Below are 144,179 nucleotides of genomic sequence, written 5' to 3' on the forward strand. Positions count from 1 at the left end.
AAAACATACCCAGACCTGGGACATACCCGATAAAAATAATACTTGTTATCATTTTTACATTAAACATTTGCGCATCTTAATCGGAACTCGGGTCGGTCCCGTGTCTGGTATAAAATTTCACAAACTATACCCGGCTGCATGTATTAATTGGATCTTCGGGTCCAAACCCGGGTCTTCTTATTTATCATGATACCTGGACCCTATTGGGCTCAGTACGGGTCGGATCCGAGTAAACCCCGACCCGTTGGCACCCATTATAGCACTGTGTTGTACGGACACGGAAACCTATCCGGAACTCTAAAAAGAGAGAGGCAATAAAAAAAAGTTTATGAGGGTAGAAAGTCAACCCACGTGTCCGAAACTCGAGGGCACTAAACCGCCCTCCAACAAGTTGCCAGACCATCACTAAATAATTCGAAAGCGTCAGAAAAGTTAGGCTCCCCCGAAACGGATAAGCACAAGCAAAACCGAACCCACCGATCCATACCCAAACTCGGACCAATAAATTTTAATGGGTACACACTCGCATCGCGACACGTGTGAACCATCTGCCTTCCACCACCGGCCCATACCTAACGTAAAAGCTGCGCCTCCTGTGCTAGACAGGAGTCGGTACCACGTGATGAGCTTCACTAACGTGGCGGCAGCCCATATGAAGCCCCATGACTGAGCGAGTGCCAGGTTGGAGTTAGCTGGCGTGTCAAGCCTGGGTCCGTGCCCTGTTTCAGGTCGTGGGCTCGAAACAAAGGCTCTATGCAGTTCGGCTAGGTTAGTTTTTTGGTCCCGCAGTGGGCTCGAAACAAAGGCTCAGCAAGGTTGATCGCTGGGTTGGATTTGATTGATCCGTCTAAGGGCGACGCCAGAATTGAAACTGAACGGCTGATTGGTCAACGACTCAAGAACGAGTGGCAAATCATGTGAGGAACGGAGGAACCAGGCCCGGTTTCTTTGGTTTTGACTGTAGGTTTTCAACGCGCTAAGACCGAGCGTGGAACGCGGAAGAACTACGCGATCAGATTAAATTGAAGACTGCGGTCGTAGTTTTGAGCTTATTTTCCTCCTCGTTTAATTATTTAATCCATACTAACAAAGAGAGAACAAAAGAAAGATAAAAAAAAAAAAGAGGGTTGTGATAAGAGAGTTTGGTGCCCGCGGTAGTACGACTTTCTCTCGCATGGACTTTGAATCGTTCCAGATAAAAAACAAAAAAAACAAAAACCGGTAGCAAATTACCGGAAGCTACCCTAGTTCGGAGGAGTAAGGCAGTCTCTCCATCCTTCGCTTTCAATTGACTCAAATTGAAATGGCCAACAAGAAACAGACCATCTCGTTATCCAAAAAAAAGCCTTGGACGTAACACCTACAAAAAACAAATCCATCGGCATCGGGTCAGCACAAAACTCTCTTTAGTTCTTTCTTCATAAAACTCAAGACTACCAAACGATAAAAGCAAGGTATCCGGCCCATTAAGTGATCCGTTTTTTCGGTATGATCTAGTTTTTTTTCAACATCACAATAAAAAAAAAAATTGAGGTGTTTTGGTCCAGTCTTAAAAGGAGATAATGGCTCGTCAAATCTCAATCCTAGCACAAATGCCATTATGTTCCGTTGCGTTCACTACAAAAAAAAAAAAAAGGAAACAAAATGTGTTCAAGCTGTTTAATCAAAGGCACTAAACAAAGCAACTTAGAAAAGAAAAGGCCATGCTTTCCAGCTTGTCAAAGTGTTGGAAACCACACTGCAAATTAAATGATACTGTACAAACGACTGCACAGTAACATATTGGTAATACATAAATTTCATAGAATACCACCACGGTGGTTATCCATGTGATTGGTAAAAGCTCAAGGCCCAGGAACGAATCTCGCTGGCGAATGCAGGCTGCTGTTTGGGGGCACGTAAAAACTCAAGACTACCTATACGTATGTGAATCTGACTATACGTATGGTATTAATAGAAAATATAAAAAAACTTAAAATTATTTTTTTAACATTTGTTAATATTATTTTAATGATTTTATCATGTGTCACGTTCTGATTGATGCAAATTTTTTTTTTAACCGATTCAAACCGATTTATTAGAATCAGTATCGGCCGATTTGCATTTAAAAAAAAACTCAAAAGTCAATAAAACCACGTGACATTTAAAAAACGCAAACAGACGGCCACGATGTCGGCATGAGCAAAAACGCTCATCTTCAGCATGACCTGATCTGCTTTCAGAAAAAAAAATGTCCATAAAAAAAAAAAAGATAAATGTGAAAAGCTTATAACGAGGGGTAGAATGGTAATTTTCTTCTCAGGCATCATTCTTCGAAGGAGCAGGATCCTTGCATGACCGTCCTCGAGTTTGAAAGGAAAACGCTTGCTCTTCCTTGTAGACCACGCTCCTTCTCTATATAAACAAAACCCCATCGTCCCAGATTTCAATTATCACACACAACTCTTTTCTCTCTCTCTGCTTCGGCTAAAGAAGCATTTCGCTTTTTGTGAAGCTCCAACGGTATCTCCACCTGGAGAAGAAAAGGAAAAATGATGGTGGATTTGGATTGGAATAGCAGCGTAATTGGATCTGGAACGAGAAACATATCGCGGAACCTCGCCGGAAAATCAAGTAGCTCCGACGGAATCTTCCCAGAATATATGCTCACCTGCGACGAGCTCGCGGAGCCTTCTCCGTCGGACGTGGCAGCCTACGAGCACTACCTCCGGCTGCCGGAGCTGTCGAAGCTTTGGGAAACCAGAGAGTGGCCGGATTGGAAGAACGAGTCGCTCCTCAAACCCTCCCTACAGGGCCTGGAGATCACCTTCCGCCTCGTTTCGATCATCCTCTCCGACTCGCGGCCCTACACTAACAAGGCAGTGTGGAGACGCCGGCTAGAGTCCTTGGTCGATCGCGAGGTCGAACTCATCGCGGCTTTCTGCGAGGAAGACGGAGAAGCGAACTCACCGATCGCCGCTCCGACTCTCGACCTACGCGGCTCCGAGGCCGGAGTCCTGCAGAGGGACGGAAGCACTTCGGAGGTGTGGAAGGTTCGGGGGTCTCCGGCGCCGGTTCTGGTGAGCAGGACGAGCGAGCATAGCCTCCTCCCTCGCCTCCTGACGTGGAGGAGGGCGGAGGAGACAGCGGCAAAGATCGGCCTCTCGATCGAGTGCCACATGCAGAGATCGCCCTTCACACTGGGGATCGGCGAGCCGAACCTCGCCTGCAAACGGACCCTCCGGTACGATCTCGTCTGCAGGCCGTCCGATCTCCACGCCCTGAGGATGAACCGGTTCGATCGCCGGATCGATAACGCCGAGAACCAGACGCTCTACACGGTGCACCAAATCCTGGAGGCGTGGATCTTCGTCGGGCGGGAGCTGATCCGTCGGACCGAGGGTCGGATCGACGGCGAGGGGTGGGAGGAGGCCGCGAGGGATTGCTGGCTCCTGGAGCGGGTCTGGAAGCTTCTGGAAGAGGTCCAGGAGCTCCACCTCCTGATGGACCCGGACGACATGCTCCACCTCAAGGGCCAGCTATCCATCGGGAGGTCGCCGGAATCCGGATTTTTCTACCTCCGGTCGCAGTCGCTTTACTACGCGACGAGGGCTTGCAGGGAGCTGAAGCACCGGGTCCCGGCGATCCTCGGGGTGGAGGCGGACCCTCGGGGCGGGCCCAGGATCCAGGATGCCGCGATGAGGCTCTTCCATCGCCACGGGAGCGGTTGCGGAGCGGGGCGGATCTACCTGCTCCAGGCCTTCCAGGCCGTGGAGGCGGCGGTGAAGCGGTTCTATTTCGGGTACCACCAGGTGGTGACGGTGGTCATGGGGAGCTTGGAAGCTAAAGGCAACCACTTGTTCGCTGCCGCTTGTCCCGACGCCCTCTCCCAAACGTTCCTGGAACCGCCATATTTCCCTAGTTTGGACGCTGCGAAAACGTTTCTCGGGGATTTCTGGCTCTACGAATCGGTAGTGGGACGAAGGTAGGTTTGGATGGTGCGGATCCCACTAGCAGTACAATAAATGGGTAAAAAAGGGAAAGAAAAAACAGAGACGGACCAATCGCAGTCTATATATAGTTTTTCACAGGTTTCACTTTATTTTTTGTTTGAATTTTTTGTAAGGTTAGTGGATTCAAAATTCTTGTGTACCAATAGTAATAATCTGATACATGGTGTAAATACAAAAAGGGAATTGTTTTATATTTAAAAGGGATGTGTTTGCAAGACTTTTGCGCTAATAGTAAAGAGATTGGGCACTAAAATACTTTGAGAGAGAGCAGCTGAGCCCATGCTTGAAATTGTGCAGCATATCATCATTAGTTTGATGGGGTTTTAGGCCCAAGATATTGGTGATCTCAGAAATGAGATTGTATCAATCAAGTCTGCATTTTCTGTGGAAAATTTTGAATTAGCAATCTAAACGCCAATTGCGGGATGGATATTTGCAGGCCAAGGCACCAAAAGTTTCCTAGGAGGTGATCGTTTATACCTGAATTCTGATGATTGAAGTGCCGGCCTGTCTGAGTGTTCATGTCAACAATATCATTTGGCAGGAATTAGTTGTAAAGCCATTTAAGTGAACTCTTTGCTGATAAATGGTAATTGGAGCCCGTATGTTGGTCATATACATCTCATTATCAGTGATTGCCTATTGTTTGCTTCAATTGAATTTTGAATCTCAATGGGTAATATTGGGATAACATGGTTAACTCAATTGTTTATTGAGTGATTTTTGTCTACTATATGTAAGTTGGTATTTTATAAAGACCAGTGCTAAACTTACTCACTTGATGTAGAACATTGTTATGATATATAATCACCGTCCTGATTCTTAGGAAATCCTGCATTATGATCAATGCTTTTGTCAAGGCTTTTAATTGCTGCTGATCTCTTTGTTGCCACAGTTTCAAGATCACTACTAATCATGTTAACATTCTATAAGTTATATTAACAGTAAAAGCTAGATATTTTAGTTGTATCACTAATTAAAAACTTCCTGTGGAAGGTAATTTACGCAATTCTTAAGTGCATCTAAAAATCTGTCTTTTTTGTTGTTGTTGTATTGCTGGCATAAATAATCATGTTTGAAATTGAGCCTGCAGTAGAGACTGGTGTGCTTTGTCTATTTAGGTTCGATCAGTTGGCTTGGGTTGGTCCAAACTCGACAATAGCTCTGGGAAATGAGACGAGTAACTCACCGTTCGGCTTGGCTCAGAAATTGAGCTCAGTGGTCGAGCGACGAGCCATCTCGTTTAGGTAAATGAGTCAAACATGAACATGGCAAGATCGGCTCGGCTTGGCTTGTTTTACATATCATATATTTTATACTATATAATATACACATTATGTGTTTTATATATTTATTATACATTATATGTATTTGACATAATATATATATTTTATATATCATCAAGCTTAAAAAATACTTAAAATAAACTTTTAAAGAAAACAAGTCAGCTCGTGATTTACTCGCAAATCTTGGCTCAGAACGAGCTTGGGCTTGGCTTGGCTCGTGACAAGTTTACTAACCAAGCTCGAGCTGGGGTGCACCCTTAACGAGCCAAGCATGAACTGTCCAAGCTCAGCTCTTTCTCTCGTTTACCAGCCCTAATCTTAGATCTGCCATCGAGAGGGGTAAAATTCTGGGGCTACGATCCTTGGGCCTATGCTGGGCTTAAGATCATGAGTACAAACTATTCGAACCAACGGTCACAATAGATATCATGAAAGGTTTGTGTTTGGATGAAAGTGCCCTCATGTTTTAAACACATATTCATGTGTCTCTTTACCAAACTCGGGACTTCTTAGTTCTTACATAAGAAGCTTACCAACGGGGGGCTCAGCTTGTCTGGTAGGAGCAGCTAGTTCACGTCACCTTGTGTTGGGACATTGCAAGTTCAAATCTCAATGGTATAGTTGTATAACTGGTAGAGGTCAGCCTAACCCCAGCTCAAATAAAAAAAAAAGTTTCTTTAGGCACCCCTTAGCGAAGTTATGGCAACAATGTGATCTTCATACTTCTTATTGGGATCTCATTGATGCATGTTGTTTTGATCAAATCTGACTCTATAGATGTGATATACATCACTCATTTGATGAAGATTGATATTTAAGTCACCAAAATCTAACTTATGTACAGTTTTTTTTTTTTTTGTAATTAAAAAATCAATAGTTGAGGAAACACAACATTTTGTGATTTAAAAAAATCACATTTTTTTATTAAAAAAAACAAAATCCAAGCATTGATTGTTATTAAATCCATTATGCTGAACCCATCTATCAGATCAGATTTGTTCAAAACTTGCATCATAAGGTTTAAGAGGTATGAAGATGGGGGATGAGTGGAACTGAACTGCTCTTAGCCTGTCTATTTAGAGTCCGGAATCTAGGTTTATTTGGAGAAAATGAAAACATAAATTGGGAAAGCAGATCCATATGAAACGATGGTTGAGTACATCCTCCAATATTCCAAAACCTAAAAAGGAAAACACTTGGCTTGGGGCACGTTTGAGCCCTTTGCAAAAAGTCGATTGAAGATCACAAGAATATTTTTATGGCAATTTTGAATCAATGGACTTTCCCAAGTGACTCATTTTCTTTCAAAGTTGAAGAATCATTTTCCATTTTAAGCCTTTCCCCCATAAAAACAAAAAGGATCCTAATTCTCACATTTGCGATCGAGTGAGAGTTTTTTTTTGAGAGATTGTGGTCCTCTTTAACAAATAAGAATTATTCTCGTCAAAACTAGAGAGAGTGGTTCTTAGAAGAGCCTGAGCAACCTCGCCCTTAGTTTAGTGATCATGCTCTAGCAGTTGAAAATTTCCCAAAGCACATGCTTAGCGCAATTGATTGGGTTAATTAGAATAAATCAAAGAAAAGTTTGCGGAAAATTATCCCTGATCGATGGAAATTTTGGTACATTCTAAGTAGGGGTGTCAACGGGTCGGGTTTACCGACCAGTACCAAATCCTATAAGGTCCAGGTATGGTGATAAATAAGAAGACCCCATTAAGACCTGGGTCCAGATTGGAAGGTCCGATTAATACATGGATCTGGGTATAGTTTGTAAAAAAATATACCAGACCCGGACCCGACCCAAGTTTTGATTAAGACCCACAAATTTTCAATGTAAAAATAATAAAAAATAGTATTTTATTTGGTATGACCCAGGTTTGGTTCATGTAGTTTTTATCGGGTCCGAGTATGGTTTCTCTTATGGTAGGTCCGATTAGACCTAGGTCCGAACCTAATACCATACCATAACCCAACCCGTTGACACCCCTAATTCTAAGCCAACCCTTATAAAATCCAACATATATATTGGAAAAACATGATCCATGGGCTGGTTTCTACTAAGCCAAACATGTAGAACATTTGGAGGGTTAGATGTGCAAATAATTTTAAAAAAAAATATTACAGTAGAGAGAGAGAGAGAGAGAGAGAGAGAGAGAGAGAGAGAGAGAGAGAGAGAGAAATTTGGCTGTTTTTTTATCCAGTATAAGATCTTGTTTGGGTTGGGATACCTATTTTGTGATCTAAAAAAAACCCACACCACACTGAGCCAACAAAGGGGCTCATTGAGTCTGGTGGGAAAATAGGTTTAGATAAAAGAGAGCTAGGTTCTGGTTTAACTGGGCAAAACCCCTCCGGCTACATCTAGAATTTCTGAATCCTACTTGGATCTTAGGATGGATCTAGATCTAGCTTGTGAACACCCCAAACCCGAGCCGGATGTTATTTATTATCGGACACATGGCCCTGATCTGATTAGCTTATTGGATCGTCATGCTTTTGTGGGCCCACATCTGACTAGCTTTGGATCAGTAGTTCGACATATCCACAGCTATAGCAGTGAAGACTAGTTTCATTCACGGGTGGACCAAAACCTGCCTTTGACTCAACCAACTTGGTCAGCATCTACTCGGACCATCTTTCGTGGCCGAGTTGCATAGAGCCATCTGATCAAGGAGCTGGATTCGGGAAGCAATTGGGTCGGGCTCAGTTCTGATCCATGAATTACTGATTCTGGCGGATTTGGATTTGGATTCAGATGGAAAAAGGATAACACAGAAACCAATCTAATCAGCTAATCAGACATGTTTAATATGTAATCAAGTTGGATTATCTGTCGGATTCCGATTCTATTTAGAACTGGACCTGGATTTATATGCAAAGCTTCACATTGAATTATGATCTCATTATTAATCGGATGGTACTTGCTTTACCGATTGCCATTGGCCAGGTTCGGATTATGTCCGATATCAACCCAAACCCGATTTGTTGATAGCAGGGATATCAATACCTAATTGACCAGATATATACTATACAGAAGAAAGAAGATGCAACAATTTCTTCCAGGAAATTCCATACTATTCACACTTCGGGGTGTCAACGGGTCAGGTTTTGTTTGGATCCAGATGGAACCAGACATGGACCAGATTTTTGGGTATGGTATCAGGTTCAGACCTGGGTCTAATCGGGTATACTATAAGAGAAACCATACCTGGAACTGGTAAGAACTACATGAACTAGACCCGGACCATACCCAGTAAAATAATATTTGTTATCATTTTTACATTGAAAAATTGCAGATCTTAATCCGAACTCGGGTCCAGTCCAGGTCTGATATTAAATTTCACAAACTATAGCCGGGTCCATGTATTAATTGGACTTTCGGGTCTGAACCTGGGTCTTCTTATTTGTCACCATATCTGGACCCTATAGGGTTTGTCCGGGTTGGGTCTGGGTAAACTCAACCCGTTGAACCCTATTCACCTAGTGAACCGTTTTTAACACCATTAAATCCCATATGCATTTGCATATAACCGTCACTTTGGGATTTGTTTCAGACTCGAATACAAATTCGAATATAAAACCCGGAACTGAATCTGAAATCGATTATTAATCAGATAGTCCCTATTCTTTACAGAATTCAACTAGATGGATTCGGATTCAATTGAATGCCCAATCCAAATCTGAACTGTTACATCCCTATTTGCGGGGCTGTCAACGGTTCGGGTATCCGATCCATCAGGTGTATTCAAATTTCAAATCCACCCAAACAACTAGCTGCTGCGTTTAGGTCAACGTTTGGGTTTTGTCAAGTCAAGAAAATGAAATCCCAAACCCAGGTCGAATCCGGTATACAATAACAATCGTACTCCAAACCTGACCCACATATTACTCGGGTCACATTCGGGTAAACCCAAATAACTTTTGAGCCGAGCTGAATAATATTTCGGTCAGCATTTTTTATGCCCATACACTCGTATTGTTCGGGTTTAGTCGGGTTGGAAACCCGATACAGACCCGATTGATTGACAACCTTGTCTATTTGGTCATCCTAACCGAGCCCGACCCGTTTGTATCACTTTGGTTATGGACTCTATGGTACCTTGGAACTTTGGGCCGAAGAGGGTACTTCCGTAAATATCTTCTGTACCCGAGGTTAGTTCGTGAATACAGTTGGGAACGAAGGTCTTCTCTCTCTTCCCTCTTCCCTCTGAGAGAGAGAGAGAGAGAGAGAGAGAGAGATTGTTGAAGACCATTCTAGCTGGACGTCCATGGAGAACAGCAGACTTTCTTCTCTCACGGTACGGCCCCTTCACTTTATCTCTATCTACGAAGCTTTCATGTTTCTGATCGAAAGTTCGGATGACGAGTTCTTGAATTCTTCGAATTGTTTTTCGGATCTTCCGCTTTTTGTGAGGTTTTTGGGGGTGTGTAACTCGAACCAAGGCCGATCTTGGGCAAGGGTTTGCTGATGTTAACGCATCGACTTGGTGATCTTGAGAAGATCTGATTTGGATGTATTAAGAGATATATGGCTATATAGACGCAGAAAAAACTTTATAAGAATAGCGTTTCTTTGATTGATCACACAGCGGCTCAAATATTTCAAGCATATTTATACAATGAAGAGAATAATAAAATAAGATACACAACCGTTTTGATATATCTTTAAGCATCGGCTGGTTTTATGACGATAAGGATTATCGTGATATCGTATTTGGCTTGAGAGTCATATCCGGCTGTAACAAAACAGCGAGATCATCCTGATCTCTAGTTGATCTCTAAGATGCTCCTCCTCAAGTTGGAGCGTGGGGATTAATGACGCCCAACTTGCACTTAGTTGAAAAAACTGATCTAGTCCCAAAGGTTTGGTAAACATACCTGGACACTGTAAATTTGTGGGAACAAGTTGAGTTTTGATCGAGCTGTTCTGAATTTTTTCTCTTATGACATGACGGTCAATCTCTATGTGTTTAGTACGTTCGTGAAACACTAGATTTGCCACAATATGCAATGCCACCTGATTGTCACAAATCATAACATAGGTTGAGGATGCTTGATTTCTAAGTAAGTCAATAAATATTTCACCCATGTTAACTCACAACTAGCAAGAGCCATCGATATGTGCTCTGCCTCAGTTGACGATCTTGATACGGTTGTCTGCTTCTTTGTTTTTCAAGATATTGGACTCTTTCCTAACATGGTGCAATAACCCGAGGTGGACCTTCGAGTTTCAGAGCATGATGCCCAATCTGAATCATAATAAACAGACAATTGAAGTTCGCTATGAGATGACAAGAGTATGCCTTGGCTTGGTGTGGACTTGAGATATCATAAGAGCCTCTGTGCGGCATCAAGATGTGGCCTCCTTGGTGTATGCATAAACTGGCTTAAAATATTGACTCAATAGGCTATGTCAAGCCTTGTAATAGTTAGATATATCAGTCGACCCAGTAGTCGACGATAATGACTCGGGTCATTCAATGACTCTCCTTCCTTTGAATTAAGTTTTACCCCCAAGTACCCGTCATCTCCAATGGACATTCCAATGATGTCCAATGTATATTTATGTTGTGACAAGAAAATGCCCTTACTAGATCTTTCCACTCCGATTCCCAAGAAATATTTGAGTACTCTTAGGTCCTTGATGCTCTTAGGTCCTTGATGCAAAATGAATTATTTAGAAGTATCTTTAGTTGACGATTGTTGGAATGTCGTCTCCAGCAATGATGATATTATCAACATATACGAGAACAAATATACATCCATGCTTTGTGAAGCAAGAAAACAATGAATAATCCACCTTAGATTGTGTAAAGCCAATCCCTTTAGAAAAACTTAAAAATTTTGCAAACCAATTTTGAGACTATTTGAAGCCATAGAGGGATTTGTTGAGCCGACAAACTCGTTGCTCCTCCTGTTGGCGAAAACCAAGAGGTAATGTCATATAAATTTCTTCATTAAGATCGTCATGTAAAAACACATTGTTGAAATCAAATTGATAAAGAACCCAATTTTTGACGACGGCTACGACTAAGAGGCACCGAACAATGACAAACTGAGCTACGGGAGCAAATGTTTCGTGATAGTCTAGGCCTTCGATCTGTGTATAACCTTTTGCAACAAGGCGTGCTTTGTAACGCTTAACAGTCTCGTTTGATTTGTACTTCACCTTATAGACCCATTTGCAATCAATGAGACGTTTACCTGGTAGAGGATGTGTAACCGTCCATGTGTGGTTGTCTTCCAGGGCATGAATTTCGATTGCCATTGCTTCCCTCAAATAAGCGCACCCTATGGCTTGGACAAAAGTTTGGGGCTCAGGGTTTTTGGTAATAGCTAAAGAAAAGCACAGTGAGATGGAGAGAAATTTTCATAGGTAAAGTAATGAGAAAGATGATACCTTGTACCTTTTTGGTGGACACTCAGAGCGTCCGATGGGGGCAAGCAAAATACAACATAGCATTTATAGTTCTGAAGATGAGAAGGTGGCACTCTCGCCCTAGAAGAACGCCGAATGGGAACAAGGACAAGAGATTCGGGCTGTGTCAAAGAAGGATTTGGATTGGCTGGAGAAGTAGTAGTAGATGTCGATGGGTTTGGACAAGCTTGTGGACTCAGGATGTTGGCCTGAGTATCAATTGCTTGGATCAAATAAGAACCATCTGGTGGAGAGTTAGAAGAAGAAATGAGTAAGACAACATCTCCAGCATTAGATGCCACACATGTATCATATTGGAATGGAAAAACGTGTTCATGGAAGATCACGTCTCTGCTGGTAAAAGTAACATGTGACTCAAGATCATATAAACGGTATGCAGCTTGGCCATATGAATATCCAATAAAAATGCATTTTCTTGCTCTACTATCAATTTTGTGGAAGTGATGGATATTGTGGGCATAACATAAACACCTGAAAACCTTGAGGTGTTGATAATTAGGACTTTTGTGGAATAAAATATCATGGGGTGTTTGTCCATTAAGGGTTGTGCTAGAGACACGATTTATGAGATATACGGCAGTCATGATATATTCTCCCCAGAATTTAATAGGAAGATTAGCTTGAAAACGCAAGGCCTGAGCCATATTGAGAAGATCTCGGTGCTTGTGTTCCACTACTCCATTCTGTTGAGGGGTATATATACAACTACGTTATAAAAAATGCCTTGATTGCGAAAAAATGTTTGTATATCATTGGAAAAAAATTCACTCCCATTGTCATTCCTAACCTTTTGGATTTGGATTTTAAATTGGGTTTTGATTATGGCAAAAAAATCTTGGATAAGGGAAAAAGTTTCAGATTTATAACGCATTAGGTACACCCAAGTTGAGCGAGAATAATCATTTACAATGGTTAGAAAGTAATGTGCACCAGATAAAGATGGAGTTTGGTATCCTTCCTATAAATCAATGTGAATAAGTTCAAAAATCAATGTGGAGTTGATAGCTTTGTTTGGAAAAGGAAGATATTGATTGTTTAGCCAAAGGACAAATTGAGCATATTCCATCAAACTTGCAAGAATTCAATTTATTAGAATTAACGAGATACTGAAAACAAGAATATGAAATATGCCCGAGACAATAATGCCAAAGATGGGCATGACTGAAATTGTAAAGAGCGACTCCACTCTGGACTTCAAACATATAAAGTCCATTTTGTATTTTACCCACTCCAATCGTCTGCTTCGAGCGATGGTCCTGAAAAATACAAGATCCATTGGTAAAAACAACATCACATTGTAAATCTTTGGTCAATTTGCTAACATATATCAAATTGTATTTAAAACTAGGGACACATAAGACATTGATGAGGCATATTTGTGAATTTATGCTTGCACTTCCAATGTGGGTAACTGGAACATATAGTCTTGTGGGTAATCCTATTGGTGGACAAATGATGGATTGTGGAGAGTGTAACAGATCTAGAGTAGAAACTATGTGGTCGGTGGCCTTAATGTCTATTATCCAACAGGAAGATTAAGAAAGAAAGGCTAAAGTTTTACCTTCTAGATTGACTTGTGGTTCCGGTTTACCTTGTGAATTAAGAGTAATGAGATGTTTATATTGTTCGAGTGTGATCTGAGATATAACGGCTCCCTCACTTGACGTGGCCGAATTCACCCTTGCAATTGTGTTGCTTAAATTTGAGTAACCATGAAGTTGATAACATGTAGCCTTCATGTGACCTAACTTACTGCAATAATCACATTTGGGTCTTGGGCGATTTGGATGTGGTCTTGGTTGGAAAATCTTGGATTCACGCCTTTATCGTCCTTACACTCAATTGTGGCAACCAACATGCTGTGTTCATTGGATAACAGAGGAAAAACTCACATCTCTCTTTGCCTCTCTTTCTGAATGATGAGGGCATATGCCTTCGAGACAAAAGGAATTGGTTATATTAATAGAATCTGGCTTCGGATAGAGCTGTAACTATCATTAATCCCCATAAAAAATTGCATTGGTCGGTCTTTTTGCTGCATGTCTTGGGCTGCCTTTATTATTCCACAAGAGGAAGTCGGATATGCGACGTATGAAGCTAACTCGTCCCACATTTTTTAAAGCTTGGTAGAGTAAACGACGATGGACGAATAGTGTTGTTTGTTATTGATTATATCAAACTGAATTTGATAAATGCGTGGTGAATTTGATTGAGAGAATCACTCATGAAATTCATTCCAAACATCAAATACAGTTTCAGAATATATAACACTTCAAGACAGGTCCTTATGAATCGAGTTCAAGATTCATGAAAGAACCCTGTCATTATATCTTTGCCATCCCGTAAATGAGGTAGAATGGATATCCGGTCTTGGGACCGTTCAATCAATAAAACCGCGCTTGTTCTTGGCGCTTAGAGCCATACACATAGCCTGTTTTCATGTTGAATAATGATCCCCGATTGTAAAAAAAAAATGATTTGGACAGTGGATAAAGATTGCAGCAATGCGGATGCTGCAAATATGAGGATGCACAGACTGTGGATGTGCAGATTGTAGAAGAAAACTAATCTGGATTAAAGCAACAAATATGCTAGTTGGGGCGGACGTTGATAAAATCTGCAACACAAATAAGATCCAGGATGATGACAAAAAACCCCCCTCAAAAAACCCGATGCTCTGATACCATATTAAGAGATATATGGCTATATAGACGCAGAAAAAACTTTCTGAGAATAGCGTTTCTTTGATTGATCACATAGCTGCTCAAGTATTACAAGCATATTTATACAATGAAGAGAATAATAAAGCAAGATACACAACCGGTTTGATATATCTTTAAGCATCGGCTGGTTTTATGACGATAAGGATTATCGTGATATTGTATTTGGCTTGAGAGTCATATCCGGCTATAACAACATAGAATTTGCGTGTTATCCAGTTGAGTCATATTCGGCTGCAACAAAACTGCGAGATCATCGTGATCTCTAGTTGATCTCTAACATGATGTAGTTCCAGTTTCAACACTTCTTTGTAATGTGATTCTCTGGGCTGCTGATTCACGAGGCTCTTAATTCGTTCATTCTAATAGTGTTCCATTATTGGATAGGAACACATTGATTCAGAAAAAAAAAGATGGGGATATCGTTAAGTGTTGATAACTCCCAGATGGAGTATTAGAATGGAAAGATCCATCCGATAGTTCTATGCTGTGATCGTGGTATGAAAATCCTACTGCTATAATTAATCGCTTCTACCAAGAAAATTATAGCCAAATGCTCATGAGGTCCTAAAGATGTTTAAATGGAAAACTCACACAAAAGAATTGCCTTAGCATCTGAAACTATTTTGCATTGACCCATGATAAGATTCAATGCACTTCAAACCTAATCTATAAAATGTTGCTAGATCTGACTGGTTTTGAGTTGAATCAGGTAGGCCGTTTAAAACATGTCTGAGAAGACTTGGAATAGGCTTCATGAGTTGCAGCAAAATCAATGATAACTTCATGGTATTGACCATGTGTAAATTGCCATCAACTTGTGGCACTCAATCCAACTTGATCCTTTCACTGCAAATTACATTTCAGTGAGAATAAAGAAGAATAAAGAGATTGAGAAGGAAGAGATTAAAACTAACCCGGAAAAGTCTGGAGCCTTGATCGAAATCAGCAGTCTTGATTCAATAGGGTTTTATCCTCGCCCTGCTCTGATACCATGAAAGAAAACTCGCACTTGTGAGTATCCGGTTCTTCTACGTTGGTGGAAGAGAGAGGAGGGAGAAGGCTGCAGCAGGTAACACGCCTTTTTCTTTTTGGCAAAATCATCGTGCCCTATTCTTTAACGTGAACTTATAACCACCAGATCCGGTCGGGTCTGTGACTCTTCAGTCCAGACCCGATATTACAAAGATAGAGATACGGGTCCAGATCTGGACCCATATATACATGTACAATCCAGTCTTAATACTGACTGGATTGAAAGTTTTTGCATGGTGGTGGAGCTATCTTCCCTCCCCCCTGTTTGTGGATGTAAGTGTTAAGTGATTTTCTTTGTTTCTGCAAGGAGGTCATGATTTGATGCTTGAAATGCATTTGAGAGAAGAAATTAGCATTTGTTTTGGTTTTATATCTATTTTCATGTTATAGTGGTTTTGTTAAAAAGAGTTGCATTTCTACGTAGACAGAGAGATTCTTGAGAATCTATTGTCACTGGATTTCAAGTATACATATTTTTTTTGTTTCAAATCATAGCTACCTATAATCTTTATGTGATAACCTACATAAAGAGCTGTTGAAACAGGGTTTTTTATGATTAATATAGGATAAAAACCTACTGGCATGCTTCTGAAGAAGTCAGAGTCGGTAACTAATAGCATCCTCCCAAGTGCATGTGAGCCTTAAGTTAGTAAACTATTTCCTTACGTGATGAAATATTGACGTACTTCCTCCAGTATATTTAGGCAACTAGTGTAGCTAATTTGTGTTTGATAAGATTGATGGAGAGCACTTCTGCTTATTCACAGAGTGGCAACTTCTCTGGGTTCACCAATCTCTGTAAAGGGCTGGCTGTGGTACTTGTTGCTGGATATGCAGTACAATGGATTTTCCCACCAGCAATTACTTATCTTGCACTTATCCCTGGAAGGTATGGTGTTAAGTTTGGTGTATAGAAGCTTGTTGAATTATAATCTTCTTGAGTTCCTAGGCAAGTGTACTACTGCTGAACCTTTTGTTATGTACAAGGCGCTCTCAAGTTAAGGCATACAATTTATAACACAACATGAACACAGTTCTAAAGCATATGGGTCTCTCTCTCTCTCTTTATATATATATATATATATATATATATGTGTGTGTGTGTGTGTGTGTGTGTGTGTGTGTGTGTATTATATAACCACCGGAAATAACATATAGAAGGACACAAGATGACAATGTAAAGATAATGTCATCACTGTATCATTCTTTTCCAGTGGTGTAGGCACTACAATGATTCACTACAAGATTCTTTCTCAGTGAGCCTCTGGTAGTAATATGGTTAGTGGCAGAAAAGTAGCAGATCTCACTTCAAGATCTAGTGAGGTTGTTATAAGATGTTGATATTAGAGGTTGGCATCTAGGAAGATCATTGATCACTCTATCTAAAGGCCCACCACCTAGACAAGCCACCATTTGATAAGTACCAAATATTGCAACATTCTCAATTTATCATGCTTTTTGAAGTATCTTTTTATTGAAAATGAAAACCTATTGCAGTAAATAAAATCACTAGTGATATGATAATCATGATTCTAAAGTATCATCACAATGTTTGCCAAGAAAATCTTTTTCTTCAATTTTTATGAATATTTATGTATGCATGTATATGCTAAAGTTGTCCTGATAAAACCACTTGTTTTAAAATCTTTTTGAGAAAAAGTATGTGATGAGAGTCATGGTGACAATGATATTGATGATATGGTTTAGGTTTAGGACCTGTAATTCAGCTGGGCAGCCCATGTTGTAAATGCATCTAATCTAATTAACCCCTTCTAGGCCATCTCCTTATATATTGGGAGAAAGGCGATATCTGAGTCCCACTGCCTCCCTGTCTCCATGTATTGACCTACCAGATGGCATTGGGAGAAGCAAAAATGGATGAGTGAGCGATTCAGCTTCTAGCCCTTCCATTCTTTTTTTTTTCTTCAAACCCTAACCTCGTTAGAAAATGAAGGGTTCACAATGAAATCTCCTTAATAGCAAGATGCAAGGAGGTGACATCATTCCCCTCCCTTAGGTTAGAAAAGCCACCCTAGGCAGATGAATTCTCTTTAGTGAATCTTTGTCAAACAAATACTTGGTAGTTAAGTGATGGAAGACCTTTGGTTGACAAAGGTGGGCATTAAACTGACTTGGCCAGCCTGCAATTGATTACGCCTGGCCTTTAAGGTTCTGTGGATAATGGATAACCTAAATCCAGCAAAGCCTGGCCCTATAATTGCCACTGTTTTATAATGTTTGGCCGTAAGACCAAACTCACATCCTGCCTGTTTTACTTGCTAGGCTAGGTAACTGGTCCGATCCAAACCCAACTAAGTAAATAAAATTGGTGTTTTCATTCTTATTTTCAATTGTTGTCAGGCTGGCCTGATAGCATGAAGGGTTGCTCTGGATTGTTACTGATGAATACCGAGCCTGGTTCCAGTGAACTTCTTTTCAGGTTTGAGCCAAAGACTGGCTGAAAGGTGCACGTCAGACCGGAACAATAGCCTGATGGGTTGCCCAACCTTGTGCCTGCCCCTATCTGTTGAGATCTAGTAAGATTGCTATGATGATCCTTGAGCTAGACATTGACATCCAAGATCATTGAGTCATTGATTGATTTAGCTCTAGAGACATGCTGTCAAATGAAACTACCCACTATTTAACGAGTGTAGTCCAAGCAGGTGTGGCCGTAAATTCATATATGATTCTATTTAATGAACTTTCTATGTCTCAGGATGAAATTTTATTTCCAATAAGCGAAATAAGTAAATGCTATTTATACATCTATCTGTCTATTTGCATAAAATTGGTTTTATCCCATATTGGTGGTGTTGATTTTGTGTACCAGGATCCATTCATGTATCACATGGACACTTGATTTTGTATCCCCTTGTATGCTAGTTGTATTGGAAACTTCATTAAAATTGCCATATCCCTGTATCTCCTGCTTTATCCATATGACAAGAAAGAATGTTGTTTCTGATAGCTTTTCGGTATTCACTTTTTAACATCTTGTGAACGGCCTACTTTCACTTTTGTTGTACTTTGGTAACTATGTTCTATATATTGTCAGCTGGTGTTCTATTCAGTGAGTTTTTTCTTCCTCTATTTTTTCTTCCATATCAGAACTGTGATCCTTCAGTTGATAATATCACAGCTTTAAGTGCAGTCGGTTCACAACATAAGTTTTGTATTTCATGAGCTGAAGTGTTTACTTCAATATGATTTTCCAGGACTATACCTTTTGCTTGGAATCTTGTGACAGCTGGTTATGTGGAGCAATCGATTGTGGGGGTATAAATATCATTCTCTCTATAAAATTCTTTCATGATTCTATTATTCTCATAGAAAACCTTGCTCTTTGATATGGTTCATTATGTATATACTCTGGTTTTACAGTTGGTCATCAGCATAATTGGTCTTCTTTTCATCGGGAAACTGCTAGAGCCTATATGGGGCTCGAGGGAGTTCGTGAAATTCATTTTTGTAGTTAATATATTAACATCAATTTGTGTCTTCATCACAATGATTGCTCTATACTACATAACAAGGCAGGAAAGCTTTCTGTAAGTATCAAGGTGTTCTTTTAGAACCATTGCTCTTGGTATCTTATGTTCCAAATATGCAATGGAATGCTTACTTGTGCTATTTACTGTTTGGTTGGTTCATCAGTTTTTTATCAGCTTGTGCATGTGTGCATGAGTGTGTGCGCACTTGCTTTTTGAAGTCTCCAACATAAGGTTACTTTTCATGGAAACATACAAAACAAATCAACAGATCTCCATCTATCATGCATGAATTCCTTGAACATTTATCCTATCCTTGGACATTCAACCTTGGAGTAACGTTCACTAATTTACTATGATCACTTTAATCTCATTTTAATCAAGTGGCAATATTATGATTGCATATAGGAGATGTTTGTTTCCTTATAGACTGCTAGATCTAATTGAGAAAATTTGGTTCTGTTTCTAGGTTTTATCTTTACAGTGTCTGGCATATTGTGATGCTAGTTAGTTTCCATTTGTGAAACTGCCTCCTTAGATATTTAAGACTAGAGATGCATTATATCCACCTTTCCTATTCATTATTTCATGACTAATTTGATTTTGTTTTATTTTCCCTGCAACTGCCTTCTTCCTCCAGTACATCTTGCTTTCTTATTTGATTGGATTTTTAACGCACTTAATATATACTCCACCAGTTTTTGTGAATTTTTATTCTTCAGTTTTTCCTTGCGAAAAGATTAAGGCTGTTTTCTTTCTTAAGAAAATCTGGGAAAACACAAAATAGGATATTAGTAATATGAAAATGGTATAAACAAAAGGTACAAATGGAGATTGACAAGAAACAAAATTACTTTGTCAATATTATCAATAAACAAGAAAAATGGGTATGGGGCAAATCTCAAGGAGACCTAATTTCTGCACTATTTCCTTGATACTATCTTTTGAGTTATCCATTTTGAGTTGTGATGAGATTGACATGAAATCTGAATTTCCTGCAATGCCTGTCATTATGCTCTCAATCATTTTTTCTAGTTATAATAATTCATTATGTACATATGTGTATGTATGCATGCATGTGTGTATGTGTATATGTATATGTACATGTCTTGCTTCTTGATCACATTAAACCAACAAGCAATGTATGGTAAAATCCTCCTTGTGAAGATTTCATGTTGCAAATGATGTTAGAACTTGTCATGACAGTTTCTTCTGCCCTAGCAAGTAAACGTGCAATCCTGCTGCATTGTAAATTTGTTGTTTATTTTGGCAGCTATAATCCTATATCTGGGTTCCAAGCTATCCTTTTGGGTTTTCTAGTGGGTGTCAAGCAAATTATACCAGATCAAGAGCTTCAAATATTTTTCCTTTTGAAGATTAAGGCGAAGGTTCAACTCTTCTCTACCATTTCTGGGCAATTTTCTTGTATCCAAGACTTTCAAGTTAACTGTGTGACTTTCTACAATCTTCTTTCAGTGGTTGCCATCACTTCTTATATTGATATCAATAATTGTAAGTTTCTTTGTGGTGGAATCTTCAACATACCTTCCGATTGTAATATTTGGCACATACATGAGTTGGATCTATTTGAGGTATCTTCAAAAAAAGCCAGAGACAACTCTGAAGGGTGATCCAAGTGATGAGTTTGCGTTTGCCACTTTTTTCCCCGAGTTCTTGCGGTATTGTGATGTTTTTGATTTCTTAAATTTTTGTGTCCAATCTAATGCATTTGGACTGGAATGTGCTTTGCTTCTGTTCTTCATGGTGTTACTTTTTTCTGTTGGCCTTTGCAGACCACTTGTGGATCCTATTGCAACTATTTTTGATCGTTTGCTTTGTGGAAGATCTAATGAATCTAATCAACCCGAAGGTCATATACTGGGGGGGACTCCATTGCCTGGTTCCGACCCTATAGAGGCATCTAGGAGGAGGTAAAATTTTCAATTTATCCTTTATATCATCCTAAAGTTGATGCTTCATATATGTGGCAAACAGCAGCAGCTAGATTTTGCATTTGCACCAGTCATTTGTTTGTTTTTAGATAAAATGGATTGGTTCGTTATTAAAAGGCCAAAAATAAATGAATTCGTGTTCACAAACACCAAACACACCCCTTCTCTCTCTCAACTATATATACGTATATATGTAGGCATATATAAAAGCTTGAAAATAATTCAACTTGTTTCTGATAGTTATTATGGAGGAAATTCTTTTATTGTGACAAACAAATCCATAATTTGATTACTTGAAAATGATGAGTTTATCTTCCTACTTATCAACAAGTTGATGGCTGCTTTTTACTTTGGCAATTGCTGGCTATTTCTTTGAGGCGTCTATTGACTTTTGAAGATCATCTGGAGTTCTGAATCATGGAATTTTTTCATCAGACAACGCGGTGCTCGGGCTCTAGAAGAAAGGTTGGCAGCTGAGCAGGTTGCTGCTGGAGGGAATATTGAAGGCGCATCTGGGGTTGGTGGGCCAGAGAGTGTTTGAAAGCTCTGGAATATTATGCTTTTGCAATGCCATGAGCGGTAGTGATTGGTTATGGGAATTGTGTGGTTTAACCAGCCTTTATGAAATTGGGAACATTTTTGCATGCACCTCTTGCAGATCTGGTAAGGTTCTTTGTTCTCTTGCTGGTTTTGAACAAGGGATTCTCAGGAAACATCAAAATTAGTGGTAATTACTTCTGTATTCGCGCATGTTTAATTTTTTTTTCTTTTTCATATTTGCAATTATACATGTATGATCTGTTTTTTACGTTTGTACACCGCAGTTCTCGAGATGCAAGTTTGTTGCAGATCTCAGCCTTTTCATTCCGACTGTATGAGGCATTGTATTGCAATTTCTCACTTAATAGAGCTAATAATTTTTATTCATAAAGCATTTGGGTCTGCTATGGACCGCTTTGGATCCTAAAATTACATCAGGTAGCTGACCCACTTGTAAGTGGATCCAGATTTTGGACCTAATCTGAACTGCGGGCCTACAAAAATTGGTTCTGGTCCGGTCTAAAATGGTTTGGTTCTTTGGTTCAGAATCAGTTTATCTAATCCCCTTATAATCCTGACTTACAAGATCCCTAATGGGTTTATGAACTCCAGGTATGTACATTTTTGGTCAAGCATTCTACTGAACACGATCTCTCAACCACCCTTAACCAATGTTGTTAGAATTAGTTTTTGAACCGAGTCAAATTAAAAAAAAAGCTAATTGAATCAAATCAGTCTTTTAAAAACATATTTTTAAAAGAAATTTTAAAACATAAATTAAAAAACTTTTTTTTTTTATATATTTACACGGAGAAACCCAATTGAAGGCTCCCAAACAGAGCCTCAATGGCCATGCAAAGCGATATCTATGTCAAATTTGGGTTTCAGGCTCTGATTGGGAGCTGGGAGTTGGAGAGAGTTTACGTATTTGAAAAAGTGAAACAATTAATTCTTGGAATTGGGAGCTACTACTTTTAAGAGGTGGTGGTTACCAAATCCAGTTTTGAGTGCAAATAGGAATGAGAGACTGTCTCAACAATACCATTTTTGTGTTTTTTTAAAGCAAGCTGGGGTTAGGCAGATCCCCACCAGTTATTGGGTTTTGAACCTGCAACGTCCCACCACAAGGAGACGTGCACTGACAGCTCCTGCCAACCACGGTCTCAACAATACCAAAATTTCTAATTAGTTTTAACCCTTTAAAACTCTCTCTCTCTCTCTCTCTGCCCAAAGGACAGGTTCTAAGGTACTGTAAGATTCTTTCTTTTAGGTAATCAAACAGGGAGCTAGGAAGACCCTACCAAGCTCAAAGATTTTGTTTTTTTTGTTTGTCCAGCTAGGGTTAGGCAGACCCCTACCAGTTACATCTAGAAAAAAAATAACTTAGACAATAATATCTTGAAGTGGGAACCAATTAGGAGGTTTATCTTTCCAAATCTTCATGTGCTGATATAGTTCCAACCTGACTAAGCATCTCCAAACTTAATTTTTTTTTCCTTGGCTACCCGCTCACATTGAATCCGATCAAACCTGAAGAAGAAGTTTCATAATCTTTGCCATAGCAGAACTTGAAATCTTAGTTTCAATGTTAAAACTAACATCAGACTTACAACTAAGAATCTCTCCTCAATCCCATGATCTACCAAGTCCCCTAATATTCCAAGCTAGCGTCTTCATGTTACCGCAGAAGTGGGACGTTGGGACCCTTAACATGCAACAGAATGGCATGCTCAATCAATGACCTAGGTCTGTTGTCTTTAGGGACCAAAGCCAGTTCCTTGACTGGTCTTTGGTCCATAGGGAGTAAAGCGATTCAGGAGGATCTCCATTACCATCTTGCAACCTTTTCCTACCCAGTTTGGATCCAAGCCTTTCATTGGATTCCTTATCCTTAATTAATGTAATCTCCCTTCCTTCAAGGATTCCATCCATTTTGGAAACCAAATCTTCCCCCTCTTGAATTTACTATAGCTATATATCGACATATGTGGTAAATTACCACAATTAACTATATTGTCAATAACAAAAGTCTACTGGCCAGAATCCGGTCACCTGTGCTGGCATACCACCATCCTCCATGGAATTAGCTTGCAAGTGTTGAGGTTGCATCAAGGCCACTAGGCAGGGGGTCTAAGTTCAAATCCCATGGGCGTCACTCTTTGTGCAAGCTGAAGCGTGGTGACTCCATGGGGCAAGGGGTAAGCCAAGCGTATTCTTTGTTATATTGGTGCAACCAACAATTATGAAATCTGGTATAAATCAGTTTTTAATTTTAACATAATTGAATTTACTGACAGTGATTGGTGTGGTTTTGCATACCACAAGAAAAACAAGAGCAAATATGTTTTCAATCTTGGTTTACCTGTTATATCATGGAGCTCAAAGAAACTGTCTTCTACAATGTTATCATCATCCAAAGCCCAATATATTGCAGCTTCCCCAACGGCTTGTCAAGCTATATCGATGAGAAAATTTGTAGAAGGTGTGCAATAATCTCAAGTTTCAACAATAAAAATTTATGAAGACAACATGACTACAATAGCAATGACAAAAAATCCTGTTTTCCGTGATAAAATCAAGTACATTGAGCTTTGCTATCATTTTATTCAAAATGTTGTTACTGAAGATATAATTGTGTTGAAACACTCTTTTACAAATGATGCTGATGGTATGGTCAAAGCACTTTCACATCCAAATTGTTCATCAAATTCAAAGATTCACTTGGTGTCTTCGTAACCTCATTTTTTTTATGAGGACGAGTAGTGTGAAAAGAAGTGGGGAGTTGTGTTATTGTGTTAACTCCTACGAGCGTGTAACCGTGCATTAGTGGCGTTAGTGGTGGGCAGTGTCTTAATGGTTGTGTACCTATATAAATAGGCATTAGTCTAAGAATAATTTAAAAATATTGTGTCTGACATATGTTATAACTATTAAAATATTATTAAAAATGATTTTTAAGTGTTTTTTATATTTATTAAAAAATAGCTGACTACGGTTAGTATGGTATCATTTTTTGCTGATATGATACATATTGGCTGATACGGATAACATTGATACAACCATGAACGACTTATCTAAATCTCATAGGGATAGGTCAAGACATTCCATGAGAAAATATAGGTGCATATGCTACAAGAAAGGTACGTCAAAATCTTACAAAAGTAGGTTGATAGATGATAACGATCAAATGAAACAATGTACAATAACTTCAAACAAAAATTTCAAAATTAATCAGACAAAAGTGAAAAAGAACACCTACTACAAGAAAATAATGGCCGGAAAAATTGAGCCAAAGGGCAGTACAGTGACACGAAATCAACTTAGAAGCTCTTCTACGGGAACTAGCGTCTAGTCAACCAAAGAAGGAAATTTTAAAATCCGCTTTTTATATAAAAAAAAGTTTTGCCAAAAACAAAGTTCGGTAAAAAATGAATTCTGCTTAAATTATAAAAACAGATAAGTTTTGTTGGAGGCATAAGAGTTTCACTGGCAAAAGAGTTAGGTTAAAAATATGACTTACGCTTAGAAATTAACACATCAGACAGATCCTCTAACAACGAAAGAGAGATTCACTATTTGCACTTGAAGGAAAAATTCTTATCACTTTTTTCTTTTTTGGAAGGCAAGCTGGGGTTAGGCAGACCCCCAACTATGGGTGGCAAAACCTGACACGACCCGCCAACCCACCTCTTAGGCAGGTTCGGGTTGGGCTTAAGCCAACCCATTTAATAAACGGGTCGACCCGCCTAACCCATTTATTAAACAGGTCAGGTTCGGGTTGGGGGTATGCCAACCCACCAACCCGGATGACCCGTTTAATAAACGGGTTAGGCGGGCGGGTCAACCTGCCAACCCGCTAACCCGACTGCCAACCCGTCAACCCGCCAACCTGCCCACCAACCCACCCACCAACCCGACCCGCCCCCGACCACTACCTGCCAACCCGTTTTCCAGACCCAACCCATGCATTTATTAAACGGGTTGGCGGGTCATGTCGGGTTACCCGTTTATTAAATGGGTCGGGTTAGTGTTTGCCACAGCCAACCCATTTAATAAATGGGTCGGGTTTGGGTTGAGGTATGCTGACATGCCAACCCGACCCGATTGCCACCCCTAACCCCAACCAATTATTATTCAACGTACCACTAGGGGTTGAGCCCCAGAAGATGTACACTTACAGCTCCTACCAACCACGTTGAGCCCCCTTTCGTTGAAACTCTTATCCATATTTAGAATTTTGTTTGTTTGTGTAACCAAAATTGTAGTATGGATTTTTAGCGAAAGGATGTGATCATGAAGATCTTGACTTCTACTGTTTAGAGCCTCAGGCTAATTTCAGCTACATTATTATTTTCACTTTTTGCAATAAAGGAGTTTTGCGAAAGTGTGATGAAGGCGGAAGCCATTTTTAGTATGTTAAAAAACACCCTCATATTCAATAGAAATCGAGTAGGTGGGTATTCAAAAATTTTTGGGATATCTTGCAGCTATGCTATGAAATAACATTATTCTTATGGGTAGTATAATCATTTTTTGGTAAATGAAAATCTTTTAATCCTAAATCAAATAACTTCATGATAACTTTCCAAAAAGATAAAACTTATCCTAAAAATATTTTTATAAGAAAATATAAATAAAATAATTTAAAAATAAAAATATCAGGGGTTTTCATGATAAATATATGTTAAAAATGTAAATCTCGCGATATTTGTCACGCTTTGAAAATCTTACGAGAAATTACCGTTTTAAACTTTCAAGCAATTTCTTGCGATATTATTGCGAGATTTTTTTATAAATCTTGCGGTATTTGTCACAGAGGTCTACACTCGGGATGAGGTGTGGTTAAGTGATTGGGCCACTTACTTTACAGAGTGCTCAAGTCACACAAAACACAAAAATTGCTAATGTGCAATGATTTTCTATGTAATTTTTTTTTGAAAGGCAAGCTGGGCTTGGGCAGACCCCTATTAATACAACTGTACCACTAGGTTTTGAACCGGCAACGTCCCAACACAAGGTGACATGCACTAGCTGCTCCTACCAGACAACCGGAGACCCCGTTTGGTTATTTTCTATGTAAATTACAAACACAGAATGGGCAGCAAGTTTTCTTTGTGTAAAACATAAAACACAGAAAATCATCACACGTGCAACAATTTTCTGTGTTTTGTGTGACCTGGGTTCTTTTTTTTAAAGGCAAGCTGGGGTTAGGCTGATGCCTACCAGCTATACAACTATACCATTGGGTTTTGAACCTGCAACGTCCCAACACAAGGTGACGTGCACTAGCTGCTCTTACCAGACAAGGGGAGGCCCCATGGGTTAAAGTAAAGTACTTGATACCACTAACCAGATCTGCTTTGATTCAAGATGATAATACGGATTAATCCTAGCCTTTGGATAAATGGTTAGGATCGACACAGGATGGACCCTATGGTATCGTATGATGGGATCGGTCACTCCATCCAGTTGAGATAAGGCTACAATGACAATGTTGATGATGATGGTAGTATTTGTATTGTTATGGTTTGTACATATATCTTGGATAAAGTGACAAACATCACATATTTTTTAGAAAAAAAGCATGAAAATGACTTTGTCAGCAGTTATAAATAAAATATCATGATGTATATCGTGCTTTTATTTTTCTTTGTATGTTTTATCAAAATTCTTAACCACTATGCATATCTTCGTGAGCTATTGAATTTTTGTTTCATTATTTAATAAATTTCTCTCTCTCTCTCTCTCTCTCTATATATATATATAGAGAGAGAGAGAGAGAGCATTCACCATCCAACATTACCAAAAACATCCAACAGAATATTGGATGAGAGAGAAGAGAGAGAGAGAGAGAGAGCACCAAGAAAAGTAAAAAAATTCTAGGAAAAACGCTCGAGTCAGAAAAAAATGGCAACTTTTCCATTTGTTTTAAACAAATGGATATTTTTGGAAAAAGAGATTTTTTTTTTATTGTGCTCAGCTTTTGACAGAAAAAAATTCTCTTTGTATTAAAAATCTTTTTGAGGGCAGCTCTCACCATACATTTTTTTATTTTTTTAACCGATTTTCCCATGTCACACAAACAAGAGAAAATTATCTATAAAGAAAAATTCTGACATCAAATTTTTTTGAGAGAAAATCATGACATCAAAAACTTAGCAATTTTTTTTTCTATGAGATTTTTTCTTTTTGCATTTTCGAACGGATCCAAGGGCATGGAAGCAAGAAAAACTCTCATAGAATTTTTTTTTTGCCTATGAGAAGTTTTGATATGATAATTTTTTAAATGATTTGTTTTCACTTGTTTGGGTAGCATAAGAAAAATAAAATATAAAATATTAAAAAAAATGAGAGGAAGGAGGGTGGTGGTGGTGGAGCTTCTCCAGGTTTTGTGGGAGGTGAATGATGGTGGTGAGATGGATGGTGATGGTGAAATATCATCATGGGGGGTGGTGGACATTCTTCTTAGAGGTGAGTGATGGTGAAAAATAATCATGGGCGGTGGTGGAGATTCTCTGATACAGTTTTTTAAGAGGTAGGTGATAGTGGTAAGATGGATGGTGAAAAATCATTTTGGGAAGGGTGTTTTTTTTTTAAGAGGTGGGTGATTATGATGAAAAATCATCGTGGGGTGGTGGCAGAGTTCTCCGGTGCTATTTTTCAAAAGGTAAGTGATGGCCAGTGGTAGTGGTAGTAGTGAGATAAATGGTGGTGTTGGATAGTGAAAAATGGGATGGCATTTTTTCAGGAGTAGGTGATAATCGTGAAATAGATTGTGGTGATGGTGATGGATGCCTAAAACTCCTTTGAACAAAGAGACAAATATGTTTCCATTCTGGTTCCTTCCCTTTGGTCTATCCCTATGGATTAGCCTTGCACATTAATCAATCTATCTTCCTCAAACCCGGGCTACACTGAGAGAGAGAGAGAGAGAGAGAGCCGAAAAGCGATCAACATTACTTAAAAGTGAGGCAGTGTAGATGATAAGGACTCGTATAGCGTAGGTTTAAGGCCAACGCGTCCTCATCATTGATCCCCCAAACCACGTGAAGCTTTCATCCCTTCACGTCCCCTGTTGGCTTTTTCCACTCTAATACCAACGTTCGAGTCTCGACGAAAATCCCCACTGTAAAGCAATATTAACATCACTTCACCATCTCTTTTCACACTGAGGAAACAAAATAAAAATATTTTCTCCTGTCTCTATCATCCCTTCACGTCCCCTCTGTTGGCTTTTTCCACTCTAATACCAACGTTCGAATCTCGACGAAAATCCCCACTGTAAAGCAATCTCAACATCACTTCCCCCATCTCTTTTCAAACCGAGGAAACAAAAGAAAAATATTTTCTCCTGTCTTGTATTTCTCTTTCTTTTGTTGTTCCCTCCAATCTTTGAAACACTTATTTGTTTCTTCAACTCCTCTGTGCATATGCATGAAAACAAAAAAAATCAGGTTGTAAGTTGTAACCTTTTAGCCCAAGGGGAGTTGGCGTAGTGGGTCTGGGGCCTTGGCTGCTAGACGAGCATGCAGTCAAGGTTCGATTCCCATAGGCATCACCTCTCTGCACAAGTCAACACATAGCATAGGTCCCAGGGGCAGAGTTCCTAGCTTCAGAGTTTTAAGCTGCAGGCACAACATACGACCGTAGGTATGGCAGGCTGAGCCAGCACGATCAGGTTTTCGTTCCTGGTGCAGTTTCTTCGAGTTATAAATAAAAAAAAATGTAACTTTTTATTCACCATCTCATTGTTTGATATATCTTCTTCCTTTAGGCTTTTAAAAACTGTGGTCCTGAAATTAATAAAAATGCTGCCCTCACGTGTCTTTTATGCCTCGTTCAATTTGAACGAAGTGCACAAATACTGGCGATATTTTACAAATATCATGAATTTATGGAGATATTTTAGAAATATCATGACCTTATTGCAATATTTTCAAAAGCTGATATACTGCTGAAAAACGTGATAATTTCAAAAAGTGACCTGTTTAAAAATATTATGATAATGAAAAGGGCACGTTTTTTGAATTTATAATTTTATATTTCAAATTCTTATATATTCTAACATTTTCACAAAATTTTCCTTAATGAAAATTTTCAAACACGCCACTAGAATTTTCCTCACCAAGATTCCCCTAAGAACAAGACTCGTGATATTGACTTGAACCAATGTTGTAGATCTCGATGTCAGGATTATTTTTGCAAGAGAAAATATCACAAACAAATTAAAATTTTTTTTTAGTCAAATCTTTACAAAATATCAATCACCAACATATATAATATTTTGAGGATAGAAAATAATGTGATGATGTTGTGATAATATCAATAAAATCACAATCTCCTGAAGACATCACAATCTCATGGTGATTTTATCATTTTCTGAGTATACAACGTTGATTTCATGATAATGATTTGAAACTATTCCTAACATCGATCCAAAAAATCTTATAATTAGATTAGTCCAAGCGGTTTTCTTTGTCGTGGCACCAATCAAGATAATGTTAAGATGGGAGAAGAGAACATTTAGCTGAGGGGCCCTCCATGATCACTACCTAATGAGGCTCTAAAAGATCCTATCTCCTTAAGTTTGCATCATAATCCAATTTTGACCCTTGTGAAAACCATGATAGAAGAGATCACACTAATGAAAGCTGCAGCCTTCATAGTTTTTTTTTTTGGGTTTATCACCCGAAGAAACCGTGTCTGGGCTCAAAGACCTGATCGTGCTGGCTCAGCCTGTCATACCTACAGTTGTCAGGTGTGAAACTCCTAAGCTAGGACCCTCATCCCGAGGGCCTATATATATATATATATATATATATGCTGGACGTTGGCTTGCTCAAGAAAATGATGCTTAAGAGAAAAGAAACCTTCATCGCCCATAATAGTTTAACATGTTCACCTATCACAACTTTTGAATTGTGAGATGATCAGATTTTTAAGTCACTGGACATGCCTAAGGTGGTGTTGTGGTGTAAAATCATGTGGTATTTGTGAACACTGATCACATCATTTGAAATATGATAGGTTTCCTTATACATTCAATCTTAGCTATCCAATCAACCGCTAGATGGTTCTGCTGGATGGTTAAGATTGAATGTATATATGATGGAACCCATCCTATTTCAAATGATGAGATCCCGGTACTTATGCACAAGGGCTTTATAGAGCTGGCTAGGTGGGTCTTTGGATTTTGAATCCATCGAAAACCTAAATAGATTGTTAATGTTGTTCATGCTAAATCATTGAAAAGAACAGAAACCAAATATTGATGCATAAGCGTACTTGAATCCATTGATGCTTCGATAGATTTGAGACGAGTATGATCTTTCATAACCTTTATACATGACATTGCCTTTCTCTAAGCCTAATGAGATCTGAACAATTTTCTCTTGATGTTGATGGAGAGCCTAAAGAGAAGACCACTATATAAGATTTGGAAACCATAATCTAATTGTAACCACCTTAGAGTCTATTTTCAATTCATCTCATCATAAAATTAAAAATTGACAAATAAAGGTATAAGAACTCTCTTCACGTAATAAGACCATACCATATGACATATCACATGACCCAACCGTATTATATCGCATACTATGGGCCTTAACTTTAGACAATACATAACGTGTGATTGTACATATGTAGGCCCACACAAGTTTTTCAAACAATCTCCCACTTGGGCTATATATGTTATCTTATAGTCACACATTATATCCTTATGAGCTCAAAAATATTGTCTTATCAATTGATATAGCTACCAATCCGGTCCATTGATCATGTCAACATAAAACCAAAGCGATTTTCATTACAAATAACGTGATTGAACTCATCAATGATCATATATATTGACATAACCAAATGACATGGATCAAGTATGGATGCAAAACATGAAAATTACATGTAATCCAATCCAAACATGCCTATTTAAAACTGGTTATTCTTTAATCTTTAGTGAGATCACAACATATGAGTACATAATGAAACCAAAGCTTTAACTTTATACTGAAGTGGTAAAATAAACTTTATTACATCATAGAACGTCCAAATACAAACTCCCACTAAACCTGCATATCATAAAATGATAACACACCCATTCGAGCAGTATGCTTGTGAAAGACCTTGGGTGGCAAACCTTTGGTAAGCGGATCCGTAATTATGGAGTTTGTGCCAATATGTTCTATCAATATCTGACCATTCTGTACTCTTTTTTTAACAACAAGAAACTTAATGTCAATATGCTTTGACTTCGATGAGCTACTGTTGTTATTGAAATATAGCACTGCTGAATTATTATCATAAAATAACTTTAGCCGTCTTTCAACATTATCCAAAATCCGCAGCTCTGTGACAAAATAAGGTAATCATATTCCATGATTGGATGCCTTATAACAGGGTACAGACTCTGCTGCCATAGTGGAAGAAGCAATGAGTGTCTGCTTGGCACTCCTCTAGAAAATAACTCCTCCAGCCAATAAAAAAATATAACCTGATGTAGATCTGCGTCTGTCTTGACATCCAACAAAGTCAGAATCAGAATACCTAATGATTTTCAACTGATGTGACTTCTTGTATGTAAGCATGTAACCTTTTGTTCTTTGCAAGTACCGCATAACCCGTTTGACTAATTTTCAATGATTCATACTTAGGTTACTAAGATATCTACCTAATATCCCAACAATGTATGCTATATCCAGATGTGTACACACTTAAACATACATAAGTCTCCCTACAACAGATGCATAAAAATTCTTTTCTTATCCTTAATTTCAGACTGGTGTTTAGGGCACTAAGCAAGACTAAACTTGTCTTCCTTAGCAACAAAAGTATTGGTTGGTTTGCAATCCTTCATGCCAAATCTATCCAGAATCTTTTCGATATAGCTCTTTTGTGATAATCGAAGAATACATCGAAAATGATCTCAATATATTTGGATCCTTAATACAAAAGAAACATCATCAAGATCTTTCATTTCAATTTTTTTTGCCAAAAATCTCTTGGTTTCGTGCAGTATGTCTATATCATTGCCAACAAGCAATATGTGATCAACATATAAAACCAAAAAAATATATTTACTCCCACTGAACTTATGATATATACATTCATCAATCACATTCATCTTAAAACCAAATGAGAAGACAACCTGATGAAATTTATGATACCATGGACTGGAAGCCTTCTTAAGTCAATAGATAAATTTCCTTAATTTGCAAACCATTTTCTTGGCATCGCCTGAGACAAAATATTTTTGTTGCACCATATATATTGTCTTATCAATGTCACAATTAAAGAATGCAGTCTTTACATTCATATGATGCAACTCAAAATCATAATGAACCACAAGTGCCATCATAATCCTAAAATAGTCTTTTGTAGAAACTGGAGAGAAAGTTTTTATGTAGTCAATGCCTTCCCTTTGAGTAAACTCTTTTGCAACAAGACGGGTCTTATATTTTTCTACAATTACCCTTTGAATCATTTTTAGTTTTAAATATCCATTTGCAACCAATGGGTTTCATACCTTCAGGTAATGAGACAAGATCTTACATGTCATTGTCCTTCATGGATTTAATCTCCTCATGCATTACATCAATCTACTTTTGAGAGTTAAAACTTTATTTGGCTTTATGAAAGTTGATTAGATCATCTTCCTTTAAGCCAGCATCACCCTCATATTCTTATAAAAAGATAATGTAATAATCTGAAATTGCCTTTCTCCTCTCTTTAGTAGATTTCCTTAATGACACTTATTCTTGATGTATTTCTTGAGGTTGTTGAGTTTGTACTCAAGGAGTAAAAGCTTGATTTTGGATAAGAAGATCTAAAGTATTGCCTTGATATGAATTTGTGGAAATAATGTCAGGAATAAAATCTGATTATTGTCAACTACAACTGTAGGAATAGAAAAAATTTCTTCTTAAAAAATAATGTCTTTTACTTTATCACTACCCCCAAACTCAGTATCCTCAAAGAAATAAGCATTTTTCATTTTTAAAAAGGACTTATTCACAGGATCATAAAACTTATAGTCCTTGGAACTTTCAAAATACTCAACAAAATAACAACTAACCATTTTTTAATCCATTTTTTTTCATGTGGCTTATAGGGCTTAGCCTCAGCTAAACATCCCTAAATATGAAAATGCTTCATACTAGACTTTTTGCCTTTGCACATTTCATATGGGGTCTTGGTTACTGCTTTACATGATACCCTGTTCAATATATAAGTTATAGTCTTTAATGCCTCTTCCCAGAGGAACTTTGATAATGTAGAATGAAAAATCATAGTCTTTACCATATTTTTAGGGTCTTGTTTTGTCTCTCGGCAACACCAATAATGTTAAAAGTGCCTGGCATGTTATACTGAGGGACAATCCCACATTCCTCTAAAAATTTAGCAAAGGGCTCTGGTTGTTGTTCACATGATCTATCATATCTACCATAGTACTCACCACTATGGTCAGAACTGACGACCTTAATACTTTTGCCAAGTTGGTTTTCAACTTTAGCCTTCAATGATTTGAACACATCCAAGGACTCAGATTTTTCATGAATTAAATATAGGTACCTATAACGAGAATAGTCATCTATGAACATAATAAAGTATTGTTAACCATTCTAAAAAGCCGTAGGGAATGACCCATAAATATCTGTATGAATTTGTTCTAAGACGTCTATTTTTTTTGGCACCTAATTTTCTTATGTTTGTTCATTTTCCTTTTAGACACTCAACACAAACCTGAAAGTCAGTGAAGTCATGGGAATAAAGAATTTCACTCATCATAAGCCTTTCAATTCTTTGTTTAGAAATATGACCTAAGCGCTTGTACCATAATAAAGCAGAATTCTCATTTGTTAATTTTTGTTTTGTATCACGGTAACTTAAATGCAAGATTTTATTATATGAGGCAACAATATTAAGTAAATACAGATTATCAACCATAGATAAAGAATCAGTCCCAATAAGATTTGAATCAAGAAACAATTTAAATTTATTATTTCTAAATAAACAAGAATAATCATATTTGTTTAAAGTAGAAATAGAAACCAAATTCTATCTAAAAGATGACATAATATATATTTCTTTCAAATCTAAATAGTTTTCATTCTTTAAAAGTAACCTAAATGTTCATATTGCCTCAACTTTAACTAATTTGACATCGCCTACATAGAAAAATCTTTGAGCATCAATTGACATTTAACAACTTAGGCAACCTTGCATAGACACTTATGTGAGTAGCAACACCAGAATCCATCCACCAAGTGTGTTTGGGTAAATAAGTTAGATTAACCTTAGAACAAACTAAAGTAAGAAGAATACCTTTCTTTTCACTCCAAGCATAATATTTGGTACAGTCCTTCTTCATAGACCCTTCCATTTGTAAAGAAAACAACTGGACTTTGGATCCTGATGTCTTTTCTATTTTTTTTGTGATTGAAGGTCCACTGCAACTTTCTTATTCCTTTTCTTTTTCTTAAACTTGTCCTTAGAGGCTACTGTCAAATGAACACTTTCTGTCTTTTCTTGTTTCATCATTTTCTCTTCCTGCACATATTGTAAAATGAGCTCATTAAGAGTCCATTTATCCTTCTTAAACTGATTGTATTATGCAAGAAGGGATATCAACACCAAGTGCATGAGTAAGTCCTCAAACAACTCTAATTTTAGTGCCTTTAATTTTGAAGCAATATAAGACATGTTCATAATGTACTCCTGAATGTTTCATTTACCGTTATACCTCATGAAAACAAGACTCAAAAAGAGAGTGCTTGTCTCAGTCTTTTCGTTTTTAGAAAAACACTTTTCAATTTCTTCAATGAACCATTTGACATTAACCTCTTCAGACATAGTGGCCTTGAAGGATTCAGGAATTGCATGTTTTATGTTCATGATACTCACGCGATTTGATTGATCCCACTGCTTAGAGTTCATTTTATTCTCAACTGAATTCCTATCTGTAACAGTAGGCGGTTGATCTTCTCATAGTGCAAGATCCAAATCCTTGCATCTGAGAACAATCACAACGTTCACTTTTCAGTTTTTGAAATTAGAATCACTCAAAACAAGAATCAAATTTATGTTTGCAGATATCTTAACTGAATCAAGAACAAAACAAGCTCACGATTAATATATATTTTCACAGGCATTAACATAAAATAACATATTTAAACTATGGTGAACCCCATCACAAGATACCTTGTACAACATTAACATTTAGTCATTAGACAAAAAATGTCAACTTGTAAGTTGTACTCTCAATACATTAATCAAACATGGACAATTAATCCTATCAAACAATGCGCTTTTCTTTGGATCGACTTATTATTTATATGAAAAATCATACAATTATCCCATATTTATTACCAAAAAATATATATTTGGGTTCGGCCAAATAGTAATTTTTCTTTTAGCAGATCACTATTCGCATGAACCCCAAATATATAATCATCATAATATTCTAAATGAGTCAATCTATACAAGAGAGGTTACTTTGATAACATATTGTTTCAATTAACTCGATTAGAATATTGGACCCATATTTTTAAAAGAATACCATGGTTCAAATACGTTAACACATGCATATGAACAAAAATAAAACACAATTATAATCGGTATAGGATCGAAAAAACAATCAAAGATGGCCCTCTAAAGGGACCCATAAAGTACACCAAATTGCTCTGAACAATAAAGTCATAATTTTTTTAAGGCTTGTGCACGAGTCTGAATTGGTTTGACCTGACTCAGGTCAAATCCAACAATACTGCAGCCGGGTGCAAGCCTGTGTTGTTGGGTAGGGTCTAACCAGGCCCGACCCCCACAGAGCACCTCCTGACATGGTTCATCCTCATAACCGAATGTGACTCAATCGGGTTAGCAGCCCCCCACCCTTGAATGCGACTCAAGCCAGTCTGGCCCCTAATTGGGTGCCAAACCTGGCTCGAGTCACTAGTGAAACAAGTACCTAGTGAAACACATGATCGAATCGGTCTAGTGCATAGTGGTCGAACTGGCTCAGGACCGACATTGGAACCACCCTGCTCAACAGAGTCGGTAATAGGCGCTGAACCAGTCACAAACTCGATCGACTGGGGACTAAACCGGCCCCGGTTCGATCCACTGAAAAACCGAACCGGTACCAATTGAATGACCGAAATGGCATATGTGACTTGAGTCAGTGGGTATGAATCGAGACGTCCCTCATCAAATGGCCGAACCGACCTAGAAAAAACACCGACTAACTCACAAATTGACCCTGGGTTACCGGTCGACTGAAGCGCCTGAAGGCCGAGCCCGATGTTGAATCTCGTCAGCATATGATTGATATGGATGCTGATACTTATTGGTGGAGGGCTAAACCCGACTGCAATTGCCACCGACCCTTGAAAGACATCGATAATGGTGGAATCTGGATTGAATAATGAAAAATGATCGAACTCAAAGAAAAATGTCGGTGGAGGGCCCAAAAATAACCCGCTGACACCCAAAAATGGCCATGCCTAACAAATCGAGTGCTTCCAATTATGTCCAAAATTAGCCCCTTTAACGCCGATGAGCCGATTCGAAATCGACTCTGAATGCCGAGGAACTCAAGTTTGAACGAGCATCCGCCTGCCGCTGTCCGGTGATCTAAGCATGCAAGCGCCCGTTCAACATTCTGAGCAGGCGAGAAGTGTTGCCCATCGTCCGGTGATCAGACCAACAAATACCCTCCACCGTCGGATAGCCTATTAAAGGTGACCGTTTGTCGCCCGATGAATCGAGCAGGTGACAATGTCTCCTGTGGTTTGATGAGCAGAGGAAAAAATGGAGGGAGGGCTGAACGACCCTCCTGTCTGATCTACAGAAAGGGGAAGGGCCTATCAGCCCTTCCCATCTGGTCCACTGAAGGGGTTCGGCTAACTGAAAGGGAATGGTCTGCCAGCTCTTCCTGTCTGCCAAAACTGAATAGGGGCAAACCATTATTATGGTCGGTGGCTATTCGGTATTCTAAAGAGAGAGAGAGTGGATTGACTCTCCTTGCATTCGAGCACATCTGAACGACACGAGATGGGCCGATCGGCCCTCCTCCACCCGCACCCTGTCACTGATCATAATGGATCATCGCCATCAATAAAAAAAATATAGTACATTCAATAAATTTGATTTTTTCAACGATTCAACAGGCACAAGCTGCTTTGATACCAATTGTTGGATTTTGAATCCACAAAAAAAGCTAAATAGATCGTTAAACTTGTTTGTGCTAAATCATTGAAAAGAATAGAGACTAAATCTTGATGTTGAAGCATACCTGAATCCATTGGTGCTCCGATAGATCTGTGATGGGTATGATCTTACAGAAACTTTATACGTGGACTTGTCTTTCTTTAAACCTAGTGAGAGAGGGATAATTTTATCTTGATGTTGACGGAGAACCTAAAGAGAAGGCCACTGTATAAGGTTTGTGGAGTAAAACCAAATTGTAATCACCTTAGGCTCTATTTTCATTTGAGCTCATCATAAAATTGAAAATTGACAGATAAAAACATAAGAGGTCTCTTCACATAATAAGATCATACCATATGAGATATCACATGGCCCAACCGTATTAGATCACATACTATGAGTCTAAATATTAGACAATACATAACGTGTGATTGTACATATTTAGGCCCACATGATTTTTCCCAACAAGGTCAACTTAGAAATATAAAGCTACATGCCTAGTGCATGCCCCTTACTGTGAGGCTGAAGCCAACAAGAAACTATCTCGAGTAGGTGGAGAGGAACTCCTCAGCTGTCATCAAAATTAGGGCTGTGGTAAATTAACCTAGCAGCTCATGACCCAACACGGTTTGGCCCATCATTCCATCATCCATGATTGGTTCATATAGTTGGTGAGTTGTACCAGTAGCAGCTCGTTTAGTTTAAATAGGTGAGGTCCAACACAAGGCGATTGGCTTGGCTTTTTTAAGCTTATATATATATATATAAAGAGAAAGGTGCATAGAATATATACGTATAAAGAGAAAGATGCATTATATATAATATTAACTGCTAAGTATACAACAACAACAACAACAACAATAACAACAACAACAACAACAACAACAACAACAACTACGCCTTCATCCCAAAATAATTGAGGTCGGCGATATGAACCAACAAAGAAAATCATTCTGAGTCTTCCACATGAATCCTTCTCCTCCAATTATTTCTATCCAATGCCATGTCCTTGGTGAGGTTCAAAGCATTCATATCCTTTCGTATCATCTCCATCCAAGTCTTCCTAGGCCTACTCTGACCTCTTTTAACTAATATATTTTTCCATTTCTCCATCCTTCTAACTGGAGCATCATTAGGCCTTCGCCGAATATGTCCAAACCACTGTAAATGATTCTCTCTCATCTTATTTTTAATGGGTGCAACGCCTACCTTCTTACGTATCTCCTCGTTCTGAAACTTATCTTTTATTGTATTTCCACACATCCATCTAAGCATACGCATCTCAGCTACACTCATTTTTTGAATATGATGTCTCTTGGCAGCCCAACATTTCGTACCATATAGTAAAGCAGGCTTAATAGTCATCCTATAAAACTTTTCCTTCAACTGCAATGGCATTCTACGATCGCACAACACTCTAGTTCCACTTTTTCATTTCATCCACTCAACATTTATCTTATGATTTACATCTCCATCAATTTCTCCATACTTTTGAATGATAGATCCCAAATATTTGAAACAATCATCCACCGATATTTCTTGCTCACCAAGCTTCACTACACTCCTATCACTACTTCGTTGCTTATTAAACCGACATTCCATATATTCTGTTTTACTCTTATTCAACTTAAAACCTCTTGATTCCAATGTCTGTCTCCATAATTCTAACTTAGCATTAACCCCAGCTCTAGACTCATCAATCAAAACAGTATCATCAGCAAACAACATACACCATGACACATTTTCTTGAATTGATCTCGTAAGCTCATCCATCACTATAGCAAATAGGAAAGGGCTTAAAGCAGATCCTTGATGTAACCCAACCATTATAGGAAAATTGGTTGTCACCCCTCCACAAGTGCGAACATTGGTTACTACTCCTTCATACATATCCTTAATTATACTAATGTACTTGAGAGAAACACCTTTTTTCATCATTTCCCACCAGAGAACGTCCCTAGGTACTCTATCGTATGCCTTCTCCAAATCAATAAAAACCATATACAAATCTTTGTTCTTCTCTCTATTTCTCTCAATAAGTTGTCTAATAAGATGTATAGCTTCCATAGTTGATCTTCCAGGCATAAAACCAAATTGATTCTCCAATATCATGACAACCTTCCTCAACCTAGACTCAATCACCCTCTCCCAAAGTTTCATAGTATGACTCATGAGTTTTATACCACGATAGTTTGTGCAATCTTGTATATCACCCTTATTCTTATATAGAGGTACCAAAGTACTCTTCCTCCACTCATTAGGCATCTTATTTGTCCGTCAAATCTTGTTAAAAAGATTTGTCAACCATTCTAAACCTTTCTCTCCCAAGCATTTACAAGCCTCGATAGGTATACCATCTGGACCAACTGCCCTACTTGATTTCATTTTCTTCAAAGCCTCTGCAATTTATTTCTTTTGAATCTTGCGCATGAAGTCACGATTCATCTCATGAAGAGGAATGGACAAGTCTCCAAGATCCTGAGCATGATTTACATTAAATAGCTTATCAAAATGATTTTTTCATCTCTCCTTAATCTCCTCATCTTTAACTAAAACCCTTTGTGTTTCATCTTTGATACATCTAACCATACCCAAATCCCTCGATTTCCTATCTCTCATCTTTGCAAGCCTATAAATATCCTTCTCACCCTCTTTGGTATCCAACTTGTCATAAACCTCCTTATATACCTTATCCCTCACGTTCGAACTACTTTTTTAGCTTCTTTCTTTGCTATCATATACTTCTCCAAATTCTCATTATCATGACTCTTACTTAGATTTCTATAACACTCTCTTTTAACCTTAATAGCTAATTTGACATCCTCGTTCTACCATGATGTATCCTTACCTAGTAGTGCACCGCCTTTAGACTCACCCAATACCTCCTTAGCCACATTTCTCATGCCACCCACTATCTTATTTCATATTGATTCTGAATCCTCCTCGAGACACCAATCAACTTCCTTAACTACCTGCTTTACAAACATTCTTTGTTTAGCTCCTTTCAATGCCCACCACTTAATTTTATGATCTATCTTATGTTTATCCCTTTTGAAGCATTGTATAATTCTAAGATCTAAAATTAAGATTCTATGTTGTGTAGCTACAATTTCTCCCGGTATAACCTTACAATCGATGCAACAACCCCTATAAAGAGAAAGATGGATTATATATAATATGAACTGCTAAGTGTGATATATAAAAATATATAGACTTTTAGTCTATAAATAATATGACATTTAGCTTATGTTCGGATAGTCTTCTTCAGGGATGAGCGAGCTCGAGCTCAACTTGGCTAAATATGACTACCAGTCGAACCATGAGCTAAGTCCATTGGTAAAGGAACCGAGCCCAAACATGCCTTGTTCATTTCGTTCAACCTGTTTGCCAGCTCTAATCAAGATGACACCTTTAGGCCTGTAGGGGGGTGTCCAAACCACCAAAATGTTGGTTTCTCTTAATTTAAAAATTAAAGAGCATGTTGCATTCTTTCAATAGTTCATGGGACGTTTCTGCATCATTGAAATTTTGGGTTCACAATTGGCAACCACAAGTCTGTTTGCAAGAAGTTTTTCAATTGATACTGACATATAAGACAAGGAGTGGTACGGCTGGCCTCATGTCCTCACCTTACTCAACCCTACCAAAATGAAGAAGGGGAGGTGTCCACAGGCCTTGGAAGGATCACCCCAAGACTGAGTCCCTGTTGAGGGGTGTATGTAATTTTGCTGATATAGTTAATTGAACTTGGTAGGGGGTCTGCCTAACCCCAGCTTGCCTCCCTCCCCCCCCCCCCCCCCACCCAAAAAAAAAAAAAGAAAAAGAAAAAAAGTTACCACTTTGATAAGCAATATGTGAAAAACACCATGTTTTTTTTTACGACGCGGAACCCTCACCTAAGCGAGGAAAACCCCGGGTTGAGCCCCACGACCGCCCTGACTTTCGAGGCCATCTCAGAACCTTTACAACCACCCCACTGGCCACGCGGGCAATATGTGAAGAACACCATGATCAAAATATTACCAAAGATGACACATCTTGCATGCTTAAATTAAACCAAATTGCACAGTGTTGGATTAAGCCTATAATAGACTTATTAGTTAATAATACAGTGTTGGATTAAGCCTATAATAGACTTATTAGTTAATAATATATATACCTCAAGTAGACAAATGGGTTGGTGGATTATAATATATAATCCTTCGATGGCAGTGACTGTGGATACAATTTTAAAATTTTTTTTTGAATGGGAATGGAAACATCAAATCTGGACCGTCAATAAGATTTCGCTAAGGACAATAACCACCGTCCATCTTCCATAGGCCGTTTTTATCGTGCTGCATGCCCCCAACAAGGACAAGTTGGCTCCTTCTCTGATTGGTCAGCCAAGTCTGTGTGGGCTCCACCAGGCTCAGAATACTACGATGGCACGGCAGGATCTCCCCTTTACGAAATGACCAAAACACCCCTCATCTTAGGGCTGTCAACTGATCCACTTTGTACCGGGTAGTAGAACCCGATTTTCCGGGTATGAGCAGAGAAAGTGCCGACCCAAACCTGACCCGAGTAATATGTGGGCTCATAATTTTTGTCAGGTGTCCAACCCAACTAGAGTACTATATATATATTTTTAATAAAAAAAATTTAAAGTATACGAGACTGGGTATAGGATTCTATTTTTGTAACCCGATAAAACACAAATCCGAACCCGGTTAATAATTATATGAGGAAAGCCCTCCCACCTCCCCCTTGATATTTTTTGGGCTCCTTTGACCAAAAAATTGATGGCTACGTGGCTGGTCGTATTTGATTTATGTGGGCTTGGTTAAGTTGGTGGCATTAGTCACATCACATGTCTCGTTTTCGGGATTTTTCATTAAAAAATTCTTGTATTAAATTGATTTATTTTAGAAAAATACAAATATTGATATATTAAAATTTTAAAATAATAAGAAAATTATAAAAGTTTTAAAATATAACCAATATATCAAAAAATAAATATGCGTGTTAATAACATGTTAATATTGTCATAAAAGTATGATATTTTAAAAAATATTGTGTTTGTTCAAGATTATACTAGTTTTTTAAAACCTTATGATAAAATTATAAGATTAAAAAAAAAAACAATATTTGTGACTACGGAGGGTTGAGCATAGTAGTGATAGCTAGGGGTGGCAAAATCTGACCCGACCCGCCAACCCGCTTCTTAGCCGGGTTAGGGTTTGGCTTAAACGGGTCAACCCGCCTAACCCATTTATTAAACAGGCCGTGTTCATGTTAGAGATATGCCAACCCGCCAACCCGTTTAATAAACTGGTTAGGCGGGTCGACCCGTTTACATGAACCCATCAACCCGTTTATATATATATATATTAACTTGACGCTCATGACGCAAGTTGGCGGGTCAAATTACAACACCGATCCGGTTGCCGAGCCCGGTCTTGATGAACCCCTGGGCAAAGAAGAAGGCGAGGGCGATGAGCTAGAAAATGGGATCGTCGAATGCCGAGAAGGCGCAAGCGAAGGTCAGAGTCTTGGTGAGCACGGAGGCGTCAAGGCCCATGAGGGCTACGACACCGAGCGGGAGAGGTTGCGTGATGATGCCGACGATGGTGGCAAGGAACTGCCAGGCGTTCCTGGCGATCCCGACAAGCAGGGGAACGAACCACAAGATGAGTTCGACGGCGATCGAAGTGGCCAGGGGCTTGAGTGCAGTGTCGCGCCAAGGTTCCGACGGAGGAGAAGAGACGATGGCCGGTGAGGACGATGCGGCCGCCCTCGGCATGAAAGAGGGCATTCTGATTGCGCAGGGAGGCAGAGGCGGGCACAAAAGCCCCTTCGAATTGGGGCAAGGAGGGATCTGGAAGCTCTCGAGGGAAGATATGAGATTGAGATGCAATCTGGTGGAGGAATGGAGGGATTTGGGGTGGGATCTAGGGGAGATGGTAGAGCGGGATTTGCAGGAAGAGAGAGAGGGAAACCCTAGGGTGCACGACGAAGCGAGGGACACCATTTCGATGCCTTGAGAGAAGGGGGGGAAGCGATTCTCCCTCCCGCTTCATCACAGAGGGACTGACGATTCTCCCTCCCACTTCCTCACAGGGTTACTCGGGTCGGTTATCGCGTCTATGTTATCGGGTCAACCCGTTTAATAAACGGGTCGACGTGTCGTGTCGACCCAACTCGTTTATTAAACGGGTTAATCGTGTCGTATCGGGTTACCGGTTTAATAAATGGGTCGTGTTCGTGCTTGCCACATCGGACCCATTTAATAAATGGGTCGTGTTCGTGTTGAGGTATTCTGACCCGCCAACCAGCCGACCCGACCCGACCGACCCGATTGCCACCCCTAGTGATAGCTACTCCAGATGCTATCACATACCCACAATCCTCCTCTATATTTTTTAAGTTGCTATATTTTTAAATTTTTTAAAAATAAACACACTAAAATATCAACAAATCGAGATAATGTGTTGCAGTTACCAACTTTTTTTTCTAAAAATTATTATTATTGTTTTGTAATTTAAAATTTAGTGAACCCAATAACAAATCACTTACCTTAATTACCAGTTGATGTGCCAGCAAAGTAAGTTCTTTGATTAAAACTAGCAATGTGCTGGGGCGCTGAACCAAGCAAAGGAGAGAGATAGAGAGATGGTAAATTTGTAAAACTATATAAATAGGACAGATTAAAAAAAAGAAAAGGTCAAGTGGGTAGATATCCAAATCCAACATAGATATGATTACGAAGGCAGGGATCCATTCAAAAAATGAGACGTAAAATTAAAGCTATTTCAAGAAAAAGTCAAATGCAATATATATATATATATATATATATATATATATATATATATATATATAGAGAGAGAGAGAGAGAGAGAGAGAGATTGGTTCCTCTGTGGACAACACTGATTTTCAATGTTATAAGCCATGCTTGATAAATAAGACCCCACAGACGTCTTAATCATTATCCATTTTCAGGAATCCATTACTGAAACATGCTTTTCTGCTGAAAATATTTTGTATGACCTTTAAAATTTACAAAAATTATGAGGCATTGATTTTTGATTCCTTATAAAAAACCTGCTCACATATCATGATCCGATGATTCAAAATCCGATTCCTACTAAAAACCCAATGTTTATCGTATCTGTAAGGTTAACTTAAAAAAAAAAGATCAGAAAATGCAAATTGAGACTAACCACACCCTGCTCCCATTAGGAGTAGGGATGTCAACAGGTTGGTTGGGAACCAGGTGAAACATGAAACAGATTTTCGGGTATGGTATCGGATTTGAACCCCGGTCTAATCAAGTCTACTATAAGATAACCATACTCGGACTCGATAAGAACTACATGAACCAAACCCAGACTCGATAAGAACTACATGAACCAGACCCGGACCATACCTAGTAAAATACTATTTTTTTGTCATTTTTACATTAAAAAATTGTGAGTCCTAATCGGAACTTGGGTTGAGCCTGGGTATGGTATAAAATTTCACAAACTATACCTAGGTCCATGTATTAATCAGACCTCCAGGTCTCGACCCGGGTCTTTTTAATTATCACTATACGCGGTCCCTATAGGGTTTGGTTTTGGGTAAACAAGACCCATTGATACCCTTAATCAGTATATATATATATATATATATATATATATATATATATATATATATATATATATATATATATATATATAAAATCTACCGTTAAATTAGTTGTGTTTAACATTAGAGTGATTCAATATTATTAAAATAATTAAAATAACTTTGAAAGAATGCTATTTTTTAAAATGTATGCATGGTTATTTTTTTTTGTCATTATAAGTTTTTTGAACTTGGAGGGAATTGAAAAGTCAAACGCCTTTTTTTAATGAGAAAATTTATGAATCCTTCAAAGTTATATTTTTTATTTTTAAAAGTAACCTTGTATTTTTTAAATTATCATTAATTCCTTAATGCTTTAATCAGTTTAATAAAGTTGAATTTAAAATTAATTTAATATTAAATTAAGTCATATATATATTGCAATTATTTGGATGTTTTGTTGAAAAGCAAGTCCAAGGATTTTATGTCGTTTTACATTTTTTTTTTATACAACGATTGGTCAAACTTATAAACCAAACAAAGGCAACAAAGTAAATTTTTTTTTTTGAGAGAAAACAAAGCCAACAAAGTAAAGTGCAATCTTCACAATAGGCAGACTTAGTATTTGGAACCGAGGGTCCCTTTAAGACATCCACTGTCATTGTTATGGTTCGGTATGCATCTTTCTGGGCCGATCAGGCTCTACAAATAAGGTTATGGGGTCACAGATTTTAGGATGGCAAAACTTGAAAGATTTACTTTGTTTTTTTTTTTTTTTGAATTTATAACCCGAATAAACTGCACCCGGCACGAAGGCCTGGTCGTGTTGGCTACGGTCATTGTGCCGACATCGTAAAACTCCGAGGCTATGAACCCTACCCCAAAGGTCTATGCTACACACGTTGGCTTGCACAGAGAGACGATGCCCATGAGAATCGAACCTTGCTGCTAAGAGAGATGGTACATCTTGTTCCTTTTATAATTTCTTTTTTGATGTTATTATTATTATTAATTTATCTACTTTCAGGGTAATCACTCAATCACCCTATCTTCTGTTTTACTTTATGCCTACTCTTTCGATCTTCAATGAAAAAGCTTTTATTAAAAAGAAAAAGCACAACAAAATACAAATAATTAATAATAAAAATTCAGAACACAAAAGTTACTTATTAATCTCAAGATGAAAGATTAAAAGGGAGTGAACTTACTTTATCCATGTACAATTTACAAGGATAATAATAACATCAAAAGAAATTATAAAAGAGTAGGCATAAAGTAAAACAAAATTGACTACATCTAGCTCACCAAATTTACTGGAATAAAATTCTACCGATTACGATGTATAAGAAGGATCTTTTAAGGCTTGAAAATCAATGACTCAAAATTTTCATAAATATTCAAGCATACAAAGTCAAATTTCTTGATCTGATTACGATGATCCAATAGCTGATTCCAAGCAAATGAATCACGCCAAATGCATCTGCAGGTTAGATTTAGAAAAAACCTATGAAAATTTCAATTCATACTAATTTACATATTTTTCTGGTTTACATATTCTAGTTTATATATATATATATATATATATATATATATATATATATATATATATATATATATATATATATATATATATATATATATATATATATATATATATATATTCTTTTGATATCGAGAGACCCTCACCGAGTCACTTAATGAACCTGCCCTCGTGTGAGGTAAACCCATAACCAATATCAACATTAGCTAAAAAAAACGACATCAAGTTAAAAAAAGATGACCAAAATTTGGAGGTCATATCACAAACAAAGTTGTTATAATCGGTTTGTGAACCGAAACATTTTTCAAAAAGATTTAGAAAATCGGCCTAAATAGACTGAATTAAGTTGTTTTTAAATTTTTTTAAAAAAATAGTAAAATTTTTAAAAATTAAAAGCATTCAAATTTTTTTAAAAAAGGTAAAAAATGAAGAAAAATGATGTCTTAGAAGTTCGATCAAAATTAAAAATACACATTTAATACTTAAAAAATCTAATAACAAACAAATATCACAATTATCACAAAATGCCAACAAAGTAGAAAAAGAAAAAAGAAAAACCGATTCACCTTGATTTTCAATTAAATGGGCGAGGTTCCCATTAGCTTCAATTCAAACGGGCCACATCAAGCCGATTTGGACCGTTGATACTTTGATAGTGTCAGCCACTCAGCCTTGGTGAAAAGTTTATAATATTATTATTTATTTGTTTTACCTAAAAAAGAAGATTTTACACGTAAGTTAAATAAAACCTAAAGGAGGAAAAAAAAAAAATCTCTCCGATGGAGGTGGCCATTAAAACGGAACGGTGCAACATCATATCACGGGATTGGCGGTGCGTGGCATGTTTTTAACGACACGTGGCAAATAAGTCGGCAGAATCAGTCGCCGTCTTCGAAAAATATCTGGGACGGTCAAGATTCCGCCATGACTGCACAAAAATATCGGACAACCGACGAATCGGATTTCGCTTCCTCCTTCCCGGCTTCCTCGCCGTATGGATACACCGTATGCACACCGTATATATGTACGTATAATCGCAGTGGAAGCAATGCACCGCCACCACTCATGCTTTATATATAAAGAGGTGTGCATGGGGGAGCTGGGGCGGTACGAGGCCGACTCTCGAGTCGATAGTTCTACTGCCGCTTCGGCGCAAGCCTCGCCGGATTCCGGTAAGTTTCGGCCAACTCTTTCTCTCTCTCTCTCCCAGTCTCTGGTGTTGTTTGGTAGTCCATTGGAGTTAGTGCTTTCGACCACTAATTGGAGCAGGAGGCACGGATTTTTGCAGGAATTGTTGTTGGGTTTTTTAGGAGAGTGTGCAGAAAAGAGAAAGATCGATTCTTTGTGCTTTCATGAACGAAGAAACATGGCCGATTTCATATGCTTTCATGAACGTAGAGTTATGATGGGTTTTTAATTGTGCTTTAATAAATGCAGAAAGATAAAGAAATTTGGAAAGAGATTTGCTTTTTTTTGATTGGGTACAATGAAAACAAGAGGTTTTTCTTGCTAACAAAAAAGGAAAAAAAAGAGGCTTTGACTAATCTTAGTTGTTTCTTCACTTTCTTTTTAGGTGAAAGGTTGGGGTCTCTTTATTGCGAGATTTGGAAGGAAAGGTGGGGAGCCGATAAAGGCCCCTCTTTTCTGCTTTTTTCGTACCAGGGATTCGGGAAAGAGGTGCCTGCCTGCCTTCTGTTGGGTATTCTGCAAGAGGAAGAGAGATGGAAGTGAAGATCGCAACGACGACCCAGTTTCGTTTTCGCCACTCGTCTTGCTCGCATACGTTCGGTTCCGTGGTCTCCTTGTTCGAGCAGAGGGGGAGGCCGTCTTCTTCTCCCTCCTCCTCCAAGAGGCGGCCCCTGGTTTGCCGAGCGTTGGGCCGGTCCTCCCTGTTCGGGACGCCAGCAAGTGTGTCGAAATCCAGGTCTTGCGATAAACCCACCGGCCGGAGGGCGTGCAGTGCGAGACTCGAGAGTTTCTCGGAGGGAGAGGAGGAGGAATTCATGAAGCACATCCAAGAAGTCGCCCTCAATTTCCGTCTCTCCGGCCACGATGGTCTGCAGGCGGCGGAAGACGCAGAGGAAACAGGAAGCTCCAATCCTACCGATAAACTTTTCGACCCCGCGGTGGCGACGCCGTGGACGGAGTTCCGGCCACCGGATTGGGCCCGGCCGGAGGAGATTGTCTTTCCGGCGAGCATCGAGATGAAGAAGAAGAAGGGCCAGGGGCTGCAGGGAGGGTTGAGCGAGTCGGCCTACTGCGCGGTGAAGAAGGCGTTCTCTTCCATGGTGTTCATGATCAGGGAGCTGCAGAGCTACACCCTTCAGATGCGGCAGCTCCTCTTCTACGAAGACCTCCGGGGGATCCTGACGAACGTCCAGAATGAGATCCAGGCCTCCTTCGTGTGGCTGTTCCAGCAGGTATTCTCCTGCACCCCCACCCTCATGGTCTACGTCATGATCCTCCTCGCCAACTTCACCGTCTACTCCATGGGCCACAACACCGCCCTCGCCGCCGGTCCGCCCCCTTCGGCCGCCGTATCTGTCTCCGCTCCCGCCGAGCACAAAACCCCGAAATTCGAATACAGGGCCTTCGGAAAGACGCTCTCTGTTGGTGGGGGATCCGGTGGTGGCACGGGAAGATCGCCGTCGGTGGCAGGCGATACCGATGGAGGTGAGAGCCAGTTCGAGAGAAAGCTCCTCTTCAACACATCGCTGCTCTCTGGAAATCCGACGGTCTCCGGCCGTGGAGTGGCATACGTGGAGGATGAATGGGCGGTGTGGGGCTCGATCGTGGAGGAGGCGTCGAGGATGCAAGCAGCGTCCAGAGGGGAAGCTCTGGATAGGGAGACGGTCCGGGCCCTCGTCGCGCCAGTGATCGCCGAGATCGAGCCCGACGATCCGACGGCCTACTTGCGAACTCAGCTTGTTTATCAGAACGCCATCGAGCGGGATCCCCATAATTCCCTGCTCCTCTCCAACTACGCCCAGTTTCTCTACCTCATCGTCCATGACCACGATAGGTATGCTTACCGCCAATTTTTTGTTCAAAATTTATTCCTGTTTTAAAGCTAAATCTCAGCAAATCCTTGATCCTTCAGGACCAATTTAATCTCCTCTTTTCTTGGTTCCTTCAACTTGTAGAAGCATTAAGATTGTTAGTTTTTTTTTTTTTTGTGTTTTCAACAACGAGCAGAGCAGAAGAGTACTTTCAGAGGGCTGCACGAACAGAGCCTGCTGATGCAGAAGCTCTCAGTCGATACGCGAACTTCTTGTGGTTGGCTCGCAAGGATATCACCGCTGCCGAAGAGACGTTCTTGGAAGCCATTGCTGCCGATCCTGGTAACACTTTCTATCCGGGGAACTACGCTCATTTCTTGTGGAACACCGGCGGTGAAGACACTTGCTTCCCGCTCGACGAATCCTGAAAGATCCCATGTTGGTTACTGATAATCTGCAAGATGAAGAGGATCCAATTCAACTGTGAAGTGATCTCGCTCTGTTGTTTTCTAGGGGATGAACGCAAAGCGAGTGATTCCACTTACTGGGTTTCTTTCATCTCCCTTGTCCGGGGGAAGGGAAGGGTCTACGCTTTCCTGCAACTAGAATGCGTTCTTCTTTGTTAGCTTTCTTTTGCAGTGCTGACAGAGGGGTTGGGTAACTGACCATGATTTCTTGGGTTTCGTGATCAGCTTCCTTTTGTTTCTGGCTAATGCTTGTTGTCTGCCTAGGATCAGGAGGATGACCCCATTCTTGTTAAGGATAATAGTCAAACAGAGGATAAAGAAATAGTTCTCTCTGGATTCTGTGGACTCTTAATACTCGACAATTGTTACAGATGATCAATGCATATCTTGTGTGTTCACCGTGAATTCCCGAATACTCCATAAAATGTAACAACTAACCGATCATCACATATCTTGTGTGTTGATTGTGGACTCCTCAATAGGCAAATGTAATAGCTAAAAGACCATCGCATATCTTGTGTTGCTGTGCAGATAAAATTAGTTAAATAAAGTTAGTTATCTCATATGTATAGATGAGATATGATACTTATCGTGTAAACAATGTACAATTGAGTATAGTTATTAATATGAAATAACGAACATCTCAGCAGTGTGCGTGAGACTGTGTACTTTCTGTTTTTTCTCATCGAGTGTTTAGTTTATTGGTTTCAGTCATTGTTTATCAAACTTTCATGGTATCAATGCCATCCACTCCGATGAGCAGTTCAATGGCGTCCACCCACCGCATTCAACTCGTTTGCCTCAATCGTACCCACGGCATCAACAACTAAGTGGAATACAGTAGCTAGTCTAGTCTCGATCAAATTGAATCCAGAAAACTATTTTTTCCGATGATCGCATCTGGAGTTTGTTATGGTAAGCCAAGATTTATTAGGTTTCGTTGATGAGTCATTTTCTCAACTCATTGAATCTGTCACCGACAAGGATGACTATCAAATTTGGCTAAAAATTGATCAACTTGCTCTGAGTTTGATCAAAGCTATGGTCTTTGAAGCGGTTCTTGGGCAAATAATAAGAACTAAGTTTGCCCGTGAAGCCTGAACAATGTTGGAAAAAGCCTACAGTTTGCAAGGTGCAATCACCCTTGCGAATCATGATATTGAAGAAAGAATTAACCTTCATTAAGGAATCGTTGGACATGTTGGCATATCTCGATAAAATCAAATTTTTATTTGATTTATTGGCGGCCTTAAGTCATCCGGTCGATGACTCGAATTTTATTCAGATAACGTTCAATGAGCTGCCCATCGAGTATGAAAGTTTTGTAATGTCTATCACAACAGGCTTTACTATTCTTGATTTTGCTGATTTATATGATTTACTCATAAATAAAAAAAAGAGAGTGTGCTTGTTGCACTCAAAACCATTTGAAGTCCAAGAATTCAGCCAAACTGGGTTCTCTACCACTCGAGGTAGGGGACGAGGACGTGGCTCCCACGGAGGACGCTGGAATCAAGGTAGGGGGAACAAACGCAGTTTCGCCTTGAACAACAACCTCAATCAACCTGCCAATATTGTGACAAGTGTGGTCACATCGCAAAGGACTGTTGGAACATTCCAAAGGCTTTTTTAGCGATGTTGGGGCGACTATTGCTATCCGAACACTGAAGTTACTAATCATCTGACAATGAATGAGCAACACCTTACTAATAAATTTTGATATCTTGGGAGTGATTCCATCATGATAGAAAATTATAAGACTCTCTATTTCTCATACAGGAGACATAGTTCTCTCATCTAAATGATCTCAATTCTCACTAAAGAATGTTCTTCATGTTCCTGTCATTACAAAGAACTTATTATCTGTTGGTGAATTTACTCAGGAAAATGACTTTTTGAATTTACCTCATCTCATTTTTTTGTTAAAGATCCTCAGACAGACAAGATTCAGCTTCAGGGTTTGAAGACCAATGTGGGACTATATCCCATCACGGCAAGCAGTGACTCATCATTGTTGGCAACATATGCGAGAAAACGTAAATATTTTGACATATGACACCGGTGGTTCAGACATGCCAACAAGACTATCGTGTCATTCCTTAGATCCAACAATAGTATTTCTCTAAATAAAGATAGGTAAATAAAAACCTGTGTTGATTGCATCATTGAAAAGGCTCATAAACAACCTTTTGGTCACTCACAATCCTATAGTTCACGGGCTCTAGAACTCTTGCATGCAGATGTCTGGGGCCTTGCATCTATGAATTCTCGAGAAGGTTTTCGATAATATTTGCTATTAGTTGATGATTATTCAAGATTTTGTTGGTTATTTATCATGAAAAATAAATTTCAAGTTTTTGATTGCTTCAAAATTTTTAAGCTCATTATTGAAAACCAAGTTGACTTTGCTATTAAATCTTTTCAGTCTGACAATGGTGGTGAATTTACAAGTTCTGAATTCAAAAGTTATCTTCAACATCATGACATATTTCATCATCTCTCGTGTCCGCATATACCTGAGCATAACAGTCTTGTTGAACGCAAGCACCGATACGTTGTTGAAACCGGCTTTAGCATGCTAAGTGGTACAAGTCTACCTCTTGAATACTGGACTGATGCATTCTGAATGACTACTTACATCATTAACCGACTACCAACCCTGCTCTTGAGACGTTGCACACCATATGAACGAACTTCTTTTCTACCGCAAGCCTGATTACTCTCACCTGCACATATTTGGTAGCCTTTGCTACCCTCTACTCATACCCTACAACAAATCAAAGTTTCAACCTAAAACTTTACCTTGTCTTTTTCTTGGTTATGCATCTTGTCTAAAAAGTTATATTTGATTTCATTCTCAAACCGGTTGAACATATATCACTCGACATGTATATTTTGATGAGTCCCCCCCTTTACAATTCTCGAGTCGTATCGACTTTGTCTTTCTTGCCATACCCAAACTTATCCCAATGGGGCCTTTCTCTGTCAGCTGCCCCCACCATCTCACCTTCACAGGTCCAACCTAGTCTGTCATCTTCCTCTGCCAGTCTTTCTCTTGAATCTTCTACTCCTTCTCCTGTCCTTGTTGTGAACACTATGTGTGATTTACCGTCCCAACCTAGTTCTCCTGCCCCCACTCCTATATCTGATCCCTCAGCATCCCTCGATTTCTCTCCATCTTGTCTCCCTATCTTTACATTACATATTGCTCCTCTCGCACCTGCGTCTAGTTCGGGCATTCATCGTCCATTGGATCATTCCCAACCCATGGTCACTCAGTCCATGACTGGATCCTTAAAACCAAAAACATTCATGACCTTTCTCTATCCACTTGCCCTTATTGGTCTTCAAGCCTCTCTTATTGAACCTGAACCTATTACCTTTAAACAAGTGTCTCAACTTTTTCACTGGCATGAGGCTATGCAAGTTGAATATGATGTTTTTAATATGAGAAATCACACTTGGCATCTTATTATCCCATAATCTCACCTTAATGTAGTCGAATACAAGTGGCTCTATTGCATAAAAAATACTCGGATGGTACTATTGTTCGCTACAAAGCTTGGCTTGTTGCAAAAGGATTTCATCAAGAGGAAGGACAGTCCTGTCATCAAGCCAACTACTATTCAGGTTATTCCAATTACTAGTGCTGTTCAGAAGCAACTTGCACCTAACATTTGCAGAGTAGGCTAGGAGTTAGGATCTGAACTACAGGTGTGACTTATTTTGCCTGCTGCAGTTTGGATCTCATTTCTGCAATCAGATCACTACATCCCCAATATATTTACTCAACTGATTGTAAATCTTGTGATAGAGCACAAGCATTTTATTATTATTATTATTTTTATTGGCAAGCTGAGGTTAGGAAGACCCTGACCAGATTACAAAAGGTTGATTAGCATCCACATTATTTGGGTTGGGCGCCCATTAAGGTGGTTCATCTTTCCAAATCCTATTTGCAGAAAGAGCATCTATTGTAGCCAAACTGTGGGCTACAACATTACAAGTTTTATCAACCCATATGCATTAAAATCTATCATAATCCAGCATCTTCTGTACTAGGTGACATTCATCTAAATTCAATGGCTCCTGACCTTCAATCATACGGGTTGAATGATGATACCACATCCTTCCTGGACGACTCTAGAATAATTTTCAATTCATTTGGCGAAAGAGATAAGAGGTCCATCTATGTCACATGGGTGCGGGTGTGGGGTGCGGCACTTTCAAAAACCTTGGGTGTGGGGGTGCGGCAAAATAATATATATATATAAAAGGGGGTCTGGGGTACCCACAGCCAATTTTTTTTTTTAAAATCCAAAAATGGACCAAAATGACCCCGATAGCCCGCGGGCTGTCCCTAGCCCATCTCACGTATATAACGGATGTGGTTTCTAAAATCATGACCCAAACCGGGCCTGACCCGGGTAGGCTTAGCCCATCAAGCTGCTGGGCCAGTTGCCCACCCGTATGTACCATGGTCATCCCATGTCAAATGACAACTATGGTAGCCCTTAGTCAGAAAAGGATAGCCCCTGTGAGCTATGTATATAAATTTTTAATTGAAATAATACATTTTAATACTTTTTATTTTCAATTACATGGGACGAGTTTGAGCTGCCTTGAAGGTCTCCTCTACCCGATGTAATTCGAACCCGAATCCGAACCTCATTGCGTGCTACCTGGGAGCTCACCTTCCTCCAAACAAACACAGTTTCTTCCTGTTATAAATAAAAAAAAAAAGTATATCTCGTGGGAGCTACCTTGAGAAATCAACACAACACGTTCCCTAATCTGATTGATCAGGATCTCATACAAAACTATTTGGGAAGAGCATTTCCAGTTGTCAAATAAACATTTGTTTCTTTACTCCCAACTCTTCCGAATAACTAATTGAAATGCCAATATCCAAGCATCATTCAACTGCTTATCCTTGCCACCTTCCTCCAAACAAACACAGTCACAGGACAACTAAGAAAAAGATGCATAGAGCTCTCTTCCTCTTTGCAACATAACGGACACATATTTGCTAGCTGAATTCACATTTTTTTTAGCCTCATTTGAGCCAAAAGTCTGTCCTCTATAACTATTCTCATAGAACGATGCTCGTGGGGAGTGATTCATCTACTCTTTGTCCAATTTTATAACGTGCCTTCGATTCATTATACCACCAAAGTTGATCCTCCGAATGGGAATCTCGGCAACAGTTGTGAATCAGAGCTAGGATTTCATTTGGTATTTGAAGTACAGCCAGTTGATAAGCATCCTTGGATAATATGCAATTGGATTGGTAAGAGTTATCCAATAGATCAGCAACTTTGATGTTTTTTAGATCAAGCATGGTATGGGATGGGATATCTTCCTGAAAAGGTCATTGAGAGGCACAATATTCACCTTAGTCCCCAGCCCAATCTTCCATTGAACCTTAGATTTGAAAACTTCCACTGGGCTAAGAATACTCCTCCAACCCCATCACATCTTAATGCCCTTCCAAGGTTTCAAAAAGACCCCATGTTATTATATTTAATAAGAATAAAGTTAACCCAAGGGCTTTCTCTGCTACTCATCATCATCCATCCAAGCTTAGCAACCAAAGCTTTATTGGTATCCTCAAATCTTTTAATCCCAAGACCCCCTTCACTTCTTGTTTTGCAGAACATTTACTACTTGATGAGGTGACGTTCTCTCATAGCTGCGGCCACCCCCACAATAAATTCTTCTTAATACTTTTCAACCTATCAACAATATCTTTGAAAGCGCCTTCCTGATCACTCATCCACACAAAATAAAATTATTACAATATCAAGAATACACTTAGGAATGAAAAAATGCGTCATCCAAAAGATAAGATACGACTAGAGAAGGGAGTTGATAAGAACAATCCTACCGCCATAGATAAGGCTTTAGCCTTCCATCCTTCTAGAGTTTTGGAAAACTTCTTCACAAGAGGTTCGCACACAGAGTTTGCAAGTCTCCCAACGAAAATGAGGACCCCCAAGTACTTAAAAGGCAATTGGTCACAGAGAAAACAGATATAGATAATTCGGCCCAGAGGAAGTTCGAATGGAATCCTTGCTTATAAGAAGCCTTGAGACCTTCTCGAGCTCGCCCATGATCCGATAAAAAATTGAAACACAGTCTTTGACATCTTTGATAAAGAATAATGAATCATCAACTTAGAAGGTATGCCCCCATGTGAAGGATTTGACAGTGGCCCCGGGATCACCTCTTTCCTTATCTCTGCCAGGAATAATCTTCTTGCCAGTCTTTCCATCACAATCAAGAATAAATACATTGAAATCGGGGAGCCTTAATTGTCGGATGCCTCAGTTGGCCAAGAAAACTTGATTACGCATCCCATTAACCACTACTGCAAAACTGGTAGATTTAACGCAAACCATCATCCTTTCAACCAACCAGTCAGCAAAGCCAAAGAACTCTCAAGAGAACCCCAGTGAATTCTATCATAGGCTTTAGAGAGATTTGCTTAGAAGAGGACGTGCTTTTTCTTACACTCAAAGTAATGCACTATTTCATGTGCAATCATAATGCTCTCTTGTATAAATCTGCCTCCCAAGAAAGCTCTATGGTTATTTGAGATAATTCTTTGAAGCACACTTCTCAACCTGTTCAACAATATTTTGCAAATAATTTTGTATATAGTGTTTTAAATAAACTAATAGGCCGAAAATCTTTTAACTTATAGGCCCCAATGATCTTGGGAATCAAAGTAATATGGGTGGCATTTATTTTTTTGAGTTGGCTGGACTAAAAAAAATAAATTAATTAATTAATGGCAGACATACATCTTACACAATAACATACAATTAGTATTGGAAAAAATGTACCACAAATCCATCTGGGCCAGGAGCTCCATATTTCTTCATTTCCAAAATAGCACCTTTAATTTCCTCGTCTAGGACTAGGGGTGTCAAAGGGTCGGGTTTGGTTCTTACCAGGTGGAACCAGACTTGGATCCGATTTTTGGGTTTGGAACAACTACATGAACCAGACCTAGACCATACCCGGTAAAACTATATTTTTTTTTATCATTTTTACATCAAAAAATTAATTGGACGCAGACCATAATCAGAACTCGGGGCAGGTATAAAATTTCACAAACTATACCCGAGTCCACGTATTAATTGGACCTTTGGCTCCGGACTCGGGTCTTCTTATTTATCACCTTACCCGGACCTAGGGATGGCAGTGGACCGGGGGAAAGTGGGCCCCCGCCCCGTTTGGACCGGGGATGAAGGGTATGAAACGGGGATGGAGGCGGGGACGAAGGTTAAAATCCATCCCCGTCCGGGGGTGGAGGCGGGGATGGACGTGCACTTTTCCCCGCCCCGTCCCTGCCACGATCCCCGCCTCATCCCCGCCCCGACCACTTTTCCCCGCAATATCTCCGCCCCGCCTCATCCCCGTTTGAACCGGGGATGGAGGACATGAAACGGGGATGAAGGCGGGGATGGATGATAAAATCCATCCCCGGCCGGGGATGGAGGTGGAGGATAAAATCTTGAGGCGGGGCGGGGGTGGAGATCTTGTCCCCCGCCCCGCCCCGCCCTGCCCCACTGCCATCCCTACCCGGACCCTATAGGGTTTGGTTCGGGTCGGGGCCGGGTAAACCCTTGATACACCTATGTAGGATGGGAGAACCAAGCATATAATTTTCTTCTAGAGACCCACACGGGTTATCCATTCCCTCCAATTGATCTGGGGATGTCTGAACTTGAACTTTAGAGAAAAGTTGCCTAAAAACGTCCTTGACTCCTCCTTTATGGCACCCATACTGAACAGCCATTCTCCATAATTTCTTTCTAGCATCCGAATTTGATACACTTGGATATTCCTCTGAGCTTGGGCATGAAAAAATGCAGAAGTCTTATCACCATCCGACGACCACATTGAATGAGACTTGAGCCTCCACAAAGCTTTCCTCAAGACAAACAACTACTTGAAATTCAGGATGAAGAGAGCAAATTATCGAAAGCCTTGATATCACCTGATTCAGAATGTAGCTTAATGCTCAACATATCACGCTCAAGTTGATTCTTTTTCTCTGCTATGTTGCCAACACAATTTGCATTCCAAATTTTCAAACTTCTTTTGATCTCCTCAAGTTTTTTGACAACTTTAAACATAGGTATGCCCATAAAATTCATTCTCCAAACCTCATCAACAATAACAGTACAGTCTAATCAATGTGCCCACATGTTAAAAAATTTGAAAGAGGACTTAGAATTTTATACTTTGCCCAGGATCAACCAACATCCCATTATGATCCCGTAGGACCAAAATCCTACCTTAGGAAATAAATGCTTTATTTAAAAAGATTTTGTAAAATATTTCTTTATGACTTACTTCTTTTCAAAGAGAGATGAGACACCAAGGGTTGGATCCACCCTTGGTCCAAACCCAGACAGATCGGCACCAATGGTGCCCACTAGGGTGACCTGGTCCTAATTTAATCCTTCAACGATAAGTTTTTTCTTAGTAGCTGATCTCTTAAAACCATGATGGGTCTGGATCCGGATCATGCCTGGTCCATGGGACCCTTGAATCGGATCTACAATATCCTTCCCAGAACGATGTCTACAATTGCTTTTAACATGTGTATAGCTTCACTAAAATTGTGTGCAGCATGTACAGACTAGATGATTACTAGAACATCCATGCTCCTTGTGCAAGTGCCTCAATATACATACTTGATTGTGATAGTTATGCTTTTCTTTCTCATAGTCAAGCAGGAAGATACAGCCCTGTGGGATTAGAACCCAGGACCCGGTAGGAGCAGCTAGTGCAGGTCACCTTGTGTTGGAACATTGCAAGTCCAAATCCCAATGGTATAGTGGTATAATTGGTAAGTAAAGTCCTTGATGTCTCCTTAAAAAAAAATTTGTAACCCTAATCTAATTATCATATTTCTCCTCTCATGATATAGTCACAATTATAGTGACCAACTGCCCACAAAGGTTCAACCTTCTTGTCTAGGGGCGGCCATGGGACGACCATAGTTCGAAACTTAAGAGAGGCATCCCTTTCCACAAGATCCAAGCTGGGTGTAGTCTTTGGTGGGTAAGGAGACATCAAGGACTTTACTTACCAGAGGCCAGCCAATATGCAGACAGTGATGGGAAGTTTCTTCTTGGACTAACACGAAAAGAAGAAAAAGAAAGATTGCAGTGATCAATGTAATGTTTTAAAAATAAAATGTCAAGACATTCAAGTGTTACTAATTATTAACTGTCCAATTAAGTAGCCACAATTAATATGTTGTTCATTAACTCTTTAGAAGATTATTTGATCAGAAAATTCAGATATTTTTTCATTAGTTGTGAGAATAATCAGCATGAAGTGGATTCTTTGAGAAACATATTGGGTGAAGAATTTGATTTTGTTAAACAATGTGGTTGGTAAAAAAAGATTGGTTTTTTACCAAGGTATGAAGTGTATATTCAACAGGATGGAGTTTTTTGCTATTATTCACACATATTTCTCCAATTGACAATGTAAAAGTACTATTGGCATTTAAATGCGTATCATGGACAGACACACACTTAGAAAAGAGATGTCCTTAAGAGTTAAGACAATACATCCATAAACGCTTTAGTAGGTTTGGAAAAAGAATATGCTTGATCCATGTAGGATATTCATACTGTCCTACGACTGCCGTTCTTAAAGTGTTGTTTAATCCCCCATCCCACGCCACAGCGCGGCAGTTGGGAATGGGGAATAGATCAAACAACGGACGCGGCGGACGTGTGTAAGGCTGTCCATAGCATTTGTAATTCGTTGACCCAATTGTTCCACCCTCCTTGTTACGCTGAGAACAAGAAGGGGGAACAATGTAAAAAAAAATCGTGGAGGGGAGTCGAACCCTGACCCTCTCATCCCCCCTCTCTCTCTGTCTCTCTATCTCACCCATGTGTATCAGCCAAAAGAGGACACTGACGGATGGTGGCCGGAGAGTACACCGATGGCTGGCCACGACACCCAGATCTCTCTCTCTTCTTCGTCCCTCTCACTCTCTCTTCTTTCCTTCTCTCTTTCTTCTTCTTTCTCTCTCTCTCTGATTGGGGTTCCAAACCAATTTTTTTCTTTGATTAGGGCTTAATCAAAATTGTTAAATTAGGTATTCTTATATTTAATTTGATTATGACTTTTCTTATATTTGATTAAAGCAGTTTTCTTTAATTTCTTTGATTAGGGTTTGAATTTATGCTTTATTTTTCTTGTAATTTAGGGTTTTTTGGTTTATTTATGGCTTTTTATAATTAATTTGATTAAGGATTTTTTTGTATTTGATTAGGTTGTTTTTCTTTGAATTTCTTTTATTAAGGTTTTTATATTATTTTATTATGGTTTATTTATTATTTATTTTTCTTGTAGTTTAGGATTTTTTGCTTTATGTATGATTTATTTTCTTGCATTTTAGGGTTTTATAATTTATTTAAGGTTTGTTTATGGTTTTAGAATTTGTATATAAAAAATTCTGAATTCTTATTTTTTTCTCAAATTACCCAAAACTTAAACAATTTTTTTGTACTTGGATCCAGTTTTAGACCCATATTTGTTGCCAAAATCGTTTTTTTTTTTATAATTTGATCCAATATGACAATGATTAGAGCATTTATATATAAAAAAATATCAATTCATATTTTTCTTAAATTAGTTAAATTTTAAATAATTTTTACTTTTTAGATCCAATTTAAGAATGGGGTTGTATGATCCAAAACAAAATTATCTGACCCATAATCCATGTATGTACAAGTTGTCTGCACAACGTAAATCAAACAACGAACATAAGGAACATAACTTCTGTGTATGATTGAAACAAACGTTGGATGTAGTACAATTGTTACAGAGAACATGTGTTATGTTTGTTCGCTCAATCCAATCTGTTTACGGACAGGGGAGGACAAGGATGGTGTATCCTGTCCTGTCTATGGACAGCACAAGATGTGCAGTTTTTTTTTTTAAAAAGCATCCACTTTGTTCCAGGGGGTAGGGCATTACAGCATGGGACAAGAAAAAGCGTCCCCTGTCCCGCCCATCCATGCATCGCATGCTTGCGGGGGCACGCGGGCAGGAGTCCCGCGAACAGTGCTGCCCACGGGATCAAACGCCCCCTAATAACTTATAGAGTTATCATTACCAGATATCACCAACCAAGTGGGTAATCTTTTCCTTTTCAGACATCAAAAGGGTATATGCTAATATAATATGATTGCATTAGTTGTACAAGATATACTATTTTAGAGAGGGGTAGGTTTTGGATGAGCATTATCTTCAAAACTTAAAGGTGCAAATGAACATGGCCAGCCTGGTTCGGGACAGACTTCGAGTTGGGGTCTTAAGCCATAATGGACCTGATGGGCCAGGCCAGCCTGGATTTTGGGATGCTAATTCACCAACCCGTGAGCCCCAGAGTTGGTTTTGTAGCATCACTTGATCCAGTGTTACAAACAAGCCCAACCTGATTTTGGTTATCCAACCCATCAAAGTGTACCCAAACTGGCCTAAATAACAAGCGCTTAGAATCAGGTACTCTGGGGACAAAAAAAAATGGCTTTTTAAACCCGACCCACATAATTTAGAGGTTATTTAAAAATATGCCTTTTTACATAAAGATATAAGAAAATACTTGGGTTAGCATAATTGGTTCACATATATAATGGCAAAAATCATACCCCAACCCAACCGACATGTTAGTTGGTTCGGGTTCAGGTCAACCTGTTCAACATTTTTCATCCTCATACTTGTGTTGGAGGAGTGTGGAGCATGTTTTCTACTTGTATATAAATTCTTAATTTCTGCATATCCAACTTCACGGTAAGTTGGTGGAAGGTTGCAGGGGGGTTGCGCCCCCTGCCCGTAAGGTGGGGTTCGGGGGCATTAGCCTCAAGGCAAATTTTTTGAAAGGTAGTTATGTACTTTTACCCTAAACTCTTTGTTATATTCAACAACCTAGTAGTATCACGGGCTAAAAGCAAAGGCCCCAGTGACGAGCCCCAATGTACCTCAACACAAGAACGACCATTCAAGCACACGACAAAAATCAAACTAAATGTCATTCGTCAAACACACATGCACAATAGCACAAGCACACACACAAACAATCATATAAAGAGAGTGGAGAGGCAAGAGAGCATAGAAGAAGGCAAAAAAGCATAGACTTATATTAGCAAGTTAACGAGTACAGAGGAACCCCGAAATCACCCTATACTCAGAGGTTCTTAAGCTAAAAGCCATTACATGAACTATAGAAAGCAAGAGAGGTAACTACATCAAGTAACAAAAGCAAAAATCTTGGCGGTTTGGAACACTTTGCCCTGCCTAAGTTGGCATCATCCTCGACGACAATCGTGAGTGATACTCTTTCATAAGTTGATGGTGCTTTCACATACTGACTGCTTTATCCCAAGTAGCTTTACTCTCTAGTAGACATGTCCAATGCATTAGGTAGTTCTTCACCCCGTCAAGATAATTGTTGGAGTGATTGAGGATGACTTTTAGTTCTCTACCTGAGATGCTGGTTGTTAAAGACATGCGCTGCGAGATCGGAGCATACTGAGATGTGCTCCGTACTGGATCTTCTTCATCTTCATGTAATGACTTCGGGTTAGACACATCGAAGACTAGATGCACCTACAAGTCTACTGGCAAATCCAACCTGCATCCAAGTTTCCAACATGCTTTGTGATGATAAAGGGGCAGTCATATTTGTGAATGAAGTCTCGGTGGTGACCCTGAAAGATAGCAATGCACTCAGGGTAGAGCTTCACCAATACCTTATCTCCAACGTTGAACTCTGCAGGTCGACGCTTCTCATCCGCCTATTTCTTCATACGCTTCGCTGCCTTGTTCATATATACCTTCACCAAGTCTGCCTGATCTTGCTAGTTTCTGACAAACTAGTATGTGTATGACGCTTTCCCATATTCACATGCAGCAAGAGAGTGAGGAGTTTGTGACTGCTGTCTCGTTATAAATTCAAATGGACTATGGTCGGATAACTCACTCTTCTGTAGGTTATAGCAAAATTGGAAGACATCAACCATGTTCACCCAAGCCATCTAGTTAGCACTCAAAAAATACCGAAGATACTCCTCTAGGATGTCATTGATTTGCTCCATTTCCCATCAGTCTAGGGATGAAAGATGATGCAGAAATACAAATTTGTCCCCAACAATCAGAATACCTCATGCTAGAACTTCTTAGTGAAGTGAGCATCTTGATTACTGGCAATGCTCTTTGGGATTCTACAGTATTTTACCATATTCTGCATGATCAACTTTATAGTATCAACAATTGAGCATGTAGGGCAGGTACAAAGATAGCATATTTTGATATCATATTAACAACTACAATAATTGAGTTGCAACCCTGTGCCTTTGTCAGACTAACAAAAAAGCCCATGGTGATACACTCCCACAGACGGCTCTGCAAAAACAATGGCTCCAACCATTTTTTCGATCTCTATTTTACAGTTTTGTCATCCTGGCAAATCAAGTAGGTCCGCATATAGGCATCTATGTCATCCCACATCTGCGGCCAATTATATGCATGCTCCAACAATGCCAACATCCTCTACTGCCCTGGGCGACCATCCCAACGTATGTCATGGCACTCTTACATCAAGCACCTTTGTAGAATTCCCCACCGCGGGATATATAAATGATCCCCAGTGGTAAGGAGCATATAATCTTCAAACCAAAATATTAAGGTCTTTCCTTTTTTTTCAACATGAAAATTTGTTAGGCCATCAGATCATTCTTCAATGCATCTCGAACCTGCTTGAGAAGAACACTCGTTGGTTGGTTGGAGCTACCTTTTTCTTCATATAATGTTGCGAGTTTTGCCTTCTGACTTAGGGTATCAATAACGACATTGGTCCTACTAGGATTATACTCAATGACCATATCAAATTCTGCAAGGAATTCTTATAAGCAAGCTTGATTTAGACTCAGATTCTTCTGAGTTTGGAAGTAACTGATCGCTACATTGTAAATGCGCACAACAAACTGCAACTCCATAAAATAACGTCTCCACACGCAGAGGCAATGTATGATAGCTAACAATTTTTACTTGTGCATAATATAGCATCACTCAACATCCTTCAACTTGTGGCTCTCAAAAGCAATGGGATGTCCTTCTTGCAGCAACAACCCTCTAATTGTGAAGTCAGACGCATCGGTTTGCACTTTGAACAACTTATGCTAGTAAACCAACTTCAACACAAGATTCTCAGTTAACACATGCTTTAGCTTCTCAAAATATTTTTGACAAGAATCAGATCACACCCATAGGCTATTATTCTTTAGCAAATCAATGAGTGGGACAATGACAAAAAAATATCCCTAAACGAATCACCGATAATTGGCAAGCCCTATGAAAGAATGCAACTCTAAAACCTTGGCAGGTGGCTCCCATCCTTGAATTGTCTTGACCTTTTGGTGATCCATCCTTAGCATGCCTCCTTCTACAATATGGCAAAAAAAAATGCACTTTTAGCCGAATAGGCACTTCTCTCGCTTCACATACAACTCATTATCCTTTAGAGTTTGAAACACAATCTGAAGGTGTTGAACATGTTTCTCCATAAAATTGTTCTACATCGCTATGTTGTTTAGGTAAACCACCTTGAACTTGTCAAGTTAGGGGTAAAATATGGTATTAATTAGTGTAGAGAAGGTTATGAGCGCGTTCATTAATCCAAATAGCATAACAAGAAACTGGAGCATCTGTATCGTGTCATGCAGGTTGTCTTAGCTTCATCCCCTTTGGCAACTCTAACTTGCCAATAGCCTGATAGCAAATCAAACTTTGAGAAAATATGAGTTTTACACAATTGACCAAACAAGTCTGCAATCAAAGGAAGCAGATTCTTATTATTCACAGTCAATTTATTCTATACTCGGTAATCCACACACAAGCGCTTTGACACATCATGCTTCACCTAGAATAGCACAGGTGCTCCAAAGGGTGCCTGGAATAGCCATCTAACTATTTTTGCAACTCCGCTAGCTCGGCTCTCGGCACCGGCTCAATCTCATGATTTACCTCTTTTTGTGAGGTAGCTTCCTCAGCAGCTTAACGAGCATAACATTACTAAACTCCTTTAATACTGGTGATAAGGCCATTGGGACGTTAGAAACACTTTTCTATTCAGCAATCTCGCAGATCATCACGAGAAAGGTCGCATCCCCTTTCTTAAGAGCCTTTTTCAGTTGGAGCGCGGGCACTAAGCAGTGCGACAATCGTATAAGGATTCTTCTCATCCTTATAACTAACAACATTAAGGCATGACATTAACATAACCTTGTTGCTTTCGAAGGAACTCCATTGTAACGCCCCGGATTTCCAAAACAACGCTAAGTTAAAATTTTCATGAATTTCTTTTTTTTTTCTTTGCAGCGGAACTTAGAAAAGCTTTTAGCAGCGGAATCAGACGATAATGAGTCGTCAGTTTTAGAAAACTCCAAGCACGTTGCAGGTATGTGGCCAAGCAACTCATTGACCACCAAAGTGTTCCATTTTATCGAAAACATATGTTTATTACAACACTACTGCTTAGAAAAGCAGTATAGGTTCAATAAAAGGAAGCAATACAACTCTGTCTAGAGAAACCCTGGAACTTGATGCCGCCTTGCTCCGCATATCGCCACGCAGGTCCAACACCTGAAATCCCCATAAAACGGGGTCAGAACCACTGATGGTCTGGTAAGTATGCAGTCATACATCCATTCAACTCAAATACAATAATGACCACTCAGGGTCGCAATGCGCAATAACGACGCTCAAGCCTCCAAGACTTAGCGTATATCGCAAGAGCCTCCTCAGGGCTATGAGTTTGAACATCCGCTCGAGTCTTCATGACTTAGAGCAAGCCTTTTCCGGGCTGTGATTTGAATAGTCGCATAAGTCTCCACGACTTAGCCATGACCTCTTTCGGGTCTCAAAGTGATGTCTAGCTCAAGTCTTCATACTTGGCACATCCGTATCCCACGCATCTAAGGACAACTCCTCGAGCTTCGCTTAGTCGTGCGGATACAACACGGGTCTTTGCCCAGTCGGTCCAGTAGTATACCGAACATGACACCTTCACAAAGGTTATGCAGGACTGACTCAACACGTCATCCACTCATACATTCAAAGCATCGCTGTACCTAGAACTAATGCATTGTTTGATAATTAACCGCTCCCGCCTTTGGTACGCAGGTAGAGCTATTGTCCGGGCATCAACGCGACGTTCTGGGGGTTGATTATTCTATGTATTTTAGATACCCCAGAGGCCTGTTGACCCTATCCATAGTAGGGCAGTGTGTTTCAACTGGGAGAATCCTACTAGGCCCATATTCGGATGCATCCTCTACTTGCAGTAGTTGGGTTCAATCCTTAGATCTTAAGGATAACCACGACCCCAAAACCCATGAGTGACTGAGGCCATCGTGGACTCTATCAGGTCCAAAGTAAAATACATGTCACTCAAGGCTGTACCATCACTGTCATTCCACAGTGAGCATAATTCCTGAAGGGGTCTGCCAGTCTTATAATTACTTGGACAGAATCTGCATGCCATTTAGGCAGCCCGTGCTTTCAGCACTACGGGAGTATGTACCCGACCCCATTCAGTCTTCCCCAACACAGTCATTACTGAGGGGGTACCCCTAACACGATTTTCAACCGCGGGGTATGTGCGACCTTAAGTCTTATTCATATGCATGCAGAACACCGCTCTTTGGCACTTCGGCCACCACGAGCATCACACCTCTTTGGGTGGAAACAACACACTCTGGCTCTTCGGCCCTTACGAGTCTGGTTGTGTAACCGTTCTCAATGAGCATGCATATGACTCGATCTAAATAGATCGGCTACTCGGCGTATTTTTACGCAACGAGTCCAAACCTAGCCAAGGCGCAACCTCTACTCCGGCTCAGCGGCCCTTACGAGCAAGGTGCCCTTGCAGGCACAAGGATACGAGCCGATCTGGCATCGTTCCATCAACGGACATCATTATGCCGTTCCATTGGTTCCAGCAGCTCTTCTGCCAACCATTTCGTCAGCACCTCCCTTGCTCTACCGGCAGTGGTGCGACGAACCCTCCTACGTTGTAGAGGGCAAACCATGAACTGGGTAGCACTCTGCTATATGTCAGAGTATCCTGCTACGTTCTTTCTGAGCTATTCATAGCTTCTTCAGAAATTTCAGCAGCACTTCCTCTCTTTTACGGAGAAAGCGTGCGTTTCTTTTATCCATTTCAGCGGCATCTCCCCTCTTTGGTAGGAAATCGCCACGCTTAATTCGGAAAATGGATGCGCACCGTTGTGCGTACTTTGCATCCATCAAGGTTGCAGGAACCCTTGGCCATAGCCAGGCCATACGAAATTGGCTTAGTCATTACGTAAAGAGCATTTTGCCAAAAAACCGAAGCCTTTCCAATAGGGGCTTCATTCGTCAAGCAGAATCTTGAACGAGGAGCGGTCAAGGAATCGCATGGGCGATTTGGAGTTTGATCTCCATTTGAACGCTCATTTATGCGCTATATATGTAGTATAAGCAGAAGCCTGTGCTTTATACAGCGGCGGCGTAAAGAAATGCATATACTATTGTTCAGGGTGTGTAACTGAACGAAATATTCTACATATATAACAAAACAGAAGCCTTGGCATCGTTCGACGCGACGGCGTAAGTAAAGACATTGCAGAAAGCAGGAGCCTTGGCATCGTTCGACGCGACGGCGTAAGTAAATGCATAATCGGAAGTGCAGAAAACAGGGAGCCTTGGCATCATACGACGCGACGGCAAAGGTAAATTACATAGCCTGTGCGATATAAGGCGCGTCGGCAGAATCAGCAGATATACACCTAGATCCGCATCCAACGATAGTTACGAGGCGAGCGGGTGAACACCGAAGTGTCCTAAAGGGCTCAACCAAGAACTAAAGCGAGATACCATTTTGAAGAACGCATATACTGCGTGTTTGAACATAGATATATCCGACGATAGTTACGAGGCGAGCGCGTGAACACCGAAGCGTCCTAGAGGGCTCAACCAAGAACTAAAGCAAGATACTACTTCAGAAAGTATATTCTATATACAAACAATCAACTACTTGAGAGAGATGGATCAACGAAGCGAACTTACTTCAAATCGTGGAAGAAACGGCTCCGGGTTGCTTCTTGGGCTTCGAGCCTTCCTTCGAGAGGTCAGACTAAGTCAGATGAAGCTGACTTAGTTGAGAAAGAGGTAGAGCAGGTCAAGCTACTCAACCTAAGTGGTTTGAACCTAACAGGGTTCAATCCAAGTCAACTGGGTTCAGCAGGTTCGAACTCAGCTCAAGTAGGCTAAGTCTGGGTTCAGAAACCCAAACCGGAATTAGGACTAAAAAGGACTTTGACTTTGACTTTAAACCCAACTAGGTTCAAGTCAAGTCAACTGGGTTTGGACCAGGTCAAGTGGGTTCAGACCCAGGTCAGGTGGGTTAGGACCAGGTCAGGCAGGCTCAGGCTAAGTCAGGCAGGCTCAGACCAGGTCAGGTGGGCTCAGGTGGGCTAGGCTAGGTAGGGGAGGTTTAGGAGAGAGAGAGAAGGCAAGAGAGAGAGGGGGGGTCGATTTTTATGAGAAGAGAGAGAGTGGGGAGGGCTATTTATAGCCCAAACCCACCTCCTCTTGGGTTTTTCCATGCCCAAACTACCCCCTTGGCTTCTTTTTAATTCCAAGAGGTTCCTTGGTGTGGGGCCCACTTGGATATTCCATGGGATATTTTTGTGGGTCCCACCAGATATTTTCTGAGGAATATTTCTGTGGGTCCCACCAATATTTCCGTGGGTCCCGCAAGAATTTCGGGTTTCCGGCGATTTTTTTCGAAAAATTCTGAGTACGCCATTTTCTTCGTATTGACGTAACTAAGAAAGTTGGCTCGTACGAATCTATTGATTTCGTTTAGTTAGGAAGTTATGGCTTCCCGAGTGTTTGAGCATATATTCGCGATTCGACGAATATCCTAAGTATAGCTGGCTCGCAGGAATTGATTCGTTTTGCATTCTGAGAAGAAATGCTATTTTTACCGGTAAATGCCTCATGAATTTTATTCAGATATTTTCTGAAAAATTGCGGGTCTTACATCATTACCTCCTTAAAGGAATTTCGTCCGCGAAATTCAGCTAAGAGTACAAGGTGAAGAGTTCAGGATATTTATCCCGCATATCCGATTCGGGCTCCCAAGTGCAATCATCGATTCCATGATGCTGCCACCTCACTTTAACAAGTGGAATGACCTTCGTTCTTAGCACTTGCTCCCGTCGGTCCATGATCTCCACTGGCCTTTCTTCTACCGTCATATCTTCTCGGATGTCAATGTCTTCATGTTGAATAACGTGAGAAGGATCTCGAACGTACTTTCTAAGCATTGATACGTGAAATACATCATGTATTTGCGCGTATTGTGGTGGCAATGCTATTCGGTAGGCAGTCTCTCCGATCCGGCTCAAAACTTCGAAGGGACCAACGAATCTGGGGCTGAGCTTCCCCTTCTTTCCAAAACGAAACACACTCTTGGTTGGAGAGACCTTGATAAAAACCTTATCTCCAACCGCAAAAGTGAGTTCCCTACGCCGCTGATCGGCGTAGCTCTTCTGTCGACTCTGAGCAGTCAGTAGCTTCTTTCTGATCATGTGGACTTGCTCAGTATAATGCTGCAACACAATGGGCGAGTCCAAGGTTCGCTCACCCACTTCACCCCAATGGATCAGTGATCTACAGGGTCGTCCATACAAGGCTTCATACGGCGCCATCCCAATGCTAGCATGGTGGCTATTATTATAAGCAAATTCAGCCAACGCTAGGTGGGAATCCAAATCACCTTTCCATTCCAGCATACAGGCTCTGAGCATATCTTCAAGAGTCTGTATGGTTCGTTCTGATTGCCCATCTGTTTGGGGATGGAATGCTGTACTGAACTTGAGTTTCGTCCCCAGGGCTCTCTGAAGCTGCTCCCAAAAGTGAGAGGTGAACTTCGGGTCACGATCAGATATGATCGAAATCGGCACTCCATGGAGTCTAACGATTTCCCGAATGTAGATCTCCGCCAATCGTTCTGTTGAGTATCGAGTGTTGATTGGCAGAAAGTGAGCAGACTTGGTGAGTCTGTCCACAATCACCCAGATTGAGTCATGCTGTCTCTTGGATCGAGGCAATCCAACGATGAAATCCATCGTAATGCCTTCCCATTTCCATTCTGGAATCTCGATCCGTTGCATCTTTCCACCAGGGCGCTGATGTTCGATCTTAACTTGCTGGCAGATCAAACACTTCGAGACAAACATAGCCACATCACGCTTCATACCCTTCCACCAGTACTTTCTCTGCAAATCTCGGAACATCTTCGTACCCCCAGGGTGGATAGTATATTTGCTACTATGGGCCTCCTGGAGTACTTCCTGTCTTAGCTCAGGGTTATTTGGAACCCAAATCCTTTCTTCCATCCATATTCCTCCATCTTCTTTCAAATGGAAGAAAGTATCATCTTTTTCAGCACGAGCTTTTAATTCCAAGTACTGGGGATCCTTGAACTGTTCGGCTACGATGCGATCGAGGAACTCAATGTGGATCGTCAAACATGACATTTGGATTCTACCTGAATCAGCCAAAAATGGCTTCCACTTGACGAAATCCTCCATCAACTTCCATTGTCCGGTTAGGCTGGCCAGAGTGCCAACAGTCTTGCGACTAAGGGCATCTGCTACAACATTCGCCTTTCCAGGGTGATAGGAAAGCGTGAATTCATAGTCTTTGAGGAATTTCAGCCATCGCCGTTGCCGCATATTGAGTTCTTTTTGAGAAAAGAGGTATTTTAGGCTTTTATGGTCCGACATGACCTCAAATTTCTCTCCATACAGGTAGTGTCGCCAGATTTTAAGCGCGAACACTACCGCGGCAAGCTCCAAGTCGTGGGTTGGATAGTTTTTCTCATGGACCCTCAACTGTCGTGATGCATAGGCGATTACTTTGCCATGCTGCATCAACACACAACCCAGACCTGTTCCTGAGGCATCGGTATATGCCACGAAGCCTCCCTGACCAGAAGGTAAGGTAAGAACAGGGGCAGTGGTAAGCCTCTGTTTGAGAACCTCAAAGCACTCCTTACACTGGTCAGTCCATTCAAACTTGACTCCCTTTTTAAGTAACTTCGTCATCGGTACGGCGATTCGGGAGAAGTCTTGTATGAACTTCCGATAATATCCGGCAAGTCCAAGGAAGCTACGAACCTCAGTGATATTTTCTGGCTGCTTCCAGTCCATCACAGCTTCCACCTTCGCAGGATCTACTGCGATTCCATCTTTCGAGATCACATGACCAAGGAACATCACTTTATCTAGCCAGAATTCACATTTTGAAAACTTAGCATAGAGTTGGTTATCTTGAAGGGTTTTCAAGACGATTTTCAAGTGCTCCACGTGTTGTTCCTTGTTCTCAGAATATACGAGAATGTCATCAATAAAGACGATGACAAAGCTATCCAAATATGGTCTGAATATCCGGTTCATTAGATCCATAAAGGCAGCAGGCGCATTAGTGAGTCCGAAGGGCATTACTACGAACTCATAATGGCCGTATCTCGTTCTGAAGGCAGTCTTGGGTATATCCTCTTCCTTTACTCTGAGCTGATGGTACCCAGACCTGAGGTCGATCTTGGAGAACACCCTCGCTGTTCTGAGTTGATCGAATAAGTCCTCAATCCGAGGCAACGGGTACTTATTTTTAACAGTTGCCTGGTTAAGCATCCGATAATCGATGCATAACCGAAGGGATCCATCCTTCTTCTTTACAAACAGTACCGGGGCTCCCCACGGTGACACACTAGGACGGATGAACCCTTGTTCCATCAGTTCTTCCAACTGACACTTCAACTCACAGAGTTCAGCTGGTGCCATTCGATACGGGGCTTTGGATATCGGCGCTGTTCCAGGTAAGGATTGAATTCCAAATTCAACCTCACGAAGTGGCGGAAGTCCTGGCAATTCCTCAGGAAACACATCGGGAAACTCCCGCACCACTTCCAAACTCTCAAGGGTTTGGTCATTGGATTTTTCCACCGAGAGACTCAACAGGAAGGCCACACAACCCTTCCTAAGGTATTTTTGTACCTTAAGTGCTGATATGAGCCTTTTCTGTGGAACTGGTTTGGATAATCGGTACTCCATCTTAGGCAATCCGGGTCGAGATAGAATCACTCTGCCCTCGCGGCACAGAATCTTGGCATTATTCTGAGCCAACCAATTCATTCCCAGAATGACATCGTACTGTATCATATCGATCAGGATGGCGTCAGTAGGCAAGTGTTGCCCTGCTATCTCAATATCCAAATTTTTCACACACCGGATACATTTGGTGCGTGAACCCAACGGGTTATATACTTCGATCATTTTATCAATCGGTTGCACCGAAGCGTGGAGTTGTTCGGTGAAATCGTCAGAGATAAACGTATGAGTAGCACCACAATCAAACAAGACGTAAGCTGCATGTCCATTAACAGGTACGGTGCCTTCAATCAGGTCACCATTTTCGACTTGTTCAGTCGTTACAGCATATACACGACCTGCAGCAGGCCTTTGTTCTACTCTAGGTGGAGGTCGTTGAAACTGAGAACGTTGTGGCGCTGGTCGAGAGGGTCCGGCAGATCCGGCATTACCCCTCTGTTCATCTGCAGCCTTCTTGGCGCAATCCTTTATAAAGTGGCCCATCTTGCCACAATATAAGCACCCACCAATGTCACGAGGACATGGCTTTCCAGGGTGGTTCATACGACACCTTGGGCAGCTGAAGTTGGACTGCTGACCATTCGGAGTTGGGTTCTGTCTTGGCCTCATGACTTGTTGAGTGTTGTTCCCTCCTTGAAACTTCTTCTTTTGAAAGGGTTGTCGTGAACCCTGGCCACTTGGGAACGTCCTTTTACGATTCCCACCATTCACTATGGGCTTCTTTGCTACGATCACTTTAGATCGTGCCCAGTCCTCTTGGATTTTTGAAGCTGCTGCTACCGCAGCCTGAAAGGTCGAAGGCATGCTTGTTATCACTCGAGATCGCAGCCCTTCGCGCAGACCATTCACATATTTGTCGGCCCTTTCTTGGTCTGTTTCGAACAATCGAGAGCAGTAGCGCTCTAGATTCTGAAATTTGGTGGTATAGTCCATTAGACTCATACCGCCTTGTTCCAACTCCAGAAACTCCATCTTTTTCTTGTTTCTGGAATACAACGGGAAGTAGTTATCCATAAAAGTCCTCCGAAAGTCAGTCCAAGGAATGACTTCGACTTGTGAGAACTGGATAAGTTTAGTGGTATCCCACCACTTCCGTGCATTGTCTTTTAATCGATACGTGCCAAAGTTGGTCTTCTTTTCCTCTGGTACTCCCAGTACTAAGAAGGCACGTTCTGTCTCTTCGATCCAACTCTCCGCGAGCTCAGGATCGGCTCTGCCAATGAAAACTGGCGGGTCAAGCTTGAGGAACTTCTCATAAGTCACTCCTCCCAGGTGCTCGTTTCGTAGTGCGACTGGTTCTGGCCTCGTTTCACGGATAGCGGTAACCAGGTTGTTGAGTGTCTCCAACAGGAATCCTTGCGTATGAGACTCCTCGCTTGGTATGGTTCTCCTCGTCGTAGGAGCCATTTATCTATGCACACACAAGCACTTGTTTTTAGTTTCTCGATGTATATGAGGAAGTAAAAGCTTTATTTACTTAATATACATCACATTTACACAAGCATCGCCTTAAACAAAACGTCATGCCGCACTGGCAGACTTTAGGCGTTGAGAAACTATATACATGAGTCTATTGACTCCAAAACATCACCAGTCTCTTTAAGACTTGGATTTCTTTGATGAAGACGAACTCCAAAAGGTCCATCTATTGCCACATGGCCTTGGTGCAGGCACTACTAGCTTTGGCTTGGGCGGCACTTCCGCACTAGCAAGCGAATACTGGGGATATATGAGAGACTCCAGTCCACTTTCCCAGTCAGCAAGATCAAGACTCTGGGAGTCTGGAATAATGATTGGCGAACAGAAAGAATCCCCTCTTTTGTTCCTGCCATTTAAGCTCGGCATATGTGGTGCCGGATGGTAGCTTGGCGAGTGATAGACCTCCGCAGGGAAGTTCAAATCAAAATCCCTCAGCCTTCGTAATTCATCAAAAGATGTTGGGGTATGGTTGCTCCCAACACTAGAGTGATGCGGTCCACTGACACGCGAAGTCTCATCCCTGAGACCCTTTGAAGCCCGTCGACCCATATCGGCGGTATATTTCCTTTGGCATTCGTTGGCGGAATGCCCATCTTCGCCACAATATTGGCAGTCTTGGACTTCATACGGGCATATCCACTCATCGTGCATGACCTTGCAGCGATAGCAATATCCACGCGAGTCATGAGTTGCCATCTATACAAAGATGCACCCAAATCATAACAAAAGAAAAAAAAAAAAAACATATACTTACAGTGCGATATCGGGACCATGACGGATCTTGAACCAGGTTTCTCAGACACATGCTCTGATACCAATTCTGTAACGCCCCGGATTTCCAAAACAACGCTAAGTTAAAATTTTCATGAATTTCTTTTTTTTTTCTTTGCAGCGGAACTTAGAAAAGCTTTTAGCAGCGGAATCAGACGATAATGAGTCGTCAGTTTTAGAAAACTCCAAGCACGTTGCAGGTATGTGGCCAAGCAACTCATTGACCACCAAAGTGTTCCATTTTATCGAAAACATATGTTTATTACAACACTACTGCTTAGAAAAGCAGTATAGGTTCAATAAAAGGAAGCAATACAACTCTGTCTAGAGAAACCCTGGAACTTGATGCCGCCTTGCTCCGCATATCGCCACGCAGGTCCAACACCTGAAATCCCCATAAAACGGGGTCAGAACCACTGATGGTCTGGTAAGTATGCAGTCATACATCCATTCAACTCAAATACAATAATGACCACTCAGGGTCGCAATGCGCAATAACGACGCTCAAGCCTCCAAGACTTAGCGTATATCGCAAGAGCCTCCTCAGGGCTATGAGTTTGAACATCCGCTCGAGTCTTCATGACTTAGAGCAAGCCTTTTCCGGGCTGTGATTTGAATAGTCGCATAAGTCTCCACGACTTAGCCATGACCTCTTTCGGGTCTCAAAGTGATGTCTAGCTCAAGTCTTCATACTTGGCACATCCGTATCCCACGCATCTAAGGACAACTCCTCGAGCTTCGCTTAGTCGTGCGGATACAACACGGGTCTTTGCCCAGTCGGTCCAGTAGTATACCGAACATGACACCTTCACAAAGGTTATGCAGGACTGACTCAACACGTCATCCACTCATACATTCAAAGCATCGCTGTACCTAGAACTAATGCATTGTTTGATAATTAACCGCTCCCGCCTTTGGTACGCAGGTAGAGCTATTGTCCGGGCATCAACGCGACGTTCTGGGGGTTGATTATTCTATGTATTTTAGATACCCCAGAGGCCTGTTGACCCTATCCATAGTAGGGCAGTGTGTTTCAACTGGGAGAATCCTACTAGGCCCATATTCGGATGCATCCTCTACTTGCAGTAGTTGGGTTCAATCCTTAGATCTTAAGGATAACCACGACCCCAAAACCCATGAGTGACTGAGGCCATCGTGGACTCTATCAGGTCCAAAGTAAAATACATGTCACTCAAGGCTGTACCATCACTGTCATTCCACAGTGAGCATAATTCCTGAAGGGGTCTGCCAGTCTTATAATTACTTGGACAGAATCTGCATGCCATTTAGGCAGCCCGTGCTTTCAGCACTACGGGAGTATGTACCCGACCCCATTCAGTCTTCCCCAACACAGTCATTACTGAGGGGGTACCCCTAACACGATTTTCAACCGCGGGGTATGTGCGACCTTAAGTCTTATTCATATGCATGCAGAACACCGCTCTTTGGCACTTCGGCCACCACGAGCATCACACCTCTTTGGGTGGAAACAACACACTCTGGCTCTTCGGCCCTTACGAGTCTGGTTGTGTAACCGTTCTCAATGAGCATGCATATGACTCGATCTAAATAGATCGGCTACTCGGCGTATTTTTACGCAACGAGTCCAAACCTAGCCAAGGCGCAACCTCTACTCCGGCTCAGCGGCCCTTACGAGCAAGGTGCCCTTGCAGGCACAAGGATACGAGCCGATCTGGCATCGTTCCATCAACGGACATCATTATGCCGTTCCATTGGTTCCAGCAGCTCTTCTGCCAACCATTTCGTCAGCACCTCCCTTGCTCTACCGGCAGTGGTGCGACGAACCCTCCTACGTTGTAGAGGGCAAACCATGAACTGGGTAGCACTCTGCTATATGTCAGAGTATCCTGCTACGTTCTTTCTGAGCTATTCATAGCTTCTTCAGAAATTTCAGCAGCACTTCCTCTCTTTTACGGAGAAAGCGTGCGTTTCTTTTATCCATTTCAGCGGCATCTCCCCTCTTTGGTAGGAAATCGCCACGCTTAATTCGGAAAATGGATGCGCACCGTTGTGCGTACTTTGCATCCATCAAGGTTGCAGGAACCCTTGGCCATAGCCAGGCCATACGAAATTGGCTTAGTCATTACGTAAAGAGCATTTTGCCAAAAAACCGAAGCCTTTCCAATAGGGGCTTCATTCGTCAAGCAGAATCTTGAACGAGGAGCGGTCAAGGAATCGCATGGGCGATTTGGAGTTTGATCTCCATTTGAACGCTCATTTATGCGCTATATATGTAGTATAAGCAGAAGCCTGTGCTTTATACAGCGGCGGCGTAAAGAAATGCATATACTATTGTTCAGGGTGTGTAACTGAACGAAATATTCTACATATATAACAAAACAGAAGCCTTGGCATCGTTCGACGCGACGGCGTAAGTAAAGACATTGCAGAAAGCAGGAGCCTTGGCATCGTTCGACGCGACGGCGTAAGTAAATGCATAATCGGAAGTGCAGAAAACAGGGAGCCTTGGCATCATACGACGCGACGGCAAAGGTAAATTACATAGCCTGTGCGATATAAGGCGCGTCGGCAGAATCAGCAGATATACACCTAGATCCGCATCCAACGATAGTTACGAGGCGAGCGGGTGAACACCGAAGTGTCCTAAAGGGCTCAACCAAGAACTAAAGCGAGATACCATTTTGAAGAACGCATATACTGCGTGTTTGAACATAGATATATCCGACGATAGTTACGAGGCGAGCGCGTGAACACCGAAGCGTCCTAGAGGGCTCAACCAAGAACTAAAGCAAGATACTACTTCAGAAAGTATATTCTATATACAAACAATCAACTACTTGAGAGAGATGGATCAACGAAGCGAACTTACTTCAAATCGTGGAAGAAACGGCTCCGGGTTGCTTCTTGGGCTTCGAGCCTTCCTTCGAGAGGTCAGACTAAGTCAGATGAAGCTGACTTAGTTGAGAAAGAGGTAGAGCAGGTCAAGCTACTCAACCTAAGTGGTTTGAACCTAACAGGGTTCAATCCAAGTCAACTGGGTTCAGCAGGTTCGAACTCAGCTCAAGTAGGCTAAGTCTGGGTTCAGAAACCCAAACCGGAATTAGGACTAAAAAGGACTTTGACTTTGACTTTAAACCCAACTAGGTTCAAGTCAAGTCAACTGGGTTTGGACCAGGTCAAGTGGGTTCAGACCCAGGTCAGGTGGGTTAGGACCAGGTCAGGCAGGCTCAGGCTAAGTCAGGCAGGCTCAGACCAGGTCAGGTGGGCTCAGGTGGGCTAGGCTAGGTAGGGGAGGTTTAGGAGAGAGAGAGAAGGCAAGAGAGAGAGGGGGGGTCGATTTTTATGAGAAGAGAGAGAGTGGGGAGGGCTATTTATAGTCCAAACCCACCTCCTCTTGGGTTTTTCCATGCCCAAACTACCCCCTTGGCTTCTTTTTAATTCCAAGAGGTTCCTTGGTGTGGGGCCCACTTGGATATTCCATGGGATATTTTTGTGGGTCCCACCAGATATTTTCTGAGGAATATTTCTGTGGGTCCCACCAATATTTCCGTGGGTCCCGCAAGAATTTCGGGTTTCCGGCGATTTTTTTCGAAAAATTCTGAGTACGCCATTTTCTTCGTATTGACGTAACTAAGAAAGTTGGCTCGTACGAATCTATTGATTTCGTTTAGTTAGGAAGTTATGGCTTCCCGAGTGTTTGAGCATATATTCGCGATTCGACGAATATCCTAAGTATAGCTGGCTCGCAGGAATTGATTCGTTTTGCATTCTGAGAAGAAATGCTATTTTTACCGGTAAATGCCTCATGAATTTTATTCAGATATTTTCTGAAAAATTGCGGGTCTTACATCCATCCTTAGGATGACCCTGAAATTATCCATTAGTGCTATAGAAAATGTGGTCCTTCCAGACAAACTTAGTATTCTCACTGGTGCATCGTGTTAAATGCCATATATAGGCATGGCTTCATAGTTGATCACCTTCATTTGACTCTCTTTCTTTTTCTATTGTAGCCCCAATCGCTTTGACTCTTCAAGAGAAATGAAGTTGTGCATGGCGCCTCTGTCAACCAATGCCTTGGTGAGTCGCCTATTCAGAAGAACTTCTAAGTACATCAACTCTTTGCTCACGGGTGGTCCGACAACAGGTATCACCTGCACCATGTTTATTTGCATTGCTTTACAGTCAGCTGCTCTGTGATGACACAGTCGGCTTCAGCTTGGACGACGTTCGCAACTGTAGGATCACAGTTATCTCTGTTTCTTGTACCACGATTCCTGTTTGGACAACGATTTCTCCAATGATCATCGTGGCAGATCTAACAATCCCGATGATTGTAATTTTGCCCTCGGTAGTTTGCCCTCGATAGTTGTTATTTCTTTGTTCCTCTTGCTGGCCACAATTTTGCTGGTTATCACCCTGTTGGTTCCCATTACCAGCATTGTTTCCTCGATCATTCCTTCGATTATCCCTTCTATTATTATTACGATTATTCTTGAATTGTCTTTCTTGGGATATCGTATTGTGTTTATCAATCTCAATGATCTTCTCAACAACATCAACTATCTTAATAAGAGTTTGAGGGTCTTGTTGATTGAGCTTTGTAGCTGCCCACCCCTGCAATTCATGCATGAAGTGGAACAACTGGTCTGCATCATCCATGTTTTTAATATCTAGCATCAGTGAGTGAGATAAACGCTTTGACATATTGTTGATAAAAATTTGAACGTTGGGAAGATGTGACTTATCCAGATTTACGAAATCTTTTTTGAAATTTTGGGAACCGTTTAAATGCTTTGACCATCCTTCGCCTGACAAAAAGTTAAAGACGGGGCAAGTTTCTCAATCTTCGTAGCTCGAATCTCACCACTACAGATTCCATTATAAAAATAAAACTTGTATAAGCACCTAATCTAAAGAATAAATAAAATTGAAATAAACTGATCAAGGATTTGGAAAATACCTTTTTCAAACTTGAGGGTTTGTTTTATGGTTCAAGCTCCTTTTTATCCGTTAGCACCTCCACGTAGGTATGAGTGTTCTTCAAGGGTATCAGGAGAGAGTGCTGGCAAGACTTGAGTAAATGTATTCTTGCAGAACTAACATGTGGGTATTTAATTTTCATATTTTCTAATAATTTTCAGATAATCAGGGTATAGGGGTGAACCCCTATTTATAGAGTTTAGAATGGATATGGATTATAGGCTTTTTGGGGTCTAGATCTAGGTCTATCCTTGATGAGGATAAGACCTATCCAAGACAGTTCTCGTAAGAAAACTCGTTCAAGAAGAGTCTTCTCGCCATGGAAGATGTTAAAGAAATTAGGATGAGATGAGCATAACCCATGACTTATCCACACATTGGTACAACAGACGGTGAAAGGATTTTGTCGTCCTATAGTAGACAACTCTATGTTCTACCATTTGGTAGTGAACAACAATTCATTATGCCGTCCAGTAATGAACGACAGTTCAGAGGGCCATCCTCTAGATAAATGGGTGTTTGATTCCTGCTTAACACCTGCAAACACTTGTTGTGAAAGATATTAACATTTGTGTATCATGCAATTTTGGTATCTACAGATGTCCCTGTTTGCCAATAATCGATGTGATTCAGTTTATGACAAATAAACAAACACTCAAGGCTTGCAACACTAGGTCGTCGAGACTAAATTTAATCCTATCGAATGAGGTTAGGCTAGTGTTTAAAGAAAAACTTAGTTGTCGAGACCGTGTAGTCTCTCCGAATGAGATTGGTGCCATCATTTGAAGGAAGGAGTTGGACTGTATTATGGGTCTCACCGAGCGAGTTCAGATTAGTTCGAGGATAACTATATTGTCAAGACCATTTGAGCGAGGTTGATGCCAGTGTCAGGAGGTGAACTGGGTTTTTGAGATCGTCTGTGGTTTTGTTGAGCAAGGTCGGGTTGATTTGTAGACGACTGGATTGCCAAGACCATTTGATAGTTGTGTTGAGCAAGGTTGGTATCAGTGCAGGATGTGAACCGAGTTTTTGAGATCGTCTGTGGCTTTGTTGAGCAAGGTCAGGTCTATTTGTAGATAACTGGATAGACAAGACCATTTGATAGTTGTGTCGAGCGAGGTTGGTATCAGTGCAGGGTCATGTGCCAAGACCACGAAGGTGGTATCCCATGTGTTAAGCATGGTCATGTGCCAAGCTGAAGGCTCGGGTTTGAATCCCTCAGCCACATGGGGCAGCTTGCCTTTCAAAAAAAAAAGACACCCTGAAACGGGTAAGATCTGGGTCAAACCCAGTGCGTTGATGTATATATATATATATATATATATATATATATATATATATATATATATATATATATATATGTCAATGGCTCAGGTTTACCCGGACTCAACCTGAACCAAACCCTATAGGGTTCGAGTAGGATGGTAAATAAAAAAGACTCGATTAAGACCCTGCTTTAGACCTGAAAGTCCGATTAATACATGGACCCGGGTATGGTTTGTAAAATTTTATACCAGACTCAGACCCGACCCGAGTTTTGATTAAGATCCGCAAATTTTAAGGTAAAAATGTTAAAAATATATATGGTTTTACTGGATATGGCCTGTGCTGGGTTCATGTAGTTCTCATCGAGTCTGGATATGAATTTTCTTATAGTTGACTCGATTAGAGTTCAAGGTACCACCTGGGTCCAACTAAACCAAAGAAAGAGAGGGAGAGTCCGTGTCAGTGAATTGCAGTAAAGTCATTATCAAGTCGTTTGTCTGCGTGTAGTCTGGATCGAGTGCAATATAATTGCACAAAAATTTGTGCATTAAGCACACGATCGCCCTCCATCAAGTCTTGGGTCCCACACTTTACGTACCCAGTCCCCAAGATGGAGGGTCCCACACTTTAATGCACAAATATTTGTGCAATCGTATTGCGCCTGACCTTTTCCCATCCATGTGCTGTCGTACAAATTAACGCGAAAAATGTGACATAACGTGGAACGTTGCAGGAGAGCATTTGTTGGATCTGCTGACACGTTGTTGTGAGGATATCCAATTTTTATAATTTCATATCTTTTCACTCACTCCTTCAATGAGTGCACCGAGAATGTGGTATGGACGGCGGCAGTCGGTTTCTTCCAACGGCTAGGATGAGTTCCGGTGGGTCCCACAGACCCGTTCTTTATCGCCACAAATTTATCAATTAAATGCATGAGTTGTCCCCCAACAGATAGATGCTCTCAGTACTAATTTTGCCTGGCACATAATTTGATAATACTAAATATATATATATATATATATATATTTTATTAACAATGCGCTCATCATCACTACAATCCAATCGCATCCAAAAAAAAAAAACTCAGCTTCCTTTTTCTGACGTTTTTAACAACAAAGTATATATCAGCAAAATAATTAAATTAAACAAATAATTACACTAGTAAAAGAAACAATTACATATGAATATGAAAAATAAAATCGCTTATTTTTTCACAAAAGTATATATAAACATAAATATCATGTGCTGTCATTGAACGTTTTCTTGTGGTGAGAGTTGCAGGTTCAAACCCAGTGGTATAATAACTGGTGGGTCTGCTTGCCTTTAAAATATATATATATATCATTTTAAAAATCATGATGTTTAAACTTTAAAAACAATGTCGCGACACTTTGAAAATCCAACATATTTTGACATTTAGAACGGCTACTCAAAATGTGCTTTTCCTCAATATTTTCAAAATATCGCAGAGATTTTTCAAAATGTTCTCTAATTGTACATGGAATTGGATTGTGCTAGGGGTGTCCACGGGTAGGGTTTGGTTTGAACTCAAGTGAAATCAGACTTGGATTAGATTTTTGGGTATGGTAACGGGTTTAGACTCAGGTCTAATCGGGTCTGATATAGGAAAAACCATACCCAAACCCGATAAGAACTACATGAACCAGACCAATAAAATAATATTTTTATCATTTTTACATTGAAAAATTATAGGTCTTAATTAGAACTCGGGTCGTGACCAGGTCTGGTATAAAATTTCACAAACTATACAAATGTCGATGTATTAATCATACCTTCAGGTCGAGACTCAGGTCTTAATCGGGTCATCTTATTTGTCATCATACCTAGACCTTATAGAGTTTGGTATGAGTCGAGTCTGGGTAAACCGGACCCGTTGACAAGCCTAGTCAATGAGCAAAGAATTCATGTGCATTGGATGAGCCTCCAAATGGGCGGCTTGTCACGTAGGTTTCAAGTAAAGTCAACTTAAATGGTGGGACGCATTACTTTTTTATTTTATTGAAAAAAAAATCGCCTTGTAGGCCCTGTTCAATATCCACATTTTAGGGTTCGGCACAGTGGAGCTTAGGCATTCCTAAGTCCGACTTAATGGTGGGTTCTGTTTTGGATTCGAGTTCCGATGGAATTAGATAAAACCAAACCTGTAATCGACTAGCTTAAAACCCAACATTTACATTTAATCAGGTTGTGTTTTCAGGTTCGGGTTTGAATGCAAAACTCAAAACCAAATCTGCATCCTATCATTATTAGGCTCCTAAGTTTCCTACCAAACCCGAGTAAACGGTTTTGGTTGGATCAGATACCTGACCCAAACCCATTTTGTTTACATCCCTAGTGGTGAGGTTCTTGGCCACTAGGAGAGTTGTTCCTGTTTTATTCTCATAAGTGTTAGTCCCACACATTTAATAAGGGAAGGGTTAGGCCCAGCTGGTGACTTCTTGGGGGCACGGGGTGCGTCGACTGGGTCTCTGATCCCGAAGGTGATTTCCATAGGGTGTTCAGTTCAGTTGGGCTCGATAGATAAAATATACATATTTTTATATATAATATATATTTTAAGTGTAATATATAAAAATTGTATAAAATCGATATACAAAGAGTAAAATGTATAAAAAATATGAACTATCAAATGTAATATATAAATAGTTCAAGAAGGAGGCTAGTTTCTATGCATAAAAAATGTACACATACAGACCAAGGGTGCCTCCCCTTGTCTGGCTGTAGCAGTCAGTGCAAGTGGCCTTGTGTTGGGACTAGGGGTGTGAATAGATCGCATTTAGTTTGGACTCAGGTGGATCCATGCTTGGCCCTGATTTTCATGTATGATATCAAATCTGGATCCAAGTCTAATCGAACCCACCATAAGAAAAACCATACCCGAACCGATAAGAACTACATGAACCAGACTGGCCCAGATCATACCTGGTAAAACAATAATTTTTATCATTTTTACATTTAAAAAATTACTGTTCTTAATCGAAACTAGGGTCGGGCCGGGGTCTGGTATAAAATTTCACAAACTATACTCGGGTCCATGTATTAATCAATCGGGCCTGAATCTAGGTCTTAATCTGGTCTTCTTATTTATCACCATATCCAGACCCTATAGGGTTTGATTTGGGTCCGGTCTGGTAATCCTAGTTGAGACGTTGCAAGTTCGAATCCCAATGGCATTGTTGTATAACTGGTAGGAGTCTGCCTAACCTCGGCTTTCTCTGTAAAAAAAAAATGTATACAGAGAGAGAGAGAGACGTCAGCTTCGCTGGCTACAAGAAGGAGCCCAGCTTGAACGCCCATGGTTCGATTCGTTGAGCTCTCTTACCAGGTGAATGCCAACGAAAAATAAAAACAAGGTCCACCAAGTAAAATTACAGCGTCGAGATTCGAAACAGGGGAAGAAAAAAGTAGAAAACAACACAGGAAAACGGTCACGACCATACCCTAAAATTAAATAATGGAAGAGGTGAGCCCGCGCACTTCCCGAGAGGTCACGCCTTGGTCCTATAAAGTCATGCCGTATGTGCTCCGGCAATTCGCACAGAGAAACTGTAAAAAACAGAAGTGAGAGAGAGAGAGAAAAGAAGAGAAATGGAGGGGAAGGAAGAAGATGTGAGGGTAGGGGCCAACAAGTTCTCAGAGAGGCAGCCGATAGGGACGGCAGCTCAGGACAAGGACTACAAGGAGCCACCAGCGGCTCCCCTCTTCGAACCCGGCGAGCTCAAGTCATGGTCCTTTTGGAGGGCGGGCATCGCAGAATTCATGGCCACCTTCCTCTTCCTCTACATCACCATCCTCACCGTCATGGGCGTCAACAGGTCCCACGGGCTATGCGGCACCGTTGGCATTCAGGGCATCGCTTGGGCTTTCGGTGGTATGATCTTCGCCCTCGTCTACTGCACCGCCGGTATCTCTGGTATGTACACCTCCTCTCCCCCACTCTCTCTCTGTATATATGTGTCTTATCTTATTTTTCTCATTTTCAGCCTGTTGAATAATAAAGAGAAAACTGACTATAACCCTTTTCTCTCCTCTCTCTTTATCTCTGAAAATACCATCATCTTGAGCTTAGACTTACTCTCTCTCTCTCTAGTGTTTGGCTGTTTGGGTGGAGTTTGATGGTTTTTCTGCTTTGGTGGGGATGCAGGTGGGCACATAAATCCCGCTGTGACCTTCGGGCTGTTCCTGGCGAGGAAGCTGTCCCTCACCAGGGCCATCTTCTACATGGTGATGCAGTGCCTGGGCGCCATCTGCGGTGCTGGTGTTGTCAAAGGCTACGGGAAGACACTGTACGAGACCAACGGTGGTGGTGCCAACGTTGTGAAACCTGGCTACACCAAGGGCGGCGGACTCGGTGCTGAGATCGTCGGCACCTTTGTGCTTGTCTACACCGTTTTCTCTGCCACCGATGCCAAGAGAAACGCTAGGGACTCCCACGTTCCCGTAAGTACTTCTGTCTCTCTCTCAAGTTTTTAAGGTCACGATTAGAAAAATCTCCTAGTCTGCGTGGTGATTGCCCTAAAACTATGATTATTTTTGTTTTTGGTGATTGTGGTTGGTTTTTTTCTTTTTTGTTTCTGTAAGTTGGGTTGGTAGCGTTTGTTTCTAAGGATTTTGTGAACTTATTGTCTGGTGAACAGATCTTGGCTCCTCTTCCTATTGGGTTTGCAGTCTTCCTTGTCCACTTGGCCACCATCCCTATTACAGGAACTGGCATCAACCCAGCTAGAAGCCTTGGAGCTGCCATCATCTTCAACAAACCCCATGCCTGGCATGACCATGTAACTCTCTCTCTCTCTCTCTCTTCCTCAAAAAGGATTCACAGGAAACTAAATAGCCCAAGAGAAAAAGATCTGTTTTTTGTTTCATCTGATAACAAACCTGATAGTGTGTAATAATTTGTGCATGTTTGCAGTGGATTTTCTGGGTTGGTCCCTTCATTGGAGCTGCACTTGCTGCCATCTACCACCAGATTGTGATCAGGGCCATTCCTTTCAAATCCAGATCCATGATGATCTCATCTCAAGCCCATCTGCCTGTTCCTGCTTTTCACCCAAATGTGTCTTTTTTTTTTTTGTTGTTGTTACTTTTCGATGCCTGTCAGTGTAAAATTGTAAATCATGAAGAACTCCTTTCCACTCTGGTTTGCCTGTGCTCTCTTCTATCAATGCATGTGTACATTCGTAAATGGCTACTTGTGCAATTCCATTTAAGACCATAGTGGGCCACCTATCACCTACTACTTCCATAATTGCGAATCAAATGAATATTTCCTCATCCTCCTTTTTACTATATTATTATTATTATTCATTTTTAATTTCCATGGTTTGGTACTGTTTAGCTTTTAGCTTTTGCTTTTAATATAAGGCAAGAGGATGACAGCCTTGATGGCGTATTCTTTTGCCTGCTCCAAGTGGATAAAGTGTACGGCGAAAAGTGAAGGGCGGCATATATATATATATATAGTGGAATTAAAACCTACCCACTCGATAACCTACCCAAACCTTATCACTAAGAAACATTTTATAAAATTTTCTGTGTTTTTTCGAAATTCTGACCTTACATGGGTGATCTATGGGATCCATGGAGAATCATATCTTGGAGCATTTGATTTGGATGCCTATATAACTTTTCACGTTAATGTTTAAAAAATTTAGTAACTTTTTTGAGCTTCAAATACCATTTTTTTCATTCAAAATGCATGATTAAGTGTCAATTTCTAGAAAATCAATCATTCTAGACACATCTATGAGGTCTGAATTTCGAAAAAACAGAAAATCTGATAAAACTTTTGTTAGTAAGTTTTCATTCTCATATATATATATATATATATATATATATATATATATATATATATAATGGGTCCGAGCTAAACCCATAATGGGTTTTTTGGGTTTCTCTGATGCTTTCTATGCAGTTCCTCTCCCATAAATGTGTTGGTCCTGATTGATTTACTAAGAATCCACACCTGGATCCTGGGTTTTTCGATGAAAAAAAAATTTACTAAGATTTTGAACTATTGATTTTTGAAACTTTATAAAAACCCACCCATGTTATGGAATCAAACTCTTCAATTGCTGATTCTTATAAAATAAAGTACATAGATCACAAAATAAAACAACCCATTTAACCCCAAATGGGTTTATCACGGACCCATTACTATATATATATATATAATCATTTTTGAAAACTCGCGCTGAGTGTGTCCATCACCCGCCATGTACACCCAGAGCAAGTTTGCATCAAATAATACCATTAGCCGCGACAAAAAGTCATAACTAAAAGTTTTGGGACTTTGGTGACAAAACTTGCCTCCAAAAGTGTTTATGTTCAAATAATGACATTGAGTGTCCATCGCGCGCTCCATGAACGGTCAGTGCAAGTTCGAAAATGATCATGCACCTACTTACTACTTTATGTATATGCCATAAAATTATTAATGTTTTATGTATTTATGTACTTATACACGATGCTAAAAATCAATGATACAGGATGAAGGTAAACAAGCCGAAGGAACCCAACAGAGGGTGCCAAACTCTCACTCTTCTTCTGAGCCGAGATTGAGTTCATGAAGATCCTGATCAGAACGCAAGATAATTCATTTAAAAAGTATATATTTAGAGTAATAATGTTGGGATTTGGTCTCTAAACCTAGGAGCATCAACGGGTCGCGTTTGGTTCAGACCCAAGTGGAACTAGACTTGAACCAGATTTTTGGGTATGGTATCGGGTTTCAGTCTCGGGTTTAATTAGGTCCATTGTAAGAAAAACCATATCCAGACCCGACAAGAACTACATGAACCAAACCTGGACCATGCCAGGTAAAATTATATTTTTTTTTATCATTTTTACATTGAAAATTTGTAGGTCTTAATCGAAACTCGGGTCTGGGTTTGGTATAAATTTTTGCAAACTATACCCGAGTCTAGGATTGTCAATGAGCCTGGTTTACCCAAATCCGACCCGAACCAAACCCTATAGGGTCCGGGTATGGTGATAAATAATAAGACCCGAAGGTCCGATTAATATATGAACCCAGTATAGTTTGTGAAACACTACAAGAAAATTGTCAATTAATGGCAGATATTTGTGACAGATTTTTTTTGTTGCAAAGTTACGGCAGATTAACGAGAGAAAATAATCCATCGCTAAGATTTGTAATATTTACGAAACTAGCGACGGAAAACTTCTGTCGTTAGTTAGCGCCAACAGGTCTTTGTCGCAACACACGCGACAGTTAGCAACGGATTTGGCGACAAATGTTTTTTCGTCGCTAATTAGCGACGACGTTAGCGACAGAAATATTTTGTCGCTAACTGGTCATCTAAATTTACGATGGCTTTGCGACGAAATTAGGTCGTCGCCAAATTCGTCGCTAATTTTCTCGTAAATCCCTAATCAGAGCCCTTTTTGCTATTTCTTGTTTCCTCTCTCCCACCCGCCCGACGTACTCTCCGGCCCGCGGCCCGTCGCTCCCCGGTCCGCCGCGCCCCACCCATCGCCCGACGTCTCCCAGGTAAATCCCTCTTTATTTTTTTTCGATAAAAGGGGCGCCTCTCCCTTTTATTTTTTTTGGCAGGGGGTCACCGCCTGCCTCGTTTGTATTTTCCGGCAGAGCGGGGCGACTCCCTACCACGTTTTGTGTTTTTTGGCAGGGGGGCGACCCCCCCGCCTTGTTGTTTTAAGAAAATAAAAACTAAATCGATCAACTGTCTGGATCGAGTATATTCAAGGGACTATTGGTTTAAAATGTTTTGAACTTCAATGTGACACCATCGGATTGCTGATCGAAGGAGTTCTAGAGATCGACAGAAGCTCTGTCAGATTTTTTTCTGAATGATAGTGATTTGTAAATTGCCGACGAATTTTTTTTGAAATAGTTTTTGAGCAATGTGCGTGGTTTGATCTGGATCTACTGTAAAGGTGAACTGTCAGATACTTGTGTATATCAATTATCTGAATCGATGAACAAATGCTTCTAAAAGAAGTATTGATCTTTTGGATCGACCAAAATATTACCCGGTGAATGTTTTTTTTTCTCTGAAATTTTCGGCAGCTATCAGAGGTCTCTGATTCATTGTCATTTCTCCTGTGAATTGTAGTTCTGTTCCTGGTCACCGCTGATAATTTCTGAGGAACTATTTGTATAAATTGCAGAATCATGATTGCCAATCACGATTCACTATGAAGCTGCCGAAACCCTCTTTTCACCACACACCAGAGCCACTCACGACACCTGAATTTTGTTTTCATCCTCAAGGCAACGTGTGCCTGTGATTTTCATGGCTGTGCATTTTGTAAAGTTCATTCTCTGATTTCTATTTTTCTTTGTTCTCTGTTTTTTCTTTTCTTTTCTTTCATCTTTCGAATTCCTGCTTGTTCATCCCGTATTTCCTGTTTCAAATTCTTTAAGCATTTATTCTTTTAAGTTCTGTAAGAGCATAATTTTCACTTGCATTGCTATTTTCTGAACTTCTATTTTTCATCGCATGTTCTATTTTTTTTCTAAGTCATCTCTTGTTGTTTCATTCATGTTTTTTTTATGTTGTTCATCTCCAGATCTCTTGCTTTTCATTTGTCAATTTAATTTTCTATTTGTTTTGATCATAATTTTTTGTTTTGAATCACTTCCAGAGTTCCTGTTTTTCTTATTCTTAATTTTTTTTTTTTTTAGCATTGTATTCCCTGTTTTTTTTATTCTTGTGATCTCACTTCTTCTTTTCCTGTTTTTTTTATTCATCACATGTCTTGTTTTCTGAAATTTTAATTTGTTGTTTGTTGCATTTACTGTTTTCTCTTCATTGTATTTACTTTCTATTGATTTCTATATCTTTTTAAAATTGCATTTCAGTATTGCAATACTCGATTTGAATTATTTGAATGTATTGAAATGTATTGCATTGATGTGAATGATTTGAAACAATTTGAATATATTGCATGATATTTTTTATTTGTTAGAATATGATTCATGGAGCTTACAGTGGTCGTTCATCCAGTAGTAGCTAGGCCCAGCCTTCATCTTCACGGGCTTCTTTGATAGGTATATCATTTAACTAATTGGATGCTTGATTAGTTGAAATGCACATTCTAGGAATTTCTAACGTATTTTTTTACAGATGATGTTTCGCCTGTACATGACCCACCTACACCAGTTGATCATACAAGTCAGGAGTCAACACAGGATGCATAGTCTTCTCAGTGTGGCACAATAAGACTCATTCGAATAGTGTATATCGATAATCGACCGTAAGTATTTTATTTTCACTTATTGCATATCTTATAAATATTGTATATTGATATTTACTGTGTATCAATTCATGTGCAGCACGAGGTTTGAGCCACAAGAAGTAGTACATGATATTAGAAATTCACTACTTCAACATCTACCAGGACCGATCGCTCAATGGAAAGAGTATCCAAAAGAGGTGATGGACAAATTGTGGTCCTCATTCACGATATACAATTGTTTGTCATAGTTAATTTGTTTCATATTTAATTTTTTTGCCATAGTCATGTCTACTAACTTTCTGAAAATATATATAGGCTTCGAATCGCTTCGCGACTACGATGGAGGAAAATGATGCAAGGAAGGTGTGGCAGAAGGTGACTGTCAATCGATTTGCAGACATGTTGCACAATATGAAAACTGCAGCAAAAAAAACATCTGGCAGAATAGATGATCCACTACAGTGGAAGAGCTATGACCCTATTACTGTCAATAGAGATTATTGGGAGGGAATGCGCGACAAGTGGGCGGGGGATGCATTTCAAAACCGCTCAGCGAAGGTTGCACAAAATCGAGCAAAAATGCCCGAAGCCCATCTACACATAGGTGGATCTAGGACTTTTGGGAACCACCTGAAGAAAATGGTAACATATACAGTTTTTTTACTGCTTTAGAACACATATGATCATGATAGAATCACATATACCATTTTTTTACTGCCTTTGAACACATATGAGCATGATAGAATCACAAAAACAGTTTTTTTACTGCCTTTAGAATACATATGAGCATGATATAATCACATATACAGTTTTTTGCATGCCTTAGAACACATATGGGCATGGTAAAATCACATATACATTTTTTTGCCTGCCTGAGAACACATATGAGTATGATAGAATCACATATACATTTTTTGGACTGCCTTAGAGCACATATGAGCATGATAAAATCACATATACAGTTTTTTGACTGCCTTAGAACATATATGAGCATGATAGAATCACATATACAATTTTTTTGACTACCTTTGAGCACATATGAGCATGATATAATCACATATACAGTTTTTTGCCTGCCTTAGAACACATATGAGCATGATAGAATCACATATATAGTTTTTTGATTGCCTTAGAGCATATATGAGCATGATTGAATCACATGTAAGTTTTTTTTAATGCCTTAAGAACACATATGAGCATGATAGAATCACATATACAATTTTTTTACTGTTTTAGAACATATATGAGCATGATAGAATCACATATACAGTTTTTTTACTGCATTAGAACACATATGAGGATGATAGAATCACATATAGAGTATAATTTATTTCAATATATTTTGTTTAGCAATACCGACCTTTCTTTTCTTGTGTAGGTTGCTGACGATAATTAGCGTAGTGGAGCTGAAGGGACAGATCAAGACAATGAACAAGAGGACGCACAAAATCTTGGCGAAGATTAAATTCATCTGTTGAATTTGTTCTACCTTCTTTTTGTTTCAAAAATGTAAATGTTGAATTGTAAATAATTAAAACTTGCGAATTTTAAAGTGGATCGATGAATTGTTTTAGTTTCCTTTTATATATATTGTGATGTGTACTTTTTTTTTATTCACAAGAAATATAAATTGTACAGGAAATATAAATTGTATCACAAGAAATTTTTTCTCGATATTTAATTCTCAAATATTTTTTTTTAATTTTTTTTCTTGTTTGCGACGGATATATCCATCGCTAATTAATACTAGCATTGAATGTAGCGACGAATTAGCAACGACTATAAATCCGTCGCCAAACCAAAGTCATCGTATAGTAACGACAACCTTGCGACTGATGTTGGCATTTGTTATTCCGTCATAACTTAGTGACGGAACTGGTGACAGATACAGTCCGTCGCTACTTAGCGACAGAATGGGCGGCAGATATATTCCATCGCGAGTTAGCGTCAAAAAATTTACGATGGAAGATATTCGTCGCTAATCCGTCACTAAGTTGTTTAGTGACAGATTAGCGGTGGATTTAGGTCGTCGCTAATCCATAGGTTTCTTGTAGTGAAAGTTTATACCAAACATGGACCCGACCTGAGTTCCAATTAAGACTTGCAAATTTTAAAAGTAAAATGAATAAAAATATGGATCTATCGGATATGGTTCATGTAGTTTTTATCGGATCCAATTACAATTTTACTTATAATAGACTTGATTAGACTCAGGTCCAGACCCAATATGATACCCAAAAACTGGGTCCAAGTCTGGTACCACTTGGGTCTGAACCAAACCCTACCCATTGACACCCCTACCCGAGTCCATGTATTAATCGAACCTTTGAGGTCCAGACCCGGGTCTTAATGAGGTCTTCTTATTTATCACCGTACCCGGATACTATAAGGTTTGGTTTGGGTGGCGTCTAAGTAAATTGGAAGCAGATCAGGTCATGCTGAAAATGACCGTTTTTGCTTATGCAGACATTGTGGTCGTCTGTTTGCATTTTGAATGAATGCCACGTGGTTTTGTTGACTTTTGAGCTTTTTAAAATGCAAATCGGATGGCCACGATGTGAGCATGAGCGAAAATGCTCATTTTCAGCATGACCTGATCTGCTTCCAAGTAAACTAGGCCCAGTTGACACCCCTATCTAAACCTGAGACTCATTTATAAAATAAATAATTGGTGCATGGTAATGAGTACGATTTGATTTTTTTTTATTTTTTTATTTTTTGGGAAGACAAGCTGGGACATGTGGCAGAGGTATTCAAGGATTCAATTTGGGCCTTCACCTTGGCACAATACCACCTGGGGGGGGGGGGGTTGGGCTTGCAATCAAAGTACTTTAACCATCTATATTTTATGACATAAAATATATAAAAATAATATTTAATATTTAATATTTAATATTATGCTTTATAAGTCCATCTCCCTCTCTCACATATCCGAAGTAGTCATGCAAATGAAAAGATGATGTGCAATTTGATTGCATAAATATTTGTGCATTAAGTACCTGATCGCCATCCATCTTCAGGACTGGTCAGTCAGGTGTGGGGCCCAAGACTTGATGGACGACGATCAGGTGATTAATGTATCATTTTTATCCAATCATATTGCACCCGATCACCTTAACTGCAGTCTGTCAATCGAATCCTCCCAGCCGATGTGTTGTTTGTATGGTTGGCAAATCTGAAAGGCTGTAACTCAGTTTCTGATTTAGCCTAGTCTGGCTCGGTGATTCCTCCGAAATGACTCGATGAAAGATATGTTTCTTCTAAAGCACAAAATTTATATAACCAGAATCTGATTATATAAAAAAATCAGATTTTCTATGAGCTTTTCACAACCTGAATCAAAATCATAATCAAATCCGTTTAGCCAGCTTCCGATTAGTTAGATCTGGCATTGGCCACATATGACAAAAAATAGACACAATACTAACTTGAATAGGCTATTTTTTAATAAATACAAAATATACTTCAAATTAATTTCTTAATATTATTTTAATGATTTTACCCATTCACTTGAATCAGCCCTACGCAAGCCGATGTCCAGCATAGGCCCTGCGGGTGAGGGTCAGGAGCAGAGCAGAAGACTCGGTGCAAAAAACTAGTCCAACCTGATATATTTATTTATATTCTTGTATTTATTTAATTTGGATCTTGTTTTGGATTTTATATTGATTATTGAGTCATGTTTGGGTTATGATTTCAGATTGGATATGTCTTAGATCCATATTCTGATTAGGGTTTCTAGGGTTTTCCTCTTTTCAATATAAATATACATTGTGAAAGATAGACAAGGCCACGAACGAATTATAAGTGACTTTTAGTGATATTCTTTAGTTTTTTGTTTTTTGTAGTTTCCTAATTTTGTAGTTGCGTTAAGCTGCCAATTCTTATGGGGTTAAGAAGCGATCATCTTGCCATTGCATCAATTTAGTATAAGAGCTTCAGTTGTTCTCTTCGATCATTGGTATTGCAAAGTTTGAGGGAAGATTCTGTTAGGGAGAAGTCAGGGTTCACCTCGTTTTGTTCGTATTAGATACGAAACATACCTTGTGGAAGCGAAAAATGGATCTTTGATGCTTGCTTTTGCTCAACGGATGTGTGCCCTTACTTGGAGAGAACGACAAATCCACGAGTTCAGGTGCCCCACGATGTTCAATCACTGTGAAGACGCCTCACCGTCTTATTCTTTTTCTTTTTCAAGATTTGCACACTCTGTGTACTTTTTGATTTCATTGTGCACACACTGCTACAATTCCCCCTCTTGTTATTTCTTCTTTCTGTATTTCTCTCTCTCTTACCTTACGCATATCAGAGAGAGCCCTTAAGATGGGGAAAGTGGGTGGTTTGTAAACCGCCCCTTTCTCAAACGTGGGTCGGGTTCGGATCTTGCCCATCATGGGCGGACCCGGTACCCAAACCAACATTCTCCCACTCGCACATGATGGGAAGAGATCTAAGAAGAAAGAACACCAAACATGTTCAGATGGTGAATAACATCGGGTATTCATACTGGCAAATGGACCGTGCGACCCGTGAGCTTAGGGAGTGGAGGTATATTATGTACCGGTTAGTGTAACATAATACCTTAAACCTGCAAATAATATGATAACACAAAGTATACTTGCACAAGCCAGGTAAGAAGCTCACTGTGTCCTAGATCAAATACATTTTTCAGATTCTAGCATACTGAATCCCTCTGCACATTTTATAGTGCTAAGCTATGCTAGACAAGGCCTTCCATTATGTCACATGTTTCATCATAAACTCAAACATCCCCAGGATGTGGTAAAATAAGCTAGTTTTTTAACATGTGCATAATTTAAAAATGTCAAATGATCTTCCTTTCCAACTCTTATTCTTTGAATCAAGATAAGTTGCTTTCCCAGACATGTTCTTTTAGACCGAATCAGACATAACCTTAAGCAACATGCTAAAGTAGCAACACTCATCTTTCTCCTTAAAATAAGGTCAAAAGTCAATAAGGACACCAGTATATATATATATATATATATATATAAAGGACTCACACAATGAACAAGCATGGATCATTCTTCATTTTCTTTTGTGGTCGACTTATAGTATGGTGCGACATATGTGGTATGACTCACGTATTACGGCAAGACTATCTCACTCCAGTGAGTGTATGCATACACCATTGATTCTCTGTTGTACAAATCTATACTAGTTCAGTTCTTCCCCGAGAAACTAACTTGAGTCCTTCAGGATGTACATTTTCATGCAATGTCTATCCAACTCCTCAGATCTGGTCAACCAGGTTACCCTTGACATTTAAATAGCAAGGTAGGTCTCTCCATATAGTTAAATATAAATGAGACCTCATCCTAACCCAGTTAGGGCATTGTATCTCATATACGTATATATGACGAATATCATAACTCATTGTACTTCCACTCTTTTGAGTTATTATCATATGATATCTTCAAAATTCGACATGCTTATTAATTCAGCAACCCTGAATTTTGTTACATCTCATCTCAGCCCGCCAACAAGCAGCGTCTGAGGCGATAAATTCGTGTGAGAAGATTTATCTCAAACATGGTAGCATACTCATATAGATGTACAAGATGCCATACAATAATCATAGAAAGAAATATGAATAACATTAACATTTCAAATCTTATAAATACCTGTAGATTTTACATGCTTAACATAAGAATCCCTATTAATTGGCTTAGTAAAGGGATCTGCCACCATATCTTGGGTATTAACATATGCCAAAACAACTTTGCCTTTAGATACATTGTCGCACATATACTTGCATCTCGTGTCTATATGTTTAGTTCTACTGTGAAACTTGGGATCTTTGGCAAACACAATTGCCGCTTGATTATCACAGAATAAAGTCACTGACAGTTTTGCATTAGAAGTGACTCTCAAATGTTTGATGAATCTTTTTAACCAAACACATTCTTATACTGCCAACGGGCCTGCAACAAATTCAGCTTCCATTGTGAACAAGGTTACACATGTCTGCTTCTTGCTACACCACGATATAACACCATTGTTCATCAAGAACATATAGCCAGACGTAGACTTACGCTCATCAGGGAAACTGCCCCAATCTGCATTCGTATAGCGTACTACACGCACATTACCACCATGGTAACTAAGAATTGAATGTGATGTGCCTTTAAGATATCACATAATCCTCTTGACAGCCTTCCAATGCGCTTGTCCTGGATTAGTTTGATATCTACTCACCAACCCTACTGCATAACATATGTCGGTTCAGATGCACATCATTAGGTACATTAGGTTGCCTACTGCACTGGAGTAAGGGACTTTGGACATAGCTTCTATTTCTTTTGACTCCTTTGAACACATTTTAAGACTTAAATCATCCCCTTTTGCAACAGGAGTATCTATGGGTTTATAATCTTGTATATGAAATCGTTCTAAGACCTTTATATATGACTCTTGTGAAAGAGAAAAAAGTCTTTTTGAACGATCTCTTTTAATCTCTATGCCCAGCATAAAGCATGCTTCACCCATGTCTTTCATTTCAAAATGAATAGACAATCATTCTTTAATGGTTTCAGAAACTCTAAATGATTACTAGCCAATAAAACATCATCCACATATAGAGTTAGAATTGCAAATTTTTTTTATCTTGACGCTTAAGATAAATACAGTGGTCCTCATCAATCATGGCAAAGTCATTGCAAATGATGGTCTCATGAAACCATAAATACCACTGTCTGAATGACTGCTTCAATCAATAAATGAACCGTTTGTGCTTGCATACTTTGCGCTCAAATCCAGCAGTAACAAACCCCTCGGGTTGTTGCATATATATTTCTTTATCTAGTTTTTCATTTAGGAATGTTGTCTTAACGCCCATTTGATGTAATTTTAAATCCATATGTGACGCTATGGTTAACAAAAGACGAGTAGAGGTCAATTTGACCACAGGAGAGAATGTCTCTTCATAGTTTATTCCTGTCATTTGTGTGTATCCTTTAGCAACCAAACAAGCTTTGTATCGCTCGATAGATCTATTGACATTCCTCTTAATATTGAGAACCCATTTGCTTCCAATAAGTTTTCTTCCTTTTGGAAGTTTAACAAGATCCCAGACCTCATTTGATGCCATGGACTTTATTTCCTCTTTCATTGCTTTACACCATTCATCCCTGTTTTGAACAAGATAGAGCATCTCTAACACTCTTAGGTATCTTATCATCTTGGGGCATGACCACAAAGGCTTTCCCTTTGATTTGAAATCTTCGGCGAGGAATTATTTTCCTTAAACTCTTTCGAGTTGCCAGACCTTCTTCAAAGTCGATATCCATTTGAGTGTTACTCCCACTACCCAATAGTGGTATAAACACATCCTTTTGTGTCTCTAAAACATGATGATCAATATATTTAGACTGATCAATATCATCCAATTTATAGAATTGAAAAATACGCTCTATCTCTCCTCTTTTAGGAAAATCACTCTCAATAAATGTGGCATCTCTCGAATCTATCTCAGAAATACTCCCATTTGTATTCCCTCCTAAGGATACATATTCTTTTGGATGTTCACAGTATCTTATAAAGATACACTTCTTTCCCCTAGGACCCAATTTTCCATATTGATGGAAAAGATCATGGACATATGCAGCAGACCCCTAGGGTCTGAGATAAGTCAAATCAAGCTTTCTACCTGTTTATAATTCGTAGAGAGTTGAAGAAATAGATTTAGTTGGTACACGATTTAATACATGAGTTGCAGTCAACAAACAATCACCCCAAAAGGAAATGAGTAAATTTGCCTACGCCATCACGGACCTGACCATCTCTAAGAGGGTCCTATTCTTCCTTTCTGCAACACCATTTTATTGCAGAGTTTGAGAAGTAGTCAATTGTCTATCTATCCCTTTATCATTACACAATTCCTTGAATTGTTCGGATAGATATTCACGTCCACGATCTATTTTTAAGGCCTTGATTCTACGATCAAATTGATTATCTGCCATGTTCATAAAGGATCTAAAGCAATCCAATGCTTCAGATTTATGTGAAATTAAATACACATGGCTAAATCATGTAAAATCATCAATAAAAGTTATGCAATAAGAGGCCCCATGCCTCGCTGCCACATTCATTAGTCCACATATATCAGAATGAATTAATTGAAGAGGATATGTTGCTCTGATTGCCTTTCCAAAAGGCAATCGAGTTGCTTTTCCAACAAGACAATGCTCACATATAGGCATTTCAATCTTCACATAGGATCTCAAAAGACCCTCTCATATGAGTCTCTCCATTCTCTTTTGCCCTATATGTCCAAGTCGAGCATGTCATATAGATACATACACATTCATATCACTAGTAGTAGAAACAAGAGAAAAATATTCGTTACCCACATTCAGATTTTTAAGTTCAGTGTCCAACACAGAAACCATTCATCAAGAAACCAGAAGCAACAAAAGTATGTCCACAAAAGATGTCAACATTGACATCTTCAAACACAAGTTTGTAGTTTAATATAGACAAAGCAGAAACCAAAATCAAATTTTGTCGAATCTCTGAAAAATGCAGAACATCATATAATAATAAAGACTGCCCTTCTCGCAAATCCAATTTGCAAGTCCCGCTCCCTTCGATTTCTGCTTTAGTGTTGTTCCCCACTTCGAACCAAATGTCATCTTCTTGTATTCAACGAAGTTTGCACGGTCTTTGGTCACATGGTCGGTGTCTCCTGGGTCTATAGTCTACATAGGATTAGTTTTAATAATTAGTGTACAACTACAAACATTTGCACATAACACAAGAGTTTTAAGAGAACGTACCTTCTTCTGCTCATGACATTCACGAGCATAGTGACCCAAATTGCCACACTTAAAACATTTTGCATTCACTTTATTTTTCTTGCTGCCACGCTTCACAAAGCGCCAATAAGGCTTCATTTCTTTCTCTTTGTCTTGTCCCTTCTTGTCACACTTTTTGAACTTTCTTGGTCCATAAAATTTCTTCTTAAAAGATTTTTGCTTCTTCGAACTTTCTGCCATATATGCCCTCATGCTAGATTGTTGAGCCGCTTCAAGGCGGTCATTTTCTAATTCTACATGATGAGCAATGTCATCAAAAGTCTTAATACTCTCGTTATGAGTCATATTAATTTTCATATACTCCCAACTGTGTTGCAGAGAGCGAATTACAGCCTGTACCTGTTGTTCATATATAAGGGTATGTCCTGCACTATTGAACTCTCTTATTATATTTGCCATCTCCCTGAGATGCTGATTCATAGTGTGCTGAGGATACTTCCTGTAGGAATCAAACCTGATGGTCAGCCTTCTTAGCTTTGTGGCTGATGTTCCCCCAAACTTATCTTTAAGGGCCATCCACATCTGTTGAACAGTCTTATAATGCTCAAATTGATACATGATGCCATCCTACATAAAACATCGCATGGTGACACGCACAACAATATCAATGCACTTTCATTTCTCATAGGTCTTTATGTCCCTACGAGATTGTGCCCCATTACCAATTTCAGGTCGTTCCACAATATGGTTGAGAGCCTCCAAGGCCTCAGCCTCCTCTAGTGTAAAATGAATCTTTCTATACCATATATCATAGTTATCGCCGTTCAGTTTCTCAATCCGTGCTAAGTCCATTATAGATTTACTTGGTGCAGCCATGTCCTTTGAAAAAAATAAAAAAATATGTGCAATAATGTTATTCATGTATGTTATATTCTAATCATTAGCACATCTATATGCAGTCATAATCACACGATTAGATAACATATAATTTTTCGTAAGGCGTAAAATCGAAAGCTCACTATGGAGTAAGTACTTCCAAAGTACTTAAAATTCTTCGTATAATCATTATGATTATATCATTTTCATTCACATTCATGAATAATAATAATAATAATAATAATAATAATAATAATAATAATAATAATAATAATAATAATAATATTGCAGGTCATGGACCTCAGCCCACATGGACCCTATTCTAAAGCCAGGGTCCGACCCAATTTTTTTTGTTCCTACCACAGTGCTCGGCCCTTGGCCGGGCGTAGATGCCTGGCTGAGGGGGCAGACTTGCAGTCTGTGCTGCAGGGCCGAGAGCAAGGCCTGCGCTGCAACAAGCCATTTGGCTGCAGCCCAGGTCTGTGACCTAGTCGCAGTGCCTGCGACTATAGCAGACTGTCTGGCCGGAGGCCAGGCCTACGGCCTAGCCGTGAGGCCAGCAGCTGTAGCAATCTGTCGACCAGGCTTGCGGTATGGCAACAACAAGGCTGGCCTGTCGATCCCATGCCTAGATCGTGCGCCCCGACACAAGCATCCACTATGAACGCACACAGGTCCCGGCCATGGGCACTAGGGGATATATCCGCAAGCAAAAATAGCATAAAAAAACTTGCGCTCTGATACCAATATTAGATACAAAACATACCTTGCGGAAGCAGAAAATGGATCTTTGATGATTGCTTTTGCTTAACGGATGCATGCCCCCACTTGGAGAGAACGATGAATCCATGAGTCCAAGTGCCCCACGATGTTCAATCACTGTGAAGACGCCTCACCGCTTCTTCTTCTTTTTTTTCAAGATTTGCACACTCCGTGTAGTTTTTGATCTCACTGTCCACACACTCTCTCTCTTATCTTACGCATATCAGAGAGAGCCCTCAACATGGGGAAAGTGGGCGGGTTGTAAACCGCCCCCTTCTCAAACGTTGGTCGGGTCCGGACATCATGGGCGGACCCGGTACCTAAACCAACAGTTCGATTAGATGATTTGAAGAAACAATCCATTTTAGATTCAAGATTCAACGCGAGATTTCTAACTCAGGAAAAAACATTGATTGATCATGACTTAAAACTACTCAAAACAATTACAGATTTAGTTGTCGGGCAATGTTGCATGGTCACCTGAATCTTCAATGCAAATATCTATCACCACCACCAAGCATTCGTTCGTCAGACTACCGTGATTTATCGTCGACTCTTCATCTAGTGAAAACATGAACAAAGGCTTAACACAAGTACTCTCAGATACACAATAGGTGCACTCGCCAATCAGCCTTGACCGGCGGCAACCCTCACCACTGACCACATGCCTCCCATGCTCACCATCTCCTTCCTTATCTCCACTTTTCTCGTTCCCCTTCAACAACCTATCACCGTCGTCCCCTTGCCCTTATCCATCAACCCCACCCTTTCCTTACTTTCCTCCACCAGTGTTGGGGAGGCCCCTCAGTGTGGTAGGAGGCTCCCACCCGATGACTTGGGTGGGAGGCTACCAGTGGAAGACCATTTTCCACTGGGTTACTATCCGCCAGCCAGTTATGGCCGGCGAGAGGCTCGATCACCGACCACGGCGTCACCCCATATCCTAATAGGTCCGGCGGAGGGGGAGCCCCATCTGTGCCCTAACGCAGGTGGGGTACTTTCACCCGCAAAATTGGGTGGTTGAACTGGTTCGATCCCCCACAGCCTCTGCAGGACAGTTCTTGGGTCTCAGACCTGGTTCAAATGGGTCTGGGCCCGATTCTGACCTGTTTTGAACCCTATGAAGATAGGTCCGGTCTTATTTTTTTATCTAAATCAGGCCTAAACCTAATATTTTTGTCTCAATCATGTAGAACCGACCCATACTTGGCCTAATCGGGCCCAAACGGATCTCTAGTTTGATTTTGAATCAAGTCAAAACCAGACCCAACCACTTTTTGAACATGGATCGGGTTCATACCAAACCTATTATCCCCAAAACTAGATCTGAGCTCAGTCCTTCCCTAATCTGGGTTCGATGACTCACCAAGTACCTAATCTGGTTATGATTCAACCAGATTTTAACCAAATTCATTGTTCAAACCAATTAAACCTTACCCAAATCCCTCATCCTACATATCTAGACCCTAACCCAATACAAGATCCACACAAAACCAAAATCAAAATTTCAACCTAAGCCAAATCCAAACTCATCATAACAACTTAAAACAGGTCCCAGGGCCCACTTCGACTGAGATCCAACGCTAGCAGGCCAACACCTACGGATTCAAAGGGGAGTTCCCAGAATTTCATGGTCTTGTGGATGAGAAGATCTTCTTTGATTGGTTTATGCTATATGGTTCTATCTCGAGTGAAATGATATTCTGAAGCATTGCAGGGGCAACAACACGACTTCGAGGACCAACCTAAGAGTGGTAGGATGAGTTTCTGAAAAACTGAGAGAACCCAAATCATTAGATCTAAGATCCCTAAAATGGCCTAGATCCGGAGGATCCAAAAAACACTGAAGGTGCATTTGATTGCCATAGATCATTGGGAACATGGATCAAATGCATAGGTCCCATGCCTTGATCCCTACTTCCATTCAAACGAAGGATCTCAAATCTGAAGGTGTTTAGATCCCCAAATCCACGGATTTAAAGTTAGCTGGTGGGGGGATAAGATGAGATCTCTAGTCAAGATTCAATCTGATGGATTCAAATGTAGCCAGAAGTTGAGATCCTTAGCCTTCTCAATTAGGGCCAGCCAATGTTATCTGTATCGGTGTGTATCGGCCTGTGATACGCAATGCAGAAATTCGATACGCTGCTGCAGGCCTGAATAATATATTTTTAATATAAAGAATACCAAAAAATGAATGTAGCTGAGATGCGGATGCTTAGATGAATGTGTGGAAATACAATAAAAGATAAGATTCAGAACGAGGAGATATGTAAGAAGGTAGGTGTTGCACCCATTGAAAATAAGATGCGAGAGAATCGTTTACGGTGGTTTGGACATATTCGGCGAAGGCTTAATGATGCTCCAGTTAGAAGGTTGGAGAAATGAGAAAATATATTAGTTAAAAGAGGTCGGGGTAGGCCTAGGAAGACTTGGATGGAGATGATAGGAAAGGATATGAATGCTTTGAACCTCACCGAGGACATGGCATTGGATAAAAATGATTGGAGGAAAAAGATTCATGTGGAAGACCCAAAATGAATTTCTTTTTTTGGTTCATATCGCTGACCCTAACTGTTTTGGGATGAAGGCGTAGTTGTTGTTGTTTGTTTGTTGTAATACCAAAAATATATTTTTAAATTATTTTAATGGTTTTAACATGTGTTATGTTATGATTGACATGTAATAATTTATTATTATTTTTTAGAACGATTCAGTTGAGTATCGGTATCTGCCTATACAGCTGAATCAGTGGCCCAACGATTCAAGGTGGAAGATTCCACAATGAGCATTTAGGTTGTAATCCTGAACTTGTTACTTGTGAGGACCAATGTTGTCACTATCGGTCCATATGGGTCATATCGGCAGAAAATCAGCTATTTTTTAATAAATAAAAAAAAACAGTTAAAATTATTTTAATAAGTTTAACACGTGTCATGTTCGGATTGACACATAATATATTTTTTTAATTATAGCCTATTCACCTTAATCGTCAGCCAAACTATATAGGGCCGATACCCATACTGACTAACATTGGTTATGGGCCTGGACAAGAAAGTCACCAACTTGGACAGCTAGGCTTAATCTGGTTTTTGCCAAGTAGAAACCAAAAGCTACATCAAGAAAAGGGATCTCATTGCACTATATGTATAACACACCACATTCAATGAACACATACCCCTCATTATGGCATCTCCAAATTCACTTGGGTTGGGTAGTTGATAATTAACTAATATCCAAGCCCCAAAGGCATGCACAATTTCTTATGACCCATCATCAAAGCCAAGCCAAGCAACTCATGGCTCATGTAACCAGGACACACCATTTTGGCAGCCCAAACAAAAAACGTCAAAGGCACCTTGATACTTGACACAACCCACAAATAATATTTTAATTAATATTTTAATAATTTAGTAAAATTGTATTTTTTGTATTTTAAATTAGCAATTTTTAGTTTTCAATGTTAGAAAACGACATTTCAACCTACCGATAAAGCAATCACACAAAAACAAAAATTTTATGTGGTTAGGCAAGAATTGCCTAAGTTCATGATCACATTGAGCCTATTTCTCTATTCATTGAGATACAATACAAGAGCCTGATTGCATCTTTTAAGTAGGAGTCTATTAGTGTTGTTGAATATAACATAGAGTTTAAGGTAAAATTACAAGTACATAATATAAAAAACTCACCCATGTGTTGGAATCAAACGCTTCAAGAGCTGATCCCTATAAAATCAAGTACATAGATCACATCTTTACAGTCAGAATTTAAAAATAAAATTTAAAAAGCTCAAAGAACCTATTTAGCACCAAATGAGTTTAGCACCGACCCATTTCTCTCTCTATATTTTAAATTTTACAAACTAGATTCTTAAATTACGCGTCCAGTGGTAGCCATGTCCTTGTGACAACTCCAAGCCAAGCCAAGCCAAGCCAAGCCAAGCCACAAGGCACAAGCCATACCTCGCCGCCTAAAGATGGCAGGTATTGAATGAAGTTGGGCGTTGGTTTCGCCTACTCTGACCTCTCTGTCATCATTTAAAGCAAAAACCTAAAACTCCCAACACCAACTAAGCCCAAAAAAACTTGTGGCTCTCCCACCCAACAAAGCCATTAATGTCCCTCTTAGGCCACCTTCATTCCCTCTCACTTAAATCCCACCCCCTCATCCTTCCCCCTCTCCATCACTTAACCTCTCCTCCCCACAAAAAACAAAAAAAATCACCCACCATGTCCACCACCAAACCTCACCATTTCGAACCCATTTGTAGGTGCAGCTCCAAAAACCGGTCTGACCAGACCGTTGCAGCGGACCTAGATGGAACCCTCTTGATATCTCGCAGTGCCTTCCCTTACTACATGTTGGTTGCACTAGAGGGTGGGAGCCTTCTAAGAGGCATCCTTCTCCTCTTCAGTGTTCCCTTAGCCTACTTCACCTACGTCTTTGTGTCTGAGTCCCTCTGCATTGAGATCCTCACGTTCATTGCCTTTGCTGGGCTCAAGGTACGTGACATAGAGATGGTCTCTAGAGCAGTGCTGCCTAAGTTTTATGCAGAGGACGTGCACCCTGAGACTTGGAGGGCCTTCAGCTCGTTTGGCAGGCGTTACATAGTCACAGCCAACCCCAGGATCATGGTTGAGCCCTTTGTCAAGAACTATCTGGGCGCGGACAAGGTGCTCGGCACCGAGCTGGAGGAGACCAGGTCGGGCCGCGCCACCGGGTTCGTCAAGCGCCCCGGCGTGCTCGTCGGCAAGCTCAAGCGCAATGCCGTCGAGCGGGAGTTCGGCGAGAATTTGCCGGATTTGGGTATCGGAGATCGCGAGTCGGATCGTGATTTCATGTCGGTTTGCAAGGTTGGTGTTTTTGATCTTTTTTCTCTTTTAGATCACGAAAAAAAAGTTGTAACTAATGTTGGGCTATGTTATGGAAGATCCAGATTTTCTTAGATTTTAAAAGTTCCTGCTGCTACTTGGGAAGCTGAAAACTTAGAAAGGGTGCAATTTGCTGCTTGGTTGCTGCTGGAAAATCATGATTCTACTGGATTTCCAGCATTCTTAGTAGCTTTGGTAGTTGGATTTTGGAAATTCCAAGAAATTCTAGATATTCAGGTCAGCTAGTAGAAGCACGGTTTCAACCATGCTTCTCGATCCACTTAAGCAAAATGCACCTTAACATATCTAGATTTTGATGTCTCTTTCACCATTTTTTTCAATTTGTTTCATCTCTTGTTCTACAGTACCTGGCTAAAGCAAAAGTAACTCTAGCCATGTTGGCATTTTTCTGCATCTAATTATCCTCTCTGTTGTGGCTTTCATGGGTCTTATTCACAAAACTCTCTCTCTCTCTCTCATATATTATATTTGACAGAAAAAATATTTCATTATGGAACCAGTCAGAATACAGAAGCCTGTAAAAACATACATCAGAGAAGTGGTAGTGATGAGATATCACCCACCACAAATCACAAAACAACTCTCTCTCTCTCTCTATATATATATATATATATTGAAATCATCTTTCATTACAAAAAATATGGTCTCAGCTGTCTCCATAACCCACTTTTTCCCTTTGTGTTATACTGAAAAGAAAAAACAGTTCTAGTGATATTGGGTTCATATTTTTGTGCAGCTAATCATCCTAGCAGTTGTGAACTCTAGAGGTCTTTTTCACTATTACTCTTATTTTTTTTATTTATAGCCCAAAGAAACCGCCCCTGGCAGGCTGGCACGAAGACCTGGTCACGCTGGCTGCCTGTCATATTCGAGGCTAAGACCCCTGCCTCTTGGGCCTATGCTAGGTGTTGGCTTGCGCAAGGGGCGACAACCCATGAGAATCGAACCTGACTGCTCGTCTAACAGCCAAGGCCTTGCCCCACTACCCCCCACCCCTTGGGCTTCACTATTGCTATTGCCATTAATCACTATCACTTTCTCACCCCCACTTGTGTTCTACATGTGAAACATGTCAAAAGCTTTCCCATCACCAAGAAAAAAACTGAAAAGCCCTGTTTCTTACCGTGCCAAAGTTATGAAAAAGTTCATGCAATAGGCATTTGTCTCGTGACTTTTCAGTTTTTATTATTGTACAACTGCCGTTGCTATTTTCACATGATTTATAGTCACCCTTTTTCTTGTTTTCTGTAACCTTTTCTGCCATTCCCTTCCAAAAACCCCAAAAAGGAAAAAAAATCATTTTTTAGAGAAAATTCCATTTGGGGCTCAACCTTTTGCCCCTGATTCCAAAAAATGTCTCACATTTTTTAAATTTCCTGATATAAGCTTCTGTTTTCCACGAAACTGCTAAACAAGGACCGACTTCCTTAGTGTATATATAATCAACAGTTTGAAATATTTACCTGTTTTTTTTTCATGAGAACGAATGACTAATTTTTCAATTTCAAAAGACGATATAGATATTTCTAGATGATAGATGTTGACCTGAATTCTCTGTTTGACAATTTCTGGGAAAATTATGGCACATATCAGGAATTTCAGAAAAGTGAAAGCCATTTTTAAAATTAAAAGCAGAATGTTGGCTCCAAAATGAAATTAATAGCAAAATGTTAGCAAAATTAGTTGTGCTATGTTAATCATCAGAACTCTTATTTTTCCAAGACGTGAAAAAGAAAAAGAAAAAGAAAAAGAAAAAATCTATCTGATTGACTTCAGCTACTAGGTAGGTAGTTAAACAGATGGTTGCAGGGTGAAGTCTATCAACCCTCAACTACTGAGACATGTCATCACTCCTCTGATATTAACACAGTGGTGGCACTAAAAACATTCTTTATATTGATTCTTCTTTTGAGTTAACCAAACAGAAATCATACAACTATAGAACTTGTAGGTAGAACGAACATCTGTTATAGTCAATTATCAGCTTCTTTTTAATGACTTGCCATTCACAAAATCTCATGTAAAGTGAAAAGAAACTAAGATCATATTTGGTCCAGTTTTTCCTTGTAACGTGTCCTTTTAGTATAACAAATGCCAAATGGTAGTTTGGTTGTCACTAAAAAGTTCTAAAAGGAGAAAATTTCATTTAGAGGCCAACCTTTTGCCCCTAATGCAAAAAAATGGGCCACATTGGAACTGAAAAATACTGATCCATCCTTATGAAAAAGAAAAGGATAAATGTTTTAAGCATTTGATGTGAAGGTTATTGTTGTAATTTGACTTGATAAAGCTAAGCATTTGTTTGGCAGTTTCAAGTAGGGGTGGCAAAACCTAACACTACCCGCCAACCCGCCTCTTAGGCGGGTTCGGGTTTGGCTTAAACTAACCCGTTTAATAAACAGGTCAACCAGCCTAACCTGTTTATTAAACGGGTCGGGTTCATGTTAGGGGTATGCCAACCCGCCAACCCGGCTGACCCGTTTAATAAACGGGTTAGGCGGGCGGGTCAACCCGTTTACCCAACCCCGACCCACCAACCCGTTTACCCGACCCAACCTGTTTATTAAACGGGTTGGTGGGTCGTGTTGGGTTACCCGTTTAATAAACGGGTCGGGTTCATGTTTGCCACAGCCGACCCGTTTATTAAATGGGTCTGGTTGAGGTATGCTGACCCGCCAACCCGAACCGATTGCCACCCCTAGTTTCAAGGAAATCAGAAGCCCATATCAAGAAATTCAGAAACTTGAGATCACTAAAGAGAGAAAGTGAGAAACAAAATGAGAAGCCGAAGCGAGCTATTTTAAAATTTATAAGAAGTGAGAAGTGATGAATCAATTTAAAAGCAAAATAAGAATAAAAGAGAAAATGATATGAGATCAAATGGGAAGCAAAATACAAATTAAAGGATAAATAAATAAAAACTAAAATAAAAATTATTATTCATCAATTTTGTAATTTCATAATGTAAGAATTAAATTTTTCTCAAAATCTAAAAATGATGGTTGCCAATTTAAAGAAAGTACATGAGAAATACGCGGAAAGCATGAAAAAAAGCACATGAAAAACATAAAAAGAAGTGAGAAGCATATAAGAATCATGCAGGGAATCACGGAAGAAACATGTAGGAATCATAGGAGAAGCGTGGGAGAATCAAGATTCCTATCAAGTTTCGAAAGCGAGGAGTTTTGTGCTTCTGAAGCGAGTTTCAGGAAAGTGTGCTTTCCACCTATATATAAAGCTTCCGGTATCTCTGCTTGAGACCCATTTTGAAATTAGGGGCAAAAAGTTAGCCCCTAAATGAAACAATGATGAATGGACTTCATTACAAATTGTTGTTTGTGATATAGATTCCTATCTTATTTCCAGTCAAGTTTGTAACTTGAACCATGACCTGTTGTATCATTTTATGCAACTTTAGTCAGCTCCCTGATTCAACCGTTGTTATGCACTTCACAATATCTTCACCAATTTCTATTTTTCTTACTCTCTGTAGGAAGCCTACATGGTACCTCCCACAAAATGTGTTCCAGTACCAAGGAACAAGCTACTCAGCCCAATTGTTCTACACGACGGTCGCCTGGTCCAGAGACCAACCCCTTTGGTGGCTCTCCTAACCTTCCTTTGGATGCCAATTGGATTCATACTTTCTCTCATGAGGGTCTACTTCAACCTACCATTGCCCGAAAGGATTGTGCGCCATATGTACAGGATTCTTGGCATTCAGCTCATAGTTAAAGGGAATCCACCGCCGCCTCCGAAGAAGGGCGAGCCTGGGGTTCTTCTTGTATGTGATCACAGAACAGTTCTTGATCCAGTAGTTATAGCAGTTGCACTGGGAAGAAAGATTAGCTGTGTCACTTACAGCATTAGCAAATTCTCAGAGCTCATCTCACCAATTAAGGCTGTTGCATTGTCGCGGGATCGTGTAAAGGATGCCGAAAACATAAAGAAGCTGCTTGAAGAGGGAGACCTTGTTATCTGCCCGGAGGGAACCACTTGCAGAGAGCCATTCCTTCTGAGATTTAGTGCTATGTTTGCTGAACTGACAGACAGGATAGTCCCAGTTGCCATTAACACAAAACAGAGCATGTTCCATGGGACTACTGTGCGCGGCTGGAAGATATTTGATCCTTACTTCTTCTTCATGAATCCGAGGCCGACATACGAGATCACCTTCTTGAATCAGCTTCCATCTGAGCTTACCTGTAAAGATGGGAAGTCTGCCATTGAAGTTGCTAACTATATACAGAGGGTTCTTGCTGGAACACTTGGGTTCGAGTGCACCAACTTCACTAGGAAAGACAAGTATGGGATGTTGGCAGCGACAGATGGCAGTGTTAAGTCCAGGAAAGAGAAGGCCTAGAGCAGTAAGGAATAAAACAAGAAATTTGAAGAAAATTTGTTGGTCTTATTGAATTTAATTTTCATTGTTTGTCCATTCAAATCGGGTTGGTACATTCATATGTTAAATGTATGGAACTTCTATATATTCTGCAAGTATATATGACGGAAGTTAATGGCTTTCTCGTGGAATTATAAGCACCAGAGTTCTTGTATGAAAATGTTGGAAGTTGGCATGATCATATATTAATAGATGATTCATTTATATTGTGGGATAATTTCTGAATATATAAATGAATGTCGTTTAAGATGGCTTGGATATGGTACACGTAGACCTCTCACAGGTTGACATGGTACAAGTAGAAGGAAATAGAAAAGGAGGAAGGTCACTGAATACTTGGAAAGAAGCAGCTAGAGGTGACATAAAAATATTGTAAAGTGATGAAGCTTTAGCTTTAGATAGATAGGGATGGAGAAATAAGACTAGTAAAGCCTACCCTATGTAGTTAGAATGATGAATGTTCGTTATGATAATACCAACAAGTTCCTAACATATGTAAATTCATGAATACATGAGCTTCACAAGGGTATTTTCAATCTTTTGATACAAAAGGGGTGTGTGGTGAGAGCAGATCAGGTCATGTTTTATATAACCAATCATCGGTTATATTTAATCTCCACCACACATCTCACTTGGGGAACCTTGAGATTGGGGCTCACGCACATATCCATCAAGTGAGATGTGCTGTGGAGATTGAATTTAACCGAGAAATCAGTTATATACAAATACAATATGACTTGATCTGCTGTGCTTTAGCCTTTACAGGGTGAAAGATAGCGATATGATGTGTCACTGAAAAGGCTCAGGATCAGGTGCAGTCACATTGCACAAAACCAATGTGATACCAAGCCTTACTGCAGGACAGATGTTGGTGGGCCGCAGCCCATGGACTATATCTGGTGTGTTTTGCAGTGAAACAGGGAAGCACATCTTTTTGTGCAATGTGATTGCACGTAACCTGCTTTGATTGAAACCGACGCTTCATGTGCAACTGGTTTCACCCCTGAAAAGGGGCACCATTCACTAAAATGCAATGTGGTCCAAGCAAAAGACTGGGTTTGATGTCCTCTTGATTTGCAATTGAATACTCAGCTACATAATTTCTGTATCTAGCATTAGCAACAGAACCTGCTCTTGGTTAACATATGCAGTAATTAATATTGCCATTTCCAGATATGTGTGAGTTGCATACTTTTTCAGATACCAACTATATTTATTGATTGCCTATGGTCATAGTGACAAACGTTTTTATCCGCAATTTCTCGTTTTTCAAAAACTCGTGAGAAATTGAAAAAAATTCATAAATCTGGCATTTTTTGGAAAAATCTCAACAATAAAAAAATTAATTAAAATTTTAAAAATTATTTTTTATAAGAAAATATTAATAAAAATAATTTAAAAATAAAAATACATGATTTTTTGTGATAAATAGCCATTTAAAACGTAAATATCTTATTTAAATCACGGTATTTATGTTTTTTTCGTAAATCTTGCGATATTTTGAAAATCTCAAGAGAAATTGCTGTTTTAAACTTTCAAGCAATTTCTCGCAATATTATTGCAAGATTTTTTCATAAATCTCATGATATTTGTCACTATGCCTATGGTCCCCTATGAATTTGTTATGCAAAACCACAACTAAGCAAACCCCAAGATAAAGAGAGAGAAAAAAAGACACAAGATTTACCTAGTTAGACACTCAGGTCAATAATGTTCACAGGCAAAAGAAGAGCAAGAAATCTCATGCTCAACTCTCAAATGGCGATATATATATATATATATAATGATGATGATGATGATGATGAGAGGTTTAAAAACTCTAGCGGGTACAAAAGAAAAAATTACAAAACTGGGCAGGTCTATACGGCAAGGGCTCCTCACACACCCAGAGGGCTTTGTGATGAGCTTCGATTTCGATCCTAACAGCCTAATCCATCTGCTACCACCAGAAACCCCCATTGAAAATCCTACTATACAGTCACAAAATTATTTTTGAATCGAGTCATGGATCGTAGCAGGTCCAAAATTCAACACCCTCAACAGAATAATTGAAGTGGGTTTCACATAAGGCTAAAGCCGGGTCAATTGAGTTTGATTTACCTAGCCCTAAAGGGATTGCCCAATTGGTTAGGAACTTAGGACGTGCATTGGAATGTCTCGAGGCCTCGGATATCATAAGTTCAGTTCTTCTTAAAATTAAACCCGCAACAGGTGTGGAGCAAAACTACAAGGCCGGTCCACTTTCCTAGGGTTTACTAGTACATGATGGGGGCAATCAGGCTTGATCCTAATGGGTTCCTCACCATCAAGGGGGGGGGGGGGGGGGGGGGGGGATGTATGATCTACTCTTAAATTGGTCACCCCTATTAATAAAAAAATGTAATTAACATATGATTATCTTTATATTAAGTTTGGATTTTCGTGCCTTTGATCAAAGTACATGGAAAATGTTTGCTACCCTTGTGAGTTCCAAACTTCTAGTATTTTTTATTTTTTTTCACATCTGATCCTTTAGTTGTAATCTATATGTTTAATTTAGTAGAAACAAGCTTTTAGATCATGTTTGTTGAAAAAATAACTGCCTATAATATACTGAATCTTTACCCCCCTCAAAAAAATGCACTTTTACATCAGACAAATACGATTAAAGGGAATTCCTACTGTTTTGGCAATGCTGAACATGTCCATGGTTGAGAAATGATCAAAATGACCTCTCCTATGACTTTCAACTACGGAGTTTTGAACCCATGAAGGTAGCTTTATATATATATATATATATATATATATATATATATATATATATATATATATATATATATATATATATATATATAGAGAGAGAGAGAGAGAGAGAGAGAGAGAGAGAGAGTAATTCAACATTACCACTCATGAAGATCAACAAACTGTTGAACCCATGAACTCAACAAGAGCAAAAGCTAAAAACAAATAAAGAAAGCACAAGAGAAAAGAACATCAGACAGATAAAACGGGCTCACGCTGAAGCCGCTTGCCAAGATTGCGGCAAAGGAAATGTAGCGTCAGCATGAGGGAGCGAAAAATCACTAAGATGCAAACGCAAGATCGCATAAACATCTATCAAGATTTTATGCACCAGGTTATGAGTGTTAACTGGAATATGACGAAAATGAGCGTCGTTTCGTGCCATCCAAACAAACCACCGAAAAGTAAGCAACCACGTCCGCCAGATGAGCCTCCACCTCTTGCTGCGCCTAATACAAACTGGCTCCAAAATCAGATCTAGCGCAAAAGACTCCTCCTTAACCAATACTTCTGGATGCCTCCAGGTCCTGCTAAAGATTTTCATAAATATTAGGCAAGACCAGAACAAGTGAAACGTAGATTCTTCAGCAGCCTGACAAAGCACACACCAACTCGGGAGTTGAATGCCCCACTTCTTTAAATTACTATGGGTTTGGATCCTATCGTGCAAAATTAACCAAGTCAGGACTCGAGAACGGGGAGAAGAACCCTTCGCCCAAAGCACATCCTCGGGCAACCAATCAGCCCCCGATGAGAGCAACGATCTATAGACTTTTTTTGTGAGAAACTCTCCGCTTGGCGTCAAAACCCACTGCAACCACTGACAAAAATTTTTGGAGTCCTCAAAATGGTCTCTAAAGTAGGCTAAAGCCCTCAACCATGATTTACGCAAGTGCGATACAGCCAAACCTCGGGTTCCCAGACGAACCGGGGTAAGAGCCCCATATTTAGCAAGAAGCAAACTAGCACAAGGGTTATTCGGTTGGTGGGCCAACCAACATTGCTTGGCGACAAGAACAATGCTTCGCAGTCTGGGCGCAGGAATGCCTAAACCAACCATAGGCCAAGGTAAGACCATTGAACGCCAACCAATCAAATGACACTTACCCTTGAGTTGACACCCAGACCATAGAAAACCTGCCAGCAAGTGTGTCAGCTGCTTCTCTACTCCCACAGGCATCACAAACATAAACATGAAAAATTCTGGAATAGTTGAAAGAACATGTCTGACTAAGGTTAGACGGCCAGCGATGGAGAGATAAGACGACTACCACGAAAGCAATTTGCGCTTCACTTTTTTAAGCGTCGGAGCCCAAGCTGCTGAATTGAGGTGCTTCACTTGTAACGGCAAGCCCAGGTACATAATAGGCAAGTCAGAAATAGTGCAATTAAAAATTCTCTTTCCAGCTGCAAGCATATTGACATTAACATGGAACATGGTAATAGAGCATTTGGTCTCACTTAGAGAAAGCCCGAATAGGGAGAGAAAAAACGGAATGATAAGCTTGAACCTAAGCATCTGTTGAACATTTGCACGACAAAAAATGATCATATCATCAACATAAGTAAGAATATGACTCTGGAAGTCGAAAACCTGCAAAGGTTCAATGAAACCCGATACAGCAGCCCGCTTAAGCAAGACCACAAGACCCTCAACAATTGCATTGAACAACAAAGGCGATAGGGGGCACCCTTGCCGCAAACCCCGTCCCAGCTTGTACCGGTCTCCTCTAATACCATTGATATTTAACATGGCCTGGGCATTTGAGACCAGCTCTCTCACCCAACTAGAAAAACGACGACTAATACCAAAGTTTGCTAACATTTGAAATAAGAATGGCCAATGCACAGAGTCAAAAGCTTTATGAAAGTCTAACTTAAGGACAAAGTAAGGTTGACCGCTATGCTGCAAAGAATGAACAACCTCGGACGCCATGATGAACGAGTATTGTACCCTCTTATTACGGATAAAGGCGAATTGTGAGTCTGAAAAAATCTGGTTAGCCACCAATTTCAACTTATTCGCCAAAACATTGGCAAACATCCGATAGAGAACACTCATAACTGAGTTTGAACGGAATCGAGAGAGAGAGAGAGAGAGAGAGAGAGAGAGAGAGAGAGAGAGAGAGAGAGTTACTGGAGTATGAGAACTGAAAATATTTTCATGGAGATGTAATCTACATGCTTGGTTTTATAAGAACCCACTCTTGAATCATCCTATCTTGATGCATAAATGAGATTTTTTTTAAGGCTTTAAAATCAATGGCTCATAATCTTCATAAATATTCAAGCATTGAAAAATCACATTTTTTCATAAAAAATACACAATCCAATGGTTGATTCCTAACAAATTTGCCATGCCAAGCACATTCACATGGTTGGAAATGCCCATATTTCGAGTTCTCATATTTCAGTTCTCTAGTGACTCTCTCTATATATCGTCTATATCAATCATCAATGGTCAGATTCAAATTGTGTTTTTGATCGGAAAACCAGAAAAGAATCCCGTTAATCTCGCCTTTCCCTTTCCCCATGCCCCTGTCATGCTGATTGTATAGCTCACCCCTACTTTCCCTCGTTGGTAGCACCCTTATGTGAATTTTTGTTCACTTTGATTTTCTTTATCGTATTTTCTTTTCTGGCCATGTTGAACTTTGTTAAGTTTTGTAACCTACCATTCCGAGGGGCTCGGGCAACGCATCCTAATTACAAGTCACCTGGCTGGCCCACATTTGATCTCAATCAACTTGGTGGGAAAATGGTTTCTTTAGAACTTGTTTCCTGCCATGTCTAAACAATTGAATCTAGCTTGCACACTAAGCCACTTCAAGGATTGAGCGGGAAAGGGTTTTATGTTAGGGTCAGAAAAAAAAAAATATATATATATATATATATATATATATATATATATATATATATATATATATAATGGGGACTCAGGTGATTCTCCAGTAGTATATATTTATATATATGAGTATACTAGTAATTTCCTTAATTGAGATTGGGGACGGGATGAGGCAGAGCGAGGTGGGACGGAGGTAGGACCGTAGGAGTAAGTCCATCCCCACCACGATCCCCAGACGGGTTTTAATTTTAACCTTCATCATTGGTCTATTCCTCGTTCCATGTCTTCCATTCCCGATCCAAATGGGGGTAAGGTGGGCCTCATTTCTCCCCAATCCACTGCCAACCCTACCCAAAAGAAAGAAGATTATTGTTGACTTCAAGAATGTGTTTGTTGAACCAACCTCTCCAAGGATTTCAAGACCATCACTCTAAGGGTCGCCAAGATATCCAAATGCAACTTTTGACACCTTAGACTATTCTTCCTAAGCCATATTGTAAACAATCAATGCATAAGTACAAATTTTGAAAAGATTGAGGCCATGCTCTCTTGACCTAAACTAGCATCCATCAAAACCTTGAGAGGATTCCTTGGACTCTCATATGATATGAAAAAAGTGTTTTGTAAAAGACTATGACATAATTGTTGCCCCCTTAACAATAAGGTTCAAAGAGAATACAATTGCATGGTTAGAAGGGTTTGAACTCACTTTTGAGAAACTCAAGTGAGCCATGTGCGAGGCTACCATGCTAGGCTTACCAAAATTCTCAAAGGAGTTCGATGTAGAGACCAATGAGTACGACATCGAAATTGACGTAGTCTTGGTGAAAAAAAGTTGTCTATTGGCTTTTATAAATAAAAGCCCCGTCAATCGTGCCAAGGCCTTATCGATAAGCTAGGAGGAAATGATCGACATCATGTTGGTGCTTGAGAAATGGAGATCCTACTTAATTAGAAGGTACTAGATTTAGCCTAAGCCTTTGAGGTTTAACTAAAGTTATGATTGCATTTACCATATTTTTTGAATTGTGTAAAGGCTTTATAAAACCTCTTATCCATGTTCTTAGCATTAAAGAAATCTGATAACATGCTTATATCTACCTCGAGCCCCCTTGATTCCTTTGCACTTTTCTTTCAACTATGCATCTCTGCTTGGTGTCAACCATGACCTTTTCCTACGACAGGGGACAGGGCTCTCTCTCTCTCTGATTCCTTTGCTTTATCGAGGTGTGAAAGCAAAATGGCCTTGGATTGGTGCAACGCATGCAAGTATAATAAGTCACATCAAGTGCCTCAGTTGTGCTCACTACACTCCAAGGCCCCCCTGCAATAAAAATCCAACGGCCAGTTCTCATCTTCTGCAGTCCGGTTGTTGGAGATGGTGCTGTGTCACGTGCTGCTGCATTTTCAAGAACCATTTTATTTGCTCATTTGATTGTTGTATTCATGAACCATTTATGTTGGTCATTGGGGCTGTTGCTTGATGGCAGCGTTTCCTACCATAAGAACAAGCAATCAAACAATGTGAAACAGTTGAAGGCTGTACTGAAAAATCTCAAATAGTGTGAATGACTTAAGAAAGGAACACGCCTCTCTTGGTTGGCTACTTGGCTTTGTCCAATTAGCTCTTAGCTCGTCCTACTCATTTAACATTGTTTCATCTCTTGGTGATCGACTGCTTTACATTGAGAGAGAGAGACGAAAGTAATTCAACATTATCACACTCATGAAGATCGACAAAATGTTGAACCCATGCACTGAACAAGAGCAAAAGCCAAAACAAATAAAGAAAGCACAACAAAAAAGAGCATCAGACAGATAAACGGGCTCACGCCGGAGCCGCTTGCCCAAATTGCGACAAAAGAGAGGTAGCATTAGCAGGAGGGAGCGGAAGATCAGTAAGATGCATACGCAAGATCACATAAACATCTACCAAGATTTTATGCATCAGGTTATTAATGTTAACTGAAATTTGACAAAAATGAGCATCATTTCGCGCCACCCAAACAAACCACCAAGAAGTAAGCAACCATGTCCGCCAGATGAACCTCCACCTCTTGCTGCGCCTAATACAAACCAGCCCCAAGATCAGATCTAGAGCAAAGGACTCCTCCTTAACAAACACTTTCGAATGCCTCCAGGTCCTGCTAAAGAGTTCCACAAATATTGGGCACGCACCAACTCGGGAGTTGAATGCCCCATTTCTTTAAATTACTGTGGGTCTGGATTCTATCGTGCAGAATTAACCAAGCCAGGACTTGAGAACGGGGAGAAGGACCCTTCACCCAAAGCACATCCTCGGGCAACCAATCAGCCCCCGGCGAGAGCAACGATCTATAGACTTTTTTTGTGAGAAACTTTCTGCTTGGCGCCAACGCCCCCAAAATTTTCGGAGTCCTCAAAATGGTCTCTAAAGCAGGCTAAAGCCTTCAACCATGATTTACGCAAGTGCAAGAGCGCCAAACCCCGGGTTCCTAGACGAACCGAGATAAGAGCTAGAGCCCCATATTTAACAAGAAGCAAACTAGCACAAGGGTTATCTGGTTGGTGGGCCAACCAACATTGCTTGGCGACAAGAACAATGCTTCGCAGCCTGGGCGCACGAAAGAGAGCGAGAGAGAGAGCACTTTTACATCTATACGGATCCCGTCAGTTGAAATAGGATGGGTTTCATCATACATTCAATCCTAGTGGATGGCTAGGATCAAATGTATGGGATCCGTTCCTTTTGCAATATCCTGTGAAAGTTAGATTTTCACAAGCGTTGCATGGTTAGGATTGTACGATGAAACCCATCCTATTTCAAATGATGGGATCCATTCCTTTTGCAACACCATGCGAAAGTTAGATTTTCTCTAGCGTCTGCGACTGCGAATTGCAATAACAGTGCTTAAGTTTAGTGAAACATGATTTCATTGGATGCTAGCCAATGTGCAGTCGGTGATGAGGAGGAGTTTTTAATTTGGATTATCCAAAAAAAAAAGTTTAATGAAACATGTTAAAGTACAAGTAGTGATTGTAATTCTCACTTGGTGCTCTTTCCTTGAAACTTGTCAAAGTTGGTCTCAGGATTTGACCCTGCGACCAACAATCACAGCTTGAATTTTCTTAAGTGACTGCTTGTTTCAACCGATGAGTTGGGATATGGGTTTTGTTTAATTGCCCGCCTATGCAACGTCACCTTGTGTTGGGACATTGCAAGTTTGAATCCCAATGGTATCATAGTATAACCAGTAGAGGTCTGCCTAACCCCAGCTAGATATTTTTTTTTTAAAAAAAGGTGAGACTGTCCAAGCCTCCAAGGGGTTTGGTGCAGTGGACTGGTCTTGGCTCAGGGTTGCATTTTCATGAATGCCAATCCCGCCCCCATTAATGAGGGCAAGGGATAAGACCTTGCTCGGACAAAGCCAGACGACTCCTTCGGGGAAGCAGATCAGGTCATAATGAAAATGAGAGTTTTTGCTCATGCCGACATCGTGGCCATCCGATTTGCATTTTAAAAAGATCAAAAGTCAACAAAACCACGTGGCATTCATCCAAAATACAAACAGACGGCCACGATGTCGGCATGAGCAAAAGCGCTCATGTTCAGCATGACCTGATCTGCTTTCCTCCTTCGGGCCAAGGGGTGCGCCACTAATTTACACTGTCAGAAAGGTGAGGCTGAGCCAGCGCAACTAGGTCTCCAATCCTGAGGGTGGTTTTTCCATCCTTCATGGAAAAAATTGCACAGTCCATGTCTTTAGTACATGGTAAAACGGTATTGTGAATTACTGATAAAACGCTGAACATTCTGCTTCAAAATTCTTTTCATTGTAGATAAAAAGTTGGGTTTGTTTTTTAGATAATCACAGATAGTGTTACTCACGATGGCTCTGTTTAACTAGTAGGGGTGACTCATGAACGTCAAGTTGTGTTGAAGGGATGTTGCATTCTTTGCCAAGAGACCGAAGATGGGTATACTCCTTGGTAGGCAAGAGGAATATGGGTAATTCATGCAAACGAGTGAGTGAGGTGTTTTATCTCGATTATCTAAAAAAATAGTTATAGCTAGTCCACAAAAGCTCCGTTCATCTGGTAGGGCCAACTTGTGAATGTCACCAAGTTGATGGGACATCACAAGTTCGAAACCCATGGGTAATGTCTTATACCGCAAGGTCAAAGCTGGGTGTACTCTCCCATGGGCAGAGGGGCACCTCAAGGGTTTTACCAATAAGAAGCCAGCAAATGTGCAGTCATGATGAGGTTTTTATCCAAAAAGAAAGAAAGTCAATATAGCCACATACTGCAAAATTCTGCCTAATCCCAACTTGATTATAAAAGAAAAAAATAATTTGTTTTTTTTTAAAAATTGGGTGCAACATTTGAAAAACTTGGGCATTTGTAAGGAATACTGATTTATTTCTGTTTTTTTTTTCTGGTTATGCTTTCATGTATTACAATGATATGCAGGGTATTCTTGTTCAAAATTAATTAATTTGTACACGTGAAAGAGAATGTGTATTCTACCGTACGTGTTCTTGTAGTGTACCAATAATTGATACTTATAATATCTATCGATTTGTTTCTTCTTCTGGCTTCATCTCTTTTTGTTATTGTTTGTTCAATCAAGTCGAGGCTATTTTATAGATGGAGCTGTTAAAAAAGAAAAGAAAAATGCGGTTAGGATCATAATGTATATAAAAACATTGCTAGTTATATTCCATCACCACCACACATCTAGCTTAATGGATGTGTTTGGTTTCCACCCTCACATCCTAAGTCTGATTCATGGATCCCAAGTAAGATGTGTGGTGGAGATTGAATCTAACCAATGATCCGTTGTATACAACATGGCTGTAAACTGTTCCAAAGCCGAGTCCTACGACATCCCTATTGTCTCCAAAAGAGGATTTACTTTCAGCCTTTTCAGAGTTTGTCACACTCAGTGACTTATGTTCTGGACAGTGACCAACTGCTATGAATCCTCAGTTGCCTGCTTGACTCTCAAGTGCTATACATCCTTTTGCCAACATTCTCTGAGGTGCATGTCCATTGCTTTAAGATCGAAGCAGCTGGCTCTCTAATGTGTGAGGAAGGCAGCCAAGGGTTTTAACTGCTTACGGTTATGCCACAGCAGGGCATCGATCTCTTCTGATCCCCACCACCTGAACCAGGCTTTCCACCAATACTCTCTCTCTCTCTCTCTCTCTCTCTCTCTCTCTATATATATATATATATATATATATATATATATAGGAAAATGAAAACCTCTCCAATGGGAACCCTCCCTAACCTCTCCAATGAAAATTTATTGGTATTTTTTGCAAAATTCTGATCCTACTAGATCATGAATTTTGGATAGAAAAAATGATATTAATTTGCATCCTTAAAAATTTATAAAAATTGTACACTGTTGATTTTGAAACTTATTAAAACTTAATTATCTATGCATCATAATCAAATGCTCCAATAACTGATTCCTATAAAAACAACCATATAGATCACATTTGTATAGTTAGGATTAAAAAGAACACCAAAAATCCAATAAAACTTCCATTGAAAAGGTTTGAGAGGGTTTTCCATTGAGGAGGTTTTTATTTCTCTATATTATATAAAAACTGAAAACATGTGAATTGAAGTTTGAACTAGGTATTAATTTTTGATATTTTTTTTTTGCAAATCTGATCCTGTAAATATCTTCAGCATAGTCCATTTACGAGAAATTGACTGTCCGATTGTGTATTTCCAATGATAAAACAAGTTTTTTAGATGATTGAATATTTGCAGAATTTCAAGTCATTGATTTTCAAGCCTTAAATGATTCTAGTTATGCATCTTAATATGATGATCCAAGAGTCTGTCCTTATAAAACCAAGCATGTAGAATCACATATTTTCAGTTTTATGTATATATATATATATAATTACTAGAATATGTGAACTAAAATATGAACCAAGATTTTCATAGTTTTTTTCTTAAATTTCATAACACGGATGTGATCTTATGATTGGTTTTATAGAAAGAGACTCTTGCATCATCCGATTAGAAGGATTTTTTAAGGATTGAAAATCAACAACTTGAATTTTTGTAAATATTCAAGCATCTAAAAATTATAATTTTCATAAAACATCAACAGTCTATTCCCAGCAAATGAACCACTTTGTAGGGTTGTATTCTTAAAACAAGTATAAAAAATTCTTAGTACACATTCCGGTTTACATATTTCAGTTAACATATTATATATATATATATATATATATATATATATATATATATATATATATATATATATATATATATATATATATATATATAGGTTAATCTAACGTTAACATTAGATGAATTCAACTTTATTAAAATAATTAAATACCCTTAAAATAATGGCATTTTTAAAATGCAAGGTTACCTTTTGAAGTAAAAAAGCTAACTTTGATAGCTTAATAAAGTATTTTTTTGAAAAGGGTACTGGACTTTTCAATTCCCTTTAAATTCAAAAGACCTATATTGCTAAAATAAATAACTATACACTTAAAAAAATATCGTTCTTTCAAAAGTTCTATCTAATGTTAAACACAACTAATTTAATATATATATATATATATATATATATATATTAATCAAATAAAATAACAAAAACTGCTAGCTAATTCAGCTAAAAACTCTTTCTTTAATCGCCTAAGATCTCATAGCGCCAATTCAGCTCCTACCGAGTATCGGGCAGGGTCACAGGTTGGTTCAGTAATTGACTCAAGTAGAAGCCAGGATCTTACCATGAAAGACAGATCACGTGCGACTCAATTGCACATAATGAAGTTGACACCCTTCTCCTTGCGACGTGTGTTGTACAGACCCACAAGAAATGCCATTCGGTTGTGTGGAACCCACAGACTGAATAGGACACCTGTCTGGCAGCACAGTGAAACGTTAAAATTTTTATGTGCAATGTGATTGCACCTGATCCACCCTCACTTATAACAACTTAGCCTTTCTCTATGGGTCAGTCATGACAACAATTAATTCTTTGCTCTAAGCTAGGGGTGGCAATCGGGTCGGGTTGGCGGGTCTCGGCGGGTCAGCATACCTCAACACGAACTTGACCTGTTTATTAAATGGGTCGGTTGTGGCAAACACGAAGCTGACCCATTTATTAAACGAGTAACCTGACACCACACGGTTAACCTGTTTAATAAACGGGTCAGGTCGGATAAACGGGTTGGCGGGTTGGCAGGAGGCGGGTCGGGGTTTAATAAACGGATTGACGGGTCGGGTTTGGGTAAACAGGTTGACCCACCCGCCTAACCCGTTTATTAAACAGGTCATCCGGGTTGGCGGGTTGGCATACCCCTAACACGAACCTGACCCGTTTAATAAACGGGTTAGGCAGGTCGACCCGTTTAATAAATGGGTTAGGTGGGTCGACCCGTTTATGACATGAACCCGTTTAAGCCAAACCCGAACCCGGCTAAGAAGCGGGTTGGCCGGTTGAGTTGGCGGGTCGTGTCAGATTTTGCCACCCCTACTCTAAGCCATCCCACTATATTCCTGCTCACGTGGCTGTGATTATTTGTGATCAAATTGATCCTGTTCTTTTCTTTTGTGAACTAACCTACGATGGATAGGAAAGCGATGCCCCACCAATTTCTTGATGGCGACCGCATGTGGGTGAGATGCTGCTCAACTTTTCCAGCTTGGATGGTGAAAAGTAGTAACAGCTGCAAGGAAGCATAAGGAAACTCACTTTTTCTTTAGCTTTGCTGCACAACCAGATTTATCAATTAATTGGACCACTTACACAGCACTGGGCACGTTTGCAGAAACAGCAGTTTCTGCGGAAAAAAAAAAACATGAAGCATGAAACGTTTCTGCAGGGCCCATCGCAACTACGCAAACACTGCCCTCTCTTTCCCTTCCCAAACAAGGTCATTTTCAACTTGATCCCCTCCTTTTCGCGGAAAGCTTTTCCATTGCTGAAACCCTTGAGCAGAGTCTTCTTTCGCAAACACCCATTTTGTTGGTGTGCATATTTATTTAGTTATTATGTTAACTGGGGAAAATGAACTAGATTGCGAGTTTATTGGTGTAAAGACCTCAGTTTCCCTCGGCAAGAGATATGCACCCATGGGTTTCGAGCCCATGACATCCCTTCAGCTTGGTGACCTTATAAAGTGACCCCTTTCAGATCAGATGACTGGGTGAGTGAAATTCATGAGGGCGGATCAGGTGCAATGTGATTGCACACTTTTACTGTGCCAGCACCTGGTCGCTCTCCATCATTTCTTGGGCCACACAACCAACAGGCCCTATCTCTAAGATGAAGGGTGATCAGCTGCAGCAGCACACTAAAAAGTCTGCAGTCACATTACCCCTGCTCTTTTTTCCAAATTCATTGGCCTAAAAACCCCAAGTGCTGTGAAAAGACCAGGTGCCATATGATGGCATAAAAATCTGTGCCATCAGCACCTTATCACCCTCCATCTTGGGGATAGGGCTTGTCAGTTGTGGGGCCAAGACCCGATAGAGGGCAATCAGGTGTGTGAGGCACGAATTTTGTGCCATGTGATGACACCTGATCCGGACTCCCAAGTGCCCCTTGCATTTGGTTGTAAGATGAATGAAAGAAAAAAAAAACAAGAAAATCTTGGAAAGAAAAAAAACAAGAAGAAAATCTTGGGAACGCAGCAGATGCACGTCCCTCAGTTGCATACAGCTTATTAACGAAGCAGAGCTGCTAATGTCCAATGCTTTTACCAAACACCAACATCCATAAAATAACATAAAATAACATGGTAGTGCTTTTCTACCCCCAACATCCAACAAGCTCACCAAATTTTTCTACCCCGAGATCCATAAAATAAAAAGTTAGTGCTTTATTTTAAATGGATTTCAATGAATTCTAATTTTGTACTGCACAATATTATAGTTAAAAGAATCTTTTAGCAATTGAATAGTGTATTTTGTCATTTGAGCAACATAAATACCACAATGGTTTTTTAATAGTTGTGGGTGGCAAACTAAAGAGATGTACAAATCAGAATGAACGAGAGGTACCACTAAAGAGGTAATCCATTTAAATGGCGGGGTCTATTTTTGTGATATTGGGAGTGATAGCTTGCCTGCTGATCGATATAATCACTATGTCTATTTAATAAGATTTTACTTTCACTAGAAAAAATTTGTGAGTGGGAAACACCTTTTAAGAACCTCTTAATGGAAAATAAATGCATGGATATCAATGTGGGGACTGTGTATGTGGGTGTGTATCTGTGTTTTACAAATCACAAGTCCCAAGTTTATAAGTAATCCACTCATAGCCACCATCAGGTGCCATCACATTGAGTGTGCCTCTGCATCTGGCTGCCCTTCATCTGCTTTTGGCCCCCACAACTGACAGACTGTCAGCCAAAGATGGAGGGCATCAGGTGCAGCGGCACACTTCAAAGTGTGCCATGTGATGGCACCTGATCCTGGCTCCTCCACATACCTGGTTAGGTGGGTCAGCTTCAAGCATTCAAGTTGAAGGACACCAATAGTTTGATATTTGGTGTGCCTGTACCTTGCTTAAAGCTGAAGGAGCAAGCTTCCTGGTGATCAAAGAGGGGTAGGCCATGGCCGGGCATCAATCTCTCTGGATCTCCACCACCTAAACCAGGGTTTCCCTTAGAAAAAAAGAAAAAAGTCATTTTGCCAGTTACATTTTAATGCCCTATTAGGTAGCTTTTAGTCTCAAGTGAACGGGTCATGATTCAAAGCAACTGATGCAAAAAAATCACAATATAAGTGAATTAGGTTGAATTGAAAGGAGTTCAAGCATGTTGGTGAGTTCATCTGTCTTTTTTTTGTTTTTTTTTATGACAAGGACCACTATTCGAGAACCAGATTCCTTAATAGGCATGCCCTTCTGCAAGGTAAACCCCAGGTGTGGTTACCGACACCCAAATCCTTATGGGGTCCACTAGTTAAAGGCACGCATACACCGGTAGGAGTCAAAACTAAGACTAAGAGGTCAGCACCTTCTCCCCAGGCTCGCTGCCGTTTATCACAGTGGTATACGACAAAGAACATAGAGAGTCAGGTTTGTCTGCAACAATCTACATCCTAACTTGATCCAGCAGGGACTTGACTCACTTGGGAGCTAGCATACCGTTGACCTAACCAGTACACTGACTGGCAAGCCCAGTTATTGCTCAGTTTAGCATTCATATCAGATGTACTTTTCTGCTTTATAGATACTTTGAAAATGAAGATTTCCCATGACTGTTTGGGAGTTTTAACTGGGCCTTGGTAGGTATCCTTCATTATCTTTTGCAGCTTTTTATTCTGTTCAATAATTCTGTGTCGGCTTGGAAGAAATTCTTTTGGAGAGCAAAAAACCAGTACCCTGCCCCACCCCCCACCCCCACCCCCGTCTCTCTCTCTCTACCGACGCCTTTGCCTCTTCTACTTTATTCTAATGATGGCCGGCTGCCTTTAGGTAATGTCCCTTATGTTTGCTTAAACCAATCTCTTAGAGAGGAAGAGAGAGAGAGAGGTGCCGTGGCTACCATTGACATAATGAACTGATTCTAGCCAATGGCTGCATCAAGGCCTTCATTTAGATCCCTTCGCTACCTGCTTCTCTTCCTCTTGCAGTATGGTTTCTTCTTCATCATAAGCAAAACATCATGCTTTCATCAGAAAACAGAAACAGGAGTTGCAAAGAGAAAGAAGGCCACTTTCATCAACCCATGGTCGTATCTCAAGAGGGCGCTCTCCTTCAGGATGAAAAAAAGCGCACCAACCAAGAGAGAGGACCAATACCCTGAAATAGACGTTCTCACACAAGCAACCAATGTCACTACTTCCACACCAAGGAGAAGAAACCCAGCTGGATGTTTGTATGAATTGCAAACCACAGAAGACTCCCCAAAAACAGAGCCTTTCTCTTCACCGAGACTAAGTATCTATACATGCACCATCTGTGGTGAGGTTTTCTCCAAGACCCATCTCCTAGATCACCACCAAGCCATCAAACATGCAGTTTCAGAGCTCACTGAAAGAGATTCAGGAAGAAACATAGTTCAGATCATATTTCAAACCAGTTGGACGAAGAGAGAGAGATGCCCACAACTCTTAAGGATCCTCAAGATACACAACAGTCCTAAAATTCTCAACAGGTTTGAAGAATACAGAGAGGCAGTGAAGGCAAGGGCTTCGAGAACTGGGGGCAGAAGGCAGCAGAGATGCATAGTTGATGGCAATGAGCTCCTGAGGTTTCACTGCTCTACTTTTTCTTGCCCTCTTGGTTATAGACAGAATTCCAGCCTCTGCAACCAACAATTTTGCAGTGTTTGTGGGATTATAAGATCTGGATTATCTTCAAAACTAGATGGAATTTGCACATATTCAAGCAGTGACAAGGCACATGCATCCATGCCTGAGGATCTTGAGCAAGAGTTCTCATATATGAATGTTAAGAGGGCGATCCTCATCTGCAGGGTGATTGCTGGTCGAATTGCACATGACCAACAGCTTGATTTGAAAGAGAGCTATGACTCTGTGGCAGGGCATGGTGGGGATTACTCAGATTTGGAGGAGCTGTATGTGTTTAGTCCAAGAGCTGTTCTTCCTTGCTTTGTGATCATATATAATTTGTAAGCAACCATTTTCTCTTCTTTAGTTCCCTTTTTTCTCTCGTGTGTGGCTTTGTAGTTTCTGAATCTTGTAGTCCAACTGTGTCATCCATGGTGTAAGTTTTAGCATGGCTTCAAAGGTTTGTAAATCAGAAAACAGATCATTGTCAATGAGAAAGGGGTGGGTGTGTGTGGATCATAGTCATCAGGCAAAATCTCTGTCTATATCTTGAGGGATTTAGAAGGTTTAAGGTGCCAGGTAAGCCATGTTAATTTTTCTTCACAGGGGCTTCCAAGATGTTCAAGCTTTGGTGATTGACGAAGAAGATTTTAGGAGATTGATGAAATTTAGGATCCAAAACCAGACCCAGTAGAAAACTCACAAAGTCACAACCAGTTCCCCATCAGTGTGGACTCTTAAAAAAATTCAACTTGTTATCCTTAGAGTAACTTTTACCCATCGGTACAGCTGGATGTCTTTTCAAACTGGAAGGCTCTTTTGTTATGGACCTTGATCTTAAAAATGTGGAAAAATGGAAGAGAGCTGGATCTTTGAAATGGATTAACTTCAATTACTTTGTAAACGATATATGAGTTTTGTTTATATATATATATATATATATATATCGGCTCTATTTGGAAACTCGAGGGAGTTTATGCATTTGGAAAAGTGACAGCTATCAAATCTACTCTTAAATGCAAATGTAAAGGGGACAGTCTCACTTTCTCTACCACATGAACTCCCATCCCAACAACCACTTTGTAAACGCCCACCACCAAAGTAGTTTGATCATGTATCTATCAAATGCATAAACTCCCATTTAAGAATGGCAGTGGACCCGAGGGAAACAGAAACCTGCCCCCACCTCACCCCGTTTGGATCAGGGATGAAGGACAGGAGGCCGGGATAGAGGTTAAAATCAAAACCCGCGCAGGGATGGAGGCAGAGCAGGACCTGTAAAGAGGCCAATGAGGCTTGGGCTCCAGGGCCCCTAGGCCCAAAAAAAAATTTAGGGCCCATTTTTAAGGCCGGAGCTGCCCATAAAAATTTTAGGGGCTCATTTTATTGTTATTTTGATTTTTTTTTAAAATAGGAGGCCCTGCCCCCGAACTCCTACCATTAATAGGGGGCCCATTTTTTCCCTCGGCCTCAGCCCCCATAAAACACAGGTACGGCTCTGGATGGAGGGTAGGATTTTGAGATGGGGCAGGGGTGGACCACTGCTATCTCTACTCCCATCCCAGCTGCCAGTTTTCAAACATAACCTAAAGGTTACCGGCAATGGTCATGCCAGAATCTGACCATTGCCATGTGGGCTTAGCACCATCTCAAAGGGTGCCATTTGTTTTGCCAATATCAGGCTAGTTTTGGCCGGCTGCATTCTACTTCACATTTCTTGAGATTGACACCCAACACATCTTGATAAATGTCCAGATTAATGGCTGTCAAGCAGGTTATTGCATGCCCAAAATGCAACAAGACCATCATCTAACTCAGGGTCAGGGCTGTCAAAGGTCAGAGTTGTAAAAGAATCTAAATAAGAATACCCAGGTAAATATATGATGCAAATCAGATGCCTAATTCACAAGAATCTATGCTACGATCTACAAATTACGAGTTGTCCTTAATCTATGATCTAATCTAATGAAAAATAAAGGAATTTAAACGAAAGTAATCAACAATTCATTCATCCATCTCTAAAAATAAATATTCTACAATGAATATTTATAGGAAACTGAAAACCCCCTAATCTCATATGGGTCTACAATGAATCTAAGCCCTAACTATGATCCAATCCAAACCATTTGCATCCCTAAGGTAAACTGCCATCTGTTTGTCTGTGAGAGAAAACAAGAAAATAAATTACAAAAACAATTAAACAATAACCAAATTAGGGTTATAAGAAATTAAGAACTAGTTAACTCCTCCTCTCCTCCTTTATGCATAGATGAGAATCTTTTAAACCTATTATACTACTAACATGAAAACCGCTAGTTCCAATCTATTATTAATTTAACCAGTTTATTGAAGCTTGGATCCAGTATGGATCCAAAAAACTTCGACCATTCACTTTAATCAGGCATCTCACTCTTGATCCATATCAGGAAAACATGTGGCAGCAAACTCCGGTAGGGGTTGAGATTGTAAGGTTGTATGGCCATAAGTCACAATACAAGAGACATGTCTCCAGCGGTTAGTCCCTCATCGGCGAAGGCGTCGTGTGACGACTGTCGGGTCCCGTGCAACGTCCTACAGTCGGCAGGTAGCTGGGTGCCGCGTGCAGTCGTCAGACCGGCTGCCTGTAGCAACCAGCAAAGGTCGGGTTCTCTCCATCCCTCCGGGAATCGCGCAAGCACTGAGGAGGAGTCCGCCACTCTGGTAGAGGCAGACGATTCTTTGAGGGAGGAGCGAGGACTTCTACTCGCCATAGGCGTTTTAGAAAAGGGACTGGCATGGGCCGACCTTGAGCCTCAGGGGCACTGGTGAGAGCTCGACATCCATGTGCATTGCCAAATAGACCGAAAGAAGACACCGAAGGTGGGTGTCGTGAGCTACCTCCTAACCAACGCCTTGGTATGTCTGCAACGATAGAGAAAAAAACAAAAAAAATGAAAAAAGAGGAAGGAGAAGGGGGAAAGGTAGAGCCTTACATGCGCGTTGTCGGACGGGTGGAAAGAAGTTGCCGGAGGAACCCTTGTCGGAGATTCCAGCGCCGCTCCGGCGGGTAGCGAGGGCTCCCTCTTTTTCCTTAATTGTTTTTTTTTAACAAAAGGGAACCCTAATCGAGTTCCCCTTCGTTTAACATATAAGGTTTAATAATAAAAACAAAACAAAACAAAACAAAATTTCATATTAAACTTGAAATTTATTATAATTTTAGAAAACTATAACTGACTTTTCTGAAATTACACAAAAGCGGTTCCATTATATTCTATTAAACGACTCTGATTTTTCCCCCTCCTCCCTTATGTTCAGCTACGCTCTCCTCTCAATCTCTCCATCTCTTCTCTCACGCTCATCTCACGACTGCAACCCCCTTCACAAGCCAAGCATGGCGACTCTCATTCAGACTCTTCAGAGTTTTTTTTTCTTTTGTTTTTTTTAAGGCAAGTTGGGGTTAGGCAGAGTCGAAGACCCTAACCATCTCTTAAGCCCCACGAGGCAGAGGAATTCCAGCTTTCAGCTTGGCACAGGACCCGTTTACCACACAGGATACCACCTCGGTGGTAAGTCCTTAGAGTTTTTATGCTGCCAGGGTACCATTTTTATGAAATTTTCTATTACAAGGGGACATGATATGGGATTAAGTTGGAGTATCCCTGTGACATGTTGTAGCAGTAGGTACTGATGGGTATCACGCTATCAACACATGAGTTTTTGTTGTATTATGAAAATTGTGCTATGTTACATCTCCATCATTCTAATATAGCATGGAAAGAACAAGCACATTGAAATTGTCTGTATTAATTCTTGAAGAGTGAAAAGTTGTGCATCGGTAAATGAATAGTATGGCTAAATTACATGGTGTTAGCATGGTAAAGTTTGTTCATGGTAATATCTTGAGTCAGGATTTGCATATTTCATGTCATATGTGGAATAGTCATCTTTATTCAACCTTTTGCTTCTTAATTTTCCTCAAATTGACATATTCATGTAGAGTATTGGTGCAATTATGTATTAGGAATAAGGGTTAATGCAATATTTTTTTATCATTCTTGTAGGTTTTAACTTTTAAGTCATTTTGACGAGTGCTTGAATCCTTATCAGATTGACTAGATCACTGTTATTATTCTTTTACTGTTGGATATATATGGATTATTGATTTATTGTTTTCAATTTCAAAGTCAATGAAAAACATGTTTTGCCTCCACAAGTTGTCTTATGGTTTCATTATGGTATTTGATCTTGCATACTTCCATTCTCTCCTTGATCTCTTGAAGTGACTTTGCTTTATGTGAATTCTGAACTTACATGTTGATCAAGTATACCAAGCATGATAAAAGAAACAAAAGAGATACTTATAAGTATAAATTAATATATAAAAAATATATTATAGGAAAAATCTTGAATTTATATTATAAAAATATATAAGTTATAATATAAAAACATATTATACAAAGTATATACCAAGCATGATTGAGCTTATCATCCCTATTAAGTATGAATTCTTTGATATACCAAGCGTGGGCACACCCAGGCTCGACTCATTTACTCTATCAAAAGAGTGGGGCAACTAGTATGTTGCAGCTAGTTGTTTAAAATTTTAAATAAATATCATTATTACTAGAAACAGTCGGCCAATATGAATTTTGTTTTTCTTCGTTGTTATGTTATCTTTCTTTAACATTTTTTCATAAATGCAAACTTTTGAAAGAACCTTTTTTTTTAAAATTTTGTCTACTTTATCATAGTATATTATAGAATCATAGATCTTTCACCTCCTTAAATAATGTTTATTTATTTGCTTTAGTAATTGGTAAATTATGAGTAATGATTTATGTTCTTCACTCTCCATCCTTTGTTGTTAATAATAGCCTTTTTAAAGTGTTTTAGGCTGATTCTTATACTTTTATGATGCAGGTATATTTGCATGTTCTTTGCTTCATTAATGACCATCCCAAGCTATGATCACGATAATTATGATGATGATTATGATTCTTTGTACAATTTGGAGCATGAATCATCTAGTGGTGTTGGGAAGGGCAATAGGTTTTCTGCTTATCCATATAAGTTTGAGGACATAAATGAAAATTGTTTTGATGAGGAAGATGAAGAAGAATATGACTTAGATGACTACTATTCTGAAGATGACCAAGATGATGAACCACCTAGCATGCATAAAACAACAGTGCTATGGCGCCATGTATTGAAACAAAAGAAGAGTGGGTAAGGAAAGCAAGGTGGAACCCAGGTTTTTATGTGCAGGCACTGCAAAAATATTTATCATGGGTCATATACTCAAGTTTTTGCACATTTTATGGGATCTCCAAGGAGACAAAGTGTTGGGATTGCTTTTTATCTTGTAGTTGCAAAAAATGTAGATTTGGCAAAAAAAAATTAAGAGGCAAGTTCGACGAGTGGAGGTTTCATCAAGTGCATTTGAGTTGAGAAAATCAAGAATTGATAATCCGAAGAAGCCTATCAGTATGACTACATCATCTAGTGGAAGCCGAAAAACAGTTGATATTCGTGATACCTTTAAAAAGTTAAAAAGAGATGATGTACATCACAAAATTATTAGATTTTTGTGTGTAAATGGCATACCTTTCAATGTGCTTTGATCACCATATTGGGAAGAGATGATATTTGCAGTTAGTAAAGTGCCTGGATATAAACCCTCAGCATATGAAAAAGCGCAAACAACGTTGCTTGACAGTGAGAAAGAGTGTGTTCATAAAGAGTTAAATGAATTTCGAGAAAAGTTTGAGGAGTTTGGAGTTTTCATTGTCTTAGACGGTTGGACAAATATCTAGAACAAACACTTGATAAATATACTTGCATCAAACTGTTTTGGCTCGATGTTCTTATATGCAAGCGATTTTTCTAATGTGCAACAGTCAGTTGCAAACATTGTTGAGTTTTTGAAGACAAGATTTAAACTTGTAGGGCCTTCTAATGTAGTGCAAGTGATTACAGATAATGCAACAAATTGCAAGTTAGCAGGTGAAGAATTAAAACAAACGTATACATATATTTTTTGGTCACCTTATGTTGTACATACACTTAATTTGATCTTCAAGGATTTGGCACATGAGTTTCATTGGTTAGGAGAAACATATTTGCAAAGTAAAGAAATTGTGAAGTATATTACAAATCATTCAAAAGCACTAGCAATCTTTAGAAGCAATGAAAAATTAGAGTTAATAAATATTACAAAAACAAGGTTTGCTTCACATTATACTACTTTGAAGCGCTTGCTTGATGTGAGGGAGAGTTTGAGGCTCACAGTAGTTTAAGATAGGTGGAGTGAATGAAAGCAATCATGCACGAATGGAACTATGAAAAAAAGGGTTGTTACAACAGAAACAACTGTTCTTGATGAAAAATATTGGGGTTCTGTCCGTTTAGCATTATTGATTACAAAACCCTTCTATAAGATGATTAAATTTTGTGATCAGGAAGGCCCTATAATTGGTGAAGTGTATGAAGGCATGAACAACATATTGAGAGAAATCAAAGACAATCTAAAAGGACAACCGGATTTATATGAAAAGATTCATAAGATTGTCACAAATAGATGAGATAGAATGAATGTGCCTCTCCACAGTCTAGCCCACATGCTTACTCCAAAATATTATGAGTCAGAGTATCTCAAGATCTCAGCAGCAGCAGGAGTCAAATGAGTTTCTCCTGGTAAACATTTTATTCTATTTATTTAATAAAATTTGAAGTTTAATGATTTAATTAATTTTTATTTCATTTGCATTTTCTTGTTATAGTTACTAAACATTTTTTTTTTGCAGAAAAGGATAATGATATCTTAGATGGTGCAATGTTTGCGCTTGAAGTGATATCTGCTGGAAATGAAGAGCTCTCTACACTTTATACGTCATAACTTGTGGCTTTTGCAGCAAAAAGTGAAAGATTTAGCCAAAATGCAGCAAGAATAGATGCATTGAATCCTATAATGTCAGTGCTTAATTAGTGGTATTTTTATGGTGGTGATGCACCTGAGTTGAGAGCATTAGCCATTAAGGTTTTATCTCAACCTATTAGCACATCTTGTGCAGAAAGAGTGTGAAGCACCTATAGTTACATTCACAATGTTAAAAGAAATAGACTCAATGAAGATCATGTTGATACCTTGGTGTATATTCATTCTAATTTTTGATTGATTGACAAGTATAATTAAATCATGTTGTATTTTTGTTTTGGTATTTTTTTCTCTTTTTCTATCATTGATTATTTATTACCATTCATATTTTATATTCTTGTTATAAAAAGGTGCAACAATCGCTACAAAGAAGGACCTAGTCGAAAATGAGATATCAATCCAGAACTTCCTATTGTAGAAGAAAATACGTTGAAATTAAAGGACATGCATTAGAGAGATTTAGATGATAGTGCACAACAATCAAGCATTATTTCCAAATCCAAACATAAAGATGCACAACCAAGAGTTTCATTACCTCCAATAATCATACATACAAATGAAGTTGAAGATGATACAAATCAATCCAACAGAGCTAGTAGAACTGCAGATATACAAGAGCGACCATCAGTTTCTCATGGTCGGATTGATCGTTTCTTTAGCCGGACACCTAGGCAAGGTATGTTGATATTGTGTTTTTTATATTTTAAATTATGATTTTTGAACATTTTAATTTTTTAATGTATTCATTATAGGAAATGAAGGAAGGAGCAGAAGACATGGTCGTGGAGGACAAGAAGCATGTGATGATGCAGAAAGTTTGCGATTTATTGCTGACTTGAAGAGGAAGAGAAAGATGACAGATTAATGAACTCTTGAATTATTAATTTTTTTTTTTATGATGTCGAGTAGTCCAACTTAAAAACTTTTATGTTACTTTTTTGTCATAGTCTTGTAATCTTACTTTTATTTTGAATCTTGCATGATAAAGTGAAGTAGTGGATTATGTTTTGCATGGCTTTGTGTTTCTCATCTGTTGTCCTTGTTATTAACAATGTGTCTTATGTTTGTGCTTTTTTCTTGCCCGCCAGGATTGTTTGCTTTTGGTTTATTTGTCAAGCCTCACAAGGACACAACTTAGCTTAGCGGAGAAATTGAACAATCCCACTCAGATCTTGTAATAGATTGAAGATACTGTTTGATAGTTCAAGCAGGTAATATTGATCCCCCTTTGCTACTATAATCTAATTAGGGTTGCAGCCAATTATTCAGCAATTTATGTATTGACCATACATAGGCCTTTTATGAAACTGCCGTTAGTGGCGGCTCTGTTTGAATATGTTCAGTGCCTGGAAGCTTGACAAAGGGCACGTCAGTTTGTAGATCAGCAGCTAAGTATATTAAAACTTGCGGAAACAACACCCTTGTCTACATTTTCTTCTTTTTTTGGTGTATTTGTGTTTTCCTTTATGGATCAGGGGCAAACTTCCCTGATTACTTGATCTTGAGTTGGAATCCAATTTTGAGTTAAATTTTATTTTTGTCATTGTTGGTTCTTTTTACGTATTTCATCGATAATTTAAAATGCTTGCGAAATCTGAGCCTTGGATTTACTTTTGTGAATTTTTATTTTTTTGTTTATTCATCGTCTACTGTTTCTCCTTTTTTTTCGTTCCTGGGTGTTATTTTCAGCAGCAACAACAACTATGCCTTCATCCCAAAACAATTGGGGTTGGCGATATGAACCAAAAAAGAAAATCATTCTGGGTCTTCCACATGAATCCTTCTCCTCCAATCATTTCTATCCAATGCCATTTCCTCGGAGAGGTTCAAAGCTTTCCTATCCTTTCCTATCATCTTCGTCCAAGTCTTCTTAGGCCTACCCCAACCTCTTTTAACTAATATATTTTCCCATTTCTTCGTCCTTCTAACTATAGGATTGGATTCGGGCTGCCATGTGAGGCCTGCTACTGCCTGTATCTGGTCATAGTAGGTTTGTCAAGGGGTCAGATACCTGAACCCGCCCAGATAACAAAGTGTAGAGTTCTGGTTCAGGTTTTATTGGGTCACGAAAGAGAAATCTCCATAAGTTTACTTTTACTTTATACATATAAATCCCTCGGGTTGGGTACCCTGCAAAAATCATAACCCAAACACAGCATTTATATTGCTCGGGGCGAGTTCGGGTTGACTCGAATATTATTCAGGTCGGTAGGGTGTCAATGGGTCGGATCAGGTCTGGGTCAGGGTTAACCTGCACTTGCACATATAGCTAATGATCGGGTTCAGGTTTGCGTTTTGACGGTTCACAAAAATAGAATCCCAAATCATGATCTACATAATTTTAAATTTTTATTTTGGTTCTATATATATAATACTCGGGTCAGGTATCTGACAAAAAAGTTTGGTCTGTTCGGGTGCCTGGCAAAAATCATGACCCAAACCCAGCCTATATATTACTTGGGTCGGGTTTGGGTCTATAATATTATTTGGGTTGGCACTTTCTATGCCCATATCCAGGAATTTGGGTTCGGGTCAGGTCGGGTACCCAATAGGGGTGGGCAATGAGCCCGGCCTGGCCAGCTAATAGAGTGGGCCGATCGGGCCATTGACCAGGCTGGCCCGTTCAAAACTCAGCCCGTCAATTGATGGTCTGGGCTGGTCCATTGAGAAAACCCTGTCCCATGGCCCACCCATTAGGCCCATGGGCCTAAACAGGCCAGGCTGAATATATATATATATATATATATATATATATATATATATATATATATATATGTGGGTTGGGCTGGGTCGTCCCGCCTCAGGCTAGGCTGGGCCGAGCTAGGGCCAAATTTACTGGCCTATGCCCGGCCCACCTCTACTACCCGATACAAACTGGACCAGTTGACAGGTTGGCCATGCCCATACTCCGGGATTCGGGTTCGGTTCAGGTCCTACTAGGGCTTGTAGGATATCATTCCATGCACCCTAGGCTGAGGGTGGTTTGTAAAGTTCATTTCCCTGTTTTGTTGTAAATGCAGAGACCCAAATATCTAGTTTTCTATTTTTCATATAATTATAATTTCAGGTTTCTTAAATTCTAGAAAAGTGTAGTGTTTGGTTGCACTTGAAATTCTGGACAAAATATCCAGAAGAAAAGTTTTCACCTGTTTGGTTATTTATTGAAACTTTCAACATCTCCAAGTGGGTGTTTCGATGACACGATTAAAAACTTCGTTTCCTGGAGACCTAGTTTTTTTGAAAACCTGATTTTCTAACAAACTTTTTTCTAAAATCTGTTGCTTAATCACGGTTGGACCACGTAGGGCTGGGTGGTCGTGTCCTCAACCCTGAATCTTACTTCTAGGGGTAGCAGTTCCACTAAGTGACCCGATTTCGGGTGAGGGTTTTCCTTCGCCTTAGAAAAAAAAAAAGACAAGGCTGACTGCTGTATGCGGACACGGATCCACATTAATTTCGGATCAGGTTAATGCATGACCCGATCCAGTTACTCCATCAAAAGGCCATCCATCAGAAAAAACTATAAATGAGATGCGTCCACTTGTTTGAATGAGGACCACAGCCAAAGGATGAGGTGATTCTCATCCCAGACCACACATTTTTCAAACCCATAAAAAACTGAACAATGCTTCTCATTTTTATATTTTCCATTTCTCTAAATATTGTTGTGCACAAAATTGCTAAAATTCACAGAGAAAAATATCAATTTGCACTGTAATATGTTTATGCAGAAAAAAAGGATACATTTTAAACCAACTAAAATGCTCATATTTAGAAGGGAAGAAAACCAAGAATATTTCTGTCACTAACATAGGATTTTCTTCATCTCTATAAATCCTTAAGTTCTTTTTTTAGGCAGCCCCTATCTTGACTATCAAAATTATGGAAAAAGAGAAAAAACCCTGCAAAAGATAAGAAACTCGTGGCTAACTCGTGGTGCAAAAATGGCAAGCACAAGAACAACCCCACGAGGTTTTTATACCGTCAGATGAAGTAAAGATCTCAATCAACGATATTGATCCTACGGTCGTGATCATCCTTGAGAAACGTGAGATACATACAAAGAGATTTTCTGGGCTTGAGGTACGTACCGCATTGCTCACCTCTGCTTCTGCATCTTCTCCTTCTTCTTCTTCTTCTGCTGTTGCTACTGTTTCTTTTACTCCAAAGTAAGAAGATGGCTTCTTTCGGCTTCGGTTTCGGCCCGGCTGCCGCCGGTCGAGTCTTTGCGACGAATGCGACATCAAAGAGTAGCGGCAGTGTTGAGGAGAAAGGCCTGCTGGACTGGATACTTGGTAGTTTGCAGAAGGAGGACCAGTTCTACGAGACGGATCCCATCCTGAAGAAGGTGGAGGAGAACGGTACCACCGGGAAGAAGAGCACAGTGTCAGTGCCAGCGAGCAAGAAGAAGCCGGGCGGGTTCGGCGGCCTTTTTGCCAAGAATTGAGGAGGAGCCCTCGCAACAATGGCTGCTCTTGCATCTCCTTCTTCGTTGTGTTTCTGTTGTGAATTGCTCTGTTATGTGACGCATGCTTGCGCATTCTAGCGTATGAGTCTGATGATGATGATTATGCTTCTCTGCTTATGGATTTGCTTATTGTTTCCTCAATAGAATTCTGTTACTTCACGTTAGCTTATTTGATTTGGGTTGTTGATTGCCTATACTGTGTTAGATCTTAGTGAATGCCAATACATGAATTTTGGATTTTCTGAGGGGATATCAAGGTTATTGGGAAAATTTAAATGAGATAGAAGAGTTTTGGATCTCATTCTCCTATGTAGATCACATCTGTAAGGTTAGATCTACCAAAATATATGAAAAAATGACATTTTCTGCTTAGGTTTATGTACAAACAACTGTAGCAATATATATATATATATATATATATATATATAAGAGTTTTGGATCTCATTCTCCTATGTAGATCACATCTATAAGGTTAGATCTACCAAAATATATGAAAAAATATAAAAATGGCATTTTCTGCTTAGGTTATATATATATTATCACTAGATTATACGAACTGAAAATATGGGAACTAATGTCTGAATCATAATTTTTTTATTCTTTTCTCTTGAGTCTAACCCTATGAATGTGATCTACATGCTTGGTTTCATAAGAACACGCTCTTGAATTATTCAATTTTGGTGCATAAATGAGTTTTTTAAGTCTTTAAAATCAATGGCTCATAATCTTCATAAATATTCAAGCATTCAAAAATCACATTTTTCATAAAAAATACACAATCCAATGGTTGATTCCTATCAAATTCACCATGCCAAGCACATGGATGGATTTTGCAAAAAAAGTGTTGGAAATGCTCATATTTCAATTCTCATATTCTTGATATATATATATATATATATATATATAAAGTTGATTGTACCTACAATCTAGTTGGAATCTCATCATTCAAGTTGTTTTAACCAATGTTGTCAGCATCGGTGTGTATAGGCCTGAATTGGCGTATCAATTTCCTCAAACAACTATTTTTAATAAATATAAAAAATAGCTTAAATTAGTTTTTAATATTATTTTAATGTTTTAAGTGTCACTTTCTGATTGACTTGTAATATTTTTTAAATTATTTTTTGGCTGATTCAAAATGATTCACTTGAGAATTGGTATCTGCCGATTCTTGGCCAAACTATACAGGTCCAATTCCCATATTGACAACATTGGTTTTAACTCAATCTAAAGAGGTAGATATGTTCATCACGGTCACTTTAATGAGAATCTGACCCTTGGATTATATTTTTTAATGAAAAAACATATTTTCTTGAGAAAATTAGTTCTTTACGGTTACTGAATTTTGCATTACTGAAAAAACCTATACATAAGTCGGATTCTGGTGGTTCAAAAGCCAGTTCCTACTAAAAAAAAGATGGGAGGCCCAAAAAAAGTTAAGGGCCTAGGCATATTTCATTGGAGGCCCGCATTTTTCCATATTTTTTTCATTGGAGGCCCTCAGCATGTGCCAAGCCCTTGTAAAATCAAATCTGAAAGAGGCCAGCCGGCCCTGGTATCACACATTCATGGGGTCAGTTTAAAAAAAAATGGTAACTCATTTATATATACACTCGATTCTAGCAAACTATAACCATATATATATATATATATATATATATATATATATATATATATATATATATATATATATATATATATAGAGAGAGAGAGAGAGAGAGAGAGAGAGAGAGAAATATGTAGATTTCAGGACATTTATCTTTTAAACACCCCTTAAAAAACATATTTACTTGCATTTTTTTGCTTAATTCAAGCCTGTAGATGCGTTTATCGTTACTTATTCATTAAAGGTCATGCTTTGGATGAAATTAATTTAACAAGAATTCTTGAATTTTAGTTAAAACAAGTTTTTGGCATGATATGAACCATTGATTTTTCTTTTGAGCTAAAAACACATCTAACCATGAAAATTGTTTAAACTAATATATGTTTTCTACTAAATAAATCATAGAGATCACATCTTTGAGTATTATGTTAAGTGAAAAACACATGCAAGTATGTTTTTAAAGTAGGTTTATAATGATTAGAGAGATAAATGGTTACACATCTATGATACTCTCTCTCTATATATCTATATATTGGGTTCTTAAACATTGAGGGGGCAGGGGAAGATAGGGAGGATTGAACCATGCAAACATGTAAATCATGTTTGTAAAAATGAATACCCGTTGAGAAGAGACCTTGCACGGGGCCGAATTCGCAGTTCAACCCTTTCTTTTGTCTAATGCTTTAGTAACCACTGCTACCTTCTGTGTATGTGTTCGTATGTTTTTATACTGCATTTATAGACTTGAAAAGGGTTCAAGTTTGGGGGCACAAACCTGGGAGAAATCCCTTCATCCCCCAAGAGACATGTCTCTTGTATTGTGATTGTTGGAATGACTTTCAAGAGTCACTTATGGTCATATGACCTTACATCTCTCACTTGGCCATAAGGGACTTCATGTGTTTATATGCTTGTTCTCAACAGGAACCTTGCATACATACTTTCTGAGTAATCTTTACTCACCCTATGTTTATATATTTGTTCTCAATCGAAACCTTGCATACACACTTTTCGTGTAATCTTTACTCACCCTGTGCTTATATGCTTGTTTTCAATAGGAACCTTGCATACACACTTTCTGAGTAATATTTACTCTCATTGTGTTTATATGCTTGTTCTCAACCAGAACCTTGCATACATACTTTCTGAGTAATATTTACTCTCATTTACCACTTAGACATATCTGAGTCTCATCTGACTTACTTGTCGAGTGAAAACATCCTCAGTGACTGCCTTGGTTAACGAGTTTGCTACCATGCCACTTGAAGGAACATAGTCCACTGCTATTTCATTTTTCATAAGCGTATCACGAATTTATTAATATTTAACTTCAATATGCTTACTTTTAGATGTATCAACTCCTTTTTATATTAGTCTTATAACAACTTTATTGTAACAATATAGTTGAATTGAATCTTTTTGGAATGTCCAATTTCAACTCATTTAAGAAACTATTTATCCACACACCAGATGTGACTGCCATATTATAGGCAATATACTCAGCTTCCTGGGTATGTTGTGCCACACACCCTTGTTTCTTGCATGATCATGCAATTGCCCCACCTCCTAACACAAATACATAACCAGAGGTGAATTTTGCTTCATCTCTATCACCCGCAAAGTCAGCATCTGAGTATCCTACAAGTTTTAAACTATTTGACTGATAACATAGATTAAGTTCCTTAGTTCCTTATTTTCCTTTAGATATAAAAAATTTCTCTTAACTGTTTCTCAGTGAGACAACCCAAAATTACTTTGATATCTACTTACTAAACTTAAAGTAAAGCGTAAGTCTGGTCTAGTACAAAGCATTGCATACATCAAGCTTTCAATTGCCTGAGCATAGGAAATATTCAACTTTTTTGTCCATCCTTTGGACAATCATTCTTACTTAGCTTTTGGCCTTTTACTACAGGAGTACCTTTTGCCTTGGTACTTTCTATTCTAAATTTCTTTAGAATGTGGTATAGACTCAGATATAGAAGTCTCGATTTTCTATCTCTATGAATTTTAATTCCAAGGATATATAAAACTTCGCCCATATCCTTCATTTCAAATTAAGAACTTAACCATGATTTAGTCATGTTTATTATGTTTATCATGTTTATGTCATTTCTTGTAATTAATATATCATCAACATAGAAGGATAACACAATAATCTTACTCTCACTTTTCTTGGCATATACACAGTGATTCAGACCATTTGCCTCATAACCCAATTTGGTTATAGCATTATAAAAAGTTAAATACCACTGTCTTGGAGACTGCTTAAGTCCATATAAGGATTTATTTAACTTGTATACTTTATCTTCTTGACCTTTAATTTTAAAACTTTTTGGTTGCTGCATGAAAATAAATTTATTTAATTCATCATTTAAGAATGTCATTTTCACATCCATTTGATATAGGTCAAGATCAAAATAAGCTACTAATGCCAAAATAATGTGAATAGATGCTAGTTTGGCTACATGAGAGTAAGTTTCTTCATAATCAATCCCTTCTCGTTGAATATAGCTTTTTGCTACTAGTCTTGCCTTCAATCTATCAATAGATCCATCTGCCTTGAGTTTTTTCTTGAGAACCCACTTGTTACCAATTACCTTATATTCATTAGGCAAAGTAGCTAGTTCTCAAACTTCATTCTTTTCTATGGAGTCTAACTCATCTTTCATTATTTACTTCCAGAATTCAGACTCATTAGAAATAATTTCATCTTCAAAACTCAAGTTATCAAGAGTTTCATCCAAATTCATGGAATATCATAATTCCTCACTCAAGAATGTATAATAATAATTCAAATAGGATGGAGAAGTTCTTGTTTTTTTCAGTCTAGTTAATGGTTGTGAAGTTTGTTCATTATTTACAACTGAATCGTTATGATCTAACTCTTGAAAGGGTATCTTAGGATCATTTATGATATCCAGAAAGACATCATCATCTTTAGGATAAAAAATGCTTTCTTGAGTTTTCAAGAATTCTACCTTTCTATTCTCTATAAATCCTTTGTTATGATTATATAGTCAATATCCCTTTGATCCCTTTGGGTATCTCATGAAGATGCATTTGATAGTTTTACTATCTAACTTGTCTCTCATTTGACTAGGAATCAACACATGAGCAGGTGACCTTCACTTATGTAAATGACTCAGATTTGGATTCCTACCAGTGCGTAATTCATGAGGAAGAAGCTCTATAGCCTTAGAAGGAACCTTATTCCAGATATACATGGCAGTGCAAATTGCTTCTTCCCAGAATTTCTTGGGAAGATTTGCATGTGCCAACATGTATTTTGTCATATCCATTAAGGTTCTATTCCTTCGTTCTACTACACTATTTTGTTGTGGCGTATAAGGCATCGTTGTATGAGAAGTTATATTATTATCAATGCAGAAGATCTTAAACTCATCAGAGTTATATTCACCTCCTCTATTAGATCTGATAACCTGTATTTTTCTTTCAAGTAATCCTTCAACTTCATGTTTGTATGCCTTAAACTTTTCTAGAGCTTCTGATTTCTTAGAAATTAGGTATATGTATCCATACCTAGAGTAATCATCTATAAATATGATAAAATATAATTTTTTTATGTGTTTCTTCGGTTAAAGGTCTACAAATATTTGTGTGTACCAGAAATAGCAAATCACATGACCTACTTCCCATAGGAAAAGGTTTTCTTGTCATTTTTTCTGATATGAATGATTTACATTTTTTAAATTCTATATTTTTAAGGGAAGGTAATAATCTCATTAGAATTGTTCTTTTCATTTTATTGACATTTACATGCCCTAACCTTAAATGCTATAAATATGTATCAGCATTAAATGCGCAATCAATATAACTAGAAATATTAATTGTATTACTTATAGAAGGAGTTATATTAAGACGAAAAAGACCATGGTCAGCATCATAGCGACCCTTGAGCTTCACTTTTTTTATCTTTCTCAATAGTGACATTGTCACCCAGAAAGCAGATTTTGAAGCCCTTTTTAGCAAAATCTCCCATTGCTAAAAGATTCCTTCTCATGAAAGGTATATTTGTTAGTAGGAGACTGGTCCCTTCTACCTGAAACCTATAGGTCCCTATCCCGACCAAATCATTATAGGTGTTATTTCCTATATACACCTTATGATCTTCAGGCTTCAACTCCTTTATTTTCACAAGTCCTTCCTTTGTCTTAGACACATATCACGTCGCCATTGAATCTATCCACCACCCTGAAAAATCACTATCTGCGATCAATTATTCAGATACAGTGCATACTAATTCTCGTTTTTCATTTACTTACTTTCTTGGACTCTCTTTCTTGGTTCTATTTAGGCAATTATTCTTGAAA

At 39.6% G+C, this 144,179-nt stretch overlaps 4 protein-coding genes and 2 pseudogenes across 5 annotated transcripts; all 6 read left to right on the forward strand.

The window, feature by feature from the left end:
- The first annotated feature begins 2,531 nt into the window (after positions 1–2,531).
- On the forward strand, positions 2,532–3,968 carry LOC149828134 (nematode resistance protein-like HSPRO2 pseudogene; annotated as a pseudogene).
- Positions 3,969–9,440: 5,472 nt separating this feature from the next.
- LOC149828135 (rhomboid-like protein 19) lies at positions 9,441–21,846 on the forward strand. Its single transcript, XM_090016770.1, has 8 exons — positions 9,441–9,576; positions 16,240–16,361; positions 18,691–18,751; positions 18,857–19,023; positions 20,237–20,351; positions 20,440–20,642; positions 20,757–20,894; positions 21,351–21,846. Exons 1-8 carry the CDS (start codon positions 9,547–9,549, stop codon positions 21,454–21,456), a joined length of 942 nt encoding a protein of 313 aa, XP_089872896.1. The 5' UTR covers positions 9,441–9,546; the 3' UTR covers positions 21,457–21,846.
- A 25,986-nt stretch (positions 21,847–47,832) lies between these two features.
- LOC149828136 (uncharacterized) lies at positions 47,833–50,897 on the forward strand. The gene is made up of 3 exons (XM_090017404.1): positions 47,833–47,954; positions 48,356–49,804; positions 49,978–50,897. The coding sequence occupies exons 2-3, from the start codon at positions 48,504–48,506 to the stop codon at positions 50,207–50,209; spliced, it is 1,533 nt and encodes a 510-aa protein (XP_089873530.1). The 5' UTR covers positions 47,833–47,954; positions 48,356–48,503; the 3' UTR covers positions 50,210–50,897.
- Positions 50,898–84,609: 33,712 nt separating this feature from the next.
- Positions 84,610–86,292, forward strand: LOC149828137 (aquaporin PIP1-1-like). Its single transcript, XM_090017405.1, has 4 exons — positions 84,610–84,934; positions 85,166–85,461; positions 85,659–85,799; positions 85,934–86,292. Exons 1-4 carry the CDS (start codon positions 84,610–84,612, stop codon positions 86,237–86,239), a joined length of 1,068 nt encoding a protein of 355 aa, XP_089873531.1. The 3' UTR covers positions 86,240–86,292.
- Positions 86,293–104,893: 18,601 nt separating this feature from the next.
- Positions 104,894–110,094, forward strand: LOC149828138 (glycerol-3-phosphate 2-O-acyltransferase 6 pseudogene; annotated as a pseudogene). The gene is made up of 2 exons (XR_016434458.1): positions 104,894–105,517; positions 109,050–110,094. The product of XR_016434458.1 is annotated as a glycerol-3-phosphate 2-O-acyltransferase 6 pseudogene (transcript).
- A 16,041-nt stretch (positions 110,095–126,135) lies between these two features.
- Positions 126,136–127,280, forward strand: LOC149828139 (uncharacterized). The gene has a single exon (XM_090018115.1). It carries the CDS (start codon positions 126,136–126,138, stop codon positions 127,198–127,200), a length of 1,065 nt encoding a protein of 354 aa, XP_089874241.1. The 3' UTR covers positions 127,201–127,280.
- The last annotated feature ends 16,899 nt before the right edge of the window (positions 127,281–144,179 follow it).

This window comes from Nuphar pumila, chromosome 9, assembly GCF_984573655.1.
Source record: "Nuphar pumila chromosome 9, dmNupPumi1.hap1.1, whole genome shotgun sequence".
NCBI classification, from domain to species: Eukaryota; Viridiplantae; Streptophyta; class Magnoliopsida; order Nymphaeales; family Nymphaeaceae; genus Nuphar; species Nuphar pumila.

Coding starts and splice junctions, on each gene's coding strand:
- LOC149828136 (XM_090017404.1), top strand. CDS start 48,504: ATGGAAGTGAAGATCGCAACGACGACCCAGTTTCGTTTTCGCCACTCG. Junction 49,805..49,977: donor ATCGTCCATGACCACGATAG/GTATGCTTACCG, acceptor AACAACGAGCAG/AGCAGAAGAGTACTTTCAGA.
- LOC149828135 (XM_090016770.1), top strand. CDS start 9,547: ATGGAGAACAGCAGACTTTCTTCTCTCACG. Junction 18,752..18,856: donor TGGAGCAATCGATTGTGGGG/GTATAAATATCA, acceptor CTGGTTTTACAG/TTGGTCATCAGCATAATTGG. Junction 20,643..20,756: donor TTTTTCCCCGAGTTCTTGCG/GTATTGTGATGT, acceptor TGGCCTTTGCAG/ACCACTTGTGGATCCTATTG.
- LOC149828139 (XM_090018115.1), top strand. CDS start 126,136: ATGGCTGCATCAAGGCCTTCATTTAGATCCCTTCGCTACCTGCTTCTC.
- LOC149828137 (XM_090017405.1), top strand. CDS start 84,610: ATGGAGGGGAAGGAAGAAGATGTGAGGGTAGGGGCCAACAAGTTCTCA. Junction 84,935..85,165: donor CTGCACCGCCGGTATCTCTG/GTATGTACACCT, acceptor GTGGGGATGCAG/GTGGGCACATAAATCCCGCT. Junction 85,800..85,933: donor CCCATGCCTGGCATGACCAT/GTAACTCTCTCT, acceptor GCATGTTTGCAG/TGGATTTTCTGGGTTGGTCC.